At 35.0% G+C, this 144,179-nt stretch overlaps 2 protein-coding genes and 1 long non-coding RNA gene across 5 annotated transcripts; 2 read left to right on the top strand and 1 right to left on the bottom strand.

Annotated features, from left to right (window-relative positions):
- The first annotated feature begins 31,558 nt into the window (after positions 1–31,558).
- On the top strand, positions 31,559–88,846 carry LOC124359061 (failed axon connections). Of its 2 annotated transcripts, none has more exons than XM_046811478.1 (7): positions 31,559–31,962; positions 81,059–81,261; positions 82,490–82,625; positions 83,327–83,464; positions 84,468–84,598; positions 86,120–86,267; positions 87,742–88,846. In XM_046811478.1, exons 1-7 carry the CDS (start codon positions 31,693–31,695, stop codon positions 87,826–87,828), a joined length of 1,113 nt encoding a protein of 370 aa, XP_046667434.1. In that variant the 5' UTR covers positions 31,559–31,692; the 3' UTR covers positions 87,829–88,846. The 2 variants fall into 2 exon arrangements, with proteins under 2 accessions (XP_046667434.1, XP_046667426.1); XM_046811470.1 differs by having other exon boundaries at positions 82,490–82,637.
- A 5,984-nt stretch (positions 88,847–94,830) lies between these two features.
- LOC124359055 lies at positions 94,831–106,988 on the top strand. Its single transcript, XR_006922101.1, has 3 exons — positions 94,831–94,846; positions 96,406–96,411; positions 106,836–106,988. It is a non-coding gene; the product is annotated as an uncharacterized LOC124359055 (long non-coding RNA).
- On the bottom strand, positions 99,541–135,911 carry LOC124359046 (surfeit locus protein 1). 2 transcript variants are annotated; one of them, XM_046811445.1, is made up of 7 exons: positions 135,688–135,911; positions 122,742–122,897; positions 121,463–121,584; positions 120,552–120,743; positions 113,289–113,462; positions 103,568–103,711; positions 99,541–99,646 (listed from the first exon to the last, which is right to left on the bottom strand). In XM_046811445.1, exons 1-7 carry the CDS (start codon positions 135,790–135,792, stop codon positions 99,586–99,588), a joined length of 954 nt encoding a protein of 317 aa, XP_046667401.1. In that variant the 5' UTR covers positions 135,793–135,911; the 3' UTR covers positions 99,541–99,585. The 2 variants fall into 2 exon arrangements, with proteins under 2 accessions (XP_046667401.1, XP_046667408.1); XM_046811452.1 differs by lacking the exon at positions 99,541–99,646 and adding an exon at positions 103,420–103,438.
- Positions 135,912–144,179: the final 8,268 nt, after the last annotated feature.

Here is a 144,179-nt window from a genome sequence, read left to right as displayed (position 1 = left end):
CCCGGCGCGCTTCGCTGCGCATTTCAATAAGTTTCCCGCGGCTTAGCACGCAATTTCCCGTTGAAAACAGTACACTATATTCACTTATTCATTTTCTATCACATTCTAAACATTGCTGAGATAATTGATAGTCGTTCCTTCGTGAGCTTCTTGGCACATTCCTGATACTTCTGTCAAAAAAAAACAACTAAGGTTGATTTTATAACATTCTTTATATTTGTAGCCAACGTAAGATAGTAATTATGATATCTGCATTGCTCTTCTGATCAAGCATGAGCATGGTTTATATTAAATAAATATTGCAGTTAAAGGTGAATTTTTACGTCAAATTTGAATTGTATTATCTGGATAGTAAAGTCTATGTTTAACAGTGATTGCAGAAACAGTTTAAACAAAATTTGTCGTTTCTCTTAAGCTTACTCTATGCTTTAAAACTATAAGTGTAGTAATTAAATTATATATAAATATATTTTTTGTCGCATTATATATGTTTACAAAGAACAGCTGATTAAAAATTTGAAAAGACTCTTTCACTTAATAACATATGTTTGCTGCAATGCATTTCTTACGGGTATTTCTGTAACCAGTGGGGCGGAATCCTGAATCGGGAAAGGGATAAAAAGTATCCTATAACCTTCTACAGATCAAGACGAACAAATTTTAAAAAAAAATTAGGCGAATCCGTCCAGCCGTTTGTGAGTGATGCTGTTACACACGAACAGTTTCATTTTTATATAATAGACAACCCAAGTGATTTAATTTTCATAACTATTATTTTTATAATATTATTAAAACACATTATTAGTAATATGTCATATATTGGACAACCAAAAAATATGACCAAAATTACCATCACCAAAACACGTCAATAATGTCCAAAAGCTAATTGATGGCGGTATTGCTACAGTCCTTGATATAAAGCATAACGCCACTAAATATATATATATATATATATATATATATATATATATATATATATATATATATATATATATATATATATATATATACGCCAAGAGCACAATACAAAAGTATAAGGAAGTGAAACAGGAATTTATAAAACTTTAGCAAATATAAAATTAATGTTACTGAAAAACTTATATTTCGCCATTAAGAAATTATTTATATCGGAGGTATTGGCGTTGTAATGATGCATACATCTGTGTTTTTACTTTCTTAAGGTGTTTTATATATAACACTATATAGCAGTTATCTGCGGCTTCGCACGCAATTCCGTAGGCATTGCACGTGTATGAGTACTGCTGATTCCGGTTAATAATATTTCCGACGCCAATGTTTAGTTTGCCTTCTTGCCATGGTCAAGGAAATATGTTAAAAAGCGTATATTTATGGCAGTTGTAATTTACTTCTGCCTTTGTATTTTTTGTTCCATAGTTGACTTTTTTCCTGCCCAAAATATGTATATGCATACACAGCTCTGAGAAGCCTACTTCTGTCAAACGACAACTAAGATAGGTTTTATAATAGTCTTTAGATGTGTATTAAAAGTTAGACTACTTTCCCTACTATATCTGCACTTATCAGCAGTTACCCATCATTTTGCACGCAATTCCGTAGGCGTTGCAAGTGTATGACAACTGCTGATTCGAGTGAATTCTATTTCCGACGCCAATGTTGAATTGTCTTGGTAGCATGATTAAGAAAGTACGTCTAAAAATATGTAATTATGGCCATTTCAATTTACCTCGTTCTTTTATTTTTTCAATACTTGATTTTCCTTTCTTTCCAGATTAAGAAAATATATATCACAGATCAGAGAAGCCTACTTTTGTCAAAAAGACAACTAAGATGGGTTTTATAACAGTTTTTAAATTTAAAGTAAAAATTAGATAGTAACTTTATCTTTTATATCTAATACTAATTATTTGCTAAAATGTAAAGTTTAAAGTATATTAACAATGACACTATTTACATGTTTGTTTCTTTATAAACTGAAAATTATTTTTAATATTTTAGAACATTAGACCTGGAATTGGTACATTAGTTCAAAAGAAGAGTCCAGCAAACTTTCATCTAGCATAGTTCTTGTCGACTGCTTCATAGGGAGTCTTCGGGGTCAAATTCTAATCATCTTATATTATAAGACATTTTCTAAGGTATTTACTTAATCGCTGAAATCTGGAAACGGCGTGAAAACCAGCGTTACTCCTTAGAGAATTTACACGCTATAAATATAAACGGATTGAAAAAGTGGTTAAATTAATTAAACATATAGTTGTGCTGTCTCAAAACAATGTTTACACTTAACAGTGATTACATATGACAGGGTCTTCCAATTAATGTTTCGCAACTTTAGAGATTAAGATGGGACTTTTTGCTAATTTAAAGACCAGTGGGGCGTATCCCAGAGAAGTAAGAATATACCTATCTATATTCAGGCAATGTAAAATTGCAGTACAATCGGTTGAATAGTTTATGAGTGAAAACAAAACGAACAAACAAAGGCACCTACGCATTTATAATATTATTAGGATATATACTATTTTGTATTTACTAACCAAAACGAGAATTTAATACTAAATAGTGAAGGAGATGTCAATAAATCATATTTTCGGTACAAATAAAATTCATGCATTTATGTATCCACTCTGTAGCATTAAGTGCTTGTAACTACTATGCAATACATTTAGCCGTAATGTGACCTAGATGTAGGTACAACATTTTGACGATCCAGCCAGTGTGTGTAATAATTATGATGATTGTTACAAGCGTTCAAATTGAAATTTCCGTGTAAAACAATTAATTACCTGTCTGTATATTAGAAGAAAAACAAATACACAATTCAATTATTTACTTTTAAGCCTATGATTTAATGTAACCATTTCGATTTATTATTTTTGCATTTATTGATTTAGATCGATGCTTGATCCAAAAGGGATATGTTTCTCTTTAAATTGTTACTAACATGTGTTACAATTATTTTATAGACTACTACAATCATAATTTGTTTTTTTACGAGAGTGATATCTACTAAATCTGTACACTACATCCCTTTTTCTCATCGCATTAATAATTAAAGACACTAAAAGAACAAGTCAAAATTGTAATTAATTGTATAATAATCAGTGGATATTGTGAGACAATACCGCTCCACTCCAACAACTTACACAATATTCACATTCCAAGAAACAGCGTGTATCTCAGTGATTTATACAACTGCTCTTCTCTTTGGATGTTCCATTTCCCCTTGAAACTCGTTTAAATTGATAACAGTCGTGTATGCTTCACTGGCCTCTGCTTGTTATATTAAAAATTAAAACCTAAGAACACTATGTTTTACTACTTGTTTTGTGAAATATTATAATTTGAGAAATTTTGATTTCTCGTTTTTGATACTTACGACAATTTCATCCAGATGTCTTTATTGTAGTATGTGTATCAGAATGTAAAATATATGACGAAAATACAAAAAAAATATCTGTTCACATTTTGTTATTGGCGATGGATGATTTGAAAGGATAACAGGATTTTGGACATTTGCCATCGTCATGTTACAACAAAATAACACTACAGTTCGAGGATTCAATATCCTCTTATTCAAGTGTAAATCCATAATACATTAATTAACTAAAAAGTGCGGCAATAGATTGACACTCAAAGATGTAAATGGTAGATGAATGCCATGAAGTCCGTGGAGAGAATGAACTTCAAGCTTGCACTGTACAGGAGCCAAGAGCCACAAAAACGTCACATCCGAACTAACGAAGGTTTGCCACTAGGAGTGGTGTGCCTACTATCCTTTCAAAATTATCTGATCAAATTCTGCCCCTAAATTGTAATCTGTTTTCTATAGATAAATGACGACCAAACAATACTAATATATACTAATATAATTATAATCTCAAACAAAGAGACTTTAGGTATTGATTGCGGCAAACGAAAAACATCCCTGGAGATGGATTTTATACATCCTTTCAGGTAACTAAATAAAGTTCTAGAGGATCTAAATCTTTTCTCAAATGCTTTATAGAGATATGAATTACTATAAACTTGTTAGCATAGAAGTATTATATTATGTGAAAAGCTGCAGTTCCAAGCCTAACTACCAATATTGTAAGTCCGCTATCTTTATAGCGATAAGGCGTTAGATAATTTCTCTGATAGCACCGTAACACTGATTCTTAGTAGATAATTTTAACAATGTAGAAAACTTTATTTAAAATTGTTTTAAATCTTTATTTGTACATAGAAATTGTTTATGATTTGGAGGCGTATACCAAAATTTGTTTAATTAAATGAAATTTGATGTATTCAGAAATTGTAATAAAATAACATAATATCCAGAAGAGAATAAATTAAATAATAGTAGTTAATAAAGGCATCATGTTACTTCTCAATCCACATTGTACATTTTTAAAAGGCACCTTTTAACAAAGGTCTATTATTTACAATTAATTATTCAATAAGTCTTAAGAACTTCTTATTCTGATTCCTTTATGTACTGAGCTTAATAAAAACACATACTGAAATATACATTACGCAACATTGTAAGACGTGTCATATTTAGTGAGAAGGGATCGAGAGGCGAAGGATTATATTTGTTGAGTTCTGTCCTTCGTTATAGATCCTTCTGAGAAGGATCTATAATCAAGGGTTCTGTATTGATTGTTATGTTTTAATTTCTCGTATAACTGGTTGTGCTTTAATGATTCTGGAAGTTCGCATTATTTTCAACACTTCTGTATATACAATAACAAAGTAAAGAAGAGTTTGGGAATGTTCATTTGTATTAAAATATTTTGTGATATATTGAATTTTCTTGTTCTTTGGGGTTAGGTAGAATCAATCATTCACTAAAGATCGGAAATAATGTATCTAACTAATATTTCTTGACCTATGAATTCTTTACTACCACACGTCTTTATAACTCGATATATACCAAAAAGTCCAGTTCACTATTTTTTAATTCAGTACCACTTTCTAAAAATTGTAATGAGCGGTTTGGCATGTGAGTGCGACCTCTGTTGGCGCCCTCTGTAACTCAACTCGGGGTCTATGGCGTGCGGCGTGCGGTTGTAACACGAGGGCAGAGCGCGGATACCGGTGGCTAACAGTCCAGTGTCCCTGTCCACTGTCCAGCATTCCTGCGGCCACTTCCGACACGTCCAGGCCACTTTCCAGTCGTGGCCGTAGTGCTTCCTGCTGACGTGAGGCTAGTCCAGCGGGCAGAACGAGAAGTGGTGGAGACCAACCCCTAAATGTCACGCTGTAACGGTCACTGGACGAGGGCTAAAGAAAGGAAGTATTTGTAGGAGCGGTAGGGCTGGGCGGCTGGCGTCTGAATGCAAACCTTGCACTGCCAGTCTGAACAAAGACATATCTGTCTATTCTAGGAACAGGACTTGTAGATCGGAAGAATCATGACGGACCATCAACACACAAGTATTTAAGGCACAAAGAAGACAAAGACCTATTGTGACCTGCATTATATAGTTCAGAGTTTTAGAGTTAGTGAAATTAACACACTACATGGTGGTTGTTATTCCTGACTTATGCGTGTCACAATTCTCTGGTATGATTTGTTTATTTTAACCGAGATTTTAATTATGTGTCAGGTTAGTTATTTACCTGAAGAAGAGATCAGATTGCAAGATCTCGAATCGTAGTGTCACTGTTTTTTGTATCACTGAACGATGGCAAATATCTGGAAAAAAATCCTCTTTCCTTCACAATCCTTCCATCAACAAAAACAAACTTCAAACAAATACATCAATACTAACTTATCTTTAGACAGATAAAACCCATTTTCATTGTGTCTGTAATTGATTTACAGTTAACATTTCTAAACAAAAGTTAAAGTTAACATCTTATTTGAGGTTATAGTAAGAATACGACCTGCAAACTACACTCTCTCTGAAAGATTCATGAAGTGCCCTGGATATTAAAGTAGGTGAAACGCTGTGTCTTTGTGGCCTTGAAACTTAAAAAGAATTTTAATATCAGGACCGACTGAACGGAAAACGCCTCCACAAGAAATCAAAGGAGATTAGTCCATTAAGTTGCTCTCTCCTGTCAGAGGAACAGTAAGGTGCATTAGGAAATGTATTTCATCCTCGTATTTCAATCCCACAAACAGACTCATTCTTGGTAAAACATTACAAATAACGATTCTCTCTCCAATAATGGATAAAGTGTTACGGCCGAATTTAAAACCAAAACTGGAAACATTTCCCTTGAGTATCGTAAAGTCAATACTAAAACCTGTACAGAATAACTTTCACTGATTCCAGAGTTAGAAAGCACTGGAGTTTTTGATTCGTGTCAGACATCGAATAAAAGAAGATTTATCAAAACTGAATAATAAATTATTAGATAGACATGCCTAGAGTCCCAGGGCTAACTCTGATGTTCTGGCTTGTCAATTGTTTCCAAAACCTCAAAATGGAAAACTGTGTTGTCAATTTGTTAAAGTGGTTTAGTCAAGTTACTGAATAATCATAACACGTTTTTGAATAATATTTTCTTCAAACACTGTTTTACACGAAGTAAAATATAAAAAACCAACATAAACAATTTAAAAGCCGCAATTTGCAGTTATTTTGTTGTTATATTGATATTATCAACTACAAACTTTCGATTTGGTATTAGACCTAATTACTTTAACATCTTCTTTTAAGCTGTAATCTGTTGCTTCTGAGTTATATATATACGAATTCTATTAAAGAATATGAGGGTGTGAATAGTATTTAAATTCAGCAGCAGCAGTTTAATTTAACTCATAAAAATTGCGTTAATGAGCCTGAGTTGTTCTTTAATAGATCCAGAATGAGGGACAAAATCTTTTTTCTCAAAACATAAATTTATTAAATTTAATTTTAGTTAGATTTTTTTTAGACATTTTCCTAATGCAATCATACTTTTTACAAGATTTCCTGGCATTCGTCGACCATAGACTGCAAAGAGCGACCAATACCATGTTCATAGTTTGAAGTAAAATATTATATTTTAGTAGAATAGTGAAAATATATCAAATAATACGTTATTCTAAGGCCATAGTTTCCATCTGATTTGTACCAAACTTGTAAATTTTAAACTTTTCCAGCATGGTGGCATATTCCAACGTGTATAGTTATATAGCAAATTATAGGTATATTTTAAATTGTAATTTACCTATTAGCACATCATCGTAAAGCTAACTGAAAAGTGTTTCAGAACTATCAATGTATTTTATAACAGTTTTTGTTTTTACGAGAATAGTTGAAATCTCAGTTCAGTCGAATATACTCGTAAGCATAACTAAATTGTCCTTGAAAAAAAACTCCTTAAATACAAATTTGTATTTTAAAACTGTACGAATATCAATATCATATTTTGCTCTAAAATCTTTTTCATTTTATCCACAGCTTAATAAAAGAGTCAGGTTCCAACGTTTCAAACTTAAGGTCTGCAAACATCGCAGGTACCTATATATTTACAGTAATGACTGTGACTTTTTAAGTTTCATTCCGCGACTTCTAAAATGACGTTTTCAGGGGTGGTTTTCACTAGTGAAATCGCCAATTCCTATGATAAAGAAAAAGGAGCAACGAAAATAATCAGAAGCTTATTTTCCCATGGATATTAAATTAATTTGAATATGCTATAATTATATGAAGACTCTGTGGAAATCGGTCACATTTAAAACTAGTATTTATTAAAACAACCATTTCATAATACTGTTTATTTTTTGAACGAGGCCTTTTGAAAGGTTTCGTCGTCAGGCGACTCAACAAATAAGATTTTGTTTCATTGGAAGTCTTGTTTTAATAAATACTAGTTTTATGCTATTTATACAGAACAACATACCAGGTTTTAATTCTGGTTGTATAGTAAAAGAGTATCTACAATTTCTAATCAGGGTATGGTGTACACATTTTATAACGTTAATATAGGTTAAAAACATTTTGAATTTTACGCGACATGTAGTCAAATACATTGTTTATACCGTATTTACTTGCTCTAAATTAATTGACTGAAACAGCCAACATCGTCCGTTGCCTTTAGCTGGACTTGTTGATCAACATTCCCCTCTCCTCTATCTAGGGACAGAGACGGAATATGTTAGGCCAGCGGCTACTACAAGCAGATTACAGAGGTCTAGGGGTCTAGGCCATCGCCAGGACAAGCGCAGTGGCACTGGTAGTGGGGTCTAATTGGTTTAATCTGTTTAATTATCAGACTATGTCCTGTGCGTGTGTGCGTGGAGTGGGTGGGTGAGTGAGGGCCAGGGAGGGGGAGGCTGAAGGGGCATTGCCCTTGCCGCCAAGTCTGGATCATTATTTCCTCCCCTCGCCACTCGCCACCCTACACCGCCCTTGTACAACTTAACACTCACACAATCGCCTACTTTGTTCCATCAAGTGTTATCACTTGGTAGGCCCGGACTTCACTAACCTAATCCCCGTCTTCAAAACTGTCCTCATCAAACAGAATAAAATATTACAGTACTTCGGAAGATACAAAATTCTTCAACTGTTTCATAATAAAAAAAAATACTGATGGTAATAGAGATATTTAAATGAATTCACTCTAAATATGAAGCACAAATAACTCTGTATGTAGGATAAAATAGATAACAGTTTCATGAATTCAATATCGTTATCAGCCTTATCTAACTGCAGCTCGCAGCTCCGCGCCTTATCTCACAGCCTATCCGGGTAGCAATGTCAACACCAGATTACTTCTAGATCTCTTTTCTAAAAATTCTACTCCTTCCCTGTTTTATCATTTTCAACTGTACTTTCATGGATATAACTGATAAAGTTATAACTCACCTGTAACAGGGTCTTATTATAACAATTATTTGTGTTCTCCACACTTCTGGGGTGTGAAACTGGCAGTTTACTGCTTGTATACAATTTTTATAATCAATCGTTTAAAAATTGCTGCAGGTTTTAATCACAATTGAAACATGCATTAGATATAATCACATTTCAGAATTAAATTAAAGCGATCAACTTATTACTACTATCAACTATTTTTGTTGTAGGTTCTGAAATATTCAACAAACTATGAACGCTACTCTATGGTTTCAAAATCTGACCTAGATTCTGAAAGTTGACTAGCAAGAAACCGTGATCATACTAAAACTTGATAGTGGTGTTATTTTCCCAACCGTACCAATTCAGTACCCTTCTTCTGGTAGATATCAAAGAGCGCACACAGTTCATTGGCTGATCAAACATTTCCGCATAGAAAGACCAAAAAGTGGACCATCTTGTATTCTATGCAAGTTTCAACTTGTTACTAATTGTTTTCGACATTGGGCGTTATTGCTCCATTTGTACTGTAGCTACACTAAGAAATAATTTTATAATGTTTCTATTTTAAAATTGTGGAATGTCAAAGTAAGCCACAAAAATATAAAGTTTTCTTTTACAATAAATGGAAAACAACATACATTATTTGTTATTTTTTAACGTTCATTTCCTAGCACAGTGCTCCTTGAAAATACAGATATGCGGTAAGAAAAATACTTACAAACCGAATACAAAAACTATTATGGATTCTCATGAATATATTTTACATACGAGAATATGCCACCATAAATGCCTCATTACATTCATATTTATTTGAATGAACCAATAAAAATCAGTTTATGTAATTATTTTGTCTATCAAAAGAAGATACTTAAATGGCAACTCCTGGCAATTGTTACACGCTGAAAGCCCTCTTGAAAGCCACAATATTAAAAGTGGTTCTTTTAAGCTTTGTTATCAAAATAATTTTACTTTTCACCTTGAAAGGCAAAGTATGACTCAAATAAAAATTCATTGCATAAACGATAAAAATATGAAGATAAAGCCACTCACCCCAGAGACATCTCTCAGAACCAGTGGTGCATTGAGGGGGGGGGGAATTTTTAGGGTTAAAACCTCCCCCAGAGCTAAGAAACAAAACACATTTTATGGAATACAAATTATTGTGATGAGGCAAATGTTTTTTAAGTAATACAGGATTCTCACCCGATCGTGAAAATCGTGATCAAGCCATGAACTTAGTTTACAATGAAGACCCTTTTAATAAGCCATGAATTTCACTTTAAAACCCGTAAAAATCTCTACAACATTCTAGTAGGTTTAATAATAGGAGGTCAGGAATGTTTTTACAACTAACTTCTAAGTTAAAAAATATTTATGTGCTAGGTCCATCCATGCTAATTATATAAAATTTGATTGTTAACTATCTAATTATATCAGCTATCAAATTATATAAAATTAGATTGTTAACACTAACAAGTGTAAATAATCTATTTTGTGTTGATCTGATCTATCTACTTATAAATTTACCAAACACCTATACTGTATAGAGAGCCTACTATGCTTGATTCCAACCCCGTCATAATTATTAACCCACTAGAACACTACAATCCATGAGTCAGACATGCCAATAATTGATCTACTCATAATCTCCTAGACTCTTCCTCTGAAATGTTTCACTTTTCACTAAGACTTTTCGCACACTAACCAATTTACAAATTACATTATCCTAGATACATTGTTTGAGTACCTATATCGTGTTTGCGTTAGTAAAATTACCTTACCTCACGAAGCATGTGTAACTTTAAGCGAGTGATTCAACTTTATTGTTTTATCGTACTGCGCTACCCGGTATACAGGTCTTTGTTCCTTACAACTTCATTTAGTATCTTTCCATAATTCTTAATCAACTTTATTACCTTATTTTTCTCCATTAACGCGCTTGAAATACCCTTGCACATTCCCGGCTCACATGTTGATGTTTTAACTTTAAACACTGTAGACAGACCTTGCTTATGAGTTATTCTGGGCCAAGTATTGATTCGGCAGTCATTAGCGGAGTGCAATCAAGTATTGGAGGGAGAAAATTGCAGACAATACGATTGTTTGTGTCGGTCTGAGCGCGGGGAGTCTGGATGGAAGGAAGATTGATTAGAGGAAAGTATTCCCGGATCAGTTATCCACCCCTCTGGAATTTCAATTCGTCCGTTGCATGGTTAACTCAGCAGCGCGTATTTTCTGTAACTGAACAAAGTAAAGCGAATTACAAGTGATTCTTGTTGCTAGTCAATCAATAAGTGCAATCCAGTCAACTTTAGTGATGCTACTGAACCACTGACCTATGTGAAGATCTAATCGAACAAAATAAAGGGGAGAGAGTCGATGTAGTACAAGGTCGATAGTACTGATAAAAAGTGCTCTGGTCACAGACAGGATTTGAACCCGCACTATCTCTAGCTCAGAGGCAAAATCCGATGTCTTAGACTCGGCCATCGTTATTATTTGGATTGTCAATCAAGCAGCAAGGGTATCCACGCATGGTTTGCAAGGGTTAACATTTACTTGTTATTTTTAAACACCAATAACTTTTAATTCTCTAAATAGACCTGAAATCCAAGCATTTCCACATGTTGAATTCCACGAAGCACAGACTACATAAAATTGTAATGTTGTATTTTGTGCCGAATTCGAAATTTAATAATAAACCGCATTTTCTGGTAGCTAAATTTCCTACCCTTTTCTATTTCACTCCGTAGCATCGTATCGGATGTAAAATACTGATGTTTCAGAAAGTTGTTATACTTTTACAGGAATACATGTTTGTCTTTGCAATGTGAAAATTTGTAATATCTTAGATATGATTCGATACGATTGAATACTCATGCTGAAATTCTTGATATGGCATATTTGTTCATAACTGTAGACAGGGAAAATAACAAAAAACTTGAAACAAGACTTCTTCTTTTTCTATTGCCATGCACTTAAGCCTCAAGGACCTTTTGCGCACCCTGGACGTATGCCACGAGGTCAGCCAGTTTACAGTTTCAGCGATTGTACAAACCGTCGAAACAAGACCTTTCGTATCCGTATGTAATTATTAATAATAATTAATTCGCCGGCCAATTAAATATTAATGCGGTAAATGTTGCAAAACATTAAAGCTGCACTGCTCATAATGAGCAACAGCTACACCAAATCCAAAAAAATCAACGTTGTAATTCATGCGTAACAGATGCGTGCTTCTGTAGTTATCACTGATTTCTATTTGACTCAATTTCTAAAGAAATTGTTTAGTAACATGTTGGGATTGTAATATAAATAGATTTCCATTAGCTTTTGTCTCTTTTGAATTCTTGGATTTTCTGCTAGTTTATTTCCACTTCAAAGGATACTAAATTCCTTGTCCAGAAATCCCCCGCGGTTTTGTTGACACCACTTAGAGAATTCCAGAGCGAACTCAACCCCTTACACATTCAGTATCAAAGGTGATTAAAACTTAGACAATATCTCACGAAGTTACTAACGAGGCCCAGGCAACAGAATTCGCTATTGCTTCGCTAGGTCCCTTCAATCTGTGTATTAGTACTAGGTCAGGCCATCGAATCGTGGTATGAAAAATTGTCTCAGTGAGACTTTTATTTTTGTTTCATCTTGTCTGTTGAGGGTAATAAATGTGCAGTTTGAATATTCTTCGGATATAGAAAGTCGGTCTTTGTTTCCAAAAGCTCGTTATCATGTCGTGACATTACAGATCTTCTTCAACAGCTGAAGATATCCTTGGGCACTATCAATGTACATCACACTTTGGCTAATTTTCATCCGGACTTCTTCTCGATGCGAAAACGTTTTTGTCTTGCTGAAATCACACCATCATTTTCTTCAGTTGACATGTATCTAAAAACGGTTATTATAAATTAGTTCAGAATAGACTGAGTTTTATTAATTAGTTAAATATTGTCAGCATCATTCTGGATTTAAAAATATGAAATTATATATTTCCAATTTATTTTGCAAGAACGTTAAGGGGATTAAGAGTTATCCTATAATCCGATGTATCAGAAATAATGTAAATATTGCCAGGAACCCCTTAATAAAAAACATTGATGCAGAAGGATAGAATAAGAGGATCGATTTGCCAACCGGAGAGTGATTTCAAGTGGTAAATTATTGATCCTATTCAGCACCAATAATTTTTCGATCTGGTAAAGGATGATGCTCAGGGCATTTCTCTTTAACCTAACTATAACACAGAACACTTAGAAATAAGTCCTCGTTGTTACAAATCACTTGGAAAATAATCTCAGCTGGATCGTTTTCTGCATTTTATTCTAAATTTAATATCCGTGCTGTTTTTAAGTCACAAAATAATCGAAGAAGCTACTTAACAAAATTAAAACCAAAAAACAAACAACAGGAAACCAAGAATGTATTATATAAAATTGACTGTGGATGCAAAAGACTTATATCGGCCAAACATCAAGACCTGTGGGAACGAGTCTAAAAGAACATATTTACAATTATAAAAAAGAAAACGATAAAAAAATCTAAATTAGTTGAACATGCTACAAAGGAGAATCACCATATAAATGTTGAATCATCAAGTGTAGTTTTTAAAGAAACGTCCTGGACTAAAAGAAATCAAATTGAAAGTGCATGTATGACGGTTTTGAAAGATAATTGTATTTCCTAACCTTCCGTAAATTTCAGTGACATTTTCTACCATTAGTAAAAGAAGAAATCCATTCCAAAAAGTATGAATTGCAAACCATATTTTCCTAAATAATTATTTTATAATTTATTAGTTTTTGGTCTTTACATTAAATTAGATTAAGTTTTATTATTTTATCATATGTTTTTTTCTATTTTATACGTACGTTTTTTCTGTAAAGAATAACTAACTGATGATGGCCTAACCGGCGTAAGCGCTTTTGAAATAAATTAAAAATTGTGGAGAATAAAAAATGTATTTAATATTATAATGTCAGCTGGAATGTGTTTACACAGTGGTGTAGTGTGAGTCATATGTTTCTCATGATGCAGCTGCAGCAGGGCGAGGCTCGTGCCCGAAGGTCATCAGAGACACATGTTATCACTCCAAAACCGTGGACAGTGAGGAATGCCATGGTGGTGATGTCACGATGAAGTAACTACCCCGGTCCTAAACGAGTTAATTGTGAAGAAATGCTCAGAACGCGTGCGTTGATTAAATCAGCTGCCCTGCCATGCCGTGTCGTGCCACGCATGTGTGTGCTTCTGGAATGTGCTGTTTACGCATGAGCACCACGTGTCCAGTCTCAACACACTTACCATTCTTAGACCGGTATCCCTCTACCACTACTGGAGCTTCCTGCCCAACAGACAATCCACTTTCACTCCAGCGAGCGTCGCCGCCACCGCGGCCGTTCACCCAGATCTTGATACCAACGTCCTTTACTGTACTGTACTGTCCTCCGTACTGAATATCTGGAACAACAATTGCGTTCCTGGAAATTAAAACACGACAGATCCATACATAAATGTACTTTATGGTAAACTGTAACTACCACTGACAGTTTTTTTAGGGTACTGAGTTAATTATCCTTACAAACGCCTGAACAATGGAAGGTGAAATGCCGTTGTCAAAGTCATAAACCATGTACTCCAATGCTAACATCACGTTTTCAGAGAATAGGTGATAAAGGTTGTCAGTTTAAAGTTGCATTTAATCTATTTACGTCTACCTGTTACTAATATGCCTATATTATGATGCCTATTTTCGATTAAACAGATCTTGTTTCTTAAATTGTTCAACAATAATAATTACTAGTCTACCAGCTAATGGAGTGTCTGATAAACATTCATGAGATACAGTTATGATCACTGGAAGATCACTTCTAAATTCCAATTCATTGAATGTCTAAATTCAAAGGCAATGTGTCGGAGATCGAAACAGGTTTCAATGAACATCTTTGACATAATTACTGTCTCAGTAAAACTCTCAGACTCGAGATTTCTGTAAGAAACAACATTTCAATTTGAACATTTCAGACAAGTATGGCTGCCTGTCTCTTAGTGTGCATGACTGATTTGTTGTGTAAAAGTCCATGATTTCTATTTCAGTAATATCATACTTTGAACACCAAAATACGATTTCTGAAATTTCTGGAATCCTTAAACCAAAAAGCTAGCATTTCTAACTGACCACTATGAGGTGCTATGAGTTAATGCAGAATGGCATGCTTGCTACTTGGTTCTATAGTTTGTGAGATATCAGTAAATATACATATTCAATAAAATGAAAATGTTTTAGAATAATTCATCGTGCCATATGTGTTGAGAGTAAACAAGTATTTTTGGTAATAGTAACGTTCAGAAGGATCACTAAATATCTGGTCAAAACAACCATATAAAACAATAATATTATACAATCTACACTTATGCAATAAATGGTATATACATTATATATAATTACAGATACGCATACACACATATTATGGTGGTAATATCTCATAAACCCATGAACACGAATGTCCTTATGAGTTCACATAGTTGATAAAAAATACGTTCTTTGTATTCCCATTAACAGCAAAACTGTATCAATTCGAAATATATTGTTTGCAAAAAGTAAATAGATTTTTGGAAACCTTTAATTAATAGAATAATAAGATAATTAAAAGTTTAACGTACACATTGTAAACAAACGCATTTATGTTAAGGAACTCAAAGTATAGGCTAACTGTTTTCTTAAAATCATATAAGGTAATTAACGCCCAAATGTAACAATTAAAAAAATATAATCACGTTTAAGTTTGTATAAAGATACAAAAACTACAATCCCGACAACCACTTGGTTTATTTAAATATTGTAGGCAATGTATCCGCCTAAGGAAAACTATAACTGTTTTTCAAAAACGTATAGCGTTAGCGCTATAACGCAAAAATGTAACAAGAGTGTCACAATACCACAGTACTTGGCCCAGCGCGCTGATAGAATTGAAAAACGGATTTCCTTCATTGTTTCATCCCTAAGCATGTAGCTACAGAATGTCGTTATATCAAATCAGAATTGTCATGCTGGACTACTAAGTTCAATCTACAGATGTAAATAAAAAAAGATGTCCCAGTATTAAACCTTGAGGGACATCGTAAGTCATTTTGGTTGTGTTTGAAGCAGCGTTCGAATCTGTACATTTTGGTATCATGTTTAAATAAGAAACCATGCAACAGTGTGAGACCTAGAATGCCATATTTATCTATGGCATGGTTCTCATTTGGTTGGCCTGGGTGAAAAACTGACATGCCAATAATAATATACTATACAGCTAGACAATTATAGTAATATGACTTTTATAACACTCTTGTGCGGTGTTATACATCACGTCAAAGCTGATTATAGCCACAGACGATAATACATGGTAGTCAAAAGTGAACGCAATAATTGGCACCAACAAAAAATAAATGATTTCCTAATAATTATCTCTTTTAGCACGTAAAAATGGGTTTAATTTTTTATTATTAATCGCACCGTCTGTCATATGTTTAGGAAAAAGCGGTTAATTCTTGGAATGATGCGTGCGAAGGCTCAAAATTAAACGTTTATTGGAAGGGGAATATCCTAATGATTAACACTACCATCATCACACAGAAGATTAACACTACCATCATCACACAGAAGATTAACACTACCATCATCACACAGAAGATTAACACTACCATCATCACACAGAAGATTAACACTACCATCATCACACAGAAGATTAACACTACCATCATCACACAGAAGATTAACACTACCATCATCACACAGAAGATTAACACTACCATCATCACACAGAAGATTAACACTACCATCATCACACAGAAGATTAACACTTCCATCATCACACAGAAGATTAACACTACCATCATCACACAGAAGATTAACACTACCATCATCACACAGAAGATTAACACTACTATCATCACACAGAAGATTAAATATACACAGTAAAAGCAGTATTCTAAATACTTCCAAATCGTTATAAATAATATTCACAATAACACTATAATTTATAAAATTTAAAATTGGAATGTACGGATAACAATTACGGTTGAATAACTTTCTTCAACAATACTTGATTGGGAAAATATTTTCACAAATAATAATGTTACTAATTATTATTTGTAAAAATATTTTGACATGAATTTCGTACATGATAAACTGTAATATTCTAGAAGTTTTTTCATTCGCTACAGAAAATTAGAACATATTCCTAGGATCTTTGACAATTCTTGTTGTAACCAGGTAAATTCAAGCACTTTTCAATTGCTCCCTTTTTCTTCCAACCCTTGAAGCATTATTATGAATAAAATTCAGTATCTATAATTTTCGACGAGACCAACAATTTCCAACTTAAGGTAATAAAATCTTGACAGTTAAATTATCATCTAAAAATCATTGTATTTTATAAAACCACATTACTATTAAGTATGTGATAGAAAGGAAAAGGGGTTATTATAAAGCATGGTATTAACAGAAGAGAGGAAAGTCAGAAGAAAGGGTGGAAGGGTGAAGGGTGGTCCTCCACGATTGTTATTCCACCCAAGATAGACATACATGAGACTAGAGCAATGTACGGGATACGTGTGTGTCCATATACATGTTGATCATCCTTATCCGTCCACACGGTGCTGGGAGACTTTCCTCATCTCATTGCTCAGAATTATTGGTCATAACATTCTGATTCAGCGTGCGGTTTTATCGATGAGTGTCATCTTTGTGTGCGCTGCCTGACTAACTGCAGTTGTCAATATTATATAACACTGCCTGACTACACATAAAATAGCTTTGGTGGTAAAGGTTGATTCAATTCTAATGTTAAGTTAATACAAATTTCACCTTCTGCTTAGTGCAGGTCTGAAATCAGACACTGTCTAAGGGTTTACTCTTTAACAATTTATGATGGTATAAAGTTTGAAACAATTATGATGTAGGTCCTGTTCTAGATGGTTTACCATTCTAGCTTTTTAAGTAGTTAGTGACTCTTCACATCCACTGGAGGGTGGTCAACAAGGAGTTCGGTAAAAAAAATGTAACGTAAGCATAGGTTAAGATGTACATTGTTTTAAAGTGTAATGTAAGATACATTAAGTGAAGTCCAAAGCCCAACCTAAATATTAGAATTTTCTATTATAATAACTGATACCTGGTTTTTCCCTTTAGCATTTATCTATGCTAAACAACCCCTTTATAATGATTTACATCTTGAGCTAAGCTTACGGCAAAAACTCCTTATAGACCATTCTCCATTTGATGTCTTCTACCTTAAAAATTATTTCTTAGGTCCAGTATTCATTTAATAAGTTTAACTTTCACAACTTGAGGCAAGATTATTACACCATCTAGAACAGGACCTATAATTGTAAATGTTTCAAACTTTAAACCAGCGTTCGGGAGTTACCAAGCCAGTGCGGGATTTTTTACACCCTGTCTGTTGTTGCCTGACTAGCTATAGTTGTCGATGTTATAATAATGTTGTTGCCTGACTAACTATGTCGATGTTATATGTTGTTGCCTGACTAGCTGTGTCGATGTTATATGTTGTTGCCTGACTAGCTATAGTTGTCATGTTATATGTTGTTGCCTGATTAACTATGTCGATGTTATATGTTGTTGCCTGACTAGCTATAGTTGTCGATGTTATATGTTGTTGCCTGACTAGCTATGTCGATGTTATAGTGTTGCCTGATTAGCTATAGTTGTCGATGTTATATGTTGTTACCTGACTAACTATGTCGATGTTACAGTGTTGCCTGACTAGCTATAGTTGTCGATGTTATATTTTGTTACCTGACTAGCTATGTCGATGTTATATGTTATTGCCTGACTAGCTATAGTTGTCGATGTTATATGTTGTTACCTGACTAACTATGTCGATGTTACAGTTGTTGCCTGACTAGCTATAGTTTATAACTATAGAAGTATACAATTAGGACAAAAATAATTAAACTTCCTTGAATCTGGGCGTAACACACGTGTTGATAATTTAGCGTACAGTTTGTTAACAATTTACAAAATGTGTCACCTGCGTGTCAGCTTAGTCAAGTACGTCCTCAATTATTCAAAACACTCACTCTTCACAGCACTAGATGTTCCTGTAATCTGTATAAAACAGGATCAGAGAAAGGCTGCAGATTTTTTGAGTTCAAAGTGCAGTATCTCTCATCTCAGAGCTGTGTCAGATTCATAAATTGTCTTTTAGAAGAAGACTGTGCATAAAGGTGATGAAACTAACGAAACAATTAAATTAAATTAATTAAACAAATTGATTTATATATCCGGGAAGTTACGTAAGATTTTGGATCACGCCTAAAGAGTGAAAAAGCACATTACATATGTAATTAAATTTTACTGCCTGAGTAATTTGTGTTTCGTTACACTAATTTAAACCTGACTTATTAAATATTCTGTTTTTAAACCAATGTTAATATTTCATTTTCATGGAAGTAATAACTACAAAATACGGCAAACTGCAAATATTATGTGCAATAACTCATGTCAAAGTTATAAAGGTGTTAATTATAATAAAGAAATTTGATTTTGACTCGGCGACTTGAGTTACAATTTTTTCTTCTGCATAAGGTGACAATAAGAGAGAATAAAGCTCTACGCAAACATTTTTATATCCTTACAGATTTTACTATCTACAAAGTGTGAGATTAGCTACCTTAGACTTTTTATGTTTAGAACGCTTAAACTCAAAAGAAGAAATGCACGTCGTTATTACCAAGTCCGATGGTATATACAAGTTGCAGTAGGAGACCTTTTAAGCACCTGTTTTATATAGACATTTACAGTGATATTTAGTATAGAACAGTATACAGTTGTAACATAATATCCAAAGGCCATAATCATAATATGAAATATCCAAAGCATAGAAGCTAGAACGTGTGAAACGGAAATCTTCTAGCTGTCACGTAATCCTGACTTTTTATGTGGTACTTCCATAACAAAATGATGCAATATGGAGCAGCACCATCTTGAAGTCAGGTGGAAATAGGTTCCAAAACAAAGATTGCTGGGTAAGTGTGAATACCTATGATTACCATCGCTTTACAGTACACTACACACTGGTAACTTATTTTTATTTCCCCCAACAATAAAAGTACTATTACAAGCCGAGAGTCATCTTGATTTTAATAATTCGGCATCCATATTTTCTGTAGTACAGTTTAAAAACTTGTCCCATTTAAAACATATGATTAACCCATGCAAATCTTAGAACTTCCTCTATTAGATTTCTCCAGTTGCCCCAGTGTTGAAACCATGAACACTTATGGCTTAGTGCATATCAAATTCTTTCTAGTTTTTTCCATAATGTTATTGGTTGTTCAGTAATATATATATATAAAATCTATTACTCAAAATAATACATATTAATTTTAATTTTTTTAATAAAAAAAATTTCAAGAGCGTTTAGACGGTTAGACGGATGAAGTTAAAAAAGGTTCCCTCTTAAACTTTGTAGTACCCCATCGTTTCAATTTAAATAATATACAATGTACATAAAACCCTAAAAATCGTTTGTATGTATATTAATAATGACATTAACCATTATTCTACGACTAAAAATAAGGACGTAAAAGAGTTTTGATACTGTTTTTATGAAGTAAAACACAAACCTTTTCAGTACATCTGCTCGTGATATACTTAATTTTCTGCGAAATATTTAAATAAGAATTTGCATCTGTTTAGTCCAAATGAATGAGTAGGATTGTTAGGAGTGATTCAACTAAGAAAATATAATAACCTTTTACAGAAAAGTTAAACGAGGCTTGTTCGTATAATACGTTTGTACTTCTCATCGGCTTTGGTCAGTGTGTTGATTTGTCCAATAACACAACGGTATTTATAACGGTGTAGGACGGATTTCAGAGGACATATCACTGTTGTCCCAATAAATCCCCCCTCCCCCTCAGGCGAACTCTTTACCCTTCCAGACCCACTAGTGTGTCATCCATTTCTTCTGTCTCTTTATCACAAATACACGGCAGACTTTTTGTTGATGAACTGTTTCACTTCCACGTTTTATATCTCTGAAAATTCTGAGAAATAAGTTTATTTGTGACGCAAATCTGCTATAAAGTTTTTTGGCTAAGCATTTGTGTTAGCATACATATTTGAAGTAGGTACTAAACTAGGATTTGAGAAATTAACTATTAATTTCTTCATTTTAAAAATTAGAAGCTATTTCTGTCTATTCTGGTCTTAATACAATTTGAGGTTTTGAAGTGTCATATCATGTTATGACCTTGAAGTCGATTATGTCGTGTATTATCATGCAGGTTAGAATATAAGTTTGCAATGGTATATAAATTAATGTTGTCAGGATTGACTATTGGTTCATTTATATTTGAATGTCAATTGTCGTATCAAAATATTGTAAAAAGTTTAAGATTTTTTAAATTTAAAAGTTAATGTTTTTATAAACGTCCAACAACTGGCACTATTAGTCTGATTTCAAGTTTAATTCCAAAATAATAACTCGGGAATATTATAGTTAAAAATAAATTTCCTGGTATATATTAGTTCTTATAAAAAAGAACTCGCTTTTTGACCTCACTTGTTTTATTCTCATTCTTTTCATACGTGGCAGTTGATGTTCTGAGTGCATGTTTAATCAGCACAAGAAAACATGTTCACCTTCTTCATGGCACCTGTAGAAGACGTCAGATACCAGTTCCCGAAACGTTATGTTTTATGGTGTACCTACTTCATAGCGGAGTCAAATGTTCGCAATAATAGCGTCATAAATAAGGAACTTCAGACAAAAACTTTGAAGAAAGAGACTTTATATTAAAATTTGTAAATTTGTATTTAATGCCACAAATTAATACAAAACCTTGTTATAAAAACTATCAACCTACCACATTACCACATTCGATTAAAAAATCGAACATACAATTTTCATGTAAAAAATGTAGTGTACTACTGATAATTAAAAACCCTATCCCCTTTTCGTATGTTATATCCTGGGGATTAGAAATCGGAGAATTGGAAATACTGATGACCAAGCGTCATCCAAAGGGCATCAGTCATCACCAGTAAGTAGGCACTGTCTGAGGCAGAAATCGTGCAATCGCCCCACTGGATGTTGGATGCTAAGCGCTAATTGCCCGATGACATTTAATTACTTAATGCTTGCAGAGCTATCAAATTATCACCGGATGGTGCATCCCCTAGAGGGAATAAACTGTTTATGATTCCATCTCCATATCTTTGTAATTTCCGGTTTTGTAATCGTATCGGGTTCCATGACGACAATAAAGTTTTATAATCAATGTTGTAGTTTGGTTATCATGATTCGTTCTATAATTTGTCGACTCCATTCATACATCGTTCTATGATAAAGGTTTTATTTACACATCCTTGATTTTCTGTTCTGATTCATCAAAGTATGAGCAATTAAATTGAATTTACATTTAAACTATTACTACCAAAGCCTTACTACACAATTGGAGAATTCCTAAATTATCATAAATGAGTCATTTGCAACACATATTAAATTTAAAATGTGATGTAAAGCGAGAAAACAATTTTACAAATGTGTAACATTCATTAAGTATTTCAAAATTTTAGACATAATTTTAAATATTTTAAAAATTACATGTTTATTTTTACTGTATTGTCTGTATTATTTATTAAATTCAATTTACCCTTATACAGTATATACTTAGGCATATGTCACATTATGCACAGAAAAGAATCCTGAACTGGTGGTTTAGGCAGCAGATATTGTGTTAGGATTCCCCGGTAAAATTGGGTTGAGGAAAGGGTAAAGCACAACCTTGCTCACTGTAGTGTAGAGTCAGACAACTAATTAATTTAGGGTAGTAAGTGAGTAAGTTTGAGGGAGCGAAGTAAACACTGGAGTCGACAGAAAGCAGACAACAGCAGGCTCCTGACCCCTCTATTAATACCGTGTTTACACCGGGTTATCCCGATACCGACTTCCAGTCTCCACACTCTCGTCTATAAATATTTCTAAATCAGTAAAATGTTATGGTGTCGAATTCGATGTTGATGTAGGAATAAGAGAGCAACATTTTTTGAGCGATAGCTAATTTGAGGACTAGCAATCGACTCTGATTTTATTGCTGGCCGATGCTCGGTTGAGAGCCTGAAATTCTGGTGGGTAAGATGTCATCTAGGTCTAAACTCAGCACTTGTGGCGTGTGCCATGACAGATGTTGTGGTATAAGGTAAATATTACTGATAAGTGCTTTGGTCGCAGACATGTTTTGAACCTATTATCTCTAACTTACAACCAAAATCCAACGACTTAGACCACGTGACCATCGGCTCCAATTTCACGACAGAGCTACTCTTGAAGATGAGTTAGCCTACCCTACGCCTTAAAGAATGTAATTCTGATAATCTGCATTCCGGAATACAACCAACCTTAAAAATAAGTCATCCCGATAATCTGCCACTTTTGGGACAGAACTAACCTTAAACGTAAGTAATCCTGATAATCTACAATTTCGGATAGAGCCTGCCTTAAAGATATGTAAGTCATCTTACTAATCTGCAATTGTTGTTGCGTGAATGTCGTATTTAGGCAATGAAGTGTGTTACTGATATGTTTATGTATTTTATAATCAGTTACATCACTACTAACAGACTAGGATTAAGTAAATATTTAAATCTTAGCTCGCACTTTTAAATGATCAACCCTTCAACTGGCCATATAGTAACTTCTGTACTGGCAGGCCGATTTTGGCCTATTTGCAAGGGTTGTTAAAACTGCTAAAAATGTACATGCTTAACGAAAATGTAAAAATGTCGGGGTCAAAACCTCGCTTGATAGTTAAGTACGGAGCGGATATGACGTAGCAAATCAAAATTAGTCTCTGGTCAGTCGGAGGGTTAAAATAAAGTAACAAAAACAAATTTTTTATATTAATTGGATGTAAGCTTAATTGTTTTGTAATTTATTAATACTTGTATAACGCAAATTTCGTGTACATGTGTATATTATAGTCATACAATGTTCCTTTTCTCATTGTTACAATTTTAAGTGTATGTGGAAATTGCAGAAGAATGGGAAATCCTGATGTCGCACAGTCATTTTGGTATTACAAAGTTACTGACGAAGTTATCCAATCTTCGAGTTTCAGCTCTTTATCATTGTATCATTCAAGTTTATTAGTGCTAAAGAAATAGTTCATGTCTTGTTAGAGAATGTAATTTAACATCATGTGTCAAGGACGTAGCCAGCAAGGGGGTCCAAGAGGTCCGGACCCCCCAAACTTTAAATTACGTTTTTAGAATACGATTATTATTATTTAAATAATTCAGTATTACTGACAAGTACTGCTGAAAGATCGTTCTCTACATTAAAATGGGCGAAGAATTTTTTAAGAGACAAAAGAGAGAATGAGGGGTTAACTGCACTTGCCTTACTTTCTGTCAACTAGGGGAAAATAATTATCAGTCGTCTTGGTCCCACAAAATTTTCTCCTGGCTACGTTCTTGCCATGTGTTAATACAGTGACCAAATCATAACTCTAACCCCAGTAGATGTATATAATATTCTACTGCACAATATTTAAGCGATTAATGTTAATTTATGTGTAAAGCCTTCCACTAAGTGCGTAGTAAATGATAAGAAGACACACGCCTAGGATCATGCCTACAATATGAGGTTGAAAATGTTTCTTGTATAGTATCTATTTTTGTATTTAATTGAATATATCAATATTGAAAGTTCGTGTGCATTAAATAGAAAATAGTTTAAAATAGGCATCAATCTGTAATGTTCAAGCAGATGGAAAAGTGAATTGTAATGACATATAAAGTAAGAGAAGTAATTTTGAAAACGATTAATGCAGTGAAAGCCACCTGAAGAGAAATGATGTTGTAAGTCTCTTGCAACCACTAGCAAAGCAATAACATATGATGGTACTTTATGTGTAAACCGTGACATCCCATTATATCGCATGGTAAGGACAGATTAGTAACTGTAAAAAATCTTCATAACCGAACTATGAGCTTATTCCCAACTTTTCCTGGTGAATCCAGTTTAAAGAAAAAGGGTAACATAAATTAATTAATTATGAAAGTATTAGAGCCTGCAGCTAATTAAGAACTGTAATTGAAGAGCTAAAATAATAAACTGTGATGTGAAATTGGTAGAGAGCTTCTCCTACTTAGTAAAAATGATTCATCTCCATATTATGTAAAAATGATTCAACTATATTTTTATACCTTTAATCGTGCAGTATACTATTTTGCATATTTTAAAATTCTCCAATAATTGGAGAATTTTAAAATTAAATTGGACAATTATTGTCATAATTAATTAGGTTAGTATTTTTGATTTAATATGAATTGAAGGGGTGAGTGCATGAAGGGGCTATGTAACATTTTTGAAAATTTGGAGTTATTAGTATGGAAGAATGAGTTATGTGTCAATCTACCTTTTGGTGAGGTCCTGGTAAGCCTAATAATTATATTGAGCTAGATACCTAGATGCAGAAGGGGCCATGTACACTAATATGAACAATATCAAATTGAAGAAAGAGTCATGTAACTATTTAAAGCCATAACCAAATGGAAGAAGGGGCTATGTGTCACATAGCCCCTTCTTCCATTCAACTTATTTAATTTATTACAACATGACCCCTTCTTGCATTAAACAGGTGGTATTTACCTTGAATTTAGTAAACACAGTGGCATTGTTGATGTTTGTCGTGTTATTTGTTGTTTAAGTAAAGAGGAGTTTAAATTCTTTATCATTATGATGAATGCTAGAGCCAAATTATTGGTTGATTTGGCTTTATCAAAGGCCAGAAGACATAAAAGAGAAAATATAGAAGAGAGAACAGGCACAAGGTGAGGCAGAGGTGAAAGCTACAAATCTTACAAAGGTATAGAAGTCCCTTCTAAATCAGTTGAAGAGGGCAATATTTGCCCAGAAAGTTGCAAATTGAAATGTTCTCAAAAGTTTAATCTTGAGCAAAGAAGAAACATTTTTAGATCTTTCTACAAAATGGATGTCAATGGTAAAAATGCTATTTTATGTAACACAATACTTGGTACTGTCCCAGAAAGGAAAAGGAAGGGGGCAATAACACATAAGCACAATACTTACAAGTATTTCATAACTTTAGAGGGTAAGCAAACTTTAGTTTGCAAAAGAGCACTTATGGCTTTGTACCAAATTAGCAAGAAGAAAATTGAAGTTATACAAACCAAAATGAAAAGAAAATCAGTCACCAGTAGTCCCGACAAAAGGGGCCATCATGATAACAGGCCGGATAACACCTCGAAGGCGTTCTACCTCAGACAGCTATGGTTTTACAATATTTTGGGGTTCATATTGTCACAAAAGTGTTGATAAAACGTTCTTTTGAACTTGGACAGAACAACAGAGCTCCAAAGGAAGTACAGAGATCTTAAGCTCTTTACTGACTATCTTTGAGTTTGAAAATGTCTTCAGAAATAAGGAACACCTCATTTTGTGGTCGGACTCTTGCGGAGGCCAAAACAAAACTTCTTGATACTTTGTCTCCACCAGTACCTACTTCATAAGAAGTGTTTCAAAATAATTGATCACAAATACCCTGAGGTCGGACACACTTACCTGGAATCTGATCGCGCTTTTGGTAGGATTGAAAAGATTCTACGAAAAAATTATACCTTGTATTCCCCAGAGCAGTATAGAGATATCATTGTCAAAAGTGGAAAAAATAATGTAGTAATTGACATGACAAACCATTTTAGGAAAACGGACAACTTGGAGAAAGAAATAAAACTGTTGAACAGAACAAAAGATTGTTTAAAGGGACAGGTTAGGTTCAGAGATGGAATCAAGTGGTTCAGAACTGACACGTATGGCTACTACATGTTTAAAGAATGCTAGACTACAACATGCCCTTGAAACAAGTGAACATCAACAGATCAATGAAGGATGATGAAACTCCTAATCTGGAAAACCTGGTTCTTGAAAGGGATCTGAACAAGAAAAATCCGGTAACAAGAGAGAAGATTGACAACCTGCGGGAGCAACTTAAATACATTCCCGAAGAACACCAGTGGTTCTACCGAAACATCATACCTGAACATGACACACAAGAAGATCAATGAACAGTGCCATAAGTGCAAGAAGGATATTACTATGTAACAAAAATATCGAAACGATTAGCTTACGATGTTTTATGCATGGTTGCACATCCACCGTTTCATGTAGCTTATGGCGAACAATTTTAAATTTTTTTTTTAAGATTTGTGTAAAATGTCTATCAATGTTTTTATATATTTGGTAATAAAAATTAGTTTGTTCTCATTTAATTTGATTGATTGAAACCTAGAGTAACCCCTTTATTCAATATGGAAGGTCCTCAATAACAACTACACTATAATGGAAGAAGGGGCTATGTGATTTATAAATTTGTTAATAAATAGATGCAAACTCCACTCAAGTCTAAAAATCTATTCAAAAGAATTTGATAATTGTTGGTAACACACCCTAAAAAAATTGGAGTTATAGAGTGTACACTTAAAAACCTCCAACAAAAAAAACTTTGAGGCCAAATATCTCAAAACTTACTTTTTGTTACATAGCCCCTTCATGCACTCACCCCTGCAATTGGCAACAAACGCTCAATCTGACTTTGTCAACGCTTGACAGGTTTTATCACTGGCTTTTAATTGAATCACTGAATAAGAATGAATTAATTTCAGTTTCTGGGCTCTTTAATTCATAGTAATTTATCATTACTGATTGCATTTTAAACTTTAATTGTTAGGTTGTGGATTATTAAGTTTTATTAATCTATTAGTATATTAAGTTAATTATTCACCACAGACTATATTTTGACTTAGCATGTTTTTGTGCAAACTCATGTACCTGGATTCTGTCTATGATTGTAATATATTAATATGACAATAAAGATATCATTATTATTACTTAGTGCTGTTTGATCATTATCCTGCTTATTATTTTTTCGTTATGGAAAAGTCCTAGTCGTTACAAAAGGTGAAAAGGAACATATTTTTATTAAAGTTGCCGAGTTAGAGCTATCGAGGCCTCTCTACCACTCAAGGTCAAGATGGTTATAGATACTACAAACGTTGAAGTGAATTAGAAGATACTATTAATATAAGTCTTGGACAAGCAGAATGTTTTTCTATCGCTAAGAAAAGATTAACCGATTTCGTTTCTCATGTTGCATTTACATGAAACTGATTGCACGGTATTTACGCTCAAAGATGGTTGCAGCAACAGCTACTGCTGCGTCAGCAAAAAGAAATCAAGTTGTTGAAATTGACGATGATTGCATTTATTTCTCAGTGATTGTTCATTTTCCAGTCACCTACCAGTTCAAGAATTTAGTGCTAAACATGGAAACTAACAAGATAATGCATTGCATTGCATTGGAGACATTAAGCGTAATACTAGAATAGATATGGTCCTTTATTAGTGTACGTAGCTAATGCAGTAGGCATGAATGATTTATTGTTTTCGTTATCCACATTAACACATGATCTGATAGTGATGCAATCAATTTATGACCGGAATATTTTTTTACAGTCATGACCCATTGAGATAACCTCTCTGAAAACTGAAAAAACTTTAAAATTTTGTTTTTACACTCACGAGGAATTACGGGTATATAAATTAAGAAATTTAGGTATTTTGCAACCAGACCAAAATAAAAACTGCTAAAGTGTAAAATGTGAAATTTTATAGCTTCAGAGAGTAACAGTTTTGAAAATTATTTATAACTTAAGGAAATTGTAATTTTAATTATATACAGAACTAACAAGAAGATTGGGCTGGCTGTGCATATTCAGATTCTAGTATAATTCTAAGCTAAAATGAAGAATAGTTTTTTTTCTAATAGCTGCTAAACAAAGTGAAAATTAGAACAGATTAATTTTCATTTTTACCTTAGAACCACACATAGAATCTCAAAATGCATAGCCAACCCAACCTTTTTGTTACAACCTGTATAGTTTAAGAAGATTATTGAATTTTTTTAAATGATAAAAACATCATTTCCTCCAGTCATCTTAGATGTACATACCGTAAATAAATATTATCCTTATCTTCAACCACAGTACGTGGGCTTAATTAAAAGAAGCCCCTAAATTCTGCTTTAAATGCTTACTTTCTTCATGGGATCCTAACCTATGTTTTAACCTAAGGTATCTCAAATGGCTGTAGCTAAATCTTGTCGTACTTTGGTATTTATTATCTAGAGACCACTATGTTTAGTATAGTTTTTCTTGCCGGAAAACTAAACTAAAAACATTATTATAAAGAACTGACATCGGTTATTATGACGATCGGTTCTTGTTTTCTGCCTCCCGAATGGAAGCGATGCCAGTAAGAAGTAATCCACTTTGTCCCTACCTACTTCTTGTTCTTACGCGATATAGGTATGTTTAGCCCCAAAGTACCGATTTTGGTTACAATTAAATAAAATTATTCCACCCAAAAACTAATTGCATTACCTTGAACTAGCAACATTAGTTGCACGTTTGTCTATATTAGTTGTGTAACTAATATAATCAATGATTGCACAGTAACACAGATCAACCTCTAGACAAACGGATGCATTTGATTCTTGACGACTTTCATGAAAATAATCTACAAAATTAAGTAGACATTGTATATATATATATATATATATATATATATATATATATATATATATATATATATATATAATGGTAGCACATTCACCCGGCAAGTGAGAGATCCGGGTTCGAGTCCCGGCGGAGCAAGTACTTTTTGCGATTCAATGTTTATTGAAATTAAATAAGGCTATTGCCATTTATACAAATTTAATGTAAATAAAGTCATTTGACAGGTATTTGGTCTTCCGATCATATGTTAGTTTGGTTATTTAAACACATATGTGAAAGAAACAGCCAAATACAAAATAATTGAATCGTAAAAAGTAAGCGCTCTGTGGTGTAATGGTAGCACATTCACCCGGCAAGTGAGAGATCCGGGTTCGAGTCCCGGCGGAGCAAGTACTTTTTGCGATTCAATGTTTATTGAAATTAAATAAGGCTATTGCCATTTATACAAATTTAATGTAAATAAAGTCATTTGACAGGTATTTGGTCTTCCGATCATATGTTAGTTTGGTTATTTAAACACATATGTGAAAGAAACAGCCAAATACAAAATAATTGAATCGTAAAAAGTAAGCGCTCTGTGGTGTAATGGTAGCACATTCACCCGGCAAGTGAGAGATCCGGGTTCGAGTCCCGGCGGAGCAAGTACTTTTTGCGATTCAATGTTTATTGAAATTAAATAAGGCTATTGCCATTTATACAAATTTAATGTAAATAAAGTCATTTGACAGGTATTTGGTCTTCCGATCATATGTTAGTTTGGTTATTTAAACACATATGTGAAAGAAACAGCCAAATACAAAATAATTGAATCGTAAAAAGTAAGCGCTCTGTGGTGTAATGGTAGCACATTCACCCGGCAAGTGAGAGATCCGGGTTCGAGTCCCGGCGGAGCAAGTACTTTTTGCGATTCAATGTTTATTGAAATTAAATAAGGCTATTGCCATTTATACAAATTTAATGTATATATATATATATATATATATATATATATATATATATATATATATATATTAGGAGAGATTGATTATCTACAAATTAACTTAACCTTGTTATGTATTCCTTCTCCATACTAAGTATCTCGCTTTGAAAAGTACAAAGACAAATTTTACTGCTTCTGAGTAGGGCTCCTTATGGCGCCTGTCAATTAAATAATATTAAATTCCATACGTTAAGGTTAAATGACTTGAAGAAATCTTTCCCTAGAATTATTTTAAACTAAAATATATTCAACGACAAATTTTTGATTCGAACTCCTCTCAAAGTTTTAAGTGTTTAAAGTTTTAAACTTGAATACATTCCTAAAAACCGTGTTTTGGTAGGTCTCTTTAAGCACATAGAAAGAAAAACAGTGTTTAATGATTTTTCTAAATACAAAATGAAGTACACTAAATATAAGTTCATGTAATGCCCTTATTTCTTTAATTAAATTACCGAATAATAACTGTCTAGTAATACATATAGCTTAATGAGTTGATATTTGGAAAATTTGACATTACTTGTAAGCATTCAAAAATATTTTCTAAACCACTAATCTAAGCCCGAGACACTTATTTCTCTCTAAGAATTAGCCTGTTATGTCTCCCTCTATTTTTATCTTTGAAGAAAAAGCACACGATTGTAGGCTATACTTTCATGTAAATCTATAAGCATTTTAAAAATGTATTCACACAAGTACACCAATTATATAATTATGTCATGCACTGATAACTTGCAGTATTTCTTCGATGACTAAGAAGTAAATTATGTTATTCTATTCATCATATAATATAGTATCTAACTACCGGATATAACTCAATACAGTGTCAATTATTCATACAAAGTCATTCTACGAACAAGTTTTGTCAACGTTTTGTGTTTTAATTGAAACAAACATTTATTATGCATTTGGAGAGACTGCTTTTAATGTTAACCGAAGACAATAATTTTACATTGTGAATCAAACTATAACAGTTCATAATAAAAACTTATGATTAAAAAAATAACATTCAGTTTTTAATAATGTAGTAAAATTGTGCTAAAATTAAATTAAGTTAATATTATTAAAAGAAAAATAGAAGGGTGTGTCATGTAATGGACTACTTTACCCAATGAAAGGTTTAATATTATGGGGCTGTGGGGTGGGGCAGAGACGCTCTTGACTCTCGTAGTAGGTGACGTCATGGCTTGGGTTGCCGCGTCCGGCGCTGTTGCTGTCGAGTGTCAAGTCAACCAGTCGGGCAAGTTCGTCAGTGTGGAGTAGCGTATAGTCGCGCTCCTTCAGTGTCCATTTTCTCGTTGTTTGTGAAAACTCATCAGAGAATTTGAACACTCAGGATAATGGCTAGTGAAGAAAACAACGTTGCTGCCGAGACCAAAGAGGTTCAGGAAACAGCTCCTGAAACTAAAACAGAAACGAAGGAAGCTCCTGAACAACCGGCAGCGCCTGCACCCGAGCCTCAACCACCAAAGCCCGTTGTGCGCAAAACAAATTTCGAGAAAGACATTGTGTATTTGTATCAGTTTTCGCGTACTCCGGTAGTTCCATCACTCTCCCCTTATTGCCTGAAAGTTGAAACCTGGCTGAGGCTTGCTGGGCTCAAATACGAGGTAAGTTTTGCATTGCATTGTTTGAAAGCTTGCTAGACATGGACGCCGCCATTACTGTTGTGTCCGGGATGGGTGCCGGGAAACAAGTCTTTGTGGTCGAGTTTGAAGTTGAAATGTGCCGTTTTTCTGAATGAAACAAACCATTTATTTGATTGTAATATATTTGTTTCCATGTCTGTTAGCAATATATATACTACATCGCATTGAATTTCACATATTTCATTCATGAAAATAAAAAAAAATCTGTGTTGAGAACTAACCTAGCTATGAATATCTTATTTGTCACAATTTATAATATTTAGGCATATAATTAATATTGTTTCAGCACTTCTCTGTCAAAGACATCTTTATTGCCAGTTTTATTTTTACAATGTTTGCAGTTGTCTTTCTGAATGAGTAAAGAAGATAATATTAGGATCTAAAGAACTATTTTATTGCCCAGCAGCCTAATTCACTTTGCTTTTTTATTTAAAATGTAGCTACTTATTATTATCTTTTATGACTTGTGCTATAAAATGATATTTGTCAATCCACGTATTAATTTAAAAATAATAAAGTTATTTGTTTTACTACTAATCAACTTTTATAACTAGGCCTATCTAGATCACTTTTTATGTCTGCAGTAGCATTTTCCAGGTGTAGACTACAAGCTAACTATACCTATATTTTAAAACTATTTATAGCCTGGTACATTTCTGTTTCCGTTTACAACAGTCTTTTTAAAACAATTACATTAAAAATTATATGCTGGTCTATGCTTAACTCTAGGCCTACTGAATTTAACTTTTTATGTTCCCAACGTCTAAATTTCAGGACATGGTGTGTATTTGCAACTTTTTGAAATGCAAAAATATGTCTGTAGATAGGCTAGTTTTTAATTGAACATTGAATTATTACTTTTTAGATATAAAAACTTAACTATTCTATTATTTTAAATGGCCTATCTGTAGTGTAATTTGATCGACATTCAGATTTTTTTATGCTTGGTAGTTAATCAGTATTTTTAAGTAAACATTTTATTTAATATTCAATTTATATTTATACAAACAAATAAATGTAAGGAAGTGGATGCAGTATATTAAGCGGCAACCAAGTCCATTGAATCACGGAATCAAATTATCAATTAGAATTTTATTAGAAATACATTCTAATTTAGGCTAGATATTTATAATTAATTATTGCTAGCCTAGCCGATTTTAACCCTTTGCATTGGTAAGCCGGTAAATATGGCCCATACTTATCTCTTGCCGGGGAGACTCATGTATAAGCGGCCTACACTCATTCGGTTGTTTTTATCGAGTGAATAATTTAATATTATAATTATTTAACCATATTATTTCAACTGTAATAATTAATGTAAGCAATTAACAGCAAGAAGAAACTAATTTTTGGAGAATTTAAAAATGGTGATCAATATGAGAAAATTATATGAGAAATTTCTATAAAAACTTGTGTGGGTTTAGCACCTGGTCGCCTATGTTGAGATTCCTTTCCTCCATTCCACAAAAGCGGCTGATCACTGCTATCCGGTTAAGCTATAAATATTGTAACGTTTTCCTAATATGTAGGTCTAGGCCATAGTTGGTTTTGTTATTATGTGTTATTTTAAATATATATTATTAAAATTTTAATGTATTATTCTTGTTTATAATGTATTACAACTAGTGTTGTATACGATTATTATACAATATCGAAGTTTCATAATATATCGAATCGTTAGGCCACTCATTAGTCATCCTCTCTTGCCAAGCTCAGTTGTAGAATTACAGGTAGTTGTCCTCTCAGCTAGTGGCTGGCTGGGTACTGTGTCACCACATGGCACTTGCGTAACTATGTATGTCACTTCAGTTCTGATTTAAATGGCAGTATCTGACCTTCGGTTCTTTAAACAAAATTCTCAAACAATTTACAAAGTTTATTAGGCTTCAAGGTTGAGACTTTATCGATTGGTTATTCATTATTTGTTTGATTTTAAGGGATAAATTTATAGGATACATTACAATAACACTTGACGGTCGGATAAAGAAACAATTCTACACAATATTTACTATGGTATGTGCTGCAAATTGAAAAATTATTATTGTAGTTACTTATTTGGTCGAGAGATTGCAACACTTAACCAGCCACATATATGGATTGGATCGAACTGTGCAATACAGTGGCCCACATGTGGCCTAGTGGGCCTGATGAGCAGAATGGCCAAAACAGCGAGGGCCATTAGGAATGGCTTGGGCGAGCTAAGGGACAGAACGTGGTCATAAAACTCCTAACGTCAGACAACACCTAAGGTGGCCGTAGTGCTCCGTATGTGAGCTGAGTGGACAAATCACATAAGTTCAACTCCGAGCTCCAAAAGTTAATGTATGTAATGACAATATGGTTTAAATAATTGAAAAGAAGTCAAATCATTAGTTTGGTATTGGAGTATTAATGACCACAAATACAATGGTAAAGAAAACTCGTTTTTGAGTCACGTGCTGTTAGTCACATTTATTCTGTAAACTAGTAAGGCATAAGTTTTACACTTCTTTGTTTTTTTACATTTAATAAATACACGTAGGCCTAGGTTGTTTTTAATTTATCATTAAATTATTACTTTTAGGATATAAAAATTAAATTCTACTATACCTAATATTCAATAGTCTACCTGTAGTGTAATTTGATTCAACATTCTGATTTTTTATATTAGGTAGTAAATAAAAAATATTGTTTATTTTTAAATAAATAATTGCTTAATAATTAGTTAAGATAATTGAAAAAAAACATTAGCCTACTTTAAAGTCTTTTTTCATCGTATTAATTTTAAACTATGTGACAGAGTAAAAAAGTATTTCTTATAAAATAAGATAAATTTATGTAAAATATGTTTTTCTGGGCCAAACCTAAAAAAAGGTTCAAACTTAATAAAAGTTCCTTCATTGTTAACCCTAGAACTGGTAATGGTGAATCTCTCTACTGGAAAGGCATTTTTGGCATCTTTGAACAGTAGGTTATATTTAAAAAATTTGTAAAAAAAAGTAATAGAATTCTAACTTACCCCATTATGTTGCATATTGTTTTATTCAGAAGGAAATGCTCTTGCATTTGATACTGTAATTCTAGTTTCATTGTGCTGTTTAGGCACACCTCTAGTGTCTAAAAAAGTCTGTTGAACTTTCCAAGTTCATCCCTCTAAAACAAGTATTAACAATTATTATATGTAAAATTTATCATGTACAAAAAATAGCAAACACATACTTATAACAATCACAAGTAAAATATATATAGTTTTATATAATAAACATAACGTTTCAAAATTATAAAAAGGCTACTAAATTATCAAAAAGTATGCATTTTCTAGCAAAATGAACACCTGTAATTATAATCTTTTTTAAATCATTTCTTTATTTCTTCTTAGCAATTTGAAGAAAATGGGTTTGTCCTCTTAATCACAATGTTTTTACTTTATAATTTTCTATGTAGGATTACAAAGACTATTTTTTATCTTTGTAATGGCGCGAATCAAGTCAACTAATTAGAACAGCTGATTACAAATATCTGAAACTCAAGATGTAACAATTTTTAAAATATTACTTTGATGACTGATTTTTGGAAACTTAGATTGAATTATAGCACTCAGTAATTATAATTTATTATTAAATAGTATAAATTTGGTGGCTTAAAATACCCCTGTACTCAGGGCGAATCACCACGGAGTAATTAATGTAAATTTTCTCAACTTTACATTTATTGTAGCCTATTGCTATTTAAATGAATAGAATTTGAACATTAACTTAAATATATTTACTTTATGTTTCTAAATTAGTTTAAGAAAGTAGTTCCATTCAATTAAAAGATTAATTTTTAAATGTATTTTCAAAATGTTAATGGTCTTTGCATCAAACTTACAAAATTTAAGACATCTTTTCCATGCCGTGATTACATTGTATTGTTAAATGATTTTATAACTGATATCTCCAATTATGAATTTCATTTCAAACAACAAGGGTAGATGACCTAAATGTATTAAAATAATTTACTCTAAATTGTCTTTAAAAGTTAAATTAAAAATATTATTTAATATGAATATTTTTAATCAAGTCTTATGGGTCACTGTTATGGCGTCTGTTTATTTATTTATTTTTTTTTTTTTCAAAATTTATATGAGTGAAATGAATCTGATATATTAGGCTAAACTATTCAAATAAACTTTAGTATAATGATCCTGAGTCAATAGTGTAGGATTTCTATGAACTTCTATAACAGAGTCTAATAGTTTAATTGTTTTTATCATGATTATAATTTCTCTTTGTTTTTTTAAAGGCATTTAAAAAGTCAAATTAGAGGCAACAAAGTTTGTGGTTATAGTTCTAACAAGACTAACAGAATTGTTTCTGTTGTTGACCAGTAAGCTAAGCCAATTTGTTATAAAAGCTGGTTAGCAATAATAAAGAACCACAACTGCTCGCAATGTTCTGTGTCATCAAGATACCTAAATCCAAGATTGGATGTAAGACTTACACTTAATTTATTTTACCATAAAGGTTTTGTGTGCAAAGTCATTTGCTTTAAAAATTATGTTAAATAGGACACATATTTTTACAATTTTAGCAAAATTAGTCTATAAAGGACAAATGTAATCCTAACATTTTTTTGTTTTATTGGCTTATTTACCTATACACCTTGAAGTCTGACAGGAGAAAATTATTGACATGTTTCTAGAATAAAAAAAGCAAGTGGTAGGTGCATGTAGCCTAGGGGTATATGGTATTTCGTACAGTATAAAACTGTTAACGTCCAGATATTACAGTTATATTGGTATGAATGCATTTTATAGGTTGTAAAGTAATAAACCCTGATGAAATTGTTCGAAGGAGATGCTTCAATACATACTTTTTTACTATTTATGAAGAAATTGTTTTGAGCCTACATAATGCCCTTTGGAAATTATAGGAAAATATTTTGGATTGGTCATTTATTGTCCTAAGAAAAGAAAAGATATGCACTTATAACTAGAAGTTTAAAATCAAAGTGATACTATGTTTTTTATGGCCATTACATTTTCTAATAAATTTAAAAAATTGAACTGACATTCTCACATTCTCCCATACAATAATAATAGGTCGCTCAATCTTGGACATTTAGAATTTTTATTTTAGGGCACCTGAGCTTTGCATTATCCAAGTTCCACTATATTTCAATATTATCCCTTATAAAGAAATGAGAGCAGTATGTATAATTATTGGTATTATACAGATACCACTCTGTCCCTATCTTACTAGTTGTACCACTAAAGTTAACCTTTACGAGCATCCATGTGATCTGAGCTTGTATTTAGATACTATCATGAGGGATATTTTACTTCTCTTGCCAGAAGTGTAGAGTGATGTTGGAAAAGTACCTACATTCAAGCTCAGACCTGCTCGTATAGGTTAACTTAAACTTTTTATTTTTTTAATATGTGCTATGTATTATTTACTTATAATGTGCACTAACACATAGTAGTTAGGGACAGAGTAGCCTCCATATAATACCAGAGTAGTAAGAGCTGGTTCAAAGTATTATTAAAGTATTATTAAAGATTTCTTGATTTTTTACAGTGATTTTAGGTATTGTACACCTCATGTGTGATTTGTAAAATTGGAACACATATGACTATCAAAGGATTATCAAAACTTCTCCACACAGGCTTTTAAAGTTTCAATATTAATTTTATGAGATTTATTTTGCTAAGTTTAAAATAGCTGAATATTATAACACACAAGAAGTTCATAAGTTCATTTCCATATCTTATGAAATTATTTTTGTTTAGTTTAAAATAGCTCATTACTAAAACATAAGTTCTAATATTAACCCTCCATCTGTTAAATGATTAGTGAGTGAGTAGTCCCTAAAAACTGTTTCTCGAATGTTGAATGACTAAGTCACTAGTCGATTTTGCAGTCATCTATTTAATCAAACTTTTGCTATAGAAAATAAAACTTAATTATTACAAATATTATACCAAATTAATTGTGATGTTTCACTGATTAATTTGATACATAGTTTATTTAAATAATAATGTGTGATAAATATGCACCAAAATTAAAAAATTGCAATATAAATGTTGGTTTACTGTGTCTGGTCGTGCACTTTGCGTGAAAAACAGGACTTTTCCCCATACTTTTGCTGTGGGAAACATCGTTTAGGAATGAGTTGGACTACATCACTGTGTTCAGAATTTATTTCTCAACAAAATCATCTGCTTCAAACATCTGTTCGTTGTTATATGTTGTAAAGAAAGAACTTAGTCACAACCATTGTTTACAAGATTTCTCTAATGTTAGGCGACTAGTTTCCGCTAGTATTTTGTTATTTCTCGTAATATTCTTAGAGTTGTGTTAGTATCAAACGACATCAAATTTTTTCTTTTGCATTTTACCATTAATTCATTAAGTGGCATAGATATCTTCAAGGAATGAGTAAATTATTGATGTTTATTTTATTATCAAACTTTGTAATTTCGAGAGGACTACAGCCGCCATATTGATGCACCAGCATTAATTACTCATTGTGTATTCTCAACTTTTATTTGTGAATTCTAAGCTCGTACCTATAAACTATACTGTGATCAATGCTTTATTTGTGATTCATTTATTGTACAATAATTTAGTGACATTCACAGGTTTGTAGGCTAAATTTTGATATAAAAATCTTTACACTTAGGTCTACGCCTAGATTACAAATAATATTTCTTTCATTATTTTTTATTTATTGAACACTATGAGTGACCTAGTAAATAAGTCAGGTAAACTTAGACAATGAGATTTTATTATAATAAATTTATCTCATTTTAAGCCTTTTCGAACGGTATAGGCCAATTATGTGTTTTTTACAACTTTCATTTCTTGATAAAACACTTTTATGATTTGTAACAAACATTGTTAGATATAAAAGTATCATATATAATTTTTTTCTGAACTTTTATGCTCTACAACATAGAAAAGATCTCAAAATATAATAAGCACACAGAAAATTGTTGCATCAAATGGCATTCCAAAAATTATGTTATTATTTTTTCTATTGAAATTATAATATAAATTTGTCCAAAGTATACATTAATTGGAAAATCGAAAATTGTATACCGTACTGATTACACAGGTACTTCAACTGCAATAGTATTAAATTCACAATCTGTTTTTATTACCTGTAGGAGTTTTTAAAATGATTTTATAGTTTATTTGTCAGTGAAGTGCGTGAAACCAACGTCTTACATTGAAGCTTGATTCGTTTTCAGACTGTTACTTTTCCTCGGTCGTAAAAAAGTTTAACAAACCCAGACACAATTTGAGGCCCACAAGGGACGTCGTGGTGAGTGAGATATTGTGTGGTGTAATCACGGGCGATACATTTATCATATCACGCGAGCGACAATTACCCAGGTTGGATGACGTACCCGGCCTCACTGGATCAGCAGTTACCAGTATGATTACAGCCAGAACACGAGCCAGTGTGAGGGGGTGCGGTAATTATAGAAGCCGAGGGCACACCCTTCCCCTCCTGGCAACAACCCCATTGACATTCCGGCCCAGGGTCCGCTCCCGGCTTTGGGGGTGAGCTTAGCCGTAAAACCTTTGAAGTAATGAACAGGTAAACAACTCTTTTGACACGTACCGTGGTTACGTCACTCAATTTGTATAATCCGACGTTGCCAACCAAACGTGTTTATGTTAACAACAACGCTAAGAACGAGTGTGAGGAGATTTGAGTATACAAAAGGTGCGTAGCTAAACAGTGCGTAGTTGGCCAGAGGAATGTGCCCTTGACTCTCCCGTGGCATACATACCGACCTGGCTTTTGTAAATGGCAGAACGGAAGCGCACCTCGGCTATGCAAGGTTGCTCTCTGCATAATTCATCCTGCATAGTACAAATTGTGCGGTTTGATGGGACTTGTGCCGTGTTCCGGCATCAGCGTTTGTGCTTTGTTGCGTTGTCCATGCGGCTTAACGATTTTTTAACGGTTCGATTAAAAAAAGCTTAAAAACTTGTATTATCCCACCAATAATGAATGACTTTTAACTCCTTAAGGGTCCATCCATCAAGGATTCTGTATAACATAAATGTACTGTAAGGTCACGGTACGGGATGTAACAATTAGGTATTGAGGAGGCAAACAATTAAATATAAGTTACATTGGTAATACCGCAACAAATAGTTGCTATTGTATGGTTTTGAATTTTTTAAACTAAATAGTCAATATTATCATATGTAACTAAATACTTTTTTATAAATAGCGAGGTTTATCATAAAACATATAATGAATACATTACATACATACATGTCGCAAATTATACTGGTCCTTTAAAATATTTTGTTTCCATGTTGTTTGGAAACTCTGAAAGTGAAACACGTTTGAGGAAATAGTATGTGGCAAATCTTTTCTAGTTCTCTTTATCCAAATTAATTTTTTGAGTTCCGTTTTTTTATTAATAATGGTTTTGTTTACATTTTGTAATTTTTTCGTTTGTAATGTTCAAACTTATTCGTGCCATTTTGTTTTAGTTTGGTAAAAATCTTTTGTTTTATGTTATTGTTGTTTTGTTACAATAAATTATATGCCACTTGTTCTATTCTTACATTAATTATTTTATGTCAAGAAATACCCTTATCACGAAAAAAATAGCCAGCGCCATTTTCTACCAATAGCTTTTTTAAGGCCGGAGAAACGTCTTTGAATAGTGAGGGCTTTGTGTTGAATGGATTTCTCAGAATGTGTCATCATTCCTTTCGCTTGCAACTCTTGAATGATTGGAAGACGTGAGATGTTTTTTTCTTGTCCATTCATTAACTTACATGGGCGTATTTTAGATGTCATTTTCTGGTTGGCGCCGGTTTCGAAAACAATTGTTGACCGGAAGTTTATAGGGCGCGCCCCAGAACAATGGACCTAAGGCCGTCTCCAGGCCCAGGTATTTTCGTTGGGCGTGGTACTCTCGGCGATGATCTATATCAGGTCCGAATATGCTCAAAATGGTGATCTTTAAGAACATGTCATTTCTGCAACGGACATTTTCGCATTAAGTGCATAGAGGCTCGTTTCATTGACAAAACTACATTACGTATATTCAATGAGCTCTAATGCCAGCTGCATACATTGATGCGGAAGTTATGAGTCTGGCCAACTTAGACAAAGATTACTTTTCTCACCAATGTTGTATTAATCACGCGCTATTACTGACATGCTGGAATGTCGATGGTATTATGTATATGCTAGGGTAATTTCATTGAAGTAAACTGATGATTCATGTCAGGTGGTGCCGGTGTGACATGTAAGGAATGCGAGGCCAGACACTCAAGGCTAAGGAGGAAGTGAGGGGTGACAAGTCAAGTGAGCCATCAAGTCCTGCAGTTTGCGAATGAAGGCCGACTGAAGAGTTATACTGACTGCACTGTCTCACTGACTCGTGTGCTTCCTGGAACATGTCTGTTTCGTCGCCTAGCACACTCCTAAAACAATAAAATGCTCATAAATACTACGAATAAATAACCCTTTCAGTCATCCAGATTTTGGTGGAGGTCCATGTCAGTTAGAAACACGATTTCGGTCTATTTTCTTGTAAGGTTTGAATAAAGGGGTGAGGCTCAAGTCAAAGAACATCTGTTAAGATTGTTTAAACAGAGACCATTTCGAATTTTGACTAACTTGTGAAGAATTTCTAAAAACATTTTAAAACGAACAAAGAAATTTCTAAATCTTATAGGCTGTTTCTATATTATATTAAAACCAACTTTTACACGTATTCCAGAAATGCTACAAAATAGATTTAAAGGCCTGAAAGATGAAGTGACAGGTATAAAGCTATGTTTTGCCATTGTCCAGTACAATACACTTATAAAATCTTAAGTCTCCCAATACACAAGGGCATAACGTACACAATAAGAATATTTCCATGTTAATTAATTTTCTTCTTTGCTCACTGCTTTCAATACAAATATATTGAGATTATTGGAATCAATTTATTTGTGTAATTTGCAGGATGCAACAATACAAGAGTTAAGCAGTTGGGTGTTCTCAGTTGGTTATTTGTAAAGTGATAAAGTTCCACTTTACAACAACATTGAATTATTCTCTTGAATTATTTGCTTTCCGTTTAAAATAAAACCTGCTTTAATTTATTTTAGTTATCTAATAAAATACGTGTTCCTGTTGACGTAAACCATATAATGTGTATTGCAGTAGATATAATATACGCGACTGTCGTAGAACTGCGATAGTGACTCATGGCTAGGGCGGAAGTGCACGTCCATGTCCGGTTTCCGCTCGCCTCACCTTACGTCGTACTGGACGTGTCACACTGTTCTGTTGCGTAATCCTTGAGGAATGCGTCACTATCTACTGATATTTCATCAACCCACTCTTGATCGTGTATGTATAAGGAAGGACATTTAATCTTATTGAGGTTACGCATCAAACTTTCAAAGATTATTCTTGAGTGATTACTTCAAAGTCAACATCTGTAAATTTATATAAAATAAAACAGTATTCAATACCAGTAAGAGCCGCTTGTACAGGGGACCATCTTGACTTTAACCCCATAACGTAACACCAATAATAAGGGAATAAGTAAGCATTGCGTTTGGAAACCAAGCATAACAAAATCTTTCTGGAAAAATGTCACATACAGGCAGCAGGGTTCGATGTATGCAAGTAAATCCGACAAAACAAAAGCAGCAGGTTTTGCTGTGTAATGCTGTTGGAAGGGTTATATTGCTCAAAGCTCGTGCCTGCTAATACAATGTGCAGCGGGGAACCCTGGGGGTCTATACTCTTGTGTTTTCTCTCTATACATGTAACAGGGTTATGTGTATCTCATCCAGCCAATGGCTTTTCTCGATGGCAACTCTCCACTTCGCCGTCCTCTCTATATTTAAACCAGTTTTCTTTTATCCAACGGTTGTGTATACTTCTTTTAATTTAATTTCCGGACCTGTGTAAAATTTCAAATAGATATTGAAAAAATATGTTCACTTAGGTGAGATATTTTAATCTGAATTTATTCGTAATAATGCTTTAATAAATTGTTCTTCAAACCAAATTAATTGTTATAAAACATGTTCTCAAATGAACAAGGAAGCGATAGTTGAATAACGACATCGCGATAGCTGGTGATGTGGGTTTGCGATTTAATTTGCAAGATAAAACTAGAGTCCGCGTTTAATTTGTAACGGATATTGAAAGAGCATTTGAAACCGACATAACCGACCAATATTGTGTACACAGTGATATGCGATAAAGTGTCATGCCTTTGATGTGGCTTTTTAATATATCAATCAAAACATCGCTGTGTGCATGTAGATATTATTTTACTATCCTTTGACAATTCAATTGATGTTTTACTTGATTTGACAAATTTAATTGATTTTGGCCTAATCATACAACAGTGACGTGTTATTGGTTTGTCTCAACTTGCTCCTGTATTGATCCTTCGTTTCGTTTTATACAAGTAAATATTATGTACCGATTAGTTAGTGAATATACAGGGTGATTCAAAACTAAACGGCAATCTCTCGGGAGCTTATTCTAATAGCTAAAAACAAGTAAAAAGTTCATATAACCATATGCCCGAAACGCTTTGTTAGCGAGTTACGCCTAGCGAAAGATTTCGCCCGGATTTTCAGAACCCTTGGTGAAGTCAGGCCGTATATAAAAATGGTAAAGGTAGTTACAAAGATACAAATACGATTGTTTTTTAATGTTTTTTATATCTGACAAATTTATTAAAATTCGTCCCAGAGCTGTAAATGCAATACTTTCAGAGATATATTACGTAAAACACAAGAATTGGTGCAAAGAAATAACACATTTTTGTCTTTAACGTAAGATTACTTCCATAAATGTTAAATAAAGGTCATTTTTTCTTAAAACAGATTTTGTAGAACATTTAATTCTGAAAAGATTCATGTGAATTACTTAGGGAAAAAATTAATAGTAGGTATTGAAATTTAGCTTTATTTAAAAATAAAACAGACGCACAAAAATGCATATTCTTATCTGCATAAAATATTAACTAATGTTTAGGTTGTGAGTAACAGCTGATCATTTATTCTAGACTGAACATTAACATAAAATGTAATTTACCTTTATAAAACTGTAATAATCACCTATAATAGTTGCTCAAAGTGTCCTCCGTCTTTAGCAATGCACGTTTTCGCACGACGAATCAACTCTTTTCTAGCGCGTTTCATAACGTTTGGAGCATTCCCTTGATAGTTTTCTCTGCCGCCTCTGTAATGCGATTACGTAACTCCTCTATGGTGTTAATCCGTTTTGAATAAACAATTGACTTCATCCAACCCCATAAAGAAAAAGTCTGCTGGCGTGAGGTCAGGAGAACGTGGTGGCCATTTTACTGGTCCATTTCGACCAATCCATTGTCTACCGTATGTATCATTTAAATAGTTTTTCACATCATTAGAAAAATGTGGAGGTGGCTCCGTCGTGCATAAACCATGCATTTATTCTGTTTTGAACAGGAATATCTTCCAAGAGGGTAGGCAGGTTTGTTCTTAAAAAATTTAAGTACGCTACTCTCCATTAAGTCGATTAGGGAGGAAAAATGGACCAATCAAATTATCACCCAGAACACCAAGCCATACATTGACTAAAAATGTATGTTTGAAAATGCCTCGTCCGCAGTTTCATGTGGGTTGTCGTACGCCCAAGTATGGGTATTACGAAAATTTACAATTCCATTTCTAGTAAAACAGGATTCATCAGTAACGATAATACGCCGAAGAAAATACTGATGTCGTAAACAATTTCTTCTTAACCAGGGGCAGAACATCTTCCGTTTATTAAGATCTGCGGTAATAAGTCTTGAACACGTGTGTTATATGGAATGGGGTACAACTGTGCTTCATGAAGTGTCCGCCATACGCTTGACTGGCAAATATTTAACTGACGTGATAATCGTCTGGTGCTTGTGGTTGGTGATAATTCTACAGCATTTATTATTGCTTGTTCATTATTATAGTTCCTTGCGCTACGTTGACGACCAGTATCTATTCGCTTTCGGTTTAAAGCTACCAGTTTCTCTAAGTCGTCTCTCTCCACAGCTTCAAATGTTTTGCGATCAGGTGTTCTTCGATGTGGAAAAGTATCACGATATTCCTGAACTGCAGCTAAACCATTCTTGTTAACTTTGCGTAAATCAGTATCATGTCCTTATACTCTTCAAACGAATACATAACCATTTACATTATCTGCCATTATTTACTAAGATAATTACATACACTTTTATAAAAATATTTAATAAAATATTTTATGCACTTGTATAAAATATTTCCAAATAATCACAGGATCTCACAAAATACAATCTTCACACGCCACAATACAAAAACCTCCATAAAGGTTATTCTAATATTACTTCATGAACTTAATTGTTGATCAGCTGATATTGCCAACCTTTGCAAAGAAAATATGACGATAAAAAGTGTTGAATAAATGATTCAGCTGTTACTCACAACCTAAACATTAGTTAATATTTTATGCAGATAAGAATATGCATTTTTGTGTGTCTGTTTTATTTTTAAATAAAGCTAAATTTCAATACCAATTATTAATTTTTTCCTAAGTAATTCACAATGAATCTTTTCAGAATTAAATGTTCTACAAATCTGTTTAAATAAAAAAATGACCTTTATTTAACATTTATGGAAGTAATCTTACGTTTAAACACAAAAATGTGTTATTTTCTTTGCACCAATTCTTGTGTTTTACGTAAGATATCTCTAAAAGTATTGCATTTACAGCTCTGGGACGAATTTTAATAAATTTGTCAGATATAAAAACATAAAAAACAATCGTATTTGTATCTTTGTAACTACCTTTACCATTTTTTATACGGCCTGACTTCACCAAGGGTTTCTGAAATCCGGGCGAAATCTTTCGCTAGGCGTAACTCGCTAACGAAGCGTTTCCGGGCATATGGTTTTATATGAACTTTTTTTACTTGTTTTTAGCTATAGAATAAGCTCTCGAGAGATTGCCGTTTAGTTTTGAATCACCCTGTATAGTATTCGGTACTATAAAGCTTTTAGTTGTAGCAGTACGTACACACCAAAGTCACTTGTAACATAAGTAGATTTGTTCCGTGATTGGACGCCGTCGTGTGTATCTGGCTCAATTTTAGCAGTACGTACACACCAAAGTCACTTGTAACATAAGTAGATTTGTTCCGTGATTGGACGCCTTCGTGTGTATCTGGCTCAGTTTTAGCAGAACGTACACACCAAAGTCAGTTGTAACATAAGTAGATTTGTTCCGTGATTGGACGCCGTCGTGTGTATCTGGCTCAGTTTTAGCAGTACGTACACACCAAAGTCAGTTGTAACATAAGTAGATTTGTTTCGTGATTGGACGCCGTCGTGTGTATCTGGCTCAGTTTTAGCAATACGTACACACCAAAGTCACTTGTAACATAAGTTGATTTGTTCCGTGATTGGACGCCGTCGTGTGTATCTGACTCGGTTTTACGTCCCCGTTATTCCCGGAATAAATACACGCTTTACTACGGTCCAGACCAAGAGATAGGCAGGACCGAGACGTAAACAATGTAATGACCAGGCACGGCGCCACGCACAGTTCCAGCTCTCGTGTGCGCGTGTTGTGCGCGCGAACTTGGCAGCAAGCCCAATCCCCCCCATATAACACAGTATTGCGGTTGCGCTATATATGTAAACATTCATTATCTATTAGTACCGGTACCTATATTTTACTTAAGTAAAAAGTATACAATAGAAAATGTTGCTTAAGAATGAAAAATGTACGAGTAGTATGTCCTTGGCAGGTGGGCGCTAAGCTAACCGTAATGGGTTTCAAATAATTGTTATTACAAAATAGGACGATTATGGGATTTTGGAAACATAAATTGCTGTTGTATTACACGCATTTCAATTTTAATTTTAAAAGCAATTCAACTTTGATTTGTATAGTGTTACATCTTAGTAATATTCATTTTGTAAATATTCGACTGATTGATTGAAATAAAACTACACCTCAACGGTGAAGACTGGCTGTCGCTGGCGGTACAAGTTATTTTATGATTGGATCGCCGCCGTCTGGGATCGAGTACCAGGACTTCACACTTTCTTTGTCGCGAACAAAAGTGGAGTGGTTTAGGAGCTGCCCGTCACTATCTTCTCAATCAAATCTTAAAAACACAATGTTGGCCCAATTTCCCTAAAATTAGTCGAATAAATAAATGTATGTAATATTTACGTAACGCGGCTAATCCCCAGATTGGAGATTTCCGTAATAGGCTATTGATATTATCCACAACATCTCACGTAATCGTAGCTATGGTGGTGAGAAGGGTAAGTTCAGTGCCATTCAAGTACTTTCGACATCTGAACACTTGACATTTTCATAGTTTCAGACCGGCAGGTGAATCAATATTCTTTACGTAATGTTTTCACGTATATTTCGCTCGACCTTTTTCCTACATATTCGTTCCGTCTTTCCCACGTTGTGGAAGTGGAATTACTGGGAAGTCTAATGAGTGGACGTCAAGGTAGCCAGAGACAAGACAGGACAAGATGAGTGCTGACAGAACGTGTTTGGACGTGAAGTGTCGTGTCTTCTCCTGCTACTGGCCGGGTGTCAGTAGTGTAACTACTTATAACTTGTGTGCAAGCTTTATTTTTCAGTTTACAATTGTTAATTTATTCAAATGAATTTCTAGTAGCATTTAAACACAGGTTAAAAAATAAATTCTAACATAGTTTACGAACACGAAAACAAAAGATGTCGGGCAGATTAATTTTTGTCGCAAAAATTCTACTAACGAATGGTAACTTTAGAGGAAATTTTGTAGGGTAACTGATAAAATCCAAGAAATGTAATCTTGGTGTTTCCTGCGGTTTGTGAAACGAGATACGCACTATCTCGAGGGATGTTTTCTTTCATCGCCAGCAGTCTGCTGCCGCATTCTGCACAGATTAGTATATAAGATAAGATAGGGACGTAACCCAACCCCCATTCTTGTTGAACAAGGTAAATTGTCTATCTGTAGAATATAAAAATCTCATTAAAAAGATTACAGTGAGATGGGTTTGTTTATAAACCTTGGCAATGTTTGGGTTGCCCTTACTAAACAGACCCGCATGTAGTGTTGAATAGGTATTGTGAGGTGTTGCCACTCACTCTACATCATTTGTAAAATAGTAGTTGAATATGTCGTGGTTTTGTAGTGTCTGTATATCATTATAACTTTAACTTAACATTAAATTGAGCCGTTTCAATCTGGATCTTTTATTTTACTATCATTTTTATAGACTACTATAATAAAGTTTTGGAATCGTAGAACACGACGTGTGTGTATCGAAATTATAACCATATAGTCTTCTTAACACTTCATGGGTCTAGTCCCGGACGTTTGATGTTTGAGCGAGCATGTATGACGATCATTGTGTTAATGTATCATGTGGCAAGATTCTCTGGAAAGATTTCATCTATGGGCTTTAAATATTACTTGAAACTTCATTTCTACGTAGACAAGTATGAATTCTATGATTATGAAAGTCTATACATTAGAGAATATAAGCAAAGGCAGAGTTGATAGGGTGACACAGTCTCGCTTTTGTCAGCCGGGAACATGTCTGGTTGTTTGCACACAGGACATCTCAAGAATAAAATGAGATATACGTTTGAAAGTGTGCTTTCAACCTAATCGAAGGCTGTGACAGCCAAAAGTACAGTAAAACGTAGTAGGATCAGTCAGTGTTCCCACTGGCAGTCGTTAATTGGCGATGCAGTGTGACTGTGAACCACGCTACTTCCCATTTATTGTTGTCGGCAGTCTAGGATAATCCGTGCCCCCGTGCTACTTCCACTGCGACTCGCGAAATGTGAAAACCATTAATTTACAGAAAGTTGAGCGCCGCTGCGCAATGGATCAAAGAAATGGCATGGCCCGGTTAATGGACAATGAATTTCGATTTACGCTTCAACAATCAAACCGTAATCTCAGGACGGGAAAATGGTTCACTTCCTGAGCGTAATTGTTTTTTATTCTTTCAGTAACTTTTCTTATTGCCATAACTTTACTACATAGATATTGGCAAAAAAAGACCAGACAAAGAACGTATGTAGTACAGGAATGAGCATACAGGATGATAGTAATAGCGCTTCTATTACTTTACGCCTTGATGGGAGGATCATATACCATCTGCTACTTAGGTACTGTAGTTGATTCTATAGATAGGATTAGCGACTTCCTCTACACAAATCCATATGGAGACAGAGACTGATAATTTAAAATAGAATGTGAAAAGCCGCATTTATATTATATTGTACTAACAACGTTTATGTCATCAACCATGTTGTTTATACATATGTTAGTAACACGTGTTACTGTGCAGCTGCTGTGTTATCAATCTTCATCCTCCTTCATTACTGACAGTAACACAAATTTATCCGCCTTGTACAGGACTAATATTGTTATTGTGTGTAACTTGAAAAAAGTTTATAGATTATGAAAGGCAGAGTTAGTGTTCAGAACTATAATATTTAAAAAAGAAAAGTGGTATCCGTTTAACCTTTTTTCATGGCATAATGGTAGGGGGTCTAATAATGTCTGGAACATTTCTTGACAGTGCTAGGGTGGTGAAGTTTTCCTTTCCAAGGAAGTGAAATTATTACTCAAATGGTCCTTCAAATCTTTTGTGAAAAATAACCTTCATCAAAGATTCCACAATAAACCATATCGATTTCAAGAGAAATTAACAAACCGGGTATGCAGTAATTTGTTAACATCAAATTGTCTTAGTTATTTTTCATTAATATGTTTTCCCGGATGTTTTTATTAGTTATTTTTTTGTCACAAAAAATATGTTAGGTAATGTTGGTTACCAGATGTGGTGTAAATTGGGTCTTGATTTAAGAGTCGTTGGCTAGAATTAATATAAAAACAATAGAACGAGCTCGTTTCTTCTGGTATTTTGGTAAATGTATTCAAATATTATTAATCGGTGCAGTCATCTCATAACAAAGATCAGATCCATAGAGACTTGAGGTCTGCAATTAGTTTGTAACAGTAAAGTGTCGGTGTATATCGAGGTCACACGTGTCCCATACTCTCTGCTCATTGCTAATTCACAGTCTCGAGACTAGACGAGACGAGGCTGCCGCGGCTGTGGAGTGCAGGTGAGACTGTAGTCAAGGCCAGGGACTGCTGGCTCAGGGTCGCCCGCTGTCTCCGGCCACACGCTCTCCTTGAACCCCGCTGCTTGAACGTGTTGTGTCTTGTACCATCTACCCCTAGTATACAGTACATTATTCAACACACCTCCCTGATTGACTTGCAGATGCGTATTTAAATTTCATCATCCAGAGGGATGGCGCATCGCGGTGGGGGGGGGGAGCAGATAAATAATTCAGCACATCATGCTCATCTGTTGCTGCCTCTTCTTGTAATCGTACGAACATTAACTCGCGTTTAATTATGGGAGTTTGATAAATCAGATTTTTTATTCGGGTGGGCCGTTAAAAGTGTCGTTGTGTGCCTGCAGCGGAAAAATCGTACTAGTGAAGATAATGCAACAACGATTAATCGTTTAAAAACATAATTTCTGTCAAGTTACAGAGATGCGGAACTGTCTAGGAAATGGGGCAACGAGATATTTCCGCGGATTCAGTTTCCGGAGCGGCTGTGGTGGCGCTGAGAGCGACGAGATTGAATTTTCCGGCCCCGCTGGTATGACAAGAGTGGAATTGAGATGAACAAAATTGAATTCCCGCGATTTCCCTCCACTTTCCTCACTGGCAGTCAAACGCTCTATGTTCCTTTATCTCAGTAAATGGATCTGTGTGAGATAGTTGATTTGATGTTGTCACTACAAATCTGTACCATTGAATCTGTACCAGGTGTTGTGCAGAAAGATTGTCAATAATCAATGCTGTAATATATTTGTCATTTTAATGTTTGCTGTACTGGGTGATTCCGATTAAAATGCGCATTTTTCAGGGTTGATAGAGTATGTGAATACAAACATTTTTCGTACAATATGGTCGCAAAAGTTTCGTTTCCAAATTTGTGACATGCCTCTTTGTAGGTAATACGCAGCGTTCCCTTTGAGATTCTGCCAAAATAACGTAAAGATACTGAAACTACATGTGTTTTACTTCTGAATTACAAATTATTTGGCCGAATCTCAAAAGGGAACACTGTGGTTTGCCTACAATGAGGTGTTTCACAAATTCTCAATTTTCTCGGAAACGAAATATTGCGATCCCGTGTGTATTGGGCAAAAATATGATTGTTTTCTCATCCTCTATCAACCCTGAAAAATGCGCACTTTTTCGGAATCACCCGGTATAATGTGCTTATACAATGAATACAAACCTTATCCATTGGCTTATATAACTGAACTGTGTAAATTATGAATGCCATGCAGGACAGATGGACAGACATCAGTCAGACTACAAGGGCACGTTAGGCGAGGCGACAGGCTGTGCTAGGCTAGGACGGCCCCGCATATCTCCCCTTGTCTCGCCGCGCCCCACTCGAGGGCACTATTGTCACAGCCCCCTTCCTCCTCAGGGTCCGCGATAATATGGATTTAAAGGTCACTTGAAAGTCATTGGTGAGGGGTAGACCGTAGATACCATCTCGGCCGTGAGCGACACACGCTGTCCGACCTTTTTGAAATAAAGGTCACCCGACTCTCGTATGTTGTCGAATTTACGTGCAACATATTGATGTTAATGGCTGACTAATGGTACGTGCTGAGAGCGTACTTCACGCGATAATGATACTGAAGCTCTTCTGATAAAAAGTTATCTGTTGTCTTCAATGCAAGCGGCTTGAACTGTTGATGCCCTCTGCTATCCGGCGTTGAGCAATGAGCCAAATTAGAATGCTTATCGATACTGTTATCTGCTCAATTTGTTTGAGATTACAATAAACTGTGTTGTACAGACACAGTGTAAGGAGACTGAGACGGCCTCGGCTATGACTCAGGGCGGATGCAGGTGAGAGCGATACCGTAGGTGTCGATGTCCAGGGCCGCCTTGCCGCTCCGGTGTTTACATAACGCTAGCTAGGCCAGGGTGGCGTGTGTGTCCCATGGCTAATCAATATGACATGCCGTGCGCTCCCTCATTAACCTTGCTAGCCCCCTTTTTAGTCCCCATACATCTATTTGTGGCTTATCAAGGCTACTTTCGACCACGACTTAATTACGCGCAATGGTGGGACTGTCGAGTAGGATCTGGTGTCGTCCTGAGTCTTCACTCGTTAACTAACGTTTCTACTCAGTATAAAGTTGGGAATTCGTAATGAATGCACAGCCAAATTAGTACTGCAGCGCCTTTCACTTGACTGGGTTAGTTTTTTTGTAAACTGGAGGCCGACTGAATCTAGAAGTTTGAAAATCTGAGGTGTGCTGTCTTTTACTTGTTTGAATAAAATATGTATTTTATCAATTCAAAGTTCAAGACGGGTCAAAACAAAGTACAAGAAGAAAAACTTCGTCAGTTGTTTTGTCACGGTTTTTAAATGCACGCACACACTTGTGATCATGGCTCGGTATTTATCATCTCGGAATCTTGCCAACTCTCGTTGTTTTTTGAGCTCAAGAGTCAAAGATTATCAACGGCATAAACTCTTGACCCTATTGACAAGATTTATATTGTGAACTATGACAGTGACCGGTTGTTATCAGCTCAAGGCGAGATGTTCCGCTCTCTTAATTGTGCAATGAGGGTTTCCGATTGATCGCGTTATCTAAGGAACTACTCTCAATAGGGCTTGGCGCGCCAATTTTTCTGAATATAAGTGTATTCATTCAGCCGTTCAACAAGACAACGCGTGCACACGCACACAGCTTACGGGATTTGTCCAGACAAGGGCGACTTCCTGTTCCTGAACACTGATTCGTGAGTGTAACCGTGACTCACCGAGATAACTTATGCGACCGGCCGCCACTACGTCAACATCGTCGTAACTGAGCGGCGGACGAATCGTGTTGCGCTTATATGTGGCACTTAAATCCCGTTTTTATCGTACTCAGTGAGTTACGGCCCTCTGTTGTGATAGGGAACAAACAAACAATGTCAATCACTCAGGCGAAATGGTGCCTCGTGAATGATGTTTTCAAACACTGCAAATAAACAAGCCCGGTGCGTGGCGATGTCGAGTGGAGGGGGATCTGTGTAGATTAGGCTCTGTTATCTGTACATCGCTCTGGTATGTTTATTGGTTTGTTATGCAACGTGAGTGTGATTTGGAATCGCGTTACGGTCCCGGACGATGGCCGTCGCCCTCCCTCCAACCCTGGGAAATCGGGCCTATCTTCCTCGTGAAACTTCTTCATTGTCTACCCTGCACTTTACTGTTGTTTTATGAAGAACAATAACCGTGTTCTAGATTTTCGACAAAATTAAACTTTGAAATTAACTTTTAACGTGTTGTAGAATTTTATCAGGTTGTTTCTCCTCTAAAATGATGATGTATTTGACCGCCAACTTTTAATATCTTAACCGTAATGTAGTAATAAAAAATTAATTAATTAAAATTTTTATGATGATATTTATGTGTGTGTGTGTGTGTGTGTATATATATATATATATATATATATATATATATATATATATATACACACACAAAATATCAGAGGTAAAAAGCAGAGGTAGAATCATCAAAAGGTAAACTCCCCCCAACCTAAAGATAGCCTGTGCTGTAGCGTCATTAAAGTCTCTCGGAGGCTGTGCTTTACAAGTCCCTCTTTACCCTGTACTTTTGATATAGGTCCCGAATTGTGATTTTCAGCTATCGGCATGAGCTAGGGGAGTGTCTGTAGACTTATGCCCTCAAGCATTTAAAAAATATTTATAAGTTGTATAGAAAACGTACGAATACGGAAAACGTTTTATTGTTTTTACTTTATTGTGTATTCGTGATGTTGAATTCCCTTGCCAAATCCTGTAAGGCAGAAGAACACAGTGTGATGTGGGGAAGAACGCGAGTGTGTGTCAGCTAGAAGTCACGAACCAACCATAAATCTGTCACGTAGTGTGTCTCCTATTGTTGTTCAGCTGGAGCGTTCTATAGCGTTTCTTTCTGCTCGGGAATTGAGGGCGAGGGATGTACCAGGTAGAATGTTTGTGCCCTAGACACGTGTTACGTTATTTATATAACACTTAAATTATTTGGTGAGGAAAATTGTTATTGCGCAATGGGTTGTATCATTTTTAACAATTGGTGACAATATGTTGTGGCGAAGACTTGTTATATCGTGTGATCTAACCAGTTGGAGTATCGTGGAGTGTTGGACACAGTAGTAACAGGCGACGATGCGATAAGACGGGACTACTTTATGGCCACTATAGAGCTTGATAACGGTTGTTTCAGTGGCCGAGTGGCACTTCAGTAATCGATTTATACACTCGAGGCACCAAATCAATATTCTACGCTGTACAATAAAACCGGGTACTTACACGGCTTGTTGATTGTGAGTAGTGTGATTTGATTGCATTTGAATTCAATTGATAAAACATCAATTGAATTCAATTATAATTTTTATAATAATGATAAAACATCATTTATAAAAATTAGTTGGAAATATTTAATTAATGAGAAGAGGCTTTTGGATGGGAAAAGGAGAGGTAGAATCATCAAAAGGTAAACTCTCCCCCACCTAAAGATAGCCTGTGCTGTAGCGTCATTAAAATCTCTCGGAGTCTGTGCTAAAATCGCTTTACACGTCCCTCTTTACCGCGGCTGTACTTTTGATCTCCTCACCCACACTCACCCTCACCGTCTTGTCATTTCATCAGCAGGTAATTGAGTAAAACAACACATCAAAAAGGTCACCACACACTATTTACGACGTACATATTTCTAGAATGCAGAGCAACTGTTATTTACGAAAAATTACTTTGCTTATAACTGCTATCGTAGTTCTGACAATTGAATGAAAACTGCTAACATTGTGTTATTATAATGATGTCAATCCCCTTTGTTAACAATGTGGTAATTTGTATTTTTTGAAGAAATGCAATGATTTCGACTTGCCCCATAAAATGTGAACTAAACATCACCTAACATAATCAAATTTTGACATTAAAATTGGTATTATAATAGAATGAGTAGTCCTACATACGTGATGCGATTGCCGTGAAACTTTTGTCGGACTTATCTTTAATGTGTGGTTGAGAGGACACGCCGATGTGACAGCAGTTTATCTTATCAGTTGTCCTAACACGGCCAGCGCGGCGCGGGCGCGGGGTTACTGTTGACAGAAGCTAACAGGATATGTGGTGAGCGGTGACTTGGTGGCTTCGCTACACTGCTGCTGCCAATCACCGTGTAATTGTGTCCGTCCGTCTCACCTCTCACTCTAGCTGCTCAATAACTGGCTCTTCTGTAAGCAAATTACAAGAACTCAGCAGCACGAACACTCAATATTGCAACTATTTGTGCCGCTGTCCGAGCTGGCCAATCACCACGCTATTTCGAGTGAGCCACATACTGTATGTCCAATCGTGTGTCACATTCTATCATGTTCCGGCGATGGCTCAGTTCTCGGTTTATTTCTGCCTATTGTAGCCTCAGACTCCGCCACGCCACGCTCGCTAACCGCCGCGCCGTATGTAGGCCAGGCCGCGCCTTCTCCACGGTCGGCCGCATCAGGACTTACAGGTGCTTAGAGTTTGTCTTCGTTACTAGCGCACCGTGAATCCGGCTTTGTCCTTGTTCGCCCTTCCTCTGGTCTTCATGGTAATTGAATATTGCAGGTGTGTTTGTTCGTGCTAAATATTTATGAAGTAGGCTACTATATTATATAATTCACATGCCTGTTTCTTGTGGGAACGCCATGGAAAAGGTACATAAAGGGAATCGAGGAGGAAGTCGCTTGGTAGAGCCGGACAATTTAACAGCGACATGTATCAATGGAGTACACAAGCACAAACCGTGTATACCATATATTTTATTTCAAGGACTTATTATGTCTTCCAGTGGATTGGAAGAGCTTTTGGTTCTTCACATAACGCACACTACGTTCTTACTTTTCAAAGATAAGGTATCTAAATTGAATCACATTTTGTGTTAAATTCGACTACGGGATAAACAACGAGTTGGTGCATACCTTTGTCGCCCGAGCCGCTTCCTCTTGAAGCAATTAATTTAGCTCAATCCAGAGGAATGCAATTAGCATGTAGATGAAGTGCTGTTTGTCTGCCGCTTTTGCGACGGTCGTCGTTGCTTACTTCCAACTCATCTGCTGAGTATGTCTTTTATAGTAGCGACTCAGTGAGGAGTGTAGAGTTAAATGGTGGAATATCAAAATGTTAGTTAAAAAAATTTCACACGCACACCATACCTCTTTATCGGAATTGACAATTAGATTTATCCCTTGGATTAACAGTTAGTTGTCGCTTATCTAGAGAAGTGTCTTGTAATGTGTCACAGAACATCTCGAGTTAACACTTCTGTGTGAGTGGGCTGGGCGGGCTCGGTTCGCAGAAGTCGGGCGGGGTGCTCGGTACAGTCACCACTCTACCAGTCAGTCAGACATCCGTCGGTCTGGGAACTGTCTGACTCCCAGTCGCTAATTACCATTGTTCTGTTGATAGTCGACCGTCTCGCCTCTCGCCGACACACTTATTGCGCACATTATTATACCAATTACTCTTCTTCGGCCACTCTTCTTCTGTAATGTTTAATATACTCATCATCGTTAAGACATTTGTATCAAACTCCTTTAAAAATTTAGAGCTTTAAACTCACAAAAAACAACAAACATGAAAATACATTTTGTGGAAGTGAGGGCACCTTTTCATGAGTCGATACAAGAGATGGGGTCAGTCCAGAGGGGTCGGTCCCATGTCTGCTGTAAAACTACTACTTCGTTGTTTATATCTCAAAACCGATTTGACTTTGATTACTTTGCTTATACATGCACGTCTTCAGCTTCCGACCAAGCGTGGTGTGTAAGAGATGCACGTGCTTCTTGTATTACTTTCATAAACAAAATTGAGAGTGGAAAAGCTCATAAGATATGAATTACTCAACTACCGACTGTTATTCTAATCACAAATTTGCAAGACATTAAGTGTATTTATAATTTTTATCCGAACTACTTCCGTTTTATTTGAATCGAAAGAAACGACACGCATAATGTTTATGACGATAAGAACTGTTGTAATATCGCCGGCTTTATTGCTGGAGTGCTACAAATAGAAGTCTAGTTGCAGCTCTACTTGTGGCCCAAGACCGCCCACAGTACGGCAAGGGCCAAAAGCTTAATTACAGATCGTTGGAGCTACATTTATTGATCGATTTGTAGCTTTATGGCCCGGTCAGCCTTGGCTATTCTCGGCCTCCGCACCATCAAGTCGAGTGCTGGAGTACGGCTTCTCAACTCTCCGTGTAGTACACACTGGTCCGTTCCGATCTACTTAGGGGCCACAAGTAGAAGCACTTATTTAAAAATAAACATTAACTTTATGATCTCGGTAAAAGTACCAGTCAGTGTTAATGTGTCAATTTCTTCAGGCACTATACACAATTTACTGGTTTGGATTTTCATCTAAACCGGTGTTCTGGTTGCTTTTCATTCATAATTTCCATCATTAAATGTCCAATATATCGTAAAAAGTTATCAGATGATAAATTGATTGTATCCCTGAGGAATAAACGGGTGCGCTTATAAAAAATTATTTAGTTTAATATTATAAGATACATCAGTCACATTATTCGGAAATGAACGGCTAGCCTGTCGATGGTTCAAATTATGTTCTAACAATTGTAATTTTTATTAATCGTACATTGAAACATGCAATTTCTATTGAACGTAATTGTAGTGAGATGATGGAATTTGGAATACTCCGTCTTCCCTAGAAAAGGGAAAGGAAGTACTTAACTTGTATATCATTACAATGTACCCCATTACACAAATAGGGAATACAAGGAAACGTTTAATGTTACCAGCCTACTACATATTTCACTTCCTAATGATGTAAGGTACTCAACGGAATTTCCTTTCGTATTTAACATTCAGTGCACGCTGTATTGGTTTACTAATGTTACCAGAGTAATACGAGACTGGTGACATGTCTATGGGCCGAGTGCTACAAGGTGTTTGTCAAAGATTAATCAAGCTTCTTTATGCTGCTCCAATGATTTTCTATAACAAAATGAGTAGATGTAGATAGCCATAGTGTAAGAGAACACATGATGTCTCCTTACATACTAGTCACAGTAACGGTGTGTGTGTGGACACGACAGTTTCTAGGAAGCCGAGAGGAGACTTGTGTTGCACGTGCTCACGGCCCGGCCGGTCAGATCTCTCGCAACCCCACGCTGCAGCGGCGAGAGCCTGACGAATCGCCCAGCCGTTACGCTCCCGATGAAAAACCGCGCTGTTCCATTTCCTCCTGGCGAATCATTCTAGAAAGTTTTACTTTCCACCGTAATCGATAATGCGACCCTATTAGGCCGCTGTCGCAGAAACTGATTGCCATTCTTCCTGCTCCGCTCCACGCGTGGGAGGAAAAGCCTGCGGTCCACTTTCACCGGCCACCCATTGTCGGGAGTGGAACACCTTTCGATGTGGCCGTGTCGGTGGCTTAGTCTATACAGGCGTTAACAAGTGGATAAATAACAAACAGAATTGTGTGATTGAAACGTGTATGTGACCACGTATATTTAGATGTGGCCGTGTCGGTGGCTTAGTCTATACAGGCGTTAACAAGTGGATAAATAACAAACAGAATTGTGTGATTGAAACGTGTATGTGACCACGTATATTTAGATGTGGCCGTGTCGGTGGCTTAGTCTATACAGGCGTTAACAAGTGGATAAATAACAAACAGAATTGTGTGATTGAAACGTGTATGTGACCACGTATATTTAGATGTGGCCGTGTCGGTGGCTTAGTCTATACAGGCGTTAACAAGTGGATAAATAACAAACAGAATTGTGTGATTGAAACGTGTATGTGACCACGTATATTTAGATGTGGCCGTGTCGGTGGCTTAGTCTATACAGGCGTTAACAAGTGGATAAATAACAAACAGAATTGTGTGATTGAAACGTGTATGTGACCACGTATATTTAGATGTGGCCGTGTCGGTGGCTTAGTCTATACAGGCGTTAACAAGTGGATAAATAACAAACAGAATTGTGTGATTGAAACGTGTATGTGACCACGTATATTTAGATGTGGCCGTGTCGGTGGCTTAGTCTATACAGGCGTTAACAAGTGGATAAATAACAAACAGAATTGTGTGATTGAAACGTGTATGTGACCACGTATATTTAGATGTGGCCGTGTCGGTGGCTTAGTCTATACAGGCGTTAACAAGTGGATAAATAACAAACAGAATTGTGTGATTGAAACGTGTATGTGACCACCTATATTTAGATGCGTACACTAATTTGTATTACTTCTCGATATTTAGTTAGTATTTTAGATTATTAACAATATGTGTTTGTTTCAGGTAAGCATTGAAGAACAACTGGAATGCACAGCAATTTCGGTAATGTAAGTAAGAAAATATGAGTCCGTAACAGTATTCCGAGAAGCAATCCTTTGTGGAACACGATATTCGCTCTCTACTCATATGACGGAGCTATTGACATTTGTTCTATCCCCCTTTGAAGAGTGGAGTTATTAACTTTCCCGTTCCTGCGGAAGTTGTGTTCCTTTGTGAGAGCCTCCAGTTACTAAACTGAGTAACATCGCCGTGTAATGTCATTTAACAAGAGAGAATCCGTAATCAGGACAAGATCGTGTCGGGCTCTACTGCTAGCCCGGATAAAATATAAAACCGAGAGAGAGAAGAAGCTGAGGTCGTTCAAGAAACGTGTCTCGAGTTCGGTGGTGAATGTGACAGCTGCCGAGATCCGCTATTAAAGAGTAAAGAGACTCGGGGCAGAGTTTCCTACATTTAATCCACACGCTTCCACTCCCCGCAATCCTTGCCAAACGAACATGTGTCCTCTTCCTCTCCGCATTACACGTTAAGCCACTTCAGTTTCACAGATCGTTTCAATTATATCGATGATAGACGTAGATAGCCCAGGCATGCCTCTGGCGTATCAGAACAATCCTACAATAAACACACAAGTTCTGGCTCGACATTGCATTTAAGGCGGGATGTTATTTATCACAAGACAAAGGAAATGCCGACAAATTCCCTGCATTTATATGGCATTTAAATAATAGGTGGAATTAAGTTAATTTGTTACATACGTACATGTGTGTACTAGAAATAAACTAGTACTAGTTTCCTACAAACCTTTTATCATGAAGAAATTAGTCGCATTGGTCGTTTTAATGGACTGAGAATATTACTTGAAGATATCAATCAGTATATTGTACCTCTAACTTCTATATGGCCGTGGACGTCGAACTGTGATAGGTTAATATATGTGTCCGGTTAAGAGTGTGACATGAAATTAAACATTTCTAGGTGGGTCTTGGATTTGGTCCACTGACATTCCAGTTATTGTGTACTGGAAATAGTTTTGAAGTTCCGTTTTTATAATGAGATCCAAAACACATCATATGTAAACCTCGTCTCATAGGAATACCAGTAGTATTTTATTATCTGATAGTTTTATAGAAGTTCCTTCAATCTTACTTAACGTTGATGATTATTCTTTTATTGTTTCTAAGCTAATTGTGTCGGTGATAGACAGTCTGTTCAGCAAAGATCGCTATAATAGAAGCTTCTAAATGGTTTTATAAAATAGCGGTTATCGATAAAAAAATTGTATTTATAAATTTCAAGTTTTTTAAACAGTAATTTCTTGTACAGTATGATTTAACAAGTGAACGTTCGACCAAATATTTCAAAATCATCCAAATTTTTTGGAGTTCATGGTCTGGATGTCGATGAGTTAGTTAGTCAGTTTTAACCAACATATGTTTCAAGATGGCGGCCATTCGCTTATATAATAGCCTAATTTCAACTCAATTAATTCCTAACATACACTTAAAAACAGTACATTTAATATATAATAATTTATTCAAAACTACTTTTATTCTTCCACTTTGTTTTATATCTCTAAAGGTTTCAAGATGGCGGCCATTCCAAGATTGGGAAAGTAAAAGTTATATGACGTTAGTTATACATAATATTAAAAACAAAAAAGTTATTTCGAATTCTCAAGTCATTTACAATAATGTTCGTCCCATCGTGTTTTGTGTTTTTTTTATATAAGGTTTTAAATAGTATGTTGTGAACACGATACCTATCGTAGTTTCTTAACCCTAGCATAGCAGCCATGCTAAATCTCCTAGATGGCTCCTGCTGAGTGCATGTTGTAAGCCTTTTCTAAACAATCCGTAAAATACAACCATGTTGAATATATGTTTTCTCATGAAATGTAGTTTTATAACACAAAATATGATTAATAAACGTTATGTTTCTTAGTATATGGTCTCACGAGATAAAAACCGGGAAAGACTTTTATCGAAATTTTAACTTTTTCCACATAATAATATACTCGTATAATACATATTATAATGTGGAAAATATATATTATAATTCTAAACACACACACACACACACACACACACACACACACACGTGTGTGTGTATGTATGTGTGTTTAGAACTTTATAAATACATTGGTATACATATCACTGATATATTTTGCCAATAAATAGTACTTTTGTCCAGAAATCTGAGATGCGCTTGACACACTGCAGGGTTAATAGATTCAGGCTATTGGCCAGTCTTGACCATTAAAACGTTTCATGTGGCGGTCGTTCGTATTTGGACAAGATTTTTATCGATATTGAGCAACATAAATTACAATTGACACTTTTCTTTAAAACCTTGAAGCAGTCTCAAACATTTGTTCTTTTTTATTTTTGATAACTTTCAAGGTTTCAGATGGTGACCATTGAAAGTATAGAATTATCTAATTAAACCATTATAAGTTAATAAATGTTTGTAACAAAAGCAGTTACAAGTAAATCAAGTCTACGGTTTTTAAAACTAAGTCTTGTGTAAATTATACATTTACACTAATAATGCTTCTTTAATCTGACATTTAGGGATGACGATCACATGTGAAATCTACCTTCCTTCCGATTGAGCCTGAAAGGATACGTCCCTGGATTCAGTCGGTAGTCCTTAGTGGGTTACTGCAGCACACATATTGCCAAATAGGGGTTGAACTAGTCAGCACGGTAATCCGTTTGATAGTGTGGTCGTGAAAGTATCATCAGTTGTACCAGCCCCACAATCACATTGTAGTTGAAACTGCAGCGGCATGACAGCTGAAGTGTAGGTAACCGCATACCAGAGAAAGGTGAGTGACCTCGGCGGGAGTACCATTCTGGTACCTGAGGACTTGTATTTGTAGTGGCATAGATATGGCATTGCAACCCAGTGGTCTTAAAAAAAGTTTTGTAGCTAAGAGATGCAAAGCTGAAACATCAGAATCATTATATTTGGCCGTGTGTTATGTTGGTGAAGAATTAGGACTCGGAGATCTATTTTAAGAAGTAATTATATACTGATGTAAAGATCAATCAGTTTCTTAATTAAGACTTCTGTGGTCGTGGATGTAGAGAAGGAGGCGCAGCAGCGATGAGAGATAGAAGTACGACATGGTGGTGGCGCGGAGCGGCGGTGCAGTGAGAGGACGGTCAGCAGAACAGGTTCGATGGCCCAGTCAACCAGTTTGAAACAAAACAACGCTTTTTAAGTACGAAGAAGGGGGAGGAGGACTCGCGCTGCCGAACTGGTTGTTGTGGGGGAGACGAGACGCGAACAGACCACATCTCCGTCGGTGTTAATTACTTGGCCCAGGCTCTCTCCTCTCTTCTGTACTAACTAGCCGTTTCTTTAGTAATTTTTATATTAGCTATACAGAAAGATCAATGAATCTCTTCGCCTTCGGAACAAAAAAACTAAACAAATACTACCCTAAAGACGTTCACTAATTTGTAGCATCAAAATAAGTTTGTATGTTCAGTTGAAAATGTCACTATTCTTGTGATATTGTTGTGTATGACTGAGTCTAAACGTAGCTCGCGATCAGGATGTCCAGTACCGCGATCCGGAATGTTGGCATGGCACGCACACTTGTATATACAAGGGAAGAACGCGGGTGTAATGTCGTGTGTGACTGAGTCTAAACGTAGCTCGCGATCAGGATGTCCAGTACCGCGATCCGGAATGTTGGCATGGCACGCACACTTGTATATACAAGGGAGGAACGCGAGTGTGATGTCGTGTGTGACTGAGTCTAAACGTAGCTCGCGATCAGCATGTCCAGTACCCCGATCCGGAATGTTGGCATGGCACGCACACTTGTATATACAAGGGAGGAACGCGAGTGTGATGTCGTGTGTGACTGAGTCTAAACGTAGCTCGCGATCAGCATGTCCAGTACCCCGATCCGGAATGTTGGCATGGCACGCACACTTGTATATACAAGGGAGGAACGCGAGTGTGATGATGTCGTGTGTGACTGAGTCTAAACGTAGCTCGCGATCAGCATGTCCAGTACCCCGATCCGGAATGTTGGCATGGCACGCACACTTGTATATACAAGGGAGGAACGCGAGTGTGATGTCGTGTGTGACTGAGTCTAAACGTAGCTCGCGATCAGCATGTCCAGTACCCCGATCCGGAATGTTGGCATGGCACGCACACTTGTATATACAAGGGAGGAACGCGAGTGTGATGTCGTGTGTGACTGAGTCTAAACGTAGCTCGCGATCAGCATGTCCAGTACCCCGATCCGGAATGTTGGCATGGCACGCACTCTTGTATACAGGTATACAAGGGAGGAACGTGAGTGTGATGTCGTGTGTGACTGAGTCTAAACGTAGCTCGCGATCAGCATGTCCAGTACCCCGATCCGGAATGTTGGCATGGCACGCACACTTGTATACAGGTATACAAGGGAGGAACGTGAGTGTGATGTCGTGTGTGACTGAGTCTAAACGTAGCTCGCGATCAGGATGTACAGTACACGGTCCGGAATGTTGGCATGGCACGCACACTTGTATATACAAGGGAGGAACGTGAGTGTGATGAATGAGCCGCTGAAAGGGTAGCCTGTGTGTGTGTGTGTGTGTGTGTGTGTGTGTGTGTGTGTGTGTGTTTACGCGTGGAGGGCCTGCAGCCGTCTGCCCATGTGTGGTAGGCGACTCGATATCTTTAAATAACCAGCAGGAAACTCCTCATCATACCCACCCGACCCGACCGCGGCCGGCCATTTTATAGTCTACACATTAAGCACTCTTAAACGTTTCCTCTAATAAAATGCTCGGATAAAGAGAGGACCCGCCCACCACATTGTCTCGAGTACTTTTCGTCGAAAGAAATTCCGCGGCTAAATTGGGCCCAATTTGATGCGGTCGTTCAGTTTAGTTTTATCACCATCGTAACAAGTATATCCAGCCGAAACTAGGAACACCCTATAAAGATGCTGGCATTTCATTACGAGTCTTTCATTATCTTTCTTGGCCTTCTGTTCCCAACCCATTCGCATTAATATTTATTAATCTAATAAATAAGTTTATTCTTCAAGTACAGATTAATATCACATATTATTTAATAGTTATCGAAATGGTGACGTTCTTAGTGTAGTATTTAACTGCTGTTTATGACAGTAGTGCGGAAAATGAGGAGTCTCGACTGATCAGACCATTCATCGTATCGGAATTATTTTTCATCTGCAGTCCATTGTCCTCGCGTTGTGAATTCATCGATTCTAGAGAACCGAGTCATCTGAATGTTGCTGTTGCAACAAAGCTAATTGCTGCCTACGGTTGGGCCATGACAGCATACAGCAGCAGCGGCAGCAGCGAGGTCGAGTGTTGTGAATTCATCGATTCTAGAGAACCGAGTCATCTGAATGTTGCTGTTGCAACAAAGCTAATTGCTGCCTACGGTTGGGCCATGACAGCATACAGCAGCAGCGGCAGCAGCGAGGTCGAGTGTTGTGAATTCATCGATTCTAGAGAACCGAGTCATCTGAATGTTGCTGTTGCAACAAAGCTAATTGCTGCCTACGGTTGGGCCATGACAGCATACAGCAGCAGCGGCAGCAGCGAGGTCGAGTGTTGTGAAGTGCTGAGGCTAGAGTTGCATTGCGGATTTCATCATTAACTGTAGAGAGGTTAGAGAGAATAATAAGCCCGCTCCATTAGCCCATTAGTTCTGCATGTGTGTTCGGTTAATTGCTCGTGCCGCGTTACATTTAATTGCTAGCGGATTAAACATTATCGTCCTCAAGTTGAGTGGAACGTAATGTTCGCCCGCGTATTTGCGTGCCTGATCGCTTTTTATGGGGTTCATTAGATTTTGCGTTTACAATTTTGCGTTGAAGCTTTTGTATAACATTGTGCACTGCCCGAATCGATAACTGTATAGCTGAGGGGAAGCTGAGAAGTTGCGGCTTGTAAAGGCCACCTCGACCCTTGTTAAGCGCATGGGCGAGAACTACAATAGCTCCTTGTTAAAATAAACCTCCACCTCCAATAAATAACGAGTATCCACAGACATTCCACGTTTTTCTCAGTTTTTCCTCCGGAAATTTCTTTTCCCCACCGATATTTTCATAGAACACGACTAAATACATAGGTTTCCATAGTGTATTTATTATATCTAAAACCATTTGAATTGGGGTTTTGAGTTAGTGGAAGAAGTCCGCTGCTAAAGTAATCTCGAGTACACTACGTCACCAGAGGAAGTTGGAAGTAAGCAGTACTCCGAATACGTTAATAAGTTTCCAGGCATCGCAGGTGTACTATAATTGGATACAGAACACGATTGTAACAAGCGAAGCGCATAAATGAAGCCAATTACAGTAAGCGCTACAACAGAGAAGAAGCCTTACAGTCCAGTGTTTTTGTAGAGAGTGGCTCTAGATGTGCCGGTGATAGTAATGACGACAAACGCGCTTATCCCGTTACCATCACGTCTTGTCGGCACGCGTCCCCGTCACAGACAGCACCATTTGTACCGGCCAGCCGTCATTCCTGAGCTGGTAATTACTGAACCAGTCTCCGTCACTCGACCTGCGTGTCTCATCTTCTGTTACGTGTTCCCACCAGAATCGGACAATGCACGTATCTACTACACATGAGATATGTGTTTACAGGAACTGTACCGTACCAGGCCCGCGGCTCGCAATTAAGCTGCGAGCAGACTCATCTTTCCCTCTCCCGACTTTTATTCTTTGTTGGAGCGGAATTCGTATTGTTCCTAGATCACCAAGTGTTCTCGATTGGAATTGTTAAATATACGTACAGATACAGAGTGTGTTTGATGCAGCTCTGTTTAGAAATTGGCCCATTGTCGGAGAGTGAAACTGTATTGAAGTGTATCGATCGAGTGGTTGAACGGTTCTGAACTGCGGAATACACGGAATGAAGTGAGAACATAGTTAATCTGAGGAAACCGATTGTGCATAGAGAGCTGGTACCAGTAGGCATGTCTTGCTCATCCTGCTTACACCGTGTGGGTCGCAGTGTTCGTCACCTAACATTGGTGTACACACTCCCCTTTGGGTCCTACAGTGGGTGAACTATGCATTACCATGCAAATCGTGGTGTTGTTGTGAGGCCTGTGAAGGCGCAGTTTAATCAACTGTTGAATCGGACTGTTGAAGTGGCGGATGTTGCAGCCATCGGCACGTCCTGTCCTGTCTGGCTGGACCGCCGTCTCTGACACTCGCCAGCACCTCTACTCGACTGTGATTGATGGATCGCAGAGTCGGTACATCTGATACTGTGCTGCTCGCAGATAGATTACATTAACAGCCAAGGACATAGATGTAGCGTAATGAACATAAGTTCATATCATGTTTGCTGAGCAATAGACGCAATAAAGCGCTGGTAAGTCTTCTTTTCGACCCTAAGTTCCTGTGAGGACCTGACTTCGTTAAGTCTGTATTGTTCTTTATTAAGCACTCTGCTTGAAAAACACAGGATAATATTAAAGATAAACATCCGTCCTCTGGTAAGGAAAAGAAAGTACTTAAATATTCTCTTTGCTGAACGTTCTGCTGCCATTTTCTCTCCAGACTGTCTGCTCTGCTGTCTTAGAGTGGTGTTGCAAATATGAAGGATCAAATATTTGATCCACGTTACACACGTTATCAGATATTTGAATATATCTTCTAATTAGACATACAGATTTGTTCGATTGTCATTAAAAAAGTCGAACACGATTAGAAATAATTAAACACACTAATAGGCTTAGAGTTTATAAATTATACTTTATATTGTATCTGCATTTATTTACAACTTTTCAAGCTTAAGGAAGACAGTTGGTTAAAACTTTAGTTTTTCTATTCGGGCAAACGAGCCAGAAATATTGGGTTTACTTTTTCGAAAAAGAACAATGTGATTTATTTGGCTGGGCGTTAGTGAATATTTTTACATTGCTCTTATGTATAACCATGATGGTAACGAGGGAATTACAGAAATACATAAATCTCTACACAAACTCAGTATACTCATAAGAGGACATTTGACATATTCTATGTTAACACGTGATGCCTGGTCATTTCAACACATCTAACATAATTTTATGATGACTAGGTGTGTAGGCTTTATTATTTAGAAATTGATATGAAACCCAATTACAAAACAAAAACAAAAATGTGAATATATCTTGTCACAAGATATCTCGAGAAAGATTTCATCCGTAGAGTTGACATTTCGCATGAAACTTAATTTCTACATAGATAGATATGCGTTATATGTTGTTGGATATCCAACCTTGCAATTTGTCTGAGCGTCGATGAAGCCTTCCACTCAGTAGGTTGACACAATTTCCCTACTGATTACCGGGGATGTAACATTTCTTTGTTGGGTCATTCCATACCAAATCAACCAATGGTCTGAACCTTGACCTCTCAGATTTGTATGATTTTTTGTTTATGTGTTCTACCCACAAGAAATAGTTAAAATCCAAAATTTCAAATTTTTTGGGCTTTTCGTTTTTGAGTTACAGGCATTTAAAAAGCCAAAAAAAATACAGTTTTCAGTCAATTTACGATTATTTAAAAATGTAAGTTCAACTAAACAGAGTCTTAAAAAGGTATGCTATTTAAATAATTTAGGTTCATATCAGTTTCATATGTCCCGAGAATAGTATTTGTAGCCCAGAAGCAGCTCACGCACACATAACCGGCAGGTATTCCAGTAGGAAAAAATTGTTTTAAATATGAACCCATTTACACCCCATCCTGAAACTTTGCATGTATGTAGTCAATGATAATGAGCAATACATATATTTTTCCTGATCAAATCCAAGGGAACGTATTTTAGGAATTTCAAAAAAATGTTTTTTGAATATTTTTGAAAATTTGTAAATGTATGTAACATAGTCATGTGATACATCTAATTGAAGGGAATTTCAAGAGGAAGAGAATGCTACAAATTTTAGCTCTCTAGGTGCTATAGTTTGGAACTAGGTAATTTTTAAATAATCGTAAATTGACTGAAAACTGTATTTTTTTTTTTCTTTTTAAATGCCTGTAACTCAAAAACGAAAAGCCCAAAAAAATTTGAAATTTTGGATTTTTGGATTTTAACTATTTCTTGTGGGTAGTACACATAAACAAAAAATCATACAAATCTGAGAGGTCAAGGTTCAAATCATAGTGTAGAATTGGTTGATTTCGCATGGAATGACCCTGTTGCCTGATTGTAATGAAATGTGCTGTAGACTTGAAGTTTGTATTGAAACAAGATGAACTATTGTGTGTAACGACATACGGTACATATGGTGGGACACGTGCAAGCTCAGAAGTACGAACTATTTCCGGTACAGACAGACGGTGGCGGGTCGAGCGGACGGTATCTCGATCATGAAACCTCATCTTTGACCTCCTTCCACTTACCACGAGCTGCAACAGTGACCCGAGCAGGATCCCGGCACCGCGTTGCCAGGAGACGGTTGCCTAGCGACGGTCCCGGGCACACCCGCCCCCACCCAGACACTATACTGATATCAGCTTTTATAGCGATCAATTTGATTACACTTGTACTTAACCTTGTTATCGTCTATTTCGTTATCCACCCCGAGCTAATTGAGTTAATCAGGCGGTTTGTGCATTTCATATATACGCGTAAGTGCAGGTTTTCTCTACAGCGGCTCTTTGTTGCGAATTAATGTCGGTCCGGTCCAAGTTGTTGGACAAGGGGAGGCTGCACTTGTGGGCAGAACTCTGCATTGAATTTGTCGGCAAATCTACCTGAGCCGTGGTTATATTGTGAACCATATACTGCTAATACATGACATTTGTCAACGAATATTTAGAAGAAGACTTTGGTAGGTAGGCTACTTAATTTATTAACTCTACTTCGAATAAAAATTATCATAAACATTATAGACATTGATTTAGTAAAGAATTACTAATTTTGAAAATAAAAGTGCAATATTAAGTAAGCATCGTTAACTTTCTGTAATTGTGAATCTGGTCATATTCCATTATATGCCCCCAACGCTTAAACTTTTTTCAATGAACTTAGAACGTTATAAAAGCGTTGGGTGCATATAACGGAATCTGACCGTAAATCTAATTGTATTGCTGAGTTAAAATACAATAGTTGCTAGATTGTGAATAAAAAATGAAACTTTGTGAAATAAGTTTTGTAAATGTACATTATTTCAATCACTCTATAAATAATCAGTTTTTTTTTTTCAAATTACTAGTTTCATAGCCTACGTAGTCAATTTTGCAAACAAATCTTTTCACCTGCTCATGCCATCGCCGGAGATACTTTAGCCAGTTAGCGGTGTCTACCGACCCCTTTAGGTATTTTTCATTTAAGGTCAAAGTTATTCGTGTATTTGTTTAGTATGCTAAAACCGCAACTGCCAACATAATATCTTGATGACTTTTATAGGTGGGCCTTACACATTACATTATTAGTCCTTGGGCAAAGTAACAAGAAGTTGTAGCTCTTCGCTTGATGAATAAGTCTTACTACACAGATTTTAATTGTTTTATTATTGATTTGGTTTTATGTAACAATCTACATTTGTGTGAACATAGTGTTTCAGACAAGCGTTGCAAACATTGTAGATATTGATTCAGACAAGGACAATTACTACGGTATTGCTAATTTATGCAACCAGTAAGCGTCGGGCAAGTTAATTAATTGCCGATTCGATTCGTCAACTATTCCCTGCCAATTATGTGACATGTTGACATAGAGTTGAATGAGAACACAGATCAGATTGAACATTGTAATGGATTGAAACTGTTATTCCAACAATAAATAATTGATTTCTTTTAATTATTTAATGGATCGATTTCTTTTACAAATGCCCGTTATAAGTGAAAACGTTATTCTAAAACTTCTATATATTAAAAGACGAACTGATTTCAGGATAGTTTTAGAAAAATTGCAATACAACGCCGAACTCCCATATGTATTTCGGTTTTAGTTTAAAACTGTTGTGGATCATTGTGATATATTTTAGTAAATTATTTGTTTGAAGTTTGATTTTGACGATGGAAGGATTGTGAAGGAAACAGAATTTTTTCCGGACATTTGCCAATTGTACAATGGTTTTTTAAACAATACGTTTCGAAATCTGCAATATTATCTCTTCTTCAGGTAAATAACCAACCTAACACATAATTAATTACAAATTAGGTGAAAATAAACAAACCGCACCAGAGCGTTGTGACACGCATAAGTCAGGAATCACAACAACCAAGTTGACACACAACATGGTCGTTGTTTCCTGACTTATGCGTGTCACAAAACTTTGGTATGATTTATTTATTTTAACCTAGTTTGTAATTGTTTGAGTAAATCTTTGAAGAGTAATTAATTAATTGAATATAATAACATCCCTTTGTTTTAATTGCATTAAAATATGATATTATTCATTTGTCCAAGAAATGCTCAGTAGAGACGCCCGAGTGTGGGACAATGCAGCTGCGAGCGGAGCGGCGCGCTCCAAGAATGCGGCACCGACAAAAAACCAGACTGTACACACTGGCACGTCCCGGCCACATGAATTGGCTAAATAAATTACCAAACAGATAACCACAAAAAGTGCGCACCTTTGTCCAGGGCGCACAAAAACCGCTAACCGATCAGTGACCTCTCGCCAGGGCGGATACAGGTGACATGAGTTTATAGCCTGGCTGCGAAAATTAGGGATTTAAGTTTTAAACTATTCAGTGTTTTGTCTTCACAAGCATGCGTACCGGTTACAATGCTCGGAGGACGTATACAGGGATGCTACAGGTCAGGGAAATCAGGGAAGTCAGGGAAAAGTCAGGGAAAAAAACAGGACTGGAAATCAGGGAAAAGTCAGGGAATCCGGTCTCAAGTCAGGGAAAAGTCAGGGAATTTCGACGTTGGTCAGGGAAAAATATAAAAACCCTTTACACAAATAAACTTACTGCCGCCGCGCCGAGTCCAAGCCTGCAGACGACCGCTTTTTAGCCTCAACACCGCTTTTTTCCACCCATTAATTGCCAAAAACCCTGGGGATTGCGTCGAAAAAAGTCAGGGATAAATGAAAAACTTGGTCTGGAAATCAGGGAAAAGTCAGGGAATTTCATTATTGGACTCCTGTAGCAACCCTGGTATAGTTACTATATTATCTGACCTCGTAATAAATATGTAACGTGTTGTAACTAACTAGAACATTTTTAACCTCCTTTGATGTTTACTTAAGGATTCAGTTGAGTACTGCCGTAGTAGCCCCATTGCGTTTGTAGTGCACAGGGTTTAATGTAGAGTTGCTGTACTCTTTGGGAGTTTGATGTTATGTAGGGAAATTGCGTATCACATCAATTTTTGAGTATACTGAGGAAATGGATATTAATTTCAGGCAACATACAAATAAAAATTGGCCTCTGTGAAAAACTGTTTCTGGCATTAGACGACAGACAAATCATCAGTTGAAAACTCACGCTTGTGAAACCAGTTATTATTTTTTATAATGTAGCCTATGTGAAGGAACAGAATTTGCCATAGTACCAGTTAATTTGTATGGTATTTGGAAAACCACTCTATTTGACATTTAAATTATCGCCATTAAAATACTTAACTCGGATTAGACCAATCAGATTTTCAAATCGTGAACTTTGTTTATGCCTAATGACGCATTAAATAAGTAAGCGATTTTAGAATCTTAATATCTTTTAGAATCTACTACCTCGGAACCGGAAGGGCTACTTTAATGGTGATAGTTAAAATATTTATGAAGTATGTCAAAATTTAAATATGACGACAAATAAAGATTCTAAAATCGCTTACTTATGTAGTGCGTTATTAGTAGAAACTGTGTCACGCCTGTACAGTCCAGGAATGCAGTAAATGCACTGAACTGCAGCTGACATTTACCCGCAGCTACAGTTGTGAGATATGGCTCCATCTGTCATGTACCAAGAATGCCGGCATTCATCTGTCCGCCATCCTCATTAACCCTACTTCCGTCCATCAAAAACACATTAATTGGGCCCACACGCTCCCTTCCTCACCATTCAATATCACAATAATAGAATTAACTGTGTTACTGTAGATGGAACATTTCATCGTATATAACCAAAGTACAGCTGTGTATCTGTGAAACAAGCACAACGCGTCTTTGTACCCAGGTGTAATGTTTTCACAAGTTTATGGCACTGGCACTGTCCATTGTTAATGGGAACGTACAGGAAACGCACACGCCCTTGGCGACTTGGGCAGTAAGTCAAGGGGGGAGGGGGGGTAGATTTGTTGTAATGGAGAAGAAGGAACCTTATATTGGCTGAGCTGGTAACACCGGCTTTTTTAGTCACAAAACACCGCGGAACTATTTATATTATACGGCACTAACAAGTGGAATATTACAATACTCTCTAGTGACAAGTAAAATGTAAGACAGTCGGCATTGAGTTATTGTTTGATTTTATGTTAATAATTGAAAACAGTACCGAAGCAATATGGCTGATTAAAATATAACTTATTTTCAATACATGCTACAATTTCAATTTCTAGTATGATTCAAATTCAGAATGTGTTTCAGTAGCCTTCACTGCTTTCAATTTTCTCTAATGGGTAAATATGTAGCATTTAATCTTTATATTTATTATGATACATTTATTTATATGGAAATGTAACATATTGTTAAGTAATGTACTCTTATAATTAGTGGGTTTTACGGCATAACTTTGTTCAGGTTGTTACAGTGTTATAAAAGTAATAACTTTAAAATACAGTATTCATATTATTTTATTTTTATTTAAATATTCAGATTTCTACTCCCGTTTTCCTTTCATTAACGCCGCCTATGAGAGACCTTTACATATATTTGGATCTAGCAGAGTTAAAATTATGATAAATTAATATTGTAATTTTAGATGAACCAGGAAGTATTATAGTGTATGATTTTAATATTATATTTCAAATTGACCAAATCATGCCTTTCAGTTCCATCAATGAAACAACAGGGCACTATTGACTTCGAATCTTATTGCCAAATTTGATTACGAGAGTAAAAAAATTGATATGGTTGAATAAGAGAAAACATGTTGTGAGTATGAGGTACTATGAAAATGGGACTGGGTGTATGGGCTGATAATTCGATAAGTGCGAAATTGCACAAAACTTGATTTATTACATTATTTATAACCTAGCAAGAACCCGATGTTTACCAGAATGAATGTATATTGATGTATGTTCTCAGAATTGTATTTTAAATAAAAGTACGCCTTCACTTAACATGAAGCCGAGAGTGACCAAATTTGTCTGGACCAAGAGCGTGCAGCCACTACAGCCGTGGCCGGTCTCATGAAATATGCAAGTCGACTAACTCTCCTGCCACCTGCAGTACCGCGCCCTGCTTGCAGTGTACAGAGTCTTCACTCTGTAATGAAGAGTAGAGACAGTTGAAGAGCTGCCGCGGAGTGTATGCATTCTAAGAATAATATGACTTCATCTTTTTCTATCTACCCCTGGGTATCGCTGATAATAAAATCATAAGTACAGCCCATGTTTCAGTATTCGCCCAATATATCACAGTAAAGAATTCCAAAATTAGCATCAGAAGAAAGGAGGGACGCGAGCGTGAGTGAGCTTCATATAAATATTTATTCCTTCAACAAATTGCAGCTCACCGATGCCGGGGGAAACTGGCGCCACCGATCTCCCTCCATTATTGCCGGCTTTCCCGCTTGTGGGAATAAAGCCGTGCCCAGGGGATGTCGTAACCCGGGTTCATTGGAGGGACTCTACTCTCCCTCTCGGTTAACACGCTATTAAACACGTTATCAACTGAAGCGAGTGTCTAGTCACCGAGACCGTATTTGTGTTCACTAAGCACATCGTATTCTGGATTATTTATTACGGGCAGGAAACGCAAACTAACATGTTCTTTTGCTTTACAATTTTATGCTTCTACAAGACCTTCAGACAAGCCATAAATTGACTATTCATAATGATGGCTGAAATGAACAAGTTAGTTACCATGTATGACACGCCTATTCTGGCACAGAGAGAGTGGTGACAGTGAGGTGAGCGCGCACACTTGCCCAGTGTGGTGTGACCATGCAGTACGGTTTACGGTACCTCGCGGTTTCTAATTGGTAACCCAGCGACACGCGACAGGACACAGGGACCACACGCGTACACTTACACTCACGTGCACTGTGAAAACGGTCAAGGCCTGCCAACTTCTGGTGTCGGTGTGGCGTGGAACACTAGCTTTGGATGTACTCTTTTACTAAACAAATTCTTGCTGATCAATAAAGACCTTCTCTTATATGCGCATTTTGGTTCTAATTGTTGTGTTAAACTAGATACGTTCCTACTGAACCTCCAGAGACATGCCTTGGCTTCCTTCTGTTGCCTAGTCCTGAGCTTGCGTCAACTTCCAGCAGTAGTACCGGACAGAGTAGTCGTACACACGATCGGACAGAGGACGTTGGGCAGTGAGCGCTGTACCGGAAACATTTCTGTTCGAGTGATAAATTTTATACGGCCAGCCAGTAACGGAGAGGAGCGTGTAGAAGTGTGCAATAAACCGGCGGTTATTGTATGTACGTGACGCGTCTGCCTGGTCCACCCTCCACGCTCCACGGCACACCGCATAGCCTCCCACCTATTGCCTATTAATGTCCAGTTTTTCACATCTATCGCCCTTTGTTCTCCATTTTTCTCATGCGAAGCGACCGTTAGGGCGACGAACCGCGCCCCGTATTTTATTTTGCGTATTGTCGACACATCCTCGAGTTGATTAGTCATGTTATATAAGTGTGGTGTGGACCGAGTCTTGTAAGTAGCTTTGTCTTGAGATAGATACGTTACACCCTTTCAGGCGAGGGAGATATGTACAGTAGGGTTTACTATAAATTGGTATTATGTATGGATAACTCGTTGAAGAAGTAAGTAAATAATGACCTTACTTACGGTAACAGACATTTGATGAAACGTTTGAATAATATAATGTATTTTATTGAACATTTACAAGTTCTTCTACTTTAGTTTTTTATAACAAATTCAGTTGAATGCAGTATAATTCTATTAAACCAAAAAACCAATGAAACTAAAAGAAAGAAATTAACATTTCTCCTCAAGATATACACCTTATTGATTACAGTTCGTGTGACTAATTCTTCGTTCATTTTAAATGCTCTGTAACAATGGAATTTAACACACTTATAATAACCAGTTTTGTGTGTATAAATGCATTGTATCTGTTGATTTCAATATTGGCTATAAAATCCAGAACAAAGGCTTTAACTTAGTTCATGTATGAATTGATAGACATGATATTTTCGTCATGAACGGAAACTTCTCACGGCCTTGTTCAGGCAAGTCACTTATTGTATGTTACTCCGGCGACCACACTCACCACACGATAGTAACTTCCCCTTGAGAGTTCACAGATTTCACGTTACTACGCTGTATGTATAGAGGAAAGTCGATAGTCGCGAGAAAAGGAAGTAAGTCGACATACAAGCACCATCTCAAGCCACGCAGTGTATGTGTGTGTCTCCTGTTCTGCTGGGAGACGTTTGGTGTAGTCATGTAGACACATCAGGCCAGATTTTCCCTCAGGGCTCCATGTTGGCAGATCCCGCGGTGTTTTTGCCTTCTGAGATGAGAGTTTTGTTCCCATCTGGGGCGCTTCTATATTTGTTCAGTTCCGACCGACAGAAAAACCTACACAGATTTATTTAGATTGAGACGAATGCGCGCCATACGCTGCTAGTTACTGGGACATGTGTCGCCGCGCCTGTACCAGTGTGTCATGTAGCTGTTCGTGCGCGGAGCAGGACCAGTCTGTATAATAATATGTTACGGAGCGCCGAGAGATGAGATGAGTTGTCAGATTACAAGCTTTCTCCATGTCGCGCGTTCTGCCGCTAAAGCGTGCATATAATTGATGACAGGCTTCTGACGAGATTTACTAATTAATTAGTCACTGATACCGTTGGTATTCACCACATCATTAAGTAACTGTTACTCGGATACCTGTTACATGTACCTTATTATCTGTTAACGATCTCGTATTTGTGACATATATTTATCTCCATGAGTAATGTGGTGTTGTTTTGTTGGCAACATTATAGTAATTGCTTTTATAAATACAATCATGAATGGACTGTAGGGAGAGTACAGTGACTCGGACGGCAGGGTAGGCGGCCAGATGGGAGACAGCTGTGCGGCGTACAGCTGCTCTGCTCCTGCACTGTGCACATGTCTCCCCCTCACCATATTGGCTACTACACTTTATTGAATAAAATCTACGTATTTCGTATCCGGTCTCTTCATTTGTTTTAAACTATGTTTTCTACATATTAGGGGTTTAATGTAAAATTTCTATTACTACTGCGTTGCTACATATTTTCAAAACATTAATTAGAGTCTAATTATTCATCATGTGCTCAAATTTCAGTGGAAGTTCTTATTGTGTACTTTATTTACGTATTCTTATGTTGTGCAAAATGCCCTGGCCATCTTAGAATTTTTCCTATCCTTTGCAGTTTATAGAACAATTTCTCAAATCTATATATATATATATATATATATATATATATATATATATATATATATATATATATATATATATGGAAGTTTTATTTGCACATAAACATAACTCCTTAATCTAATGTAATTTCTATTCGTATTAAAGCTTTCACTACCAAGCCAGTATTATGTTTCACAGCTCGCATATCCCAAGGAGTCTGGTAATGAATTCTGACTCGGCCGACTTCAGGTCAGTGTCACACGAGACTATTAACACACAAGGAGATTCTGTGTTATGACACACCACCTCTTATCAGTCTACTATGGTTTAAATTGGAAGTTTAGATGTCTCGTATTGAAGAATTATCTTATACGCATCAAAATGTCGAGGTTTTAAAAACCTATTCATATTACTAAAACCCCCACAAATTAATTAATTTGGATGTGTATATGCCTTTTCTTTAACATGAAGAATCTTGTACAATCGTAACATCCTCAAGTCCATTAATGCTTTTAACGATCAGCCAATTTAAATCCATAAAATTAATTAAGCAGTCTTGCAGAATCTACCTCAGGTGATAGAAACTAGACGATACGATATTAGTGAATGAATGTGTGAAAACGAATACTGAAGGCTGTAAATAGAAAGGGGTTTATACCGTATATATCGGACTTGGCAGTGAAAGGTTAAATCCGTTCTACCCCACATTGAAAGGATATTCAGTGACACACATTTTACAGTTTCACGTACGAAAATTATAACCCGGAACTTAGGTCTTAAAGCCCTGCACAACCTCAGAGTGTAACGGCAAATCTGAACACCTTTCGACGGATAAAACGAGCCACACGAATACCACTTTGAAACTGCAATCCTTACTCCATCGCTGTCTCAGAGTGTAACAGCAAATCTGAACACCTTTCGATATCGGATAAAACAAGCTTTGGAAACTGCAATCCTTACTCCATCGCTGTCTCAGAGTGTAACGGCAAATCTGAACACCTTTCGATATCGGATAAAACGAGCTTTGGAAACTGCAATCCTTACTCCATCGCTGTCTCAGAGTGTAACAGCAAATCTGAACACCTTTCGATATCGGATAAAACGAGCTTTGGAAACTGCAATCCTTACTCCATCGCTGTCTCAGAGTGTAACAGCAAATCTGAACACCTTTCGATATCGGATAAAACGAGCTTTGGAAACTGCAATCCTTACTCCATCGCTGTCTCAGAGTGTAACAGCAAATCTGAACACCTTTCGATATCGGATAAAACGAGCTTTGGAAACTGCAATCCTTACTCCATCGCTGTCTCAGAGTGTAACAGCAAATCTGAACACCTTTCGATATCGGATAAAACGAGCTTTGGAAACTGCAATCCTTACTCCATCGCTGTAAAGAGTGATTCTCATTACAGTACACCGGATCTCATCACCTTCGAAACTGCACTGCTAACGTGTTCATGAAACATAGTTTAAAGCGTGCAATAAATTGTCCATACCTTTTTACAGAAGAATTGACGGCTGATAGCGGACCCTCGGTAACCTTAGGAACCCTTAATAACGTCAAGCATAAATCTGGTCTTGTTAGTTCTGGGTAGACGTCATGTTTATCACGTATAGATGCAGATTTGAAGAGTGGGGGATGACCTCGTACTTTACCAGATTTAAATATCTGTCGGGGCCTGATCTTAAGGCAGTGTACAGATCCGTCCGCCTAGTAAACGGATACCGGCCGTGTTCAAGAGCCCGGAAGTGGTGGCTTCCAGTCAACCCCATTGCAGAGGTTTCTGTATCGGGTAACACGGGCGAGGGGTGGCGGGGTGGGCGCGTGGAGGTACCGGGACCAGGATCGGGTCAATTGTGAGCTGCGGGCCGACAATTGCACCCTCGTTGACCCCCGTGTGACGTGCTGAGGCCTTGTTACCCCAGGCACTGCCAACCATGTGGGCCGCCCTCCCTCACTGATCATTCAATTAAACTGAATAAATGTTAATTAAGTTCAAGCCGTGTCATTAGAATTGACGGATTTTCTGACTGAGAAGAAGTAAAGACCTAACGCCTGAAATTAAGTACAATTATTTGAAAGTAAAACATAATTTAATCACTTTGCGCTATAAATGAAGCATGAAGCGTCCTGCCATTTGGTTTGAGAACATACAATTACTTTGTTAATTCCAGCTCATAGTATGTTTTATTTTTTAAACAATTGGAAAACTTGTTATCGGTCTGTCATTGTTCTGTTTGTTGTGTTCTCCAGCCCGGATTGTTTATATCTTCGCAAGTCGTCATGTCTGACATTTCCCAATGCAGTCCTACATTATAACAGCCGATGTGCACATTGCGTGAGTTTAAGGTCGAGGAACGGTTTCGTGAACTTCCATATAAATTGTTAGAGAGGTATCGCGTGCACGGATGAGTAAACGATGGGCCTCATTTCGGCTAGATGTAGCAATAAAGAGAATAAACAAGTTATAATACCGACCATTTGTATGTTGAACCCCGGGTGTCGATGTCTGTGTGCGTGCGTGCGTGTGTGTGGAGCAACAATGTGCAGACAGACAGGCGGATCAATACAGAGACACGCGGCAATTGTCCCCGTAATGTAATTGTTTACAGTCCGGCTGCGGCTGGCGGCGAGGGGTGTGCAGTCCTCTCTTTTCTTCACTTATATTAGTGGCCAGCATCTCTTAGACTACAGCACAATAAATACAGTCGGCTGTATGTAATATATCTAAATAGTGACTTAGGTTCCTGGTTACGGTGTATACAGTCCGGCTGCACTGGCGGCGAGGAGTGTGCAGTCCTCTCTTTTCTTCACTTATATTTTAGTGGCCAGCAGCGTTGCTCTTATATCCGCTCCGTTGACACGCTCTTAGACTACAGCACAATAAATACAGTGGGCTGTATGTAATATATCAACAGTAGTGACTGAGTTTCCTGGTTACTGTGCAAACAGCCGGCTGCGGCTGGCGGCGAGGAGTGTGCAGTCCTCTCTTTTCTTCACTTATATTAGTGGCCAGCATCTCTTAGACTACAGCACAATAAATACAGTCGGCTGTATGTAATATATCTAAATAGTGACTTAGGTTCCTGGTTACGGTGTATACAGTCCGGCTGCACTGGCGGCGAGGAGTGTGCAGTCCTCTCTTTTCTTCACTTATATTAGTGGCCAGCATCTCTCTGACTACAGCACAATAAATACAGTCGGCTGTATGTAATATATCTAAATAGTGACTTAGGTTCCTGGTTACGGTGTATACAGTCCGGCTGCACTGGCGGCGAGGAGTGTGCAGTCCTCTCTTTTTTTCACTTATATTAGTAGCCAGCATCTCTTAGACTACAGCACAATAAATACAGTCGGCTGTATGTAATATATGTACAGTAGTGACTTAGGTTCCTGGTTACTGTGTATACAGTCCGGCTGCACTGGCGGCGAGGAGTGTGCAGTCCTCTCTTTTTTTCACTTATATTAGTAGCCAGCATCTCTTAGACTACAGCACAATAAATACAGTCGGCTGTATGTAATATATGTACAGTAGTGACTGAGGTTCCTGGTTTCTAACATGTTATAATAAATAAAAACTAGTTTATGGTATTCCAAAGCCAAGTTATGGTACTTGGTAGTAAAAGTAAGAATGCTGTTTCTACACAGCATAACTTATCAAAAACTAGTAAACTAGGATGCAGTACTTTTCATTGGGTATCACTTTCTATTTCCAGAAATTTCCTGCTCTTCTATGAATTATGATAACATCATAAGTTGTTGAGTTAAACTGTTGACAAAGATATGCAATGGTATTTATAAGATTTGTTGTGTTTACTTTTTTTCAAGCAGCTGAAAAGTAAATCATACATATTATTCAGGCAGTTTATTATCAATTCACTAACCTCCTTTATATCATGTATTAATTTTTGATGGTTTACACTCATAGTTAGGTATAAATATGGGATAAGTATATAATAAGGATATTAGTGTGTAAGTGGTAAGTGGATATAAATGCTGGATAAGTGTAATAGTGATGATTTATCTACTTTTAAAGGGAAAAGAGAGTTTTCTTGTTTATGAATTGCTGCTAGAATAAATATTTATTCATTAAAATTGAGAAAGGTTTTTGTTAAAGGCGTTTTTATAACAAACTAAGTTGTGATTATTTGTTCTCAGAATGTGGACCACAAAATGAAATACCGCTCGAAAAAGGGGCAGCTGCCATTTATTGAGCTGAATGGAGAAGAGATAGCAGATAGCTCTGTGATCATCAAGGAGTTGGGACAGCAGTTCACCAAGGACCTGGACATTATCTTGGACAATAGCCAGAAGAATGTATCACATGCCATGATCTCCATGATTGAGAACCATCTATTCTGGTCAGTGACATCACCTTTTGTTTATTATTTACTATCAGATTATCATTTTCTTAATGCTTGTTTTACATACTTGTATTATTATTGGTGTAAAATTCCAGAGAATTTAAAATCTACAAAATATTTCCAGGAAATATTACTGGCAATATTCTCAAAATTCATAAATTTGTGGGAATTAATTAGCAGCATAGCTAAAAATTGTAATTTAATAAGTAAAAAAGTAATTAGAAATTAAAATAAAACTAAATATATTTTGAAATAGAATTATAATTAAATTAAATTCCTGGGGTTATTCTTTTATAAGATAAATCACTCAAATTAATAGGTCAATGTGATAATTTTAAAATAAAATAAAACACTCTAATATGTATAGAAAAAAATTATTATTATTGAAAAAAAAACATCAGATTAATTTCCTCTTTTTTTTGAGAATGAACTTCCCCATAAAATCTTGTAATTAAATTATCTTGTTAATTAACTTGTTTTATTTTAATACTTAGGCTATTTTATTTGAGCATTTCTAATTTACATTTTGAATTATTTCGATATAGGTTTAGGTTTTTAGATTTGTACTTAACTTCCTTATTTGAAATAAACACTTTTTTTTAAGTAATAAATACGTAATATGGAATATCTGCAATTATTAGTCTAACAATTACAAATTGTAAAGCTGGAAAAAACAACAGTCAATTTATAAACATAGGAAGTTTATGAATATTTTAGGCCTAGGATGTTTCAGCATGAGTTCCAAATTACCTTAAGTGTTAAAAATGCTTTGTTTTTAGTCCTAAAGTCTTTAATTATAGTTTAGGAATCGAAATCCATTGGTGTAGTTCTTTAAATTCCCACGCTATTTTTACAGAGGAAATTAATGTGTGGAATTCTTGGATTAAAATGTATGAATTTACTTAGTTAACCTAGTTTTAAAATTAACTTTCAATAAGTGTTAAAATATTCAAAATCTAAAAACTTCCATAAATTCCCAATTTTTGGGAATCTTCCTGACTCAAAGAAATATTCTCTGCAATATTTCCATTTCAAAATTCCCTTCCGCTGGGAATATATCCGGCCCAAATCATTAGGTATTACAGTATATGGAGTTCTCTCATTTATAAATATAAAGATTCATATTTTTCAATGGTAACCATACATTCTTCTGTTTCTAGTGTTACAGGAAAACATTATTTTGTGTTGCATATTACTTTATTACAATGATGCCTTGTTTTGACAGGGTTGTCATGTGGTGGAGGACGAAACAAGCTGACAACATCATCAAAGGCTACAAGGTCAACTTGCAACATGCTCTTGGCACTAGAATACCAAATGGCATCTTAAATTTCTTTTTTAAATTCAGTTATGGCAGAAAGGTATGCGATGATGTACGTATGTGTTAGTTTTATTTTATATCCATTGCTTTTTAAAATCATTGCTTCCCTGCTTGGGTGACAGTCCGTCTTCAGTGTATATACTATTTCTACATTCTATCTTTCATTACATGTACAGTTTTTCTTTTTGTTTAAAAAATCATAAATATGTAGTGGTAAGTAAGGTGATGGTGTCTTTAAACACAATCTCATTATTAAATTTATATTTAATAAATAATACAATTTGCTTTAAAATTTTCCAAATTAGTAGAATTTAAATAAGTTAACAATATTTACTTATAGGATTTGACAGCTTCAACTAAGCATTGTTGTGCATTTTAATTTACTCAGTAGTTACATGCATAGACTCACTTGCTTACTGCATATAGTTCTTAATATAGTTTCTTGTTATCAATGATAAACAAATCATGTGTGATAACAAGTTGTGAAGTTGAATAGAAATGTTACATCATAATAAACTTGATAATTCAAAGTGTTCAGGACAATAGAAATTTTTTAGTATAACACAACACAGTTTATCACAGAGATTGGTTCAGTCTACAAAATTTAATGTAATTTTGTAGTATTTTAGGCTGGGTAAAATTATTAATTAAGTAAATTAAACCCTTATTTTGTTCTGAGTTCAGTGTAAGTTGCAAATATTAAAATTTACTATTATATTAAAATGTGATTTGCTATTTTAGGGTCTGAAGAAAGTTAAAGCCCAAGGAATCGGTGTTCACAAACCAGAAGAAATTGTAGATTTTGGGAAGCAAGATCTGAAAGTGCTCTCAGACTTAATAGCCGACAAGCCATTCTTCTTTGGAGATGAACCAACAACGGTAGGTATACTTTTTAAAATTAACTTTATGAGTTTGGAGTAATTAATTTACTGAAGGTATGTATTTTGTAGAAGGAAAAACAAACTTGATTTGTAAAATAATCTACGTATAAAACTGTTAAATGAGCTTGTTAAATTTTCGTTTGAGCTCCACCAAGAACCTCTACATTATACATTTCTTTATCATCTACTTTGAATATTACTTAGAAATGTGACAATAAAAACAAATTGTCAATAATATATATAGTTTCAAAAGAAAATTTTAAATATCACTATTTTTTATATAAGTTGTATTTGTACCAAATTTTTCTTAATTTTTTAATAGCTGTAAATTACAATCAACAATTTTTAAATATACATTTTTGAAACTTGAAAAAGAACAGCTTTGAAACTATAGATAAATATTGCAGAATTGTTATTCAAGAGTTGCCTCATGCTCTACAACATTGTCAGGCATACTGGGAGATCTGAGAGTTATTTTATGTTATTTTACTGAAGTTGAAAATTTATTTTGAATTAATTCATATTTTTATTTTAAACTCATTTTCATAGTTAGTAATGAAAAGTGAAATTTTAAACCACTTTAGTAGTAATAATTAATAAAATTGTAGAAAGTAAAGTTTAAAAATATGTATTAAAATGACTGAACATTTTTTATTCCTTGAATACTGACTATAAAGTAAATAGCGCTCCTTGCTAAATATAAACTCAAGCTCTACTGCTAATATTCATTTGCATGTATATCTCAGTTATCAGTAAAAATAGATACATAATTTTTGTAATCCATTCAGAAAACAGAGTTATTTTCAAATCGCAATAATTAAATCACATTGTAAAGTCCTCAGTCTATTGAATCTATCCTCAAATACTTGCCATAAAATGTTTCACTATGTTAAATTTAATGAATTAAAAAACAGGTTCATTCCATGTTGCTATATTTATGTACAATTATATTTGGCAGTGTTTTGTGAGGATACATTCTAACCGATGATTATGATTTCCAGTTGGATGTTGTCGCTTTCGCTAACCTGGCACAGATCTACTTTGTGGACAAGGAGGTGTCATTCCCCCTGAGAGACTTCATGCAGGAGTCCTGTGCAAACCTGGTGGGGCTTGTCAACAGGATGAAGGAAAAGTGAGTGCACCACCTGTGTAAAGTTTCTGAAAACAAATGTTATCATGCCCAACTTATTTCCTCCTGTTTGGATTTCAACCTAGCTTGAAGTCCTGACAGGAGGAAATGAACTCCACGTTGTCATTGCACAGAGCCAAGAGCACAAACATACATCAAATCAAACATTATTTATGCATGTACAAAAATATGCGTATGTTCTTAAAACATACTGTTATCAAGATCAGCTGTTTGTCTTTAAGGCTTAAAATTATACAGAATTCAAAAAATTAAAGGCCTGATCATTTGTATTCCTTTGGTGTTAAATAAAATTGAGCTGGTGCATTAAAGTTTATACTCAACCCAACAATTAAAATCCACTTCTTGATCTCATTCATTTTGGATTTGGATTGAATCTCTTGAGTTTGTCTTTTATTTGTACAACTGATGTTAAAGTTTCTGTCAGTTACTAACCCGTAGTGTGAACAGGTGTAGATGCTTAGGTGTCAGCCAGTGAAGTCTAGATAGTGACAAAGTCACCTAGAGCATGATCTGCAGAAGAGCAAGAAAAGGCCACATAATATTCATTACACATGTTGTAGAAGAAAGCTTTAAAACTTATATAACTTATAATATGAAAGTAATGTTCTCGAACAAGTAGAAGTTTTGTACCAGGTAGTAGAGAAGCATAAATTTTGTATCTATTAGTGATTGTTACGTTGCTCCCAGAGTTCTGATTGTCCTGTGGATGAGAACAACATCAGTAAACTTAAATTCGCAGATAAATATTTATACGAGATACTGAAAGTAACAGATTTGAATTTTTGTATCAGCGTGTCAAACTAAAAAAAAAATATAATCTTAGAAATACATTATTTTTAATCCTTCCAATAACACCCCTCCATTTCGACCTCCTGTAAAATCAGTTATGGGTGGTTATATGCAGATACCAATAAGAAACATTATTTTGAGTGTAAACTATAAACCATTAGTATTAATTGAAAATAGTATTTTTAAGAATTGATTTGCATTTAGACCCAAAAATCTTAAATGTATGAAGTGAAACATTTATGGATTTGAGACAAGTTCCTATTTAACCCCATGTTAGTCTCAGGTGCTCAACTCATGTTCCCTGGTTCTGTGTAGGTGTTTAACCCCATGTTAGTCTCAGGTGCTCAACTCATGTTCCCTGGTTCTGTGTAGGTGTTTAACCCCATGTTAGTCTCAGGTGCTCAACTCATGTTCCCTGGTTCTGTGTAGGTGTTTAACCCCATGTTAGCCTCAGGTGCTCAACTCATGTTCCCTGGTTCTGTGTAGGTGTTTAACCCCATGTTAGTCTCAGGTGCTCAACTCGTGTTCCCTGGTTCTGTGTAGGTGTTTAACCCCATGTTAGTCTCAGGTGCTCAACTCATGTTCCCTGGTTCTGTGTAGGTGTTTAACCCCATGTTAGCCTCAGGTGCTCAACTCATGTTCCCTGGTTCTGTGTAGGTGTTTAACCCCATGTTAGTCTCAGGTGCTCAACTCATGTTCCCTGGTTCTGTGTAGGTGTTTCCCTGATTGGGAGGATATCTGCACGACACTGGACCTCAACTCTCACCTGCCAAAGCCACCACCAGAGGAGAAAGAGAAGGATAAGGGTAAGGACGAGGAGAAGAAGGCAGAGAAGGAGGGTGATGAGAAAGAAAACGAAAAGGTAAATTTCAAGTAATAACATTATTTTGATTTAAACGTAAAAAATATTTTTTGAAGAATTATACCTTGCAGTTAAAGATTAGACAGTATTGTGTATTATCCAGTTGAAGCTTTAGTCAGATAACAATTAATTATATTCACAAGTTAATATTATGTAATACTTGCACTAATTGGATTGTAACCAAGATGGCTTAAAGAGAAATACAACATCATTACTTTTAAACAGACAAAATATAGTTTCTCAAGGCAAGAAAATGCACATAAATTGATATCGTAATACCTATTTTCAAATTTGAAATATAAATATATTTACTAGTGAATATATTGTTGAATTTGGACATAATAGTACATTTTTTACAATATACTTGTCACAGTGGTATTGTAATGGTTGTTTGATAATTTTATTTGAACTCAAATCCTTTTAAATAGCTGAGAGTGTTTGACAGTGAACATGCTATGCAGCTCACATCTCCTCAGTAATTTTTATTCACGATTTGTGCCCTTTTATGGTATTTATTATTTAGTTTTATTTGATATTTTAATTGAATTTCATTGCTGCTTCTTGTTATGCAAATAGTTAAATTCCTTGTTAATACCTAGACATTGCATGATTTAAAAGGAAAGCAAATTTACATAAGATTGCCATTGTTATATGTTTCTGGTAGTATCACTTAGAATTAAGTAGAAATAAACCATTTCAGCCTCAGAAATTTCATGGTGTAAGAGACATAATTATTTAAGTTGATTAAAACTGCTTGATTTATAGAAAGAAACCCCCTTTCCTTTGCAGGACTCATGATGTATGTGAATAAACAATACATTAAAAATATGTTATTGTATAGCTCTATACTTACAAAAGAATAAAGTATTAGTTTAAAATACTTTTCTAAAGTATATGTAAAAAATGTTTCTATGGTTTTAGATTATTATGGGATAAAATACTCTTTAAAGCCTAATGAGTTAACTGTTATAATGGAATATTGAAGTACCTGACGTTGTAACGAAAATTATTGCCCAGACAGATGGACGAACTGGCCTTCAACTTTTGACCCCTCAATCAAAATTTTTTGGACGAAAAGAAACCTATGTATCAAGTTTCAAATCCCTAGGACCTTCCTATCAAAAGTTATCGCAAAGATAGACTGCCCTTTGATCTCAATAGAGTTCTTTCATTCAAAAGGTACCTAAGTACCAAATTTCAAGTCTGTAGAATCGCGCAGTAGTACAGAGAATTATGACACAGACAGACTGAATGTCCTGTCAGATCCTTAATAAACAAATTTGATATAGATCTAAATATATACGGTTTTTCTGAGAACTGGTTGTAATTCTTACCTGCATTAAAAGTAATCATAACAATAATATACTGTATCACATCTTTTCTTCATAACACATGTTTATAGATTGTTCTTACTTGTAAGTAATGATCACAATTAATATTTTAAATATACTTATATATATTGTTTTATTTTTAGTCTGAGAAGGAGATTGAGAAAGAGAATGAGAAGGACAAAGAAACGGATGAAAATAAGGATAAGGAGAAAGAAAAAGAAGACAAGTGAAGCAAAAGCTCCCAAAACCCCGACCCACCCATGAACAATTAATTAGTGTATAGCTTTTTAAGGTCATTTTTATTTTTTCTAATATGCATTTAATATATAGGACTTGTTGTGACCATTATGTTAGTGTGTATTTTACAAGAGAAAGATCTTTTTTATTCCAGAACTGTAACTTAAATATCCATTAATTTATTCTTCATTCCATCAGATAAATGTATTTTCTATGTATAATTTTTTATTATAGTATAACTGCTTTTCTATTGGCCAATTCCTGAAAAAGGAACTTGTAAGGTTCTTTTTTCTGTACCTATTTGTACATACAAATTATTATTATTTAAATACAGTATTTGATTATTCAGGAATTTATAAACGTTAAACCTAGTTTCTGAGAGGAATCGACCAGTAGAAAACCAAGTATAGTCAGAGAAATTTAGACGGTAAGACGTTTTATAACTAATCGGTAAGCTCAAAGCGAAAACGGTCTGCTCATAAGGTGTGGTGTCGGGACCGGCCCCGAGTGTGGCCAACTGCTTTTCTTTTATACATACTTTCTTCCCTTCTAATTGTTTAAGCAGCTCATTGGAGTTCAGATGTTTATATAGTATATAAAACGAGGTTTCATTTCCATGACAAGATCGCTTGTTCAAGTAGAATTAGCTTAGCTAGTTGTATGTGTACATCTACAGTTTCATCTATTTCAGTGAATTGTGATGAGAAAATGGTTCTGTGTACCCTATCCAAAAATAGATTGAGTTTGTATATTATCAATTGCTGCATCTAAATTAACAGTTCAACCATATCAAGGCCATTCCAAGCACGTTCTGTTGTTTGTTTGTTTTAAAGAATGACTGTATTTCTGTTCAAATTATTTTAACTTAGAAATACTCAAGATATGTTTATTATTATGTAAGGCTATATCATAGTATCTTTGATATTATTGTAACTATGATGGCTTCTATTTATTCTTTAAAAGGAGCTGTACAACACCTAATAAAAGAAAGATCTTTAAGTAAGGCTGTCATTATGTGTTTTATTTATACCCCCCTCCCCTATAGTTTCTAGTGAAGTTCACCACCACATTTGTGCCTGTAGCAATGAGTTTGTGGATGTGAACTTACCTTTTGATGTGGATGGTTGGCTTCAGGCTTTATCAACTCTACCACACAAGAGAATACTGTATGTACATTCCATACATCATTACAAAGAATAAACATACCTCTTTACATTAACACATTATTTTTTTAACTGTTTCTACATTCAATAAGCTAACAAGTGCCAAGGCTATTTATTATCTAGGATATAACAAACCTCTTTAAAGAATCTCAGATTGATTTGTTAACACTGGTTTTATTTAGATTTTGTTTTCTTCACTAGATTGATAATGTTATGTCATAAATAATAAAAATATATTTTTGGGTTATCTGAAAATTTGCCCATTATGATCTTTCTTTTTTATGTTACATTTAAGGAAAGCACACTCATGGTTGTGTTTATTATTACTATTTGTAAGTTTAAGCTTATTCATTGTAATAATAACAACATTTTAATTAAATGGCTTGTATTCCAGCTTTATATTTAAAATGATACAATTTTTAAGCTTTGGTTACATTTAAAATTGTCAATTAACCTTTCAACTAATAGATACTATAACAACACATTTTTCCAAAATAATTTATTTTTAGAATGAGGCCTATCAAAACCAAAGGTTTCATCATCAGGCAGCTCTACAAATAAATAATTAAATTTGATTTGAGAAGTGTTTTAGTTTCTACTAGTTTAAAATTTTTCAAATTGCTCCAAGATTCTTCATTTAACTTATCAACTGTTAACTATAAAACTCCATTAATTTGTAATTTTTCTTGATTTTACAAAAATATACATTTTTTTAATGTACGTTAAGAACTTTTAGTTGTATTTTAGGGCTAGACTATGTCTACATAATTAGTGTTGATCTCAAAAATACACACATTTTTTTAAAATTACCTACTATCAGAAAATGTATAGTTGTTTTTATTTAATAATAAACTTTTAGATTTATATCAATAACACTCAGAATGGAGCTTTTATCTGAAAATTTTTATTACCCTAGTCGGTAACATTCAATAATGATTTTATATTTTGCTTATTCAAGCAACAAATAACTAAAAGCAATAGGCTGAAAGTTGAATCATTGAATAATAAATCAACCATGCATGACATGTTCCATAAACCAAATTATTATGTAATTTTAATTATATACTTAAATCAAATAAAAATAAAACTGAATAAATTTTCAAAATGTACATAAAACCACTTATTTGCTTTATTACTACAAAATCTACAATATTTAAATGCTTTCCAACAATTATACACCATCCCACTAAATAATCAAGCAAATAACAATTTATTTGCAATGAAAACAGACAAAACATCAACATTGACAAGCTGAAAAATGTATTGGTTACTCTCCATTCCTGATATTACTACAGAAAATAGCAAGAATTGTGAAAAAAATATTGAACTTTAAAGAATGTGGTTACAAATAAACCCTGTAGCAAATGCTACCATAATAATTATTATTGTTATAAGTGGCTGTTTCATAACAACGTCACATTGCGATGCTCAGTAGTTGTTGATACCAATGATGAGTTTTCCTTCTTGCCACAATCAAGCAAACATGTTTTACTTATGGCCATTGTAATTTACTTCGGTCGAGATTTTTTGTTCCATAGATAATTTTGCCTTTTTTCTCCTTAAAACTTATACAAGTATATACATACACAGATCTGAGTGTATTTCTGTTAAATAACAACTGATATGGGTTTTATAACAGTCTTTAAATTAATAGTAAATGTTGTATACTATCATTTATATCTAATTTTTAATATTTTCTAAAAGATGTACAGTTAAAAGTATGTTAACAATGACAGTTTCTTTAAAACTGAAAAATATTCTTAATATTAAGCAGTGTGAAACTGCTCATAGATTCCATCCATAGAAAGAATGAATCCTCAAACACTAATCCTAACATAGTTCGAGAACTACTTCTAACCTAGTTCCTGAACCAGTCCTTTATACAAAACTATATTAATTTTATTATTTTAAATACAAATAGGCTAGAACAAATACAAAACAAAAATCTATAGAATCTACTTAACTGGAATTCCAAATACTACAGATTTTTAATGAACAAACTACTACTTTGATTATAATAATCACCATTCGCAACACCTATTTTTGGGACTATACTGATTTTATAATAAACTCTGTAGATGTACCTCAAAAATGTATGAGCCGATTTTTATAAAGCTTTTTATACAAATTCAATACATAGTCTACTATAATTATATTACCACCCCTATTCTTAGGCTGCACCTATCTTCTGAGCTATTTTGAGTTTACAGGCTAATTCCAAAAAAAGCCTATGGATGGCCGGCCATACCTCAAAAACATACAAGCCAATTTTCGTAAATTTGTCTATACACAGTCAAGACATGTCAACTATATTATATCACAAACCTCATTCTAAGGCTGCATTTACTTTTGGAGCTTTATTGATTTTACAGACTAAATACTAAAAAACAAATCTATGGATGGTTGTACCTCAAAAACGTACTAGCTGATTTTTATAACACTTTCTATACACAGTCTACTATATTGTATTACAACCCTCATTCTTAGGTCACGCCTATTTTTGCAGCTACATAGATTTTACTGCCCAAATGCTGAGTCTGTAAGTTATGGATAGTCTCATACTTCAAAAACGTACTAGCTGTACAAATAGCAATGTTTTTCATACCTGCCAATATTCTTGATAATATACCTGCAACTGAATTCTCGAATATAAATTACTCTTAAATTTGATATTGTAAAACATAGAAAACCTCTTTTTTAATTATGGCATGGTTAAGACATCTCTAAGGAATATTTAAATCACACAGATGTAAACAAATTGTTCTCAGGACAATTTAATATCTGATTTAGTGCCAGATTCGCTTTTCAATTTTTGTCTCTAATTTAATTCTGGATCTCTTGTCACCTTTATGTTTCCGTTGAGATTTTTCGCTACATTAAAAGACCAGTGGAGTGTAGCCCGGAGGCATTTTCAAAAAGAATAGGCCTATAATTAATCCTTGGGACCCGTAAAATTTCAGTACTATCAGTTGAATAGTTTAGTGTAAAGCGAAACAAACAAAGGCACTTTCACATTTCTAATATAATTAGGATAACAACATATGTAAAAAAGTCAACCACACATTACTCTTTATAAAGTTTGAACAAAAAAATTATCAAAAATAAATTAATGTAACAATGTAAGTAATAAAATAAACTGGTTAAATAATAAAAGGTTGACTGTTAACTTAATCCTAGATACATTGGTTGTCAATGTATATGTATAATTTATTACTTAGTAGGATGTATGAGAGATTACAGGTTCAAATCCTGGGGTTGTAAAATCATGATAGGAGGTCCAATCATGAAGCCACAGTGGCCCAAAACAAGCCTAAGAGCTGAGGCTTAAAAGACTGTGAGAATATAATTTAGATTTACAATTTTGTCATTCAAGTGGATCAGAACTATTGCAATAATCAGTGTGTAACTCAGAACATGTTATATCTAAAAACTTTGTAACTAAAATTTAATAAGAGCTTAATATTTTGTTGTCACATCAAAATAAACAACTCATTGTGAAGAAATGGTATCCCACATGGTAAGGTTTAAAAACTTCATTATTTATAGAATTTTGAAATGTAGCCTAAGTATGAAAACATCACCACTGTTACATCTAAGCATTGCCAGATTGGTTGGTAACTCATGATTGGAAATCTGCATTTCTGAGCTTCAAGAAGAATTATTCTATATAAACAACAAATAGTTGCTATTCGTTGTTTAGATTGAGTGTTTTTTTTTTTTTTTTTTTTTTTTTTTTTAGAAAAACGGAGAAGTTGTTTCTGTAATGTTTAGCACAACAAAAAAGCCAAGTTTACTATAAAAAAAAATAGTTTTCACAACAAATAATAGTTTTCATCACCAAGAGCAAAAATGATTAATTACAGTGTGTATTTGTATTTTACAAACGAGGTGAAGCCAAGGTTGGAATTCAATTAAGCGCCTAAGTTCTCTGTGTGGTGGTGAACAACTTTTTATCATGTAGGAAATGAAATAAAAACACCCATTTTATTTCATTTTTATAGCTGTGTGTTTTGCATTTGCTTCTAGTGAAACGATAACAAAATTTGAGGGTAGCACACTGAAAAACTTAAATTGTGTGCCAGCTGATTTTTCAAACCTCTAGTATAAGGTAAAGGAAAACAATTTAAGTTATAAACTGATTTAAGTATAAAAAACCAGTTATTTTCGCATTGTGATAAAAAATAATTTTACTACAGTTAGAATGTTATTACACTTGCGTCACATGATGCAGCTATGGTGGGAAGGTTTGATTCAATGTTAATGTTGAGTTTACCTCTAGTTAAATGTTATTAAAAGAATCAACAAATCGCTTATAGAAGATCCTCAAGAATGCTCATATATTAAATGCAGAAAAACTTACCAGAGCATAGGCAGATCCATTTTTACAATCTTCTAATATAGCACAACACGTCTTACAAAATTGAGATGATTTAATTACAATACAATTAATTTTTCAGATAGTAAGTGTATTAACCCCAGATCTACCTATCTATTCTAAGTTAGCAACAAACCTACTTTGTCCTATTTGTAAACTTTTTCAAAAATGTGATACAAATACACCTTGTTGCCTATATACCTTTTGATATTTTTTGAGTGTCTGAAATGTAGAATAAAAATTATAAACAAAACAATATTTTATTTCTATTTTGGTATTCCAGTTAGAAAAAAATCGACCAGCAATTGTTTACTTTTGAGTTCGGTTAGAAATGTTTTTATAACTAAGAAATTAATAACAAATATTTTATATCTATCACCATCAAAACATGGATTTACTGCTAATTTTATGAAAAGTGGTCAATAACATATATAATATAGATAAAAGACTTTATACTATTTGTTCAACTAATTATTGAATAAAACTAATGCAGTGTTAACAAAAAACAGATTCAAAATCTTCTAATTTAGAGAAAGTTAAATTGAGTAAATTACTTATTTATTGTTAGAGTGTCACTAAATTGGGACACTACGTCTTAAAACAAATTTTTTGTAAATAACGAGATGCTGATTTATCAGTACAGGGTTTTTAGGGGTAGTTAAGTAAATGTTTATGCTATTAAGAGCAGTTTTGTAGTGCATGTAGTTTTTATAATTAGTTCTTCATAAACGTATGATCAAATAAAAACAATTGAGTGTCCCTTATATGTCGTGTCTTTCACCACCAACACATAATAAAAGTTACCCAATCAATTATTCAATCATTGTGTTATTTAAATAATGTATTTAAAAAAAACCTTGACTGATGAAATGTGCTTAAACAAAAACAAGTTTATTTAGTTCAGTAATATTTGTTTGAATTTTATTGCTAATTACAATGTATGTTAACAATTAAAGACAAAAAAACCCATTCCATATTTCATCACCAGAGTCATCAAGCAGGTAACTGTTGTGGTAGGCCTACAGACGATGAAGCGTGACCAATAGTCTTGTTCAACTTCAAGATGAAACTAGCTCGTCATTTTAAGATTTGAAGACTAGTGGTAAGCCTATTTATGGTTGACCTTCCATTGTGCCAAAAAAATAGGAATGCAAAAGTATGTTTCCTTGACTGGATTGTTGCAATGGGAAGCTAGGTTTTATGGGAAAGGTATCAATAATCAAATCTTTGTTTAAAGTTTGTTTTTGACAATAACAAAAATTGTGAAGAAAACAGGATTTTTCTGGACAATTAAATTGTTCAGAGATACAAGAAATCAGTAACAACAAAGTTTCGAGATCTGCAATCTCTTCCTCAGGTAGATAACTCAATCAATCTTTATTTACATATACATAGAGTATAGTATTGCGTCAAAAACATTGCATTGTAAGAAAAAACACAGGTTTACATTTACATACATACAAAAATTTTACTGTACATAGGTAAAAAAGTGTTAAATTTCAAGATTATGATATAACATCATAAAAGTTGCTATAGTTTCTTGTTTTGTCAATGGGTTCTCCAGTTCAGGAACTCTCGTACTGTGTAGATGGATCGGTCCTGTAGCCAGTCTGTCAGTGCGGTTTTCAGTTTTTTCTCAGGCAGGCGATTGTAGAAGGTTGCTCCTTTATAGGAAGGCTTCCTCTCGTATAGACTAAGGTGGTGAGCGTCAAGCAGAAAGTTGTGTCTGTACCTGGTGTTGTAAGAATGCTGTTCTTCCATTCTAGTTTGACCCGATTTTACTGTAAAGAGCACGGTTTCAAGGATGTAGAGTGAGGCCACTGTCAGTACTTTGAGCTCCTTAAAAGCCTCTCTGCAAGAGTCTCTGGGGCCCAGCCCATTCAGAGTTCTTATTGCTCTTTTTTGTATGATCAGTACTCGTCGCAGATTTGTGTCACTTGTACCTCCCCAGGCTACCAGTCCGTATCGAAGCTGGGACTCAAAGAGTGAGTAGTAGGCAGTTAGTGCTGTTTTATGGTCGCTGATCTGTTTCATTCTTTTAATGACAAAGAGACTGGAGTTCAATTTATTGCATAACTGGTTTATGTGAGGTGTCCATGTTAGGGTATTGTCTAAAATTATGCCTAACTATTTATTTGTACTGACAGTTGTGATGTCTGGGAGCGCCTGATGGCTGTTTGGGGTTGTGAAGATGAGTTGGCAGGTTTTGCTTTCATTTAAGACAAGGTCATTTTGGTAGCAGTATTGCTTTGCCATGTTATAAGCCACATTGGAATTTATTTCCAATTTTTCTTTATTTTTGTCAGCAACAATCAACGCTGTGTCATCCGCAAACATGACCAACTCGCAAAAGTTTTCTAGGTATTTTGGAAAATCGTTTGCTAGAAGAATGTACAGGACAGGGCCAAGCACTGATCCTTGTGGTACTCCTCTAGTTATTGGTAATACTTGCGATTTCATCTTTTGTAAGACTTCATCTTTTGTTTTCATCTGATTGTCTTCATAGGTGATCTCTACTAACTGTTTCCTGTCACTTATATAGCTTTGAAACCATTGTGCTTCATTTCCAGAAATACCGAGAACCCTTAGTTTCTTTATTGTCAGTTTGTGGTCCAGGCAATCAAATGCTTTGCTGAAGTCCAGCAAGATTGTTGAGGCAATGTAGCCTTGTTCTAGCTTCTCTATGAGGCCTTCTATGAATTGCGTAATGGCTGTTGTTGTTGACCTGTTCTTGATGAAGCCGTGCTGTTTAGAGGTAAAAAGGTTATGCTGATGAAGATTCTCTGTGAGTCTGTTGAGAACTACTCTTTCAAGAATTTTTGAGAAGTTTGGTATTAGGGAGATTGGGCGGTAGCTGGTTGCTTCAGTGGTTTTTCCACTTTTGTATTTTGAATATATTTTAGACGTTTTTAAAGTGCTAGGAAAGACTCCTTCGTCAAGATATTTATTTATTAGCTTTGTTAGAGGGGCTGCTAGTTCATTCTTACAGTATTTAATTAATTTAGATGAGATCTCGTCTTCTCCAGCCGAAGTTTTGGGTTTCTTTGATTATAGTTATTATATAGTTTTTCTTATCTCTTCTTCAGTTGCCTTGTAAAGCTGGAGGTTTTGAGCCAATATATTTTCAACAGGGTCTTCTATTGTGCCATGTTCTTCCCTTTCGTTCTGTTTTAATGTTCTATCTGCAATTGTCACAAAAAAACTGTTAAGTAGTTTGCTATTCTCTCGGGTGAGCTGTGCACGCCTCCTTCTATATTCAGGTTTCCTAAAACTGAAGTCTCACTCTTTTTCTTCCTCTCTGAATTTATTACTTTCCATAAGGCTTTTGATTTGTTCTCTGCTTGCTCTATAAGGTCTACATTGTGCTTTTTCCTCAGATCAGAATCAGAATCAGAATCAGAATTATCTTTATTTATAATCATCAAGATTACAAATGGTGTCAACATTTAAACAATTACAATGGCCTTTTATTCTGAGGTGGCTGGGTCAGTTCTGGAATGTTCCTTGTAGGAATTCCTCGAGAGAATAGAAAGGTCTGTCTAATAGCCATTTCTTCAACGCTGCTTTCAGTGAGGAGCTTCTCTTGTGTTGCAGTTCTTGTGGTAGCCTATTGAAGAATTTCCTGCCGATGTACGATGGTTTAGATTCATACAGCTTCATGTGGTGTGCTGGGAGGTTGTACAGTGCGCCATTTCTGGTATTGTGACTGTGAATGTCTCTATTTCTTGGCAGGTATTCTCCATCGACATGTAACACGACTTCTAATATGTACATGGAAACAACTGTCATAATTTTTAGATTAATGAAAGCATTTCTACAACTTTCCATGTGTTGTAGGTCTGCCAGGACTCTGACTGCTTTCTTCTGGATGATCAGAATTCTTTTTAGATTTGTTGCTGATGTGGCACCCCACAATGCAATGCCATATCTCAGCTGGCTTTCAAAAAAAGAGAAGTAGGCAGTTCTAGCAGTGTTTGTGTTGCTAAGGGATTTTATTTGTTTGATCATAAACATGCTGGTGTTAAGTTTTTTGCAGAGAGAATCTATATGTGGTGTCCAGGTCATCTTCTCATCAATTGTCAGTCCCAGGAACTTAACACTTGTCTCCATTTGTACTTCTGGTATAACTTTGACTTCAGATGCTCGAAAACTAAGATCTTTCGGTTTGAGGTCATAGTTTTTCTTTCTGAGAGCTGTTATTTTTGTCTTGTATATTACCAGTGAGGATTTCTCTAACATCTGTTTTAATGCCTCTAAATATGATCTTTTAAGTTCTTCACATTCAGTATCCCATACTCTCTTTATTTGTGTTTTCTTTATTTGTACGGTTTTATGTGGGCATACCGCGTCCAGAGTAAACCGCAAGACACTATCCAGAGCAGTGAAGGCAGCCTCTGTATTTTCTTTAGATATTACATCTGCCCAGTTTTGGGTTGCTAAGATTGTTCGTATTTCCTCCATTTTGTGCATATCTATAACCCTTTGTTTAGACTTTATTGGAGTATGATTGTCAATGTTTACGGTTACATGACACAGTTGAGCAGTGTGGTCTGAAAGCCCTGTGGTGATCACACTATGGGATACTTGATCCTCACTTATGTTCGTGCAGATGGCATCAATAGAGGTCTGGCTGTGGTGGGTGATTCTAGTAGGAGTTAGTTTTAATCTCTTAATATTGAATCCCTCTAGAGCTTCCATTAGGCTTTGGCTTTCTTGACTATCTGCCAGGTTATCAACATTTATGTCACCCATTATGACTATCAGGTTATTTGGATTCGGGATTTTGTCTAGTTCTGTTGAGAGTGTATCAATAGCGTTCTCAAGGTTAGAATGTGGAGGTCTGTAGACTCCGACTAGGTATAGAAAGCAGTTTTTGAGATTTATCTTCAGTGTTATGGATTCACATATCATTTCAGTTGTTGATTCTGAGATGGATACTATGCTGACCTTGCTTTTTAAGTTCTTGTTGTTGAATATTGCCACACCGCCTTTCTTATGTTGTGTCCTTGTGAACCCTCCAATGAGTTCATATTCTGGTATCCTGATGTTTTCTAGGTTTGCACTGTTTAGTCCATGTTCTGTCAGTATGAGAATGTCGGGGTTGTGGGAGTGAAGGAAGTGTGTCAGTCGTTCTATTTTATTTTTGATTCCGTCTATATTTTGGTGGACCATTACAATGTTTTGGTGTGGCCGTATGACCTTGTGATGTTTAGGAGGTGTTTTATTTTTTTGAAGCTGGAGTTCCAGAGTGTTCGTGGTTTGTGTTTCACTTTGGTCTTGTCTCTTTCCTTGCTGTGCTGGATTTTGTCTAAAAAATCGTGGTCTGTGGTTGGTTGCTGCTGATGTGGGTTTGTTTCTTGCCTGTTAGTGCTTTGGCCTGTGTTGACTGTTATGCTTTTTCTAACACATCTTTAGCATAACACGTAAGTCAAGAATAAACCAAGTTGTGTGTCAACTCCATGCACACATGTTTAAAACATGCACTTATAAAGATAGGAAAGCCAGTAAAATTTTGTCTTCTGTGTCTACATTATTACTTAACCCCTTCATGGTTTTTGACCACATATTTCATTCATAGCAATTGCATAAAAGTGTGCTACTGACAAAATGAAGCATTGTTATATTGTTCCTGTTTTATTTCATTGCCTGTTGTAATATTGTGCAAGAAGTATTTCTATGACAATCCTAATCTTGCAAGTAGGTCTGGCGTTTTCTACAAGATGAAAACGCCACTTTTCCTTGGTCCTATGTAAAAGGTCAATTAACCACTTTGTCTACAAAGTTAGATGTTAACAATGGTGCCAACTACGAGGTTCTTTGACAAAATCTCAATGGAATTTCCAAACTTCAACAATTTTCTTTTTGTTTGGCAATGGTGGCAAAATGTGCAAATACAAAATGTTGGCAATTTTTATTGTATTTCGTAGCTAAAACAATACAGATCATGAACGTGTTTTGTATGAAAATAAAAGCTTATAATGTCATCTTTGAAATATTATACTGTTCATATAGGGTTGAAACTGTGCTGAACATCCAATCTCAAACAGAATAATGTACTGTATCAACAATGTTGCCACTACAAGAATGATATTCAACCGACAAATTATGTCAGTTGCCATTTATAAGGTTAAGTAAATTAGGTCTGCACAATAATCACACATACAGTATAACAACTTAAAATTATTTAATACTCTATAATAATCACAATCAGTTTATTTCCTCTTAGCATACCGAATGTACCACATATAACTTGTAGCTGCACTCAGACTGAACCTGAAATCAGAAAGAGATATTAATAGTGGTCACAAACAGTATAGTAGTATTTTTAAAAGATAATACATTTGGTTTTAATGTAATATATTTCTATGGTAAAGTAGAATAGTGTTGAAGGCCTACCAATGATATCACAATTGTGCTCTGGACCAGCAGTCTGCATATGGCTGTTTTGGGTTTTTTTAGTTTATCACTACCATTGTGATGAAAATATCACTGAAAAGTGAATGGTAATCAAATTCACCTTTTATAACATTTAGACAAATGCTGTTTCATCTTTTTTTATATTAACACTTTTACCGTATCACCGGTCTGTGAGACCGGAGGGGAATTTCATGTTTCTGAAATTGGCACTACTGGTGTTCGGTTGCCCCCTCCACGCTCAGTAGCTGTCAACCGGGCTCTCCTGAGCCGTTTTTGATTGGTTTTAGTTTGTCTAGGGCGTTTGACCTTGAATCAGTCCAGTTATTTTGTGAGCGCTACGGTCTACTGTACCGGACGATACAGTTACTGTAACTATTCTACCGGTCTGTCATACCGGGTGATACAGTTAAAGTGTGAATAGTTATTACGTGTTTGTATATATTAGTTTTTATGTTTTATTATAACTTGTTATAATCATGAGTGACTCGGAAATTTTAAGAGTGAACGATGGAAGATTTAACGAGTGACTTTTACAACTCCTACATAACGTTGAAGGGGATGATAGTGACGATGAACCTGTTGACGATTCAGATGAAGATCCAAACTATAAAGTTATGATAGTTTTGCTGTTGATGAACCCCAACTGGAAGATGAAGATGACATCCACTATAGTGTCGAAAATTATTTGGTTCAGGAATCTGAAGGTGACTTTTTTGGGGGAAAGATGGTAGTGTATGGTGCAGAAAGGAGCCACCCAAGCAGCGCAGAACACCTCAACATAACATTTTGAGGGGACCATTACCCGGGCCTACTGCAATAGCAAGAGCCTTAGGTAACAATCCACTCATTACAAGCAGGGCCGCATTTACAAATTCGGCGCCCCTAGGCCTACAGACCAAAGAGCGCCCCCCCCAGAGGACTCTGATTACACTGACGTAGAAATCCAGTAAATTTCTTAATTACGTAATTTTGATGAAAGATAATTACAATAGTATATATATATATATATATATATATATATATATATATATATATATATATATATATATATATAGGAGTGTTTTGAATAAATAAAAGCAATGAACCAATGAATGAGTCAACGTCGCACCCCGGACCTAGTTGACCTTGGCCACCCGCCCCGCCGAGCGCCAACACCACCCGCCGCCGCAACTTTTTTTTTTGTGTACTTTAAAATTTATGTGCCCCCTAAAATTTTGCGCCCTAGGCCTGGGCCTAGTGGGCCTATAGGGAAATGCGGTACTGATTACAAGATTTGAATTCATAAAACGTCTGACCTTAAAACTTATAAAGCCTCACATGACAAGACGCCTAGAAATTCAAAATTTGCCAAGAGACATTAGACGCGTCATCATGGAGTAAGTTGGAGAAACAGAAGCTGCAAATCCTAATGAATGTGTTCCTAGTGACAAACTGGAAAAACGGAAGACACGTTCCAAGTGCCTAGCTGCTAAGGGAAAAAAAAACCAATTACAAATGTATCAAATGCGGACAACCCATATGTTTGGAGTGCAGCAGAAAGTTGTGCATTTCATGTGTTCAGAATATCTAAAATCTGTGGATACTTTTTTTGTATGTACTTATGCCTTTTTTAAGTTTTAATTGCTTTGGTAAAAATGTATGTGTATTTCTGATACTTGTAAATACAGCTTTATACTATACCAGTATACTAGAATATTATTTTCCATCCTAAATTCCCCAAATTATTACGTTTTATAATTTTTTGCAATTATAAAAATTTTAAAAATATTAATTGTAGTTTTGTTATCAACAGGGAATAATTGTAAATATATTTTGTGTTTAAATCTGAACTAAAAAACAAGAATAGCCCAAAAACAGCAAAAAACCTCCCTCAGGTCTGTGAGACCGGATGATACTGTAAGTGATTGTAATTTCATGATACGGTAAAAGTGTTAAATATGATTATAATAGACGTCAAAATTAATGGTATTGTGCTGGATCTGAGTTAAGTAGTGTAGGGCATGTTTAGAAGCCATTTATTATTTTTAATATAATTTTATTTATTATTATAATACAATACAATATACAGAACACAATAAAAATAATTGGCTTATTAAAAATAGCTGTATTGCATTAAAAAACCTAACTTGAATTATTTTTTTATTTTATATATATATATATATTTATGTAGTAAATATTTTTAGATTTTGTGAAAGGGTTAAGACTTTTTTTTTTATTAAAGGTAATACATTCTGCACATTTTGGCATAAAAAACAGCTATCATGATTGAGTCAGTCATAGATTCAGATTGAAAACATAGAGAATAATTTTTCTATTCAAGATAGATGCATTTATCAATGATGACATATAGACATAAAAGTTCCACCTGTCATTGGCTCCACATCAATAAACATTAAATTTTGGTCCTTTTAACCCAGTAAAACTAACTTTACCACTTGAAATTGAATATGTCAACAATTCCAAATTTACCCATCCCATCATTCATCATTGATCTGTGCTAAGATTTCATATATAAAAATATATTCTATACTGTAACCCATAAGTCTTATTGTTGCTCTATTTTCTTTAACTTGGAACAGAAAATTTTGAATGCAGAAGTAAAAATCAATGGTTTGAATATCCAAGTCAAAAACTCAGATTGAAAATATAGAGAACTAGCTGTTTCCCGCGGCTTCGCACGCGTCTCTTAAGCTTTGCCCGTTTATTTCTTTGCCTTCAAATAGTGTTTGGATATTTTAATATACGTAACTACTGTGTTGTAATTGCAGTTTATAATGTGCAGGCGCTTTGATAACTTTTATATCTTGCAGTACAGCCTGGTGGTTAGTTACATCAATGGGCATTGCGTATAAACCTTCTACATAGAAAAATACAAATTTTCATAGTGATCGGTCCAATAGTTTCTGAGTCTATAAAGGACAAACACACAAACATTCATTTTTATATATTATGATTGCAGAAACAGTTTAAACAAAATTTGTCGTTTCTCTTAAGCTTACTCTATGCTTTAAAACTATAAGTGTAAAGAAATTTATATATAAATATATTTTTTGTCGCATTATATATGTTTACAAAGAACAGCTGATTAAAAATTTGAAAAGACTCTTTCACTTAATAACATATGTTTGCTGCAATGCATTTCTTACGGGTATTTCTGTAACCAGTGGGGCGGAATCCTGAATCGGGAAAGGGATAAAAAGTATCCTATAACCTTCTACAGATCAAGACGAACAAATTAAAAAAAAAAATTAGGCGAATCCGTCCAGCCGTTTGTGAGTGATGCTGTTACACACGAACAGTTTCATTTTTATATATATAGATGAATGATTTTTCCGTTCAAGATAGATAAATTTTGCTCATGCAAAAAGAAGAAAACAGGACCTAATAAAGATCTCTGTAGGACTCTTTGTGTATTCCAATGCTACTTAGAACCATATGTGAACCTGCACACACTGAATTATTGCTGAAATAAAAATGGTACTGCTGAAATATTATCTCTTGCATACCTCAGTAATTCAGCCTCAGTATACTCAGCAGTACATCGTGATTTACACAATAATATACTTTGGAGAGGTCAAGAGAGTACTTTATTTGGTGTCAAAACCCTGTACAAGGTGTGAAATTGTTTGAACAGTTGGTTTTTATGATCTGAAACCAAAAAGCTAAACAGAAAGAATTTGTGGCTTAAAAACAAATAAATAAGATATACATAAAAATACCAATTCATTAAGTGAATGGTATTTAAAGGTTATATACTGTATTTCATAGAAAACATACCACGTAATAATGTAAGAGAGATGCTCATTTCTCAAATGATATCTCGTCTGTCCACCCCAAAGCTTGCCAGGTATAGAGTGGTCTACTGTGGCATCTATGTAAATGGGTAGGCAGTTCCTCTTCTCCGCCATGTCTGCTATATCTCTGTTACAATTCATTAAACCATCATTAAATTCTTCAAATACCTCTTACTGAGCCAAGAGAATCTTAAGCGAAATTGGTATAAGTACAAATTAGAATAATGTGGCTTTTCTCACATATTTAGATAAATTGATATATTTACTTTGAGGAGAGTTACAATGATAATATATTTTTAACCTCTTGAGGAATAGCTGAAAGTGGTACTAATAGTGCTGAATGTTATAGCTGTTTGATCCCAAAAGAGTAATGACGGTTTCAATCATCCATAACGGATATGTTCTAATAGTCAATATTACGGCTGTTTACGTTCTGTGGTGGTGTTCTTACGTACTATTGACAGGAACACATTCAAAATAATTATTGCAGTAAGTTGCTGGCTCCTAGCGACAGAAAACATATAATTAAAGCTTTGCCACCAATTGTCCTGTAATTTTCCCCTGTCAATTCCTTTATAGGTTATTCTCAGTTACTGTGCTGGAGTGAAGATTGATGTATGACCGTTTTATGAATAATGTGATAAAATGATTGACAGTTAAGACTTAACTAAACTTAAAATTATAATATTAAAAATAAATTAAATTACAACAGAGAAAAAACATAATAAATCATGTTCTTCAAGTCAGTTCACAATTAAGGCCCACAAAGTATAATGTCCCATTAATTAAGTGCCATTTTAGAGCTATTTTAAATCATTTGGGAATTTTAATACCTTCACTGTTGTCAGTTTGTAGACAATAATAGACAGTGTGTAGACAGGCTAACTGTTAACACGAATAATACTATTTTCGAAGATGAACTGCTGGTTTTTGGAGTCAGGCGGCTTCCCCTTCCAGCGACAAGAATTACTAATCATTCTACAACATCAATAGACTGCATCTGTACCAATATACCTGAAGATGCAGTCGATTTTTTCAGTGATCAAGGTGGAATGTCGGATCACACTGGCCAAATCTGTTCTATTGCAGTGGAAGGAGAAGTCTTCCCCAAAAAAAGAAGCTACACAAAAAAGAATTTTCTCAATAAAAAAACCTTAATAGCTTAAAACAGGAATTTCGAAATGGAAAAAGTGGGAACTGGTACACGATGCCCCTGATGTTGAAGAGGCATACAGAACATTTCAGACAACTGTCAGACAAATATTGGACCATATATGCCCTAGCAAAAAAGTAAGAGCAAAGCCGAGGGGCAGACTAAAAGTTCAGTATGACCAAGAGTCCAAAAAATACTAAAAGAAGATTTTCTAAATTACCTTACAAAGATATCAGCTCACCAGAAATGAACATGATAGAACATCCATGGCAGCAAAAAAGAAAGCCTACGATCTCAAGCTTAGGAGTCTCAAACAACATATGGCTGCTAACTACAATCACTAACTCTGACAATAAGTCTAAAGCCGTTTGGGACATAATAAAACTCAGAAAAGCAAAGTAAGCAACAGAAAGAAAAATTCAACACTGAAGATGGAGATAGAAGGAAACATAATAGACAACCCCGCCGAAATAGCCCGAACATTTCAACCAATACTTTTCCCAAATAGCAGATTCCACATTAGGCGAAAATAGAGAACATCTAAAATACACAGCCATAAACTCATCCGATTTTGCTTCCACAAAGAAATTGTCAATCACTAATTTTAACACCAACAACTGTTAAAGAAAGTCTTGGGAGTGATAGCTTCCCTGAAAACTAAATTATCATGTGTGGAATTGATGAAATTCCTTTCAAAATTAGTAAAACACTGTGCCAAACAACTAGCACCACCACTGGGTTTCCATAATAAATCAATCGTTTTCCTCAGGCCAATTTCCATCCCCCTTAAAAATATCAAAAATATACCCAAAGCACAAAAAAGGATCCATCACTAAACCTGAAAATTACCGTCCCATTTCACTAATACCAACTTTCTCAAAAATAATAGAAAAGGTAGCACTCTCAAGAAATGTTACAACATCTGGACAGATATAATCTAATAACAAAGAACCAAACATGGCTATCTCAAAGGACGATCCACCACCACAGCTGTCACTAATCTAATTGAATATGTCATAGATAAATTAGAAGACCACAAACACGTATCAGCTGTTCCTATTAGACTACAGTAAGGCTTTCGATTGTCTAGATCATGATCTTATCTTGAAAAAGATTTCAGCCCTAGGTTTTTGAAGGCTTGGCGAAAGATTGGGTGACTAGCTATCTGAAAGGACGCAAGCAAATAGTTGAGATTCAACAAAATGTAAATGGGAGTAAAATGCGTGTATAGATCAAGACAACTCACAGTAAGTAGAGGAGTGCCTCAAGGCTCAGTTTTAGGCCCCCTTTTTGTTCATACTTTTTACAAACGATTTTTCAAGTTTTATCAATGACAATTCTGTAGAAACCATTATGTACGCAGACGACACAACTCTTTTGTTTACAAATAACACAGCACAAAATCTAATTTTGGATATTTCATCAGCAACAGAAAAATCACTCCAATACTGCCTTCAAAACGATCTGGTCATAAATCAATCCAAAACCACCCAGATAAATTTTAGCAGAAGACAAGAGCAGATTCCAAAAATACCTAATATTTTAGTTGAAAAAAAAGGCAAAACTGCTTGGCCTAACAATTAATGCTGACCTCTCCTGGACAGATCACATACGCGATCTGACCAAAAAACTTTCATCTGGCACTTATGTGGTAAAGCGAAATGAAGTGGATAGGAGGTTTGGAGACGGCAAAGACAGCATACTATGCTTGTAGTGGAGTCCCACCTCAGATATGGCTTAATTTCATGGGGAGGAACATCTGAAACCCAATCTCAACAAAATCCTGATACTCCAGAAAAAAGCTGTAAGGGCACTCTATAGCCTCAGCCCTAGGGAAAGCTGCAGAGAAGCTTTCAAATCCCTGCAGCTTCTTACTGTCATAGCACTATACATCCATGCAGTCGTCATCTACACCAGCCAGATGGACCTTCCTAGAAATGAAAATGCTCACTCATACCACACCAGACGAGCAACGGGACTACATTCTCCCTGTACACCACACATCGCAATTCAGCAAAAAACCTTCTTACATTGGACGCAAAATCATTAATGCACTACCACCAAATCTCAAGAACATGAAAGGGAACGAACTGAAAAGACATTTTCGAGGACTGGCTGATGGAACGACCTGTATATTCATTGAAGGAGTTCTTCGATCTTCTATAAATACCACATCAATATTTGTAAAGCAAGAAATATTAATCTAAGTTTTTGTTATTATCTACTATTGACGCAATTGTATTTCTTAAAGAAACAAACAAATAAAGAATATTGTCTATTGTCTATTGTCTATTGTCTATTGTAAAACTTAACTCTCATCTAAACCGCACTGGTTAAAATAACAGACGATATCAGACATGCTATTGATAACAGAGAGATAACATTATTAATGCTTCTTGATTTTAGTCGTGCCTTTGACTCTGTGAATCATAATTTATTATTGTCTGTTCTGGAATCTTACAATTTTAGTTCCGCTGTGGTTGATTGGTTTCGAGATTACTTGACCAATAGACTTCAGCGGATCAAAACAAATAATGGAAATTTTTCAGATTGGAAGAATAACTATGTAGGTGTTCCACAGGGATCCACACTTTCTGCTTTGCTTTTTTCTTTATACATTAATAAGATTGGTAGTTCTGTTATATTTTGTAAATATATGATGTATGCAGATGATATTCAGTTATATTTAAACAGTAGGCCTAATATTCAATGTGTAAATGATGCTGTTAACTGTATGAATGCGGATTTGGGTACATTACATACATGGTGTAAAGATCATGGATTACAGCTTAATATAATAAAGTGTAAGCCGGTATTGTTTGGATCCTCAAGGTTGCTACCTCACATTGATGTTAACAGTTTGACACCTTTGATGATAAACAATGTACATTTAAATTTAGAGAGCTCAATTGTCAATTTAGGTTTAAGAATGTCTAATGATTTATCATGGCGTATACAAGTAAATTATATTGTTCGGAGGGTATTCCAGTGTTTGTATAAATTTAGAAAATTGAGCTTTAATCCTCCAATTTATATTAAGAAGCTTCTAGTAGCAACACTAGTATTACCTATTTTTGATTATGCAAATATAGCTTATTGTGACATAAATAATGAGTTAACTGATAAGTTACAGAAAGCGCAAAATGCGTGCATAAGATATATCTATAATTTAAGGTGGGATCAACATGTAACACCATATTATAAAGACCTTGGTTTATTGAAAATTAAGGAGCGGATGGAATTGAATATAATGAAATTGGCAGTTAAAGTACTTAAAAATGAACAACCAGTGTATTTGTTTGAAAGATACAAAAGAATGACTGATGTACATGTTAGAAATACTCGTTTTTCAGGAATAACTTTACAAATTCCGATTCATAGAACTGTTATCTACAGTAAGTCCTTCTTAGTGACATCTATTAGATTATTGAATGTACTAGAAAGAGAACTGCGGGAAAGTGATAGGGAAAGCAATGCAGCTTTGTTAAAAAAATACAAAATGAGACTTTTAGAAAGATATGAATTATAAGTTCATAGTACATCAATACTGTGTAAATTATTCTTTCTTGTGTAAGATTAATTTTTCCTATACGTATAGGAATTTAGAATTGAGACCATACAAAAAAAAAGGAAAAAAAAAGAAATTATGTTTGTATTGAATAAACATATAAAGCAAATAGTAAAATATAGAACTTAACTGTAAGTAGGGTATATTTAAGTGATAAAATTATATATATATATATATATATATATATATGATTTAAATAAGAATATAGTTGTAGTGGGGGAGCCAGACAAACCCCGTCACAAAAACTGATCAGCTCTCTTGCGACACAGGGTTCCAGCCCGATACCTGACCAGCATGCACAAAAGAGTGGGGGAGCCAGACAAACCCCGTCACAAAAAACTGACCAGGACTCTTGTGACACAGGGTATCCGGCCCGATACCTGACCATCATGAACAGAAGAGTGGGGGAGCCAGACAAACCCCGTCACAAAAAACTGAAAACACCAGACACTCCAGTACTAAATAGCAATAAGATAGTTGTTGAAGCGCAGGTACATTTTCCAAATGACTATTCACCACCTAGACAAAGTACTTTTTTATAGAGTTCATTCCAGAAAAAACATTTTTTTAGGCAAACATCCAAAGGCAATTCACAAATTCAAACAAAAATACAAAACCAGGATCTTTGTAAATCCCCATCACCCTGCAAACAAGTTAACCTAAAAAAATCACTGTTCTACATCAGAATATCCAAGGACTTGAAGAATAAAACTAACAGATTAGTCCACCTTCTTGAAGAAGTACAGCCTAGGATCTTAATACTCACAGAACATGGACTTAAAAGAAGACATTTTAAAAAAATATCAAAATTTCTGGCTACACACTTGCCACCTACTTTTAGTAGAAGTAACCATACTAAAGGAGGAGCAGCAATATATGTTGACGAAAACATATTCCACCTGACAGAGACAATCCCTGTTTCAGCATACTGTCAAGAATTAATCTGCGAAACAGCAATGATTAAGCTAACATTGAACAAGAAACCATTATACATTACTGGAATTTATAGACCTCCTTCTGGTAACCTTCATCAAGCACTGAGTCTAATATCAGAAATGTTGGAAAAAACAAAAGCAGAAAATCACCCCATTCTGTTTATTAGGTGACATCAATGTTGACTGCTTAAAGACTGACAACGAAAACAAACAACTTAATAATGTTTTGGCCAGTCACAACATTTATAGATTGAATCTACCTCCTACTAGGATTACATCGAATACAAGGTCTTCAATTGACTGTGTTTGTACAAATCTACCACTTGAAGACGTAGAAAGTAAGGTATTTCACAGCGGCCTATCTGACCATACTGCACAACTTTGTACGTCACAAATAAGGACTTATCAGGAAAACACCTATTACAGTGGAATGAGCCGAAACTATTCCCAGAATAACCTTAGTATGTTAAATGCTTTACTGCTACAAGAAAAATTGGGATGAAGTGCACAATGCTTACACTGCAGAAGAAGCATATACTAAATTTATGTCAATAGTTACCATGGCTCTCAATCAAGCATGTCCATTAAAGAAAATTAGAGGAAAAAGAAGGTGACAAATAAACATTTTGTAGACCATCAGGTAAACTTGCTAAAAGAAAACTTCCTTCAGAAACTTCTAGTATATGAGAAAACAAATAATGAAGAAGATAAACGCAATCTAGCAAAGGCTAAGAAAGAATATGACTTGAGGCTGAGAAAATTAAGACAAGAGGCATCAGCCAGTTTTCATAAATAGAGCAGAAATAAATCTAAAGCCTTGTGGAAGATAATAAACGATGAAAGACAGACAAAAAATGTAATACAACAAACACTCAAGCTTGAAATTGATGGACATGTAGAAGATAACCCCTATAAAATTGCAAAGCATATGAATCACTTCTTTACCAGCATCGCTGAGAGAACGCTGAAAAAACAATCCTAAACCATCCATAGACCACACACAACCTCGGACACCGGCCATGACTTACATAACTACCAACACGCAAGCCAAATAGAAATACTAAAATATTATAAAAAATCTCAAACAAAAAAACTCTGCAGCCACCGACAATATCTCCACAAAAAATACTTAAACATAGTAAGGAATCACTAACAATCCCCCTCACAAGTATTATTAACAAATCATTGAGTCAAGGTCAATTTCCATCAGCCCCTAAAACTTGCAAAAGTTTACCCAAAACATAAAAAGGGGAGTAAAACCGAAGTTGGCAATTACAGGCCAATATCAATATTGCCAACTTTCTCTAAAATCTTAGAAAAAGTTGTCCTGAGAAGGCTTTTGGACCACTGTGAGAAGTTTTTATTTATTAACTGAGAGACAACATGGTTTCATCAAGGGAAAATCAACCATGACCGCCCTGACCAGATTTTTGCTGACTACATAATGACAACCTTGAGGAAGGAAAACATGTTACTAGTTTCTTCCTAGACCTGAGTAAAGCATTTGACTGCTTGAGCCATGATCTCATATTACACAAATTAGACAAATTAGGAATTAAGAGCACAGCCAAGATGTGGTTTTAAAAAGCTATCTTAAAGACCGAAAACAAATAGTAGAAATAAAACAAGCAACAAGTGGAATCACAGCAATAACTAGATCAAGACCTTTACCTATAAATCGAGGAGTGCCCCAGGGGTCTGTTTTGGGACCAGTATTATTTATACTGTTTACAAATGACATACCCGAACACCTGGACAAATTTTGTACAGTTTCAATGTACGCTGATGATACCACCCTTGCTCTTGAGTGGACAAAAAGACAATCTAGATATCAGATCATTCACAGCCTTGAACATGGCTTATCAGTACTGCCACTCAAATGACTTGGTGGTAAATCCAGACAAAAACTAGTCAAGTCGCATTTGGGAGAAGATGTGATGAAGTACCAACAATACCCGACGTGGAAAGAAACACCCAAGCTAAATATTTAGGAGTCATTGTTGATGAGGGATTTACCTGGTCACAGCATGTAGACAATCTTCTCTCCAAATTAAATTCCTCCCTTTATATGATCAAACGTACAAAAATCTATAAGCGACATATCTACTGCGAAAAATTGCCTACCATTCCTTGTTTGAAACTCACTTCAGGTATGGCCTAATGATATGGGGAGGAACTTCTGCAAGTAATCTTCAGAAAGTTTTGATTCTACAAAAGAGGGCCGTAAGAACCTTAGCTGAGCTAGGCTACAGAGAAAGTTGTAGAGAAGCCTTCAAAACCCTGAAGATTATGCCAATAGTAAAACCTCTACATAAAAGAAGTCATCTTGTATGCTGTTGGACAACCCCTGACGCAGAATAGACACCTACATGACTAAACAATACTAGACACGGTACTCGTTACCAAACTACCAGTTTCACCATCTCTCCCTATATGAAAAGAAACCCTCCTACATGGGCATGAAGCTGCACAACCTTCTACCTGAAGAATTGAGATGCCTCACCGGGAGAAGACTGAAGACTACTCTTATTGACTGGCTAATTAACAATCCTTTTTACTCACTTAACGAGTTTATTGAAAGAAGACAATGAACATTGCCATTTGAAAAGCTTATTTTTGAAATTGTAACAACTGTTTGTGATGATTTTATTTGACGCCATTTCAATACTTAATGTATTTGAAAATAAAGGAATATTTGTATTTGTATTTGTAGAAAAAGAGTTTTATAACACATAATAAAATAGAATAAGATATAAAAATAGATATAAAAAAATGTAATTTGTAAAATCAGGCTACTGCTCAAACATTGTATTACATATGAATATGTGTTGCTTGTCATGGTGGTGGAGTGGACCATTGGTCTAAACCATGGCAGGATAAATAAAGAAAGTATCAAAGTATCTAATATAGGTGGTGTCCACTAAACCTCTTGTGTTGTATCTATGAATGTTATTGCCATGTTATAGCATACATTTGAACTGTAAGACAATAATGGTCTCCAGTATACACTAACTGGGTACATTCAGGAGGTTGAGCTCCCTGAAAGAATTTCAACACAATTCTCTATAAAGAAATTTATTAAATACTCCAATACATTTTTTAAGAGCACTAATTGGTATGTCCTATGATAATCAATCTTTGGAATAACTAACTGAAACAATTTTCCCATACTCATGTGGTGGAAAATCAATGTATAATGGGTGATTTTGGTTAGGAATTTTAGAACAATAACTTAAAAAAAAAAATATTTTGAAGGCATGAATATTTTAAGAAACCGTTGAATAAACTCAAACCCGATTACATGTCAAACCTCTGTTTGAATAAATTCAAGATAGTTTACATTATAACTTTTGGTTATTAAGTTATCAGAAATTACAGCAGTTGTCATGTGAGTTTGAGCGAACACTTAAATCTATATACAAGGATTTTGTTTCATTAGTAATGAGGCCAAGTTGGTTTAAGTATTAAACAATTGAACACAAATGATTCATTTAATAAATGATGTTGCTATGGATGGATATTGTTTTTCCTGTAAAACAAAGTGGTACGTCATCATTAAAATATATTACATATTCTGTTCTGTTCCCTTAGTTTTCTAGAACAATCTGACATTTTTGAATGGTGTTAGAAGAAAACATGTTCATTCACTCTTTCTGTGCTTTTTTATACTACTTTCGCTTTTTCTCTTCAAAAACTGCAGACACTCTGTGTAACAAACTTAAATTTTTAAAATTACTGTAGTGATCTGAACAGAGTACAAACCTTTTGTATCAAGGAAGATGACAATACAAGAATTTCTTCTTATTTAAAAATCATACTTTTAATGAGTATCAGCAATTTGTACATATATAAGATCAATCACTTCAGCTCTTTTCCAAAAAGTCAACAAAAATTTCCTTGTAGAAACTTTTGAGATAAAGATTTAATCAGAGTTTCTCTTTAACTTTGTTGCAACTGATACATTTTCTTGTACAAAACAGACCTGACACAAATCCACACAAGGCAATAATCAATAATTTGGAGAATCAAATACTCTATGGGTATTTACCTAAAGTGCCAAATTTTATACTTGGGGCTTGTTGCTGGTGCTACCATACCAACAGGCTCGGGGTTGCGCACCACTCCAGTGATGGTCTGTTCTCCCTCAGTCTTGCTCCAAGGCCTCTTCTCTGGGTTAATGGTTTTAGTTACAATCCAGCCACGGTTCACCAAAATACGTTCCCTGAAACAAGACACAATCATTTACCCTTCAAAAAGATCGTCAGCAATTTTTACAGTTAGGAAAAGCTATACGTACAAGGGGTGATCAAAAAGTTCCAGAACTGAATTTTTTATTCTTACAACAAACAAGTTATTCGAATTTGTCTCTTTCAAAGTACTCTCCTTGGGAAGCTACACACGTTTCTCTTCTTCTGTAATGGTGTTTAGCAGCTCTACTGTTTTTTCTTTAAGTTAATCAACTGATTGGAATCTTAGTCCTTTCAGGGGTCTCTTAAGCTTTGGGAAAAGAAAAAAGTCGGCCTGAGCCAGGTCAGGTGTTTTAAAAATAGTTTTCATACAAATTTAAGCATGTGTCATACATTGAAGAAGGAGCTCTTCTTATTGAAAAATAAACATTTGGTGATGTGTTATACAATGTCACCATTTTCAAAATATCTTCTGTATAAAAATCTTTGGTCTGGAAGTGCAGCCAACCTTTCATGACTTCTGTGACAGCATTTCAAAGCTCTTCACCATCACCAAAGTGCTGGTAGTGAATAAATATAAATCACTAAGGGCCAAGTCCAGGCTGTACAACCCATTTGAATTAAGGCATTTTATTTTTTTTTTTTGTGCATCGAACTGTGCGTGGTCGTGCATTGTCATGCCGAACACAACACCAGACTTGCTCTTATCAGGCTCTTAAAAGTTTCACTGATAAGTGAAATGAAATGAAATGATTTATTAGCCCAATAGAACATTACAATGTTATAAGGCTCGTCAAGAAATAATAACACTAAATACTAAATAACAATTAAAAAAAAATACTAACTACAACACAAGTAACATATAGCTAATACTAGGTGGTATGATATTTCACATCTTAATTATTTTCTGGTGAATTCGGACGAAAATCGTCAAAAGTATAAATTTCAGTTTGAAGCATGTATTCTTTAATAGTTTTTTTGAAAGCCTTTAATGTAGGAATCTCTCTCCATGCTAAAGGTGATTTGTTAAAAAAATGCTGACTATTGTAAGAGAAAGATGTTTTAAAATGGGTTGTTCTGTGTATAGGAACAGGTAGAGAATAACTATTACGTGTTGTGTAGTTATGATGGGAGATAAAGGGATTGGACTGCATTCTTTTATATGTTTCAGTAAAAACTTCCATTATGTAAATACTTCTTACTGTTAAAATTTGAAGATTAAAAAAAATGTCCTCTACATGATTGATTATATTTCAAATTTCCTAGAATTCGGATTGCTCTCTTTTGAGTTTTGAAAACCTGTTCAATAAATGGTGAACTTCCCCAGGAAACAATTCCATATCTCAACACAGATTCGAAATAGCCAAAATAAATAGTTTTTGCTGTTCTTAAGTCAGTCAAGTCTCTAATTTTACGAATAGCATAACATGCTGAATTTAGTTTCCCATTTGACTGATGTGATTTTCCCATCTAAGATTGTCATCTAAAGTAACACCAAGAAATTTACAATTTTTTGTAGAAGTAAGTTTACTTTGGTAAAAAGTTGTTTCAAGTTGTTCTCTAAAGTTTCTAATAAAGTGAAAATTAAGTATGGATGTTTTGGAAATATTTAAGGATAGTTTGTTAGCTTTAAGCCAGTTAAAAATCAAACTAATGTTATCATATAATTTTTGAGATAGTTCAGTTTTATTGTCAGATTTAATCAAACTAGTGGTGTCATCAGCAAAGAGAATTAATTTGTCACATAAATTGAACTGCTTGGGTAAGTCGTTTATAAAAATTAAAAATAATATTGGACCTAAAACTGACCCTTGGGGTACGCCTGCCTCCAAATAGCGGGCAGGAGATAGATATTTATGGACAGAACCAGCACTGTTTTGAACTATCTCTACTACCTGGCTGCGATCCCTCAGAAAGCTACTAAACCAATTGAGAGCAACTCCTCTGATGCCATAATACTCCAATTTATTTAACAAAATTTCATGGTCTACACAATCAAAAGCCTTCTGGAGGTCACAGAACAGGCCACAGGTCGACTGTCCCTGGTCCAAGGCAGTTAGCACATAATCAGCTAAACTTATGATAGCATCTGAAGTTGACAAATTAGATTGAAAACCAAATTGATTTTTATTTATTATTGAGAATGATTTTAAAAAATTTTCAAGCCGTAATTTTACAATAGTTTCTAATAATTTTGAAAAAACTGAAAGAACTGAAATAGGTCTGTAATTTTCTGCAAGATTTGAATTATTGTTTTTAAATATTGGAGTTACTCTGGCTACCTTGAGACATTCAGGGAAGACTCCGTGAATCAGGGAGCTATTCACCAAAGAGCAAAGAGGTTTTGACAGGATGTGGATGTGTTCCTTCAATATCCTTGGAGGTATTCCATCCAGGCCTGGTGACTTACTTGATTTAAATTTACTTATAACTTCAATTATCTCTTTTTCACAAACAGGATAGAGATAAAATGAACCATTAACAAATGGATTTGGCAAAAAATTTTGTGGATCGTAATGCCTTGAATTCAGCAAGTCAAGTTGGTTTGAGATAATATGAGGTACACTTGTAAAGTGCCTGTTAAATGCTATTGCAACATCCATTGGCTCAGTAATATCTTGTCCATTAACAATTAGATTAATGTTTTTTACAGAAGCGAATGATTTAGTCTCTGAATTAATGATATTCCAGGTTGTTCTTGAAATATTTTTAGAGGATTGTATTTTATTTACTAGGGGTTCTCTTTTTGCATAAAGGACTATTTTCTTATGATGTTTAAGGTAAGTTTTATATTCTTTCCAGCTATTTTCTGTGTTTATTGACTTGGCTCTGGCAAACAGCTCCCTTGACAGGACAGTAACTTTGATTTGTGGCTGACCAGACATGTTGGTTGTAACACACTCAATGAAATAAACAAGCAAGATGTCCTTAGAACCTCAATACACTGTCACCATTTCATTCCTTGATTACAAAGTTTGTAAAGTTTTTGCTGGCTTACCAATTATTGAAGGAATCCATTCTGTAGAACCAGTACTTGCATAAAAGCCTAAGATGGTGGCTATACTTCCCTGTCTTTGGTGGGAAAGGTAAACAAGTTATGTTGTCAATACTCCTATACGCCTTCCTCCTTGAGCTTCCAATATCTGAAGTTGCCGTAAAGTAGATGCTTGAATCTTTGTACTAACTGACCTGTTGGGATCCAAGAAGTTCTAAAGATTACACTTCGTAAAGGTTTAAAGGTTTATTACTTCGTTCCCACAATACTAAAAGGAGATAAGCTCAAATTTTAGCAGTGCACAGTGAGCCAGGGAAATAGATGGTGATCACTCCACAAAAAACAAACATTTGGAATGCTGCAACCATAAAGAAGTTGATGTTTAACTTTTAGAATTGTGGGAACTGAGTAGCTCTAAATAGTTACTGGGATCTCATTAGGTAAATTTAGAATACAGATTCCAGTGTCCACCTTATGACAGCCTTCAAATATTGGAAGGTTAAAGAGAAAGCCGTTTATGAGTGTTAACGGCATAAATCTTGCTAGCTAGCTTAGATAGGTGCTAGCATGCCATTAACTGCTGCTTCATCTCTACATTCACTTAGTGCTACCCATGTCTCATTACCAGTAACAATCTTGTTCCAAAGAACGCTTCTCCTTCACTCTCATACCACAAAATAAAACTTTTTAGTAGAACTTATTCATTTGGTTTTTTGAATATTGTTCGACAGTTTTGGTACCTACGAGAGAATTTCCAATAGTCTTACGTTTTCTGCAACAATCTTGTGTAAAAGACTTAGAAACTTCAAGAAATTGTTTGGAAAGTCTAAAGTCTGTGAATCATTGTTTCTTATGACTTTCTCATCATCTCTACCTGAAGACTCATCACTGACAAGAGAAAGCCGAACTTTCTTCGTTTCTCAGTAAAGTCTTTCTGAGTGAGAAGCATTCCTTTCTTCACCCACAGCATTTATTCTTTCATAAAAATAACTAAAGAATCAACACACCACACTTTTAGTGATAAAGTTTAAACAACAAACTTTGCACAATTCACAATGAATACTGGCTAGATATTCCATACTGGCACTTATTATTTTGAGTTATATATATATAACACACAATGCAATACAATGCTCTGCCTAATACAGCTATAAGGAGATTGAATTATTACATACATCAATACAACAAATGTGGTGGTTTCTCCACTACTTGGTAATGTATTGTTTTTATTCAGTGTCACGTTTTTTTTCTCTCTTATGATAAGAAGCTTAGAATTGCACTTAGTCCTAAAAAACCTTTGCACTGCTTCCGAAGTGACAAGACATTCTGGATGGCTAAGATTGGGAGTAGGAGCTGCTTCCTGTCAAGATCCATGAGGAAAAATGGTAGACGTTAATCTCAGACTCCAACAGTCATCTCCCGCAGTAGACTAGACCTATCGAATTACTCTTGCCCTTGCACTCTAGAATCTCGACATTTGCGATTAGTGATGTGCTCCTCCTAGAGATCTATAAGATTTAAGTGACACATTCATTTTTACTGTGACCAGAGTGAGCTCAACTGGAAGGTATAAATCAGCCAGAAGTGAACCCTCCTAGGGAATCAGTCATATAGATTTACACATGATGATTAGCATAGTAAACATATGACTTGTTGAATCCATTTAATAGCATTTCATGAGTTAAAATTTACTAATTCTAAAATAACTAAAACTAATAAAAATTAAAGACAATATTTGCAATTACATAATGTAACATAAATATAAATTAAAACTATTTTTTTTAAATAAGTGCTTACATAGGCTAAGTTAAAAAATTATTCATCAGAGTAATTAGTATGTCTGGTCTAGGAGGTGATGCTATCTGAATTGTTTAAATGTCCAAAAGTGTTCAATTTTTGGGAACTCTATTATACAGTCTTAATGACCCATAAAGAGCCCCTCGTTTTTAAAAACCAAGCCGGAGGACTGAATAATGAAGTATTTCATGTCTCATCCAGTACCAATATTTTACTTTGTTTAAACTAAATGTTCTGGATTAACCTTGTAATAAAAAAGAATTTCAAGTATGTACATAGACAGGAGGGTAAGAATTCTGTTTTGAATAAATTGAGGACTAGACTGTTTAGGGCCCAGCCGACTATTTGTTTATGAACTTTATCTGGGTCTATCAATTTACTTCAAAGGATCACGCCATACGAGTATATAAGACGCAAATATACATAAGCATAATATACAGCTTTTAATGTAATCGGACTTAAGAACTTTACTGAAGAACTGTAACAGAAAAGACAAGAACTTTCATTGCAAAACATGCAGAACTCAGTTTTGCTGTAACCGCTGATACATGCTCCTTACAGTTAACACTCCTGTCTAATAATAGTCCCAACAAATTTTTAGGAGGAAGTCTTAGTGATTTGTCAAGCTGAAAGTCTAAAACTTTTATTGGTAACCTCCGCATTTGGTCATCCTAGATACACCTCTGGCTACAGCTGTAATTGGTTCAGGAGCTTTTTCCGTGGACTCCATGGAACTAGTTCAGCTGTTTTCACGTAGGTAACCGCTTGGCACATCTCTATCTGATTGTTGATTATCCAAGATGACATCCGGTTTATATTAGAGCTAGTCATGTATACTACTCCTTGCTTCCTTTCATACTACACCATCCCAACTTGTGAAATTAGTGTAATTCAAAGATGCTGTAGTTTTTTGCACTTCCACAGTAATGGTTTGGTGGTTGTTGTAATTAAATGATATTTTCTTTTTCGGTTTTTTGTAACAGTTAAAGATCAACTGGTATATCTAATGGTAGATTTTTTGTAACATTTACAACAAAATTATTGAAAACATTACACATGTCAACTGGTTTTGAGATTTGCCCTTGACCCATGTGCAATATTTTTATTTTTGATTAAATGAAATGAAAAATTCTTTATTTATACAGACAAATTTAGGGCCCCATGGCCCTTTCTTACACTTAACCTACAACAACGTAAAATTTAAAAAAATGAATTAAGTATTATCTTAAGAATAAAAATTAAAGAAATGATTACAATTAAACAACATGGAGAAATTAATATAATATTTCAACACGTAAAAATTAAAATTTAACAAATTAATAAATTAACTACTTCTGTAATTCTTGAAAACATATTAAATAAAATTGTACTTTTAATATGAACATAAAACTAAAGTAGTTATTATAACAAGATAATAAGTCCTAACTTTTGTTACACACAATCTCACATTCATCCCTCTGCCAGTGTCACGCCCACAGCATCTCATTCCGAACCTGCCTCGGCTAACTGCTTAAAATACATATCTTTTAGTTTCGCCAGTTCAGATTTTTTTATTAGTGCACATCTTCCTGCGCACAATAGTCTTGGTCTTATTATTTCCACCCAAGATATGTCTGTCATTCACAGCCTGAATTACTCTCCTAAGGATTATACAATACTGCTTGTAACAGGCTGCTAATACAGGACAGTTCAGGTTGTGTGGGGTATCGTACAAAAAAGTGTTTTGAAATATTAGAAGTAATCCAGGATGATGAACAAGTTCTGCTGTACACCCTGGTTAGTACTGAAAAGAAAGCTTCTTCAAAGTAAATCATAGAACTTTGCATCAAACTAACTGTTCAATTATTCTTAAGAGATTTCAAGATCCATATTGTGAATAGAATCTTTTTCTAAAAAGGTATGAAATGTTTAGTGTTTTTTTAAATTGAAATATCTTTAAAATGTTAGTTTGTAATTGATTGTTTTTTGTTTTTGGTATTTTCAATAACATGAAATTTGTGGTCAGAGATACAGGGATCATATTATATGACCTGTCTTTTGGTAGTACAAAAAATTAATAACACTATATAGAAACACACTTTTGTGTCACTGAACAATGGTAAACGTCCAGAAAATTGTGTTTCCTGCACAATCCTTCCATTGTCAAAACAAAAATTATAGCAAAGAATTGAGATAGAGTTTTCAATTAGGACTTCACAATGATTTTTCACCTGATTTTTGATCACATGAAAAATTTACTTTATAGAAATTCAGATTTCAGATAATGTAATACAATATGTAATTTTTTCAAAAGATTACAATTAACCTTGATAGATGAATAACATTTACTTACCCAGAATCTGAGAGTACGAAAGGTGTGATTAAATTGTAACCATATGAAGCTTCACCAGTCTTGGAAACAACATTAGGATTGGGCTCTCCATCGACCAGGCATTGCTTGGGGCCATAGAACAACTCATTCTCGTGGTCAAACGTTCCCTTCACTGTTACCTTTTGGAACTCCATCTGAGCAACTTCTGCAGGACTTCATCCATGTAAAATATAAAATAGTTAACATTTGGTGACACACAAGTTAGAACGAATTATTAATTTATACATTTAACTGTCAAAAGAATAACTAAAAACTGTATTAACAAAAGTCATTTTGGTCGAACTTGTTGCAATATTGTGTGAGAATTTCATAACAATGGATAGACTTCTACAAACTTCATTGAAAAAAATTTTACTTTGATTAAAAACTTATATTGTCTCATTTCCATACCTACTACATATTTAATAAATGAGGTGTTATATATTTGAAATGGCTTGTCTAACCAATTCAATGCAAGACATTTTATTATTTCCCTGTACTTATTTCTTTTCCAATTGTTATTGAATCATATTTACTAAAACTCTAATAAAATGTAAATATCCAAGTTACATTAAATCTTGATTATCCAATTTAACACAGCAGTATTTGGACAGAATAAGATGTGGAATAATTAATCAGGTTTGGTTCTAGAATTATAAGGTGAAAAACGTATTTAAGGTTTGTTTTTGCGTCTCATTCTCGTGAATAAATCAGAAAGGCAATGAATATCGTCCTGAAATGATCATTGTAATACAGAAATTTTATTGGAACAGAGAGTAAATTTCATCTTATCTAAATTGATTGAACATTTTTAATCCAGCAACATGCTTAAAGGTGACTATTATACAAATTTAATCAAACAGTTATTTTATGCTTTGTATTTCAAAACTTACTCAAGAGGAAGAGGTACAGGATCCATTGCCGATCTCTCTTCAATGGTTTTTATCAACTCTGTTTTCCATTTCAATCTCTTCACTTGCCACACACCCAGACCAAATGTTATGATAGGAATTAACTAAACAAACATAAATTATATTCTTATTAGGAATTGTTTATGTTTTTATCATTTTATCTCTAAACTGTTGGTTTATGAGTTAGCCAAAAATCTTGCTTATGATACACTTGCCAAAGTGCCTGGTACAATCATTTTATATAAAAGTAAAGATTTGTAGAAAATTCTTAATTTCTTACATCAAAACTTAGTTTTTCGTTTTGTTTTGATGACGTCATAAAAAATATGCAATAGACAAAATTTTGTTATAAACAAATTCTGTACCTTACCTTATCAACAGTTCCAAAATTTTGTTTTATGTGGGTTCCACACTACTTTTGAGATGAAAGTCCCATCATCAGGTGTTAAAAATGTGATAATCAACAGAAGTAAACATGTAAAACAAGATTCAACGCAACACAGATTTATTAAATACACCTGGTCACTTACGATGTATTTTTCTTCCTGTGTCTAGAACAGCTGGTCATTCAAAAATGTTTGCATATATTCTATATTGTTGATAGGAAAACATAATAAATGCAGTGCTGGCAACCTGATCTGAGAGGTCATTTTTTAAAAGATCGTTCTGAGCGCAAAGTGAAAGTACACTTTACCTACTGCTTCCTGTTGTCATCATTGTCTATTTACACTATACAGGTTTCCCATCACCACAAATTATGATGCTCTATGTATTTTGGACATTTCCCCTTATTATTGTTATATTCCAGTATTTACAATTCAATGTACTTTCCTCTTTATTAAGGTTAATTATTGAAACTCAACTTAAAAGGAAGAAATCTAGAGAATGTTGACTGATCTCATGTTCATTATACAGTTTTAATGGAGTCAGGGGATAAGATATACAATTTTACCATGACGTATTAATTCCATCACAATTAAAACATTTCTAAAATAAACGTTTTATTCTGCAATAGCCCTTAGAAGCTTTGATCAAAACAGTCAAACACAAATACAATGCAAAATGATAAAACTAAATCATTTCTACAATAAAATGATACAGTACTGTGGTTTGCTTTTGTTATGAAATCATATCTCTTTCTTTAAATTAATAATTTGTTATACAGATTAATAAATTGTATGAAATTCTAATAGGTTAATTTTAAATTTAATACCTCAATGACTAATTCTGTTGCTATAGATAATTAACCATAGTTCCTTACCATTAATAAGTTACCTCCTCCTCCTCCTCTTCGTTGCATTTTATGCTGGACGAATGGAATAGGTTTTGGCTCAAAAGGCGTAACTCCAGGTGGAGGACGAAATGTGCTTTTAAATGAGACTTGATTAATTCTAAAGACATTTGTCCTTTCTATTACCTAAAAAACAAATAAAATCAGTTAAGAAAAAGGTTTTTCATTTTCTGCTTTGTATTCTTAATGGAAGTGAGTAGGTTTTAATGGAAAAAACATTTTTCATACTATTAAATAAATTAAATGTGGAAGTATGAAAAATGTCTTTTCCATTAAAAGAAAAAGGCTACCAAAAGAAGTTTAAAACTTGTCACAAATTTATTGAACTGGCATTTATTTATTCAAACATATACAAAGTATGAAAATTTCATAAATTTCCACTGCCCGCTTATGCAATATGCCACGTCAGACAAATACTATAATTTATATGTGATTCAAACCAATCTTTGTATAAGAAAAAAAAAGGAAGATACAGGTGCCTTTGATACGTTTATTAGCCAGCCTCATTCAGTAACAATTTTTGTCTTGTTTACCTCACAACATACACTAAAGGTAAATCATCTTTTGAGGTTTTAAATTTTAATAATACTTAACCTGAATGGTTTATACAGAGTCTACTTTATTCTCTTAACAAACTTAAACTCTACCTTGTTTAAATATATATTTGTTTTTATTCTACAATAAAACTGAATATTGACATTATTTATTTCAATGATTAATAACCATTAATATTTATTGTTCATTATTGTTAATTAAACAAAATTGTCAAATGCCCCTAATGATCCAAAAATGCATTGAAACTAATGTCTGTTTTTTTCCAATCAATAAATTATTAGTTTCAATTTGAAAACACAATAATAATATAAAAAGAAACAAAAACGTTGCTTTTTAATGGCTTTAAATTGTAGTGGTATTGTCTAATTCAGATATATAATTATTGCCAAAAAAATAACTTTTCAAGATTAGCATAATTAACTGCACTTGACAGTTACAGCTAGAAAATTATTTTTATTTAATTTTAAGTTAAATTTTCAGCAAAATGACCGTTTTTATATATTCTGAGAACTTTTGACAAGCTTGTACTTTCAACTAAAAACATTTGTATCTTCATCATTTATAGTGTAAATATGAGGAAAATTTACAATATTATTAAGAAAACTGTGCTGATTTCAGGAACAAATATATATAAAACCCTAGCTATATTTATTTATGTGACTTAAAAAATATATTTTTGGTAGTTTTACAAGTATTTTTAGGGACAGAAAAGGTATTTTAGTAAAATTGCAATATCTTAAAAAGGCAGAGTGATAATCAAGTATTTCTTTTTTTTTTAATCCATATCTGAAAAATAGCTTAAGACTATAGATTTTAAATGTATATAATACAATGTTCCTATTTCAGTAGGTTAATTTTTTATTTTTAAACGTCTGTTACTTTCTGGATAGTCCTCGTAATCATCATCATCATCATCATCTGACGTTTCCGTTATCACGGGTCGTCGTACACAGCCTCCTCCACTTTTGTCTGTCATTCCAGGTCTCCTCTTCCTCCACCTGCATTTTCTGTAGTCCCCTTCTCTCTATGTCTTTCCACACTTGGTCCTCCCATCTTCCTCTCGGTCTTCCTCTTGGTCTTCTTCTGCCCTCGTAATATGTACCTTAAATATGACTACTTCCAACTCAAAATTAGCAAAGAGCTCAATCATATTACAACAAAATTATTTTCACTAAAAATATGACATATTTCGACTTTTGGATTTCTTTCCATTGGCCTAAAATAATTAATGTATACCTAAAATTGTTAGAGCTGTTCATAAAAATACTATAGAAACTTACAAAGAAGTTTAAGTTATTTTATCGGTATTTATAAAAACTATCACTCTCCAATCTGTGGGTGTCAAAACACTGTTCTTTAAACTTTAAGACAATTACTCTGAAATGAATTGATCAGGAGGTTGGAATATCTTCCTGTGTTTGAAGATTATTTTTTACGATGGAAGGATTATGAAGGAAACAGGATTTTCTGGACATTAACTATTGTTCAGAGATACAATCATAGGAGTGTTTATTATACTATTTAAAAAGTGTATGCATATGACTTTCCTGTTGTCAAATAGGAAATTACATGCAATGCCACAAGCTGCAATATACAGGTAAAAGTAAAGAATGTGTTATTTCACCAGAGCTTCTTAAAGCCCTCTCTGACACAACCTGATGACCAACGCCTTAATGGTGACTTTTCACCAATGGCCAGAGCACGCATTACATTGCTTGACTTATTTGTGATAACTGCCGCACACATTACATTGGCTGATAACATAGTGTTCAAGCTAGCTTTCAGTGACTCTGAGCTTTCTACAATTTGACAACACTAAATACTTTGTAAACCTGTCTGATTAACAATGTCTAGGACATAACATTTTCAATTTATATTCAACTTTGTTTCTGTGTACAACTGGACTAGACATACAGTTATTAAAGATAAGATTGCCGCTTTTACTCTAACTCTATTTTTATTGTAATAATCTGGATTTATTTCTATTTTTACTCAATATGAAAGCCACTTAGAATATTCGATTTTAAATTTTAATAGTCTCCCTTCCTTTCATGCTTATTTTAGAAATAGAAACATTTCAATGTATAAGGCATGTTTTTTAAGCAAGTACCGTTTTTATATATACAAAAATTAAGAAAACGTTTTGTAACAATTTTATTTTTATATGAAAGCCCACACAAGCTACTTATATACAACCTTATATACAATCATTAAGGATCGTCCACTCCATTTCCCATCACTAACATTCTTTTGGCCATCTTTTAAATCTCTTACCCATTTAATATCATTGCATCACTCAATGTTTTATCTATACATTTCACAATACTGAGTGAATTTCAACTGCTTTCATGCTTTATGCAACAAGAAAACAAATAACAGTAAGTACTTAACCGTTACCGGGGACATTTGAAATATGCATTAACAGATGTAAAAACAATAAAATTTTACCGTAATTGCATCTGGGGCTTGCTAAAAGATGAAGTGTGAAATCGTGGGATACGACACACAGCGCTACAGTGGCACAATTTCAAAACAGTGTATCTACTTAAAAAATACGCCTCATATATATTTTTTTCTGCAGTTTTAATGATACTTAAAAATTTTTCATTGACCTAGCTGTTCTTTGTATAAATTTGGTTATTGACGATGGATGGTTTGAAGGGGTAATATGAGTTCAGACATTTGCCATTGTTATTGTGTTATACATTTTGCAACTTATAACAGCAAATGTCCGAACTCATAATATTACCCCTTCAAACCTCATAGTGGTTAACAAAGCAATAAAAAGCTCAGAAGTAATAAAACTTCAATTAATATTCAACTTTATGATTGTATCAAAGAGGACTGGATTTCTATTCTAAAATAGACAAGATTGCTGCTCTTACATTCACAAAACATTATTGTGTGAATCTGGCTGGCTATTCCTCTATTTATTCAATATAATTATTTTATTTCTAGAAAATTACCCATTAAAAAAGTAAAAGATTTCTTTTCCAAATTATAATTACAGCATGAATGAAACAGTTACATGTACATCCGCCCTCCGCCACCCCTCAGTCTTGTGTAACTTACAAAACTAAGACGACTCTTTGACGTACAATTTTGAAGGAACCAGCTGTAAAATATGTAAGACAATACTGCAAAATCTGTGAATTTGTTAGGGAAGATGTCAGGCATCTAGAAGGCAGCACTGCATAAACAAGGTTGATTTAGTTGCAATGGATTTCTTCACTACTGTTGTCATTACAATTGGGGCCAGCAGTGCATTAGACTGGAGAACAATTCCAAACAACTAATTTTTTCACTGCTGTTGTCCATACAGTTGGGGTCAGCTGCGCGTTAGACTGGAGAACAATTCCAAACAAGTAATTTCTTCACTGCTGTTTTCCATACAGTTGGGGTCAGCAGCGCGTTAGACTGGAGAACAATTTCAAACAACTAATTTTTTCACTGCTGTTTTCCATACAGTTGGGGCCAGCAGCGCGTTAGTTTGGCGAACAATTCCCTTCACTGCTGTTTTCCATACAGTTGGGGTCAGCAGCGCGGTAGACTGGAGAACAATTCCAAACAACTAATTTCTTCACTACTGTTGTCCATACAGTTGGGGTCAGCAGTGCGTTAGACTGGAGAACAATTCCAAACAACTAATTTCTTCACTGCTGTTGTCCATACAGTTTGGGTCAGCAGCGCGTTAGACTGGAGAACAATTCCAAACAACTAATTTCTTCACTACTGTTGTCCTTACAGTGTTGGGTTCAGCAGCGCGTTACACTGGAGAACAATTCCAAACAACTAATTACTTCACTGCTGTTTTCCATACAGTTGGGGCCAGCAGCGCGTTAGACTGGAGAACAATTCCAAACAACTAATTTCTTCACTGCTGTTGTAAATACAGTTGGGGTCAGCAGCGCGTTAGACTGGAGAACAATTCTAAACAACTAATTTCTTCACTGCTGTTTTCCATACAGTTGGGGCCAGCAGCGCGTTAGACTGGAGAACAATTCCAAACAACTAATTTCTTCCCTGCTGTTGTCCAGGATAATTTTAGGGCCAGCAGTCATTAGACTGGAGAACAATTCCAAACAACTCATTTCTTCACATCTGTTGTTCATACAGTTTGGGGCCAGCAGCGTCTTAGACTGAAGAACAATTCTAAACAACTAATTTCTTCACTGCTGTTGTCCAGGATAGTTTTAGGGCCAGCAGTGCATTAGACTGGAGAACAATTCCAAACCACTAATTTCTTCACTGCTGTTTTCCATACCGTTGGGGTCAGCAGCGCGGTAGACTGGAGAACAATTCCAAACAACTAATTTCTTCACTACTGTTGTCCATACAGTTGGGGTCAGCAGTGCGTTAGACTGGAGAACAATTCCAAACAACTAATTTTAATTTCTTCACTGCTGTTGTCCATACAGTTGGGGCCAGCAGCGCGTTAGTTTGGAGAGCAATTCCAAACAACTAATTTCCTCACTGCTGTTGTCCATACAGTTGGGGCCTGCAGCGTCTTAGACTGGAGAATAATTCCAAACAACTAATTTCTTCACTGCTGTTGTCCATACAGTTGGGGCCAGCAGCGCGTTAGTTTGGAGAACAGTTCCAAACAACTAATTTCTTCACTGCTGTTGTCCATACAGTTTGAGCCATCAGCGCGTTAGACTGGAGAACGATTCATTACCCTCCATCCTTCTATTTACTGCACTCACCAGCTTGGTACCATACCATCACCTCTGGTCATCTTGAACCAAAGGTGGCACATCTTCTTGACCCATTAACATGGGGTGCAACTTTCATTCTAATATCAGCTCTGTAACTCAACATCATTCCTTGGGGAGGGCATTACTTAAAATAATAGGGACACAGCTGGTATTATGAATAGTATAAAATTTGACCTAAAAGTTATAGCATGTTGACACTTCAAGTTTTCAATTTGGAATACATTTTAAATTTACATTACCATGGAGACAGTAAACAGTGTTTTATAATTATTATAATTGCTGTTTATACATTTTTTCAGCTAGTTTCTTATAAATAATACAGATTAATGCTGTGAATGCACAAGCAGTAGCCCCTATGTTAAAGACTATATGCATTACGACTGCGTTCACAATGGGACCATTTTTCTTGGTCATTGAGTTCAATCAGCTACTATGAAACAAAGGAGTTCCTTACTCTGGTGAGTGGGAAGCTTCGTAATAACTAAATTATTTTTTTTGGTTCAATACTATCTTCATTTAACAGTAGTGTAAAATACTAAAAAGCGTATCATTACAGTTAGTAAAAATTGTAATACTGAACTATATTGAAGATTAAAATACTAAATATATGATTTCTTGGTTTAAATAAAAATATGTTTTATAATTAGAACTGTAACTTTTCTCAGTTACAAACTAAAAGTACATATAAAATTACAAAAAGTTGGTAAGAGCTATTGAAGCAAGTAAAATGTCACATATTTTATTTTTTTATGTGATTCTATGCTCTTTGCAGATATGAATTAAAAAAAGAAATACTTCACTATCACTCTGCCTTTTTAAAATATTGGTATTTTAGTAAAATACCTTTTCTGCCCCTACAAATACTTATAAAATTACCAAAAAATTGTTTTAAGCCACATAAGTAAAGATAGCTAGTGTTTAATATATTAAATCAGCAGTTTTGTTAATAATAGTGTACATTTATATTATAAATGATGAAAGTACAAATTTTTAAAATTGAAAGTACAAGCTCGTCCGGAGTTCTTAGAATATGTACAAACGTTTAGTTTGCCAAAACTTTAACTGCCTATAAAACCAAAACCAGTTGAGGTAGGAATGTAAAATTTTCTTTATCTATATAGAAGAATAAAAAAAGTAAAGTTTCATTAAAATCTGAGATGGTGGGTGACAAATCCAAAAATATCTGGATAATTTGATGTGGAGTGACCAGGCAGTCAATGAGTAGGTGTTCAGCAGTTTCCTCCTGCTTGTCACACAATCTACACAAGGAGGTTGGGTCCTCCTTGAAAATAACAACTCTGTGAAGATGCTTCCTCAGGTGCCCATATCCCCTAATCAGACCCACAATCTGGCACCAATTTACCGAAGGAGAGATCAGACCGCCTTGAGAAATGTGACTGTAGAACCAGTCTATTCATCTAGACACCTGGATGCAGTCGTTCTCCACCTTCTCTTATATTCAATGTAACAATGTACACTAAACAAATATATAATACTAACTGTTTCCCACGGCTTCGCACGCTTCTGGTTCAAGTGAATTATATTTCCGCGATGTAGAGTTTGACCTTGTTGCCACGATCAAGAAAATCTGTCAGAAGTGTATGTCTATAGCCATTGTATACGTACAATGCACATGTACTTTATTAAAAAGTGGTCAAACACTCAAGCTTTAAGTTCAGCCAGAAATGTATTTTTAAGACAAATATACATAATAAATTAGCGCCTTCAAATAGTGTTTGGCAATTTAAAATACGTAACTGTCTTGTAGTTGCAGTTTATAATGTGCAGGCGCTTTGAAAACCTTTATATTTTGCAGCGCTGCCTTGTGGTAAGTTACATCAATGGGCATAGCATATAAACCTTCCCCGTGTAAAAATACATAAACATACAGATTTTCATAACGAACGGTCAAATAGTTTCTGAGTCTATAAAGGACATACACACAAACATTCATTTATATATATATATATATATACAATGCTCGATTTCTAGAAATTGAGGTACCGGAACTACAACCTGCCGAGACTTATCCCCCACCCCCTTCTATTATATATCAGTCCATCACCACAAAACAGTGTTTGCCCGTGTAAAGAATTAGGTTCTTGAAAGGAAACAAGAAGATTTTATAGAACTCAAACTTCTTATATTAACATAAATAGCAGTAGAGCAATACAGCGTTACTTTTTGTATTCGGATTCTTTTTAAAATATAGTCCAAAACTTTAACTTGTTTTCATCGTATTTCTTTTCTCTTGATCTCTCCTTACTTTTGACAGCTAGCGCTGAGTGGTGTCCAGAAACAAGCCAAGTGTCAATGTACTTTTCTGGTTGAAACAGCCGGAGAGGAGGTCCATTTATTTTTACAAACAACAGGCCAGACACCGTTGTAATTTTGAGTGACGATCTCAGAGGTGTTATTATTAAATTCATTTAAGAAAACCCTCTTTCACATTCACTTGATGAAATGGCAACCGAGTTGATCGATTGCTCGAGCCGACAGAGGCTGTCTGGTAACGTTCTGGAGTAGATATATTCTCTGAAACCCATTATTAACTGCCTTTCATTAAGCTTAAACCTGGAAGCAAGTTCCCTCATTTCGTTTTCCCCTCCGAACGTTATTGGGATGTCTTCAGGCCAATTTCTAGTGTCCATAACTTTGAAAGTTTCTGCTAACTTAGTGTCTTTTTCATTTAACAGTCTCGCTTCAACAGACGTTTTCAGTACTCCGTAAAATATTTCCGGGTTCATCGGTTGGTCGTTTACTCGACCAGCTTTTGTTTGGAGAGGAACACTGAAAAAAGACAAGTTGTCAACTGCTTCTTGGTCATTTTAGAGTATAGACCAGGAGTTGTTTTCCTTTCTTCGAATAAAGCAACTACTATTTGCAATTTTCTATTTGCATAGCTCTAATCTGCGTTGCAATGCTGTAAAGCTTCACTTAGTTCTGAAAGCTCTTGTAAAGCGTCAGCCATCAAACCCAGGTCTAATATGAAATGTGTATCTGTGATTTTGTTGAGGAGGCGAGAAAAAGTACTTCTTTCTTTGTTGTCTCTAGTTGTATCATTTGAAGCTTCTTTGAAGTGTTGTACTAACGCCTCGTAGGACTTCCATACAGCTGAGACAGATCTGAAACTGGATGCGACCCAACGGGTGCTCAAAACTCTTCCAATTTTTAAAATTTCTGCCTCTAATAGATTCGCACAGTTCCGGAGTTCCCTACTGTTCTTTGGTGAGGCGTGATAGATAACATAGAGTTTATCAATAAAGGATTTGAATCTGTTTACTACTGAAACAGATTTAATAGCGTCTGAAACTGACAGCTCAAGTCTGTGGTTTGCACAGTGCCTGACAATAATAGAAGGGAATTTCTGACAAAATAATGCCCCAATTCCTTTGTGTTTTCCGAGCATGGTAGCAGTTAGCATCACAAGTTAAGCCTTTCAAGTTATCGCTTAAAAACTGCTCAGATAACCCATTGGAATGAAGGCAGTTCATTAAAGAGTCAAATACTTCTTTAGCGGTAACGCCATCAAGTTCTACCAGATCAGAAATACGTTAGTGGAGCCACACATACCAGATTTTTTCAAAGAACACCGGACGCATACAATAAAACTTGACTTATTACTTAAGGAAGTGGATTCATCAATTATCAGACCAATTTTGTCTCATTCTCAATAATTTCACTTACACATTTTTTCTTCATTTCCTTACTGATGTGCAAAGCAATGTTAGCACAAGCTTTGTCAGAATGTAAAATGCGACCCAAGTTAATCCCATTAAGTTCTTGCAAATCTATTTCTGTTTCAAAATCATTAAAGGATTGATTTTCTTTAACAACCTTGTATGCCGTTCGAAATATTTTTTCAGTTACTTCTTTTTCCTGGGAACGCTGTTTCAAGATATTTTTCTCCAATGGTCCGTCTTTAGCTTCGGATAAAATTTCGTCTGCTGCTTTATGGCCAGCACTCTCTTTGTGGTCATGAATTTCTTTCCTTAATGAAGTTTGTTTTTTCTCTTTTGTGTCTCCATAACTGTCTATCTCACCATTTGCCCATTTTTTGAAATTTTCATGCCTGTTTTTTTCTTTACAGATAAGATCCCAACTTCCCACATCCTAACATTCCATTTTTAATAAACAACCAGTCATACCTTTTGCAAAATTCTGTTTTTTGCGAGCTATTCCAACAATCTGGCAAGTCATTGTTGCATTTAATCTGCTGTTCTTTTTCTTTAGGGGGGTTCACATTAATTTCAAATCTGGTTACCTTTTCATTGCTAGACGATGGTTGTGACGTCGATGAAATCTGTTGTTCATGGTTGTTCGGACATGCAACAGTTCGTTTAAGTCTGTTACTGTCACCTGAAGACGAAAAGTAATCTGTTAATTTTTTGTTCATTTTACTTCACAATAAACACTTCACTAACAAATAAACACAGAAAAATATGTAACCTCAATGAAGTAACGTAATAAATGCAAGAAAACCACGTTTTCGATGGAGAGGCGCATACACATTTGAAACCACTACTACTGAGCAACTGAGCGAATGCGTAATACGACACGTCGACATAGCCAAACGGGCGGGTCTATACGTCGTTGATGGAGGAGAGGGAACATGTGGGGGGGGGGAGTTAGTAATCGGGCGAGTCTATACGCCACCGACGGATGGGAGGACGCATGTGGAGGAGGAAAGATAAAGATTAAGAGGCTTCTGGCGCATTTTAAAAACTGTAGGCACTTTTAGATAGCTTCGTGATACATTTGAATGTTTTATTATTGATTGCGAGGTAAACTATAGTAATCATATATTTGAAGAATTTCATGTCCATAATAAATTTGGTAATTAACTCACCAACCAAAAATTTAGTTTTGGTTTTAGTGGGTTTTTGGTACAGATTATTATTATTATTTGAAGGATAGAGGTCCCGGAATGCCGTTCCGCCGCGTTCCGTCTCAAATCGAGCCCTGTATATATATATATATATATATTAAAGTCTCCTCTGTATATTATATGATAAAATATTTATTCAGCGATAGATTTATATTGATATAATATTTTATTTGGGTAAATTACGATAAGCAGATCTGATTATTTACATTGATATTGACAAACAATATTACTTAATTATAACTATCGATACAACTAACTGATACTGACCTTGAACGATAACTAAATTGTATAAATACTTCTTCATATAATAAATGTCATATCTTTCATAGACAATAACAAACAGTTGAAAGCTCGTGGAGGACCATGAAACGAAGTTTAAAAAGTAGTATATCAGGCGAACTGCTTGCAGATCATCTTTGTACAGAAGAGAAGTATGGTTTTCTAAAGAGGATGCTTTCAATAACTTCTTGAAAGTGGTTAATCACTCCTACCCAGGAGAAAACATACACATAACATATTTTGTATTTTATGTTATACATGTTTGTTTTATTGTAATCATTTCTTTATTATTTATGAGATTTTCCTATCTCCAGTTCTAATTGCTTGTTTGATTGTTATAGCTGCTTTATTATTTATGAGATTGTCAATATGTATTAATTATTTTAATTTCAAATATGATTGTTATAAAGAATATGGATATGTTAATATGATAGATAGACTGATATGCTTACGTATTTGATAAACTAAAATTAAGTATCGATGATTAAACTAATCAATCTAAATACCGGGTCCGCTTATTGCAGTATACCCTTATTATTTATGAGATTTTCACTATGTGTATTAAATTAATTATTTTAAATTCAAATATAATTTTTATTATTATAGATATGTTGAAAGACAAATATTTGATATTTGAATATTAAGTATCAATGATTATACTAATCAATCAAAACTGGGTCTGCTTATCGTACTTTACCCTTTGATTCAATTGTTTTGGTGGCCTGATATGGAACTGTAGCCATTGTCAAAAGTAGATTTAGTTCATTTTATCTAACAAAGGTAAAGTAAATATTGTCCATAATATTAATCTCAACAAATATCCGGGTAGACTTTAATAAGCAGATTACACTCGTTATTCAGTTGTTTTTATAGAATGTTTCAATTGTTTTTATCCAAAGGAATAATTCGATATTACAATTTATTTAACTTAGCATATGATTTCATTTTATTAGTCATAGTAATTTTAATGTACAAAATAAACAGAAATAAGTAACTAATATTTTGAGACTTTAAAAATGGTGATGAATATGAGGAAAATATGTGAGATATTTCTCACGTGTAACTGTTTAAGTGGCTTCAACATGTGTATTTGGCTCCTGGTAACCCATGGGGAGAATTCTTTCCTCCATTTCACCAAAGCGGTTACTCATTGATATCAAGCTGGGCAAGTTATAAATATTGTAAGGTTTCTTTGATATCTAAATCTAGGCCAGAGTTAGCTTAACATTAATATTTGATGTTTTGTAATATTATTGTTAAATTTATGTTTTTAAAATTGTAATGTATGAGATTCTTCTTATTAGGTTAATTTATTATAACCCTTATTGAGTTATAATAAATTACAATAATACTTCGTATGATTTTTACATATCGAAGTTGGATAATATATCAAATTGTTTGATATTAGCAATTGAATAATAAGTCGCTGGGTAGGGTACGATAAGCGGATCCAGTTTTTTATATCGAAGAATGTAGTCATCGATACCTAATATTCGCATCTCAAATCCTAGACTATCAATTGATATAAAAGTACCTATAGTCCTTAATAACAATCATATGTTTTAAATTAAAATATGAATTTAATATCTACAGTGATTAAACAAAATATTATAAACAAAATTAGGAAAACTGAGGACGACAATATTTGCTCCTCTCACAGTTACAGTTTCAGTTTGTTGTTTCCACAAATTTCACATAATGGGTTTTTCAACAAGTCCAACATGTTGAAGCCACGAAAAACATGTCTTATCATCTTTCAAAGCAATGTCATGTAGTTTTCTAAAATTGACTGCCATTTTTAATAATCAAAATTACTTATGTAAAACTGAAATATTACCCTACATGTATTATTTTAAAGTGTTTACAGCTGTTGATAAAGATTATTTAAGTAAATAGTTCAAAATAATTAATCAGTATTGATTGGTTATATCAATGGTTATGATTAGGTAATATCGTTTGCCAATTTCGATATAAAAAACCAGGTCCACTTATTGTATCCTGACCCTATTATTACTATTAGTCTCCCCAAGTATCCTCATATTTGGCTCAAAATATGATTCTCTCAGCTATCCATCCTTGTTAAGAACTGCCCCACAGATTACAAACCCTCAAGAACAGCATTAGGCTTATCTGCCCATTCATCCTGCTAGAAACAGACTAAATTACTTAGGCCTACTATTAAAATAGTATATATGCTTACAACATTTTAAAATAAAAATATCTGTAATATGTCAAATATATTATAAAGAATATATTTAGACAGAATAAATGACAAGTAATTAAAGTATGATGCAATTTATGGCTGCAGTACAATAAGCGGCCACCAATACAATCTAATCACTATTAACACTTAATGACTACACTACTTTATTAGAATGGTTTACTCAATTTATTATTAATAGCTAGGCCTAACACAATTTATTCAAAATAATAAAATTACTTAAAACCTTTTACTCTTCAATTTCATCGTACTCACCTTCGTGGAGTTTGGTGTGTACTTAAGTTTAATTAAACACGTTTCAGAGGCACATCTCACAATTCTTTGAAAACATGGAGAACACTGTTTAGTTAAGTTTAACATTGTTAATGTATCTTTGCTACAAAATACAAATCAAATTCAATTTAAGGTTAGAATAATTCTTCACTTAGTTTTGTTTATATAATGTGGAGATGAGTATTTTTTCAATGTAACCGACTCATGCTGTCTGCAGCTTGACAGCTGTTGGGGTTTCTTTTTTAATAAATTAAGCATTGAAATCTCCATTCAGCCCTGGAGTTCCATAATCTGGGATTTTAACAATACACTGAATTATTTAGTTAGATATTATTTATATAAAGTTATACATGGTTTTTATTATGGTATGGCCATTAATTAACACGTTTCCTTTGTTAGTCAGATATGAGTTAAGATAATCTAAAGAAAGATGAGGTATACGATCTTAGGATATGGATTTTGGAAATCTTGTCACTTGAAAACCGTCCAGCCATTCCCAACCCGAACATATATATTTTTGTATTTGGTATTTAGTAGATTTATATTTTCAGATTGTATGTGTGAAATTATTTCCTCGACATTTCTTATTTAACCGTAGCAGTTTGAGTCAACTGTAGGAATACTTGCAGAATTGTGTCACACTCTACCACAGCTTAACCTCTAACGTAATCACCTCCTTAAACACGTAAATTTTTTAGAAGAATTGTGTGAAGTATAGTTTCATCTAGTGCAATCAACTATTATTTATATCATCTCCAAATCATAATAATGTTTATCATAAGAGCAAAGTCTTTTTTTATATCATTTAAGCCTCAGCGTCTTAGCTATGCTGGCTTCGTTGTGCACTGGTTTTTATTGTCAAAGTTCATGATTGGACTTCCCCGGGATTTGAACCCGTGATCTCTCGGTTAGAGAGCCGAGACTATAACCGATAGTCTACGGAGGAGGACTAGAGCAAAGTCAAAGGTGAACTTTGAAAGGCTTCCGAAATACGAATAATGTCGATCCGAAACAGATCGACATCTTGAAGCTTATAATCAAACTGTTGGCTCTGTCCAATCAAATATGGTATAGGTGATGACCATATATTTAGTAGGATCTAGACTGATTACAAGCACAAGAAACTCAGTTTGAATCTTCTCCAAATTGTTTTGCGGTTCAAGTTATTGAGAAACAGGATTTATTTGGTAGTAAAATGCAAGCTAATACGAACTTTAAAGTTCCAGAAAAAGCGTACTATGGATTCTTACACGAATGGGCTATAGATGGAGAAAAATTATGGTTGCCTGTAAAGTCGGTTTTACGGGCGAAGATTTTACGTGACAACGTCTTTTTCTCGGTAGAATATTTATTGATATGAATATTATTAAATTGCACAATAGGAACAAGGAATTTAATGAAAATAAGAATTGCACAAATTTTAACTATAGAAATATATTTTGTTTACTAAAACATTGTACATAATTTGAAATTAATTAAAATTTGTTATTGTAAATGGTAAAGTTGAATAAAACATTTACTAAAATTGGAATTTGAAATTCTTGCTAAACACAGTTAAATTCTAACTCCGCGCGTGGTGATTGGTCGGTTTAGTTCGTTTGTTTGGTTTGGTCGCACTGTTATGACAGGTTAGAGGTTATAATTTGTTATTTTAAATGTTTGACTAGCAATACGCGCTGTTTCTTCTCAATCGACTGAATTACGATTGATTGCAGAGTGATTTAAACTAATAATTTACTTAACACTATCAACATTTGTCAATAGTATGACATAACCTATAAACTCAGTTTCTCAACTTTTGTGTCAATCTAACAATTAATCAATCAATCATAGTTTACGATAATGAAATATCAGTGTACAATTATTTACCTTTATTGTTGTAGTTGTTGTAAATGACGAATCTAAGCACTCCACATTTTCACGAATAAACATAGTTATCTGCTTTATCCCGTGCGGATCCCGTGCGGCGGACCCACTGGACGGGCATCGTAACGTTACCGGACGTTACACTTTTTCATGAGTGACTCCGAGCCGCAACCTAATTTAAGACGTTGTCACGTCAAAAAAGAAAAGCAATAAAAAGATATCGATGGAATACCCATAGCGTGGCCAATCATAGATTTATGTTAAAAAAATTACCAAGTATCGAGCAGAAGGTCGTCCAATCATTTATAATGGGTCATTTGTTGATTCTTCTCATGTGTCAACAAAAGGATGGTTTGAGAATTCAAACGCCAGTATTTTTATATAAACGCCCGCCTTATAATATTGGATAAATGGGCTGCCCGCCGGCAGGTGGATAAATTGGCTTTTTAAGGACTTTTTGGCAATGTGGCAAACGTAGGTACCACAAAACTGGCGATTATCACGTCTTCCTACGTTAAATGGTTAGCAGAAAAGTGAATACCAAATCTTCCAGAAAAAAGTGTAGTGATCATAAACAACGCTCCGTATCATAACGTTCAAATGGATAAAAGCCCTGTCACAAACAAAGCAAAGAGTCCAGCCTGGCTCTTCTAAAAAAAATATTGCATTTACAGAAGACATGCCTAAAGTTGCATTGTTCAAGCTTATTAAACATCGCAAGTCTGCGTATAAAAATATGTAGTTACGACATGTTAAACGAACACGGCCATGGTTTTTAAGACTGCCTCCTTATCGTCCAGATCTTAATGCTATTGAACTAATCTGGGCGGATGTCAAAACTTTTGTTGCTGCAAACAATCTAAATATTAAAATTGCAGATGGTGAAAATCTATTCAGGCAACATTTCTGTCGAAGATTGGAAGAGAAAGTGTGAAATACAAAAAATCGCGTACATCTGAGTTTATAAGAGGTCAAGCAACCCTCGAGAGTGTTATCGAGTCTTTTGTATTATATTTGGGAGCGGAACCCAGTGACAATGAAGTTTGTTCCAGCGGTTCAAAATGTAGTGATACATCTGAAGCTGAGGAGTATGTCAGGTGTGGAGTAGCTGCAATAGCGAGACAGGCAATTTAATGGAGCATATAATTTACTATATTTTAAAATAAAAGTAATAAGGGCTAAATGTTAAATTCAGTAACCTTTATACGTTATTGCCACGATGGGGTTGGTGGGGGACGTCCCTACAGACACGAATACTCCGCGGTTCGCGCTAGCTGGCTCTCTCAGTACCACGCTGAATGATTTTTCTATAAACAAATGATCAAGGTAGGTTTGTTGATATTACTTCAGAGATCATTTTCATTAGACCGCGATAAGTTCCCTGTGCTCTTAGTGACAAAATTGACAAAGAATTTGATCGGTTGGAATACGCTGGTATCAGTACTAAGGTTAAATATTCATAATGGTGGACCCCAATCATACCAGTAGTAATGTTTACAGGAGATTTACATATTTGAGCTGATTATAAGGTTTCTCTGAATAAGCTCATTAAAGATGACCATTTCCCAATGCCCAGAATCTAAATACATATTTGCAGAAATGAATGGTAGAAAGAATTTCTGCACATTCGATGTCAACAGTGCCTACCTTCGGGTGGATATGGAAATGTAAACATTAAGCACTCATAAGGGTTTTTATTGTGTTGGTCATTTATTGTTTGATGTAAAAATTGCACTGTCAATCTGGAACCATAAGAAAATGATGATTTTGCAAGGGTTAAATTGTGTGAAGGAATTTTTTGACGATATCATCGTTCAAGATGAGATGCGAGAAGAATTACTGGAAAGACTTTGTGTTTATAATATAATAATATAGGCAGTGTGTTTTTAAAGTAATGGACTCAGATTAAATAAAGATAAATAAACATTTTTCTTAAGGAGTATTAAATGTGATTGATGAAAATGGTCTACACAAAACCAAAGACAACATTGATGCAATCACCCGTTGCAAAATAGCCCAGAATTTAGGTCCTTCCTGGGCATGGCGAATTATTACAACCGTCTTCTTCCTCACTTAGCCTCAATACTTGCCCCTCTTCACAAACGTTGGAAAAAGAGCCAAACATCCTGTTGGACCAATAAATGGGAGAAGAGTTATCCCAAAATCAAGGAAGACATTGTTCATCATAATCACCTCATCCACTTCAACTCTGATCTACCCTTAGTCCTCGCAACAGTCGCTTCTGCAGTTGGGTTAGAAGCAGTGCTGTCACATAGATAACAGGACGGGTCAGAACACTCTATTGCTTTTCCCTCAAGGACTTTTAATAGTGTGAAAAACTAAATGGCCAAATCAATAAAGGTGCTACATGAATCTACTGAAGCCTTAAGAAATTTTTCCAACATTGCTACAGAAGGAAATTTATTTTAATCAAATCTTTTGTATAAATTCTCCATTTATCAATTCCACTACCTCAATACCAGCTTCTCGCATATTGAACTAAGCCAATTTCCTGAGTGTTTTTGAGGTACTCAATTGAGTAAAAACCCAACCAGACTTCATGGTAATACAGATTTCCTTTCAAGGAAGCCTATACCGACTTGGCTGTCCGTGACATGTATGATGACACTACCGTTTTCCAAATAGCTGATTAACAGCTGCAGCGTAGCTCATGAGACGTAAGAAGACCATTACCTCAATATCCCAATATGAAGCCCATGCTAAAAGTACTGACTTCAGGACAAAATGTAAAGCTGTATTTTCAAAAGTTCGAGGGTAAAGGTTCCCAAATCTCTCCAGTTAAAAATACTTCAAAAACACCACATTGGACATATAGGCATAGTAAAAAAGAAGTCTTTAGACAGAAGCTATCTACTGGAAGGGCATTGATGCTAATATAGAACTGGCTTGAAACTGCAAACAGAAAAAGAATACATTGTCCAGTTTTTCAACAGGAAATGGCGTGTGAAGCCGCGGGTAACTGCTAGTTTATTTATGTTTTATTCCTGAAATTGATGTAAACAAAACGTGCTCTAGTGTGTAAAATAAAACATTACAAACTTCAAGCCAGATATGATTTAAATGGCAATATTTCTTTGCTTTTGAAGATTTACAAGTTTTTGAAAACTTTGATTAAAAACTTAGGTTAACTATAAAATACGTTTTAATAAGCATCTAATTTTGAATGTGTCTTACACAATTTTGGCTCAAACAATACCAGAGAAGTATAACAGTAACAGCAAGTAAAATTTAATTATTTTTAAGAATTATAATCTATCGAAATTGTAAAATAAGCAATATTTTATTTTTTTAGTACTACCACTATCTGTATTCATTAAAAACAAAAGTCTCTAATACATGACTAGCGCCAACAACAAAAGCGATGAGAACTATGTTAAGACTATTAATTAATAGCCGTTCAAAGAGACAACTGGTAGACAGGCGTTCATGGCCAATCCTCACTGTATCTTTAGCCCGAAGCACATATCATGTTTGTCAACATCCAAGGGTCGCAGAGGGACTAGTTGTTCCAATAACTTACTTACATTCCGAGTCTTGTGGTATACTATATGTCAGCTGTTATGGTTAAAATATCAAACAAATTAAAACAAAACTGAACTATGTTACATTGTTCAACTACAAGACTTAGTATACTTTGTTTCAGCAAGTTAAAATATACCAAATAAAATAAATATACACTATTTGTATCAATAAGGGGGGAGGGAGTTACAACTACCAACCCCCCCCCCTGGATAAATAAATAAAAATGTCTTTTTATTAGAGCGTTTCTAAGTATACAAACTTCTTTACAGAACAACTTAAGTCAATCCTACAACATACGCAAAATACTATAATTTAATTAAGCTAACATTAAATACTACATACAAATAAATCATTGAAACTATATTAAATGGCTACTTACTGGAACAAAATCTACTCACATAATTTAGTTTTAATACTTTTCTTAAATGAAGCTAAGTTGACTAGACTTTTGAGGCAATCGGGAAGGCCGTTGTACAATTTTGGCCCGAAATAGGAGAAACTCTTCCTTCCGAGCTCTAAATGTACTCTAGGAAGATGAAGACTTCCTCCGTGACGAGAGACCCTTTGTGACACTTGATCCCGATACAGTAGGATACGCCTATGCCTCCACACATTATAAATAAATATGATAATATCTACCTTTTAAACAAGTCCTACTTATACTTTTAATGTAGTATATCCCTCAGACTGTATATCTTCAAGATATGTTCTACTATATGATAGTAAAAAGCTTTATTATAATGTAAACCTGGGAAAGTGGCCATCTTTTTTAAGTAAATTGCAAATTCTAATTCCTTAAATTGTAGCATAAAAGATATTTATTGTTCACTTATTCTTTTCACTTTTTTTATCCAGCCTATACATTTTCCTTTTTGTATCACTTCTCTAGCTGCACATTGGGTAATGTGGACAAAAGATGACTGAAGATTGCTCCCCTCTGCATCCAACAAATGTATGCTTTTTCCAGTCCAGCATAATTTTCTCCTTTAGAGATTGTCTGTCACCAGATGGATGCTATCTATCTTGATTTTTCAAATGAGTTTACCCATTTATTTTTGGTCAAGAAGATTAATTGCTTTGGAATCCATGGCCAACTTCTACTTTCTTGCAACATCTTGTGATTGCAGAGTTCTAATCTCCTCAATCATATTCAATTTTTTTGTTGGTGACATTATGAAGGAATTATAATGAGGCTGAAATAGGGACATTTAACACCTGAAATCCCAACTTCGTATTTAGATAATTGTATGCTTTTAGCATCATAATTCTAAAAGTAATTAATTTATTGAATTTATAATATATTTTTTATGTAAAAAAAAACACTCTGAAGTTACCGTGGCATCGCTATTAATGGATACCATATATTGACCAATATATTAGTGTTGAAAGTATTGATATAATATGTACTGATGTTTAGTAGCGATACTAAATAAGATGGAATGTGCTCGTGAGAATCTTCGTCTGCGATATAGGGGCAAGACGATTAACATTTTCACAGACAGTCAGGCAGCACTGAAGGCGCTGGATTCCTGTGCAATCAAATCCAAACTGGTTTGGGATTGCTATCAGACCGTTTCCTCCCTTGCCAGAATCAACAATGTAACCGTCTGTTGGGTTCCTGGTCATGAGGGGATTCTTGGGAACGAAAGAGCTGATGCCCTGGCCAACCAGGGCTCAGCAACAATTATGACGGGCCCTCAACCATTCTGCGGTGTTCCAAGGTGTGAATCCTCTAGGGTTGTCTCGAAATGGATTCGCGCGGAGCATGGTAGAAGGTGGAGGTTGCATCCGGGTTTGAGAGTGAGTAGAATGGTATTACAGTCACCTTCCTCCAAGGTGGCCTCGGACCTTCTCTCATTAAACAGATCAATGTCTTCTAAGGTCATTGGTCTCATTACGGGGCATGGTCACCTGAAGAAGCATCTACACAGAGTTGGCATCCTTCAGGAGGATCCGCTCTGTGGAAGGTGTAATGAGCAGGAGGAGACTGCTGAGCACCTGCTCTTTGATTGCCCAGCAATAGCAAGAGAGCGGTATGCCATCTTTGGTAGCTTGAACAGGGGTGGCGAGTTTTCCCAGGAGGACTTGATAGGTTGTTTTCGGCGGTTTGTTGAACTGCTGAAGTTGTAGACTGGAAGTCCTCATGGTGTTTCCGGGGTGCGCAAAAGGCCCTTGAGGCTTAAGTGCATGGCAGTAGGCCGCCCCAGGGGAAAAAAAAAAGATAATTTTTTTATGTGTTTCTTTTTACAAAAAAATTCCAAGATGCCACCATGGAAATTTAATTAAATTCCTACACTTCACTCTTAATGACTGTAAAAGCACGCAAATTAAATTTTAAGATTTATTTCTAGAATTGAAAGTATTTTTTGTGTGTTATTAAATATCTAAATAAACATCTTTTATAGCAATAAGTAAGATATATTATTAAAAAGTAAAATATGCTGTTGTAAAAAAATCACATGTACACACCACTGTTGTTAATACTAGCGGTGCAATGGTGGCATCAACATGTTCAACGCATCTTTTCGCTGATGACATCAACATGTTCCATTCTGTCGGTTCTCTGGAGATGTGACTGCTGAAAGATAGTATGGCTGCAGTAGTGATGTGGCATGTGTTTAGTGGTATGAAATGAAATGTTGATAAATGTAATGACTGTCATTACTTACCACAAGAGATGTCTCAATTATTATGTGATTACCAACTTTCTGAGGATATACTTAATAAATTAACCAAAGAAAGGGGTCTTTGAAATTTTGTTTGCCTTGTAAGCCTTAAAAAATAAAACTAGCTATTACTGAGCACGACTAAACCACGTAAGCAAGTAGTACAACATTGTACATTAAATAACCATAAAGAAAATTAATGACAGTGATTCAAACAGCTTTTAAAAAAATAGGGTTAATTTTCAATCATGTGTGCAACGCTTGCTTGAAGGCAAACAGAATGCTTGGTCTCATTTTTAAATCTTCAAGATATTTGAGTCAAATGTTTGCTCCCCAAACTCTTTATGTTGCACTATTAGACCCCATCTACGATACTGCTCTGTGATATGATCTCCAGGT

Source organism: Homalodisca vitripennis, chromosome 1 (assembly GCF_021130785.1).
Source record: "Homalodisca vitripennis isolate AUS2020 chromosome 1, UT_GWSS_2.1, whole genome shotgun sequence".
NCBI classification, from domain to species: Eukaryota; Metazoa; Arthropoda; class Insecta; order Hemiptera; family Cicadellidae; genus Homalodisca; species Homalodisca vitripennis.
This window is presented reverse-complemented; position numbering and strand designations above follow the sequence as displayed.

Coding starts and splice junctions, on each gene's coding strand:
- LOC124359061 (XM_046811470.1), top strand. CDS start 31,693: ATGGCTAGTGAAGAAAACAACGTTGCTGCCGAGACCAAAGAGGTTCAG. Junction 83,465..84,467: donor TTGGAGATGAACCAACAACG/GTAGGTATACTT, acceptor TATGATTTCCAG/TTGGATGTTGTCGCTTTCGC. Junction 86,268..87,741: donor ATGAGAAAGAAAACGAAAAG/GTAAATTTCAAG, acceptor TTTTATTTTTAG/TCTGAGAAGGAGATTGAGAA.
- LOC124359046 (XM_046811445.1), bottom strand. CDS start 135,792: ATGTTAAACTTAACTAAACAGTGTTCTCCATGTTTTCAAAGAATTGTG. Junction 121,585..122,741: donor GAGGAGGTAACTTATTAATG/GTAAGGAACTAT, acceptor ATGTTTGTTTAG/TTAATTCCTATCATAACATT. Junction 103,712..113,288: donor TATAAAATTTGGCACTTTAG/GTAAATACCCAT, acceptor GAATTGTAACAG/AGATATAGCAGACATGGCGG.